Source organism: Miniopterus schreibersii (assembly GCF_964146895.1).
Source record: "Miniopterus schreibersii genome assembly, chromosome: 4".
Lineage (NCBI taxonomy): Eukaryota > Metazoa > Chordata > Mammalia > Chiroptera > Miniopteridae > Miniopterus > Miniopterus schreibersii.
The window spans coordinates 86,891,647-87,011,962 of NC_138105.1; the positions used below are offsets into that span (position 1 = coordinate 86,891,647).

The window sequence follows — 120,316 nt, forward strand, 5'->3', positions numbered from 1 at the left end:
AGATTCCCTTGATTCCAGGTCAGCCTGAAGATGATGACAGCCATCTGTCTTTCCCCTGCCCAGAAGATTAGTTCTGCAGGGCTGGAAAGGCCTGCAAGCTACATCTTGACCAGCCCTTTTCCCTGGGGTAGGAATGCCAGGAGGAGAAGTGATCTATTGGAGGTTCGTGGCGTGTTCCTAGACGGAGGACCACAGGGCAGCCTGGTGGCATGGAAAAGAGTGTCTGTATTGAATTCTTGGCTTCTGTGTTGGATTACAGGCTGAGTGTCTTCACCGGACTTCAGTTTCCTCATTTGACAAATGGGGTAGTAATAGAGCCTACTTCTCAGGGGTGTTGCAAAGATTACATGAGTATGCGTGTAACATATAGCAAGCCCTCTGTGAATAGCATTCCTATTACTCATGTCTCTACTCTCTATTTCCCCTTCAGCACTCTCTGGCCATACCACACTGGAAACACACAGTGCATTGATTTTTGGATTTCCTTTCAGCTGCGAAGCTGTCTGGAGTAGCAGAGTTGATCTGGGATTCCAGTCTGGGAACCTGATTGAAGCCCGATTCTGCCTCTCTGTTGCTCTGGGACCTTCCACTGCTCACTTTCCATCTCTGGCCTTCAGTTTCTTCCTCTATTAAAACACTGTCCAATAGAAATATAATGTGAGCCACATATATAATTTTAAATTGTTTATTAAAAATAGAGAAAATGAATTTTAATAATATAATTTTCTTAACCCATGTATCCAAGATATTATCATTTCAACAAATCATCAGTACTAAAAAATTATAAATGAGATATTTTGCAGGTTTTTTTCCCTTACTAAGTTTGAAATCTGGATGGTTTTCAACCTTGGGCAATTTTGGCAATTGTCTGGGATGTTTCTGGTTGTCATGAGGGAGGTAGGGGATGGGCAGGGAGTGCAGGTATGTGTGCTACTGGCATCTAGAGGGCAGAGACCGGAGATGCTGCTAAACATCCTACAATGCATAGGACAGCCCCCACAACAAAGAATTATCTAGCCCAGAACATAAACAGTGCCTGTGTTACACGTACAGTCTAGCACAGTTCCGAGTAGCCAAGTTCTCAGTGGTTACGTGGCGCTGGTGGCTGCCGTCCTGGACACTACAGCTCTATAACATAAAACATTTAGACATGCCCGTAGAGAAGCCACGTTTATAGGAATTTGGGTTTTGGTAAATTTGTTTTTTCTGCTCACCCCCAAAGAACTGGCCAAATGAGATGTGGCTGGTTCCCCAGAGCCTGGCTGGCTAAGGACAGAGCCCATCTGTCCCAGGCTGGTCAGACTCTTCCAAAGCCACCCGCCCTCCCTGAGAGACTGCGCCTGGGACAGACAGGGAACCCCTTGTTCTTTCCTGGGGAGACAATGCTGCAGGCCCTGCTACCTGCCTGACAGGGCTATTGTGGCTCAGGGAGAAAAGGGCTTTGTCAGGACAGCAGCTAGGAGCCTGCAGTTCAATGGGGCCCTTTATGTCTGCGCTCCTAGGACACCCTGAGAGGCAGCCCTGCGGAGGCCCTGCCCCCTCCTAGAACAAACAAGATCCTTGGGGGCCAGAGAGGGTGTGGAAGACCCTCCAGTAGGTCCCAGCTCCCTCCACCTCAGCCCACGGCCCTAAAACATAAAGTCCGCCTAACTCTGAAAAGCCCTGTCTCAAGGCACAGGATGAACTCAGGACTGCCCTTAACTCTGGGACAAAGGGGTCCAACCCTGCATGTACCCTGAAATGTAGTGGCTCCACAAATCACAAACCTATACAAAAATAAATGTATTAACAGCACATGGGTGCCAGTATCTCAGGATCTGGGCTCAGCACTGGCACAATGCACTGCAATCTCAACAGCTCTCATGATCTAAAAAAGGCCAGGCCAGAGGCACACACTCCACCTCCCTGCCCTGTTTTTACGACTACACAACAGTAACACAGACCTTCCATCACGCTATATTTTAATGGTTATTTGGAAAACATCAATCTCGAGATAGCTGATCCCATTTTGTTCCCCCCCCATAATACGTAAGGTTCTGGGGAGACAGGGGCTGTGTATGACTCATTCTGACGCCCAATCACTTCTTTCTTTGGATTCGCCCAGCTTCTATCCCCCATTCATCCCACATGTATACCGACGGCCTCCTGGGCCCTCCGTGCGGTCTGTGCCGGTGCCCAGCACTCTCAGACCTGTGTGCAACGGGTGCAGGAGGCAGGGCGGCAGGGAGGAAAATCCCAGGGTCCTGGATCCCCCAGCTGGCAGCAGCGTCCCCTCGCAACCCCCACGGTCCCACTTTCACCGTGGCCAGAAAATTGCCCCCTCTCCCGCCATCCTGGGGACCATCACCTCTGTCCCTGGAGAGGCAACTGGGTGCTAGTCCTGGCTTCGGAGAGGGGTGGCGCCCGGGGACCCGCCCCCTCGCCGGCTGCCCCGGGCGAGGGGCGGTGACTCGCTCGCGGGGAGCCCGGCACCCTCCGCCCCCGAGAGGGCGTGCGCCCCTCTGCGGGCAGCTCGAGTGCGGGGACCCCGGCCCACGGAGTTGCCCAAGACACCGGGTGACTCCTCCCCGGGGACCGTCCCCTTCTGGGCAGCGTCATTCTCCCCACCCCTGGGTCCCGACCCCGGCGCCTTCTCACACGCCGGGGACAGTCTCGGCCACCTGCTCCGGAGCCGGGGCGCCCTCCGCGCGTCGGTGCGCGCCCAGCGCCCCATGGAGCCGCCCGCCGGCAACGCCAGCTCCTCCGGCTGCGAGAACGGTGGGTGCGGGGCCGGGGGCGGCGCGGGCTCGGGGCGCCCAGGGGATGCGCGCCTTCCCTTTCTGCGCCTCTCTTCTCCTTTTTCGCCCTGTCTTGCCAGGCGGCCCAAAACCGAGGGGGGCGGGTTGGGGAGCGGGGGGGGCGGCGAGTTGTCCCCCACCCGGTTCTCAGGCCTGTCGGGAAGGAGCAAGGTTCTGGCTGACCTCCCTCGTCTTGGGAGCTGGGGAGCTGAGGGGACAGTGGGAGAAAAGGGGACAAACAGGGCAGGGAGGAGGCAGAGCGGGCATGGATTGCAACAGGTCCACCTAGAGGTGTGGGGTCCTGGGTTTCTTTTAATGTAGAGTTGCTTCAGATTTTAGTACCTGCCCAGGTCTGGCTGTCTCTGGAGGGCCCACTAAAGACAGGGGAGAGGGGTACCCTCCCCAAACCCCTGCAAACCCACACACGCCTTTTAGCAAAAGGTGGGCAAGAACAACCCAGGAAAGGGTAAGGCAAGCCCCTTGTTACATTGACTTCTTACCAGTTAGTCCTGAACACAACTCCAGAAGACAGGTAGGTGTCATGACCAGGCTCTGAAAAGTCTGAAGGCTCGCTCGAGGTAATGGCAGGGGGGACTGGAATACAGAACCGCGGCTCTTGGGTTCTAAAACCCATACTCGGGCCGCCCTGCTCAACTCCTTTCTTGGAAGGTCTCTTTCCTACCTCACCTTGGAGCTGTGGCCTGTGGGACACCCCTGTTGTTCTAACTTCTCTCTCCAGTGAAGCTTCCAGAGCCGGCCTGTTGGGTGTGGCTGGCTTTGGTTTCCTGACCAACAGGTAGTTCATTTTCAGCCTCTCCTTCCCCTGGGGAAGAAGATGTTCCCCAGCCCGTGCATGTTCTAGAAGAGACGCAGGAATGATCTGGCCCAACAGCCGTTTGTCCGATGACATCCCTCCCAGAACTGGATTTCCTTTGGCCCTCAGCCTTCCCCCTGTTTCTTTTTATCCCTGTGGGACAGCTTGATTCAGTGGAGGGCGCTGTGCCTCCTGGGTGCCTCAGGCCTCCCCCAAACAGCAAAGCCCACAATGGGCTCTTTGGTTCCACCTGCTGGAGGTGCACCTTCAGGAGGGCAGGGGATGGGCATGGGCATGGGCTCGACCTTCCTCTTGGGAGTCACCTTCCTCGACCCACGCCCTCCCAGGCTCTGGCTCATTTCCTGAGCTCAGGGAACTCCCCAGACTTCATTCTTGTCCCAGGTGAGGAACACGGGTGAGCAATCAGGATGAGTTTGATCGGGGGCCCAGATGCCGTCCTGTCTCATCTTCTCTCGATTGTGACACAGATGTCAGTGAGATCGCCCACGGTGAAAGACACATAGGTGTCTCCTGGTGGGTTCCACACCCAGCTGCCACTGGGTGTTTGTGTGACACAAGTTAGTACTTCCCCTTCTTGGAGCCTCAGTTTCCCCAGCTGAAAGGGGGTTGGACGGGTTGCCTTCTAAGGGTTGTTCCAGCTCTGCTGGTCTGTGCTTCTATCCATGGGAGAAAGGTCACTATTTAGTTCCACTGAAATGCCACTCTATGTGCTGGGTATCCCAAAGCCAGAGCTGCCTGACCTTGGACTTTGGGGCCCTTCTAGTGCAAGCTTGGTCCAAGGGGAAGTCCCTGGCCCAGGCTTACATCCTTGACAAAGGAGCCAGGTCTTTATGACACACAGTTAGAAAAAGACCTTCTACCACCAGAGGTCACAAGCTCAAATGCCTACAAGGGCAGCACATGTAACAAAAATGACTGAAGGGCCCGGCCGGGGGTGGCTCAGCGGTTGAGCGTCGACCTAGGATCCAGGAGATCAGGGTTCGATTCCCGGTCAGGGCACATGCCCGGTTGTGGGCTCGATCAATGACTCTCTCATCATTGATGTTTCTATCTCTGTCTCTCCCTCTCCTTTCCTCTCTCTGAAATAAATAAAGATATATTAAAAAAAAAAAAAAAATGACTGAAGGGAGTCAGGTATGGACTCTGGGGCATTGCAAAGAGCATGTCCCGTCTAGGGGGGCAACGCTGCCCTGCGGCAGCCAATTGTTGAAATGGTAAGGTATGCCCCATAAGGTAACCAAAGACTGCATTTTCATGGGAAATCTGATTTTTAAATGTTGGTAACAAATTCATATTTTGAAATAACCTTCAAGATGCCAAATGAAATGTCACCCCCTGTGCTGCCTGTTTTGTTGGAGGGGAGGCGGGGTAAGAGCATGGGTTTTGGTGGCAGGTAGGCTTGGGGTCCAAGTCTGGCTTCACCAATTACCAGCAACATAGCCTTAGGCAGGCTACTGAACTTATCAGGGTCCCAATTCCTTTAGCTAAAACCCTGGACATGACCACTGTGCCATTTTCATGATGGGAAGGTTCATGGAAAGCCCCAGAGCAGAAGGCCCTGAGAGTACTAGCACTGGGGATCATTGGCTATGCTCTGTCCTGTTTCCTTGAACTTAGACAGCTTAGTTTTTTGACTGAAGGTCTGCCCCTCAGGCCCAAGTTTGTCCTGTTGTCCTTGGTGTTTGTGCCAGCAGAGCAAGCAAGGGTGGGCTGGCCCTGGGGCATGAGGACTGATTCAGACTCTCCCGAATTCTCAGACTTGGAAAGAAAACTCAACACAGATTCTGAGAGGAACATGATCCCTCTGCGGCCTAAAGATTGATCACCCTCAGGCCTAGAAAGGGCTGGGGACTCTCTAACCTCACTGCCTCCCGTTACCTGTCAAGGGTCTCCATGTGCCTGGGGTAGGGATATGTAAATGAAGAGGACTCTGGGAGGGAGAATCCCTGGGTGACCCAGGGCTGTTGGAGGCCCAGAGGAGAGGGGATTCCTATGGAGGGCTGGAGGTTGGATTCAAGGAGAGCTTGGGGGCCCCTGCCTGGTGTTTGAGGCATCAGAATAGCTGAGTGGTTACGTGCTAGAGTTGGGAGTCCATGTGTATTCTTAGGCAAAGTACATGACCTCTCATGGCTTCCAAATCTGTGTCTGTGAAATGGGATTTAAAGACAGCACTTATGTGGTTATAAAAATTTGATGAGCTCATGCAAGCCTGGCGTCAGCACTGGTGAATGTTAACAGCTGTTTTGAGGTGGGGGGCCCATGTGCAGATGGACCCTGGTGTAGCTGGAGCATGGGGTCCGAAACACTTGTCAATTCTAGTATCTTTAAAACATGCCGATGTCCCCAGCATGACTCTCCTGCCATGGTCTTCCCATCTAGGTTCCCTGATTACCCTGTACTGCTCCTCCCAGCAAGTCCTGTGCCAGATCATCGGTGACCTCAACCCCCAGACACCCAACAATGTCACCTCTAACAGCTGGCAGAAGTTCACCAAGACCTACAGCTTCTACGTCGGCCTGGGGCTGGCCATCCTGTCAAGCTTCCTCATCGGCAGCAGCGTCATCCTCAAGAAGAAAGGCCTCCAGCGTCTGGTGGCCTCGGGGGCCACACGAGCTGGTAGGCTCCTGGTGGGGGAGGTGGAGATGGGGTGCTGGGCCACTGAACCCTCAGCCAGCCCTGTGAACCTCTCTTCACTGCAGCAGTTTGGGAGCCTGGACTCGAAGGGCACGAAAGGCTCACTGTCAACCCCATTGGGAATCCAGTCCACTGATAGGAGACCTTCGTTTATAATCCAGTATTTCCTGACAACCTCATCATCAGTTGATTGGGGTAAAGAGAGGGAATGGTCCCACGGCCAAGAGTCAGAAACCCCAGGTCTAGTCCTGGTTTTATTTCTTACCAGCTGTGTCGTCATAGACAAGTCACAACTTCCCTACAAAATGGGAATACAAATCCCTCTGCCTGGAACTACATCAGATGCTAGTAGGCCCTCACTTACTAGCAAATTGAGCTCCCTTATGGGTTACAAAAGAATTGCTGAGTCTCTCTCTGCAGGGATTTGCTTGTTTGGAAAATAAGATGTGTATCCATGAAACATTTCTTGAGAAATGGAATCATGTGTAAAAGAATTTATTCCTTTAATCATCATTCATTGTGTACCTACTGTGTGCCGGGTGCGACGTTAGACATGGGCTGCAGTGCCCTCGTGGGACATTGAATGGAGTGGGAGAGACAGGCATGTCAGAAGGCAGTTGTTCCGTAGTGTGTTAAGTGCTATCATGGGGAAAATGGGGTGCTATGGCAATATTGTGGAGGGGCATGCGAAGCCCGGGCTTTGGGGTTAAGGGGGGATTTTCTTTAGAAGTGATCCAGAAGCTGAGACCTAAATAACGAGGAGATAGCAAGGGGAGGGGAAAAAGGGGGACATGGTGTTCCAGGCAGAAGGAACAGCGTGTGCAAAGGCTCAGAGGTGAGAGAGCACGAGTGATATTAGAAGCTGAATGTAGTTCGGAGCAGCTGGAGCGTGGCCGGGGAAGAGATGGTGTTGGGGCTGATCACGACAGGTCTCATAAACTGGGCTTCAGAACTCGAGTGTGGACGCAAGGGACCGAGAGGCTTTAGGCAGGGGAGGAACATAGTCTGATTTATGATGTGAGAAGATCCCCAGTGGCGGGTGGAGAGTGGATTAGGGACAAGTTGGAAGACCAGTTAGGGGACCTTTGGGGCTGGGAGAGAGCAGTGGGCATGGAGACAAGTGGTGGAGTCCAGTTTTGAAGGCAGAACTTACTGGGTTTGGTGTTGACTGGCTCCAAGGGGACAGTAAAAACGCGAGTCAAGAATGACGCAGCTTTAGGGTTCGAGCAACTGGGGAGATGAGGGTGCCTGTTTTGTGGGGTGAATAACTCGGGAGGGGCAGGTTTGTAGGAAGGTGATGTGCTCAAGCTGAGACATGTTAATTTTATTTTCTGCTATTTTAATACCTTCTAAGGTTTCAAACCTTAGAGTAAAATGCTTTCAGAGCTCTTACTTTTATGGGAGATTTTAACTCCTTTAGGAATCTAAAGACCTTCCTAGAAAAATGGGAATTCATAAAAAGTGACATGCGATTTTTGGATTTTCACAGAATTGTCTTTAAACCTAGCCATCGCCATCATCATCATCATTGCTAATATTATTGAGTATTGACTATGGACAGGCTCTGAGACCATGTGAACAAAGCAGACACAATTCCTGGCTTCATGGAGCTTCCATTTGTGTGGGAGAAATGCCAGAAAATAAATAGATTGATTCACATTATAAATGATAAGTGTCAAGAAGAAGAGCTGGGTGAGATGACAGACGACCCCAAGGGGAAATAACAGAGGTAAGGGTTCAGGGAGAAAGGTCTCGGGGGTAGCATCACTCAAGCAGAGACCTGTAGAGCGAGTGTAGATTCAGGCAAATATCCTTAAGGAGACTATTCCGAACATGGAAAAGCACGTGCGGAGGTCTTCAGGCCAAAAAGACCTCATCGTTTTTGAAGAACTGAAAGGAAACCTGCGCAGCTAGATTGTAGTATAAGCGTGACAGGAGCAGGGTCAGAACTATGAATGGGCTTGCTAAGGATTCTGGTCTTTATCTTGGGAGTATTTGGAAGCCATTGGCCAGCCATAAACTGAGGCATGACAATCATAGACCACTGGCTGCTACAAAAAGGAATGGATTACAGTGAGGCGAGGGAAGAACTGGAGCAGGTTATTGCCTCAGCCCAGGCCAGAGGTGATGATAGCCCCTTGGAGTTGGGTGGTGGCCGTAGAGTGGACACCTGTGAGATGCTTTTTGGAGATGGAATCAGCAGGATGGACTGGAAGCAGAAGGTGGAGGAGTTGGAGGAGTCAGTTGTTTCTGGCTTAAGCAACTAGGTACATGGTCCATAGGTGCCAATCACTGAGTTTCATTTGGTGGGTGGATGGGGAGCCTTTAAAAATCAAGAGTTCCATTTAGGACAGAATGTGGGATGCCTGTGAGAGATCCAAGAGATGTCAAATAAGCAAGTGGATATGCATCTGGGCTCAGAAGAAAGGATCAGGGCATATGTATGAAACAGGGACACTAGCACATAGATGGTATTTAAAAATTGGGGAATGGATGAACTCACCCAGGAGAGGGCCCAGAAGCAAGGCCAGAGCTAACCAAGCTAACATGTACTGAACCCTTAGAGATTGTGGAGTGAAGGGAGAGAGAGAAAAGGTGCCGAAGAGCCCTTTTGGCTCAGTGGTTAGAGCATCAGCCCGAGGACTGAAAGGTCTAGGGTTCGATTCTGGCCAAGGGCACATACCTCAGTTGCAGGCTTGATCCCCAGCCCTGGTCGGGGCAAGTGCTGGAGGCAGCCAAATTGATGTGTTTCTCTCGCATCAATGTTTCTCTCTCTTTCTCTCTCTCTGAAAAGCAATGGGAAAAATACCCTCAGGTGAGAATTGAAAAAATGAAGAAAAGGTGCCGGAGAGAGTGTGGCCGAGCTCTAACTTGTGTCTGTTTCTCCCTACAGTGGACGGAGGCTATGGCTACCTAAAGGACGCGATGTGGTGGGCTGGGTTCCTCACAAGTGAGTAGGGTCTTTGCTACTAATGACAGTGGCCTAGCGATGTCAGAGGCAGAGATGAAAGGAAGGGTGGATGGGGCATTTCTGTCTCTAGTGTGCAAAATATGGATGTGAGGCACAGATTTTTAGGGGGAAACCTGATAGTCTTTGAAGGTAGAACATCCTACCTGTATCTCAGACCATTTTCTCAACCCAAAGTCAGTTTTTCATCCATGAAGCATCTGTCCCCAGAGAGGTTTGTACAGAGCTGATCATGATAAAGATGCAATTTCTCAACTTCCCCTGAAACAAGGGGGCTGTTGATGGCTCTTGGACTTCTCCATGGCAGAAACTGGGGCTCCTGAGCCAACTCCCCCATTCCACAGGCAATTTGTGGGCTCACTTAGAACCTGGCTGGTCTGCCACTTAAGGTTTGCCCAAATTTGCACATTTACACCACTTTCCACCCACCCTCTCTGGCTTTCAAACCCTAATTCTTTCAGATGGAAACTTAGCCAGCTTTCCATTTATAATTCCCTACGTCAGGTTTTTATTCTAGTCTTAGAGCAATCACATTTATCATCTGCTTTCAAAGGGCAGACCCAGTCATTCTCTTTCAGCAGAGACAGAAGAGGCATTTGCAGGAGTCTGCAAACTGGCAACTCAGATGGGGAGAATTGGGCCCTTTGGGAGAATTGGGAGAATATCAGACTTTCTAAACACCTGCTTATCTGTTGTAAACTGTCCACGGTTCCTTTGGGAAAAATGACTCTCTGGACCAGTTGGTACCTGGAGAATTAATAACTACAACTGTTTCTTTATTGGATAATTAATACTTTTTAGAACTTACCTTAAAGATACAGACCAAATATTGGCAGTCCCTTAACCATGCGTGGACTAGAAGAAGCCAAGAGACCTCAACAACAAGACGTCTACCCACAACCATGTCATGTTACCTTGAACTCTGGGCCAGCTTCCCGATCTTTAAATTGGAAGGTTTTGATTAGGATGATCTGGGCCTGGCCTTCTGATCAGATTCTCTGGGAGAGAGCATAGGGACCAGGATTTTAAGAATTGCTAGTCTGGGATTCTGTGAACGGTCGAACACTGAATGAAGCCGTCTCTACCCAGGTTCACCGGGGCTGGAGATGGGGCGCTGGAGCCACACTAGCCTCTTTTCTCCCTTAATTTCCTAGTGGGTGCTGGAGAAGTCGCCAACTTCGGGGCCTACGCGTTTGCTCCTGCGACAGTCATCACACCTCTGGGAGCACTGAGTGTCCTCATCAGGTTATTGTCACCTCTCTTGCTTTCTCTGGCTCTTTCCTATTTTCAGTTTGTTGAGGTCTGGAACTGCCAAGTGGCATCAACTGCCACTTGCGATCAGGGACATGGGTCGGTCCCAGCTCCCAGAAAGAGGCGGTGTGCTGTTCAGAGCTCTGGCTCCTGGAATTGCTTGCTGCCGGTTGCTCTAGCATCCCCTCAATTTGCCAGGCAACGGAGGGGCAGGCCAAGCCCAAACCCATGGGGAGAGCTTCCACTTCCACCAGTCTGAATGTCTCATGTCAATGTTTCGTTGCCCCAATAGGAGAAGCTTATAAGTGAGAAGCATGAACCTGAGATGGAACACTCCCTGAGTTCTCACCTTAGCTCTGCCACTTAGTAGTTATGTTACCATGTGCCAGTCACTTAACCTCTTTAAGCTCAGTTTCCCCACCTGTTAAATGCTAATAACGCGTACCTGAAGGCATTGCCACAAGGACTAAATGAGATAATGCACAGAAAGCTCATAGACTGGCGTTGAAGAATGACCATGGCTAACATATATGAAGGGCTTACTATGTGCTAAATGTGCCAAATGTAATCATGTATTAATTCATTTAATCTTGACAGCATCCCTACTAATTAGAAAGCAGAGGAGACCTGGGGCTGAGAGAGGTTAAGCAACTCAGCCAAGGTCACCCAGGTCGTAAGAGGCTAGGCCAGGATCCTCACACAACAGTCTAATGTCAGAGTCTGGGTGCTTAGCCACTGTGCTGTGGTGTTGCCTAGCAAACATTATCTAGTTTTAAAATAACTGATCCTAAATGTGTGTGCTTCCCATTGGCCCATTCCTCCCGAGCTACAAACATAGCTCTTTGTAGGGGTCCTGAAGCCCCATTTGAAGCTGCCTCGAATTGGCTTAACCTTGGAGCCCTGGTAAATTCTGGCCAACCACGCCCAGTATCCATAATTTCCTATTTCGTTTTACATTCTCGATGACAATTTTGCAACGTTTACGCAGTCAAAAAACAACAACAAACAGAGCCGTGACGCATCTTGCACAGTTGGCTGATGTAGCAGTGTTACCCCATGACTGCTTATCTGATTAGTTTACAAATTCCCACCCGTGGGAAGCTGGGAGAGTCAGGAGTCCTCCACTATGTGACCTCTGCTTATGCTAACGTCACCAGGCCCTCTTGAATGGGCCACATGGGTAAAATGTTTTTGGTAGTTTTAGAGGAGAGATGGGAGACATCCAGAGGAGGTTGGACATCAATCCTCTCTCATTGGGCCCTAGGTCAGATAACAGATTTTTACCATAAACTAATGCTATCTTTGTAAAGAAACAAAAGCGTGCCCCAGCAATTATACCCATCTTGCCTGATTTCCCTCCCTTTCTCCCTCACCTCTGCTGGCCCTTCTGGAAGATGTGAGGGGAATGAAAATTATATCATCTAGGAACAGCAAGGAAGTGGAGGTGCTTTGCCAGAAAAGAAAGAGAAGACTCACGGAAGCCACGAGAATTCTCTTCAGTGATGAGCAGAGGCAAAACCACAGGCTTTACAGTGAGACAGAACTGGAGCTCAAATCCTGGCTTGTCTACTAACCAGTCATATGACCTTGCCAGTAGTTTTAACTTCTATGAGACTCAGTTTTCTCATCTATAAAATGGGGATAGCATATTTTACTTCTCAAAAAGTTGTGAGATGCTAGTGAGATAATAGAAAGTTCCTAGTGTAACACATAGTACATAATAGAGGCCTGAGACGCAGTGCCTATAATTGTCAGTGTGGTTGTTTATATTGTTATCTACACAAGGAAGAAGGAATAGATTTGTTCTTACGGCTCAAAGAATAGAAATGAAATAATGAGTACAAATTACCATAGTTTTGGTGTACAATTAAAATGAACTTACAATGGATTCATTTACCTTGTGAAGGGGTGAGCTGCTTGCCACCAGAGGTATACAATTCAAGGCTGAAAGCTGTCTGTTTACGATGTTAAGAGAAGACGTGCTCCTTGGGTAGGAAGTTAACAAGAGTGCTTTGAAGGGCTCTTCCAACTCTTCTGTTTTGGAAAAGTTTCAGTCCCTAAAAATGAAAGAAGTCCCCATGTATGTCCGTTCCACCAGCACACACGGTAACCCTCCCGTCAGTAAGGGTGCGGGGGGCTGGAAAAGCTCCCCTGTGAGAGAGGAGTGCGTCCTGATCTGCGGATCTCTGGGAGCACTTGCTCAGACCCCGTCTCTCTCCGGGGCGCTGGCACAGGCCCGGCTGCCTCATCTCCCCCTCCCCTCCCCGCCCGCAGTGCCGTCCTCTCCTCCTATGTCCTGGGAGAGAGCCTGAACCTGCTGGGAAAGCTGGGCTGTGTGATCTGCGTGACGGGCAGCACGGTGATGGTGATACACGCCCCCGAGGAGGAGAAGGTCACCACTGTCGTGGAGATGGCGGCCAAGATGAAGGACACAGGTAGGCGCCGAGCAGGGCCGAGCAGGAAGGGGCTGGGCCGTGAGCGGAGCATCGCAGGTGCTGCCACCTGGGGAAGGCCAGCTGAAGAAAGCTGGGGGGCTGCCAGGTGTCGGGGCCACTTACTGAGGGTTAGTATGCGCCAGGCACTGTTCCGAATGCTCTACCTGCCTTGTCTTCGTCAGTTCGGGCTGCACCCCAGAATACCATAGACTGGCTGGCTTATAAACCAGAAATTTACTTCTCACAATTCTGGAGGCTGGAAGTCCATGATCAAGGTGCCAGCAGACTGTGTGTCTGGTGAAAGCTCGCTTCTTCCCGATTCGTACACAACCATCTTCCTACTGTGTCCCAGGTGGCGGAGGGAGCTCTCGGGTCCCTTTTATAAGGATACTAATCCCATCCGTGAGGGCTCCACCCCGCATGACCCTGTCACCAACCAAAGGCCCCACCTCCAAATACCCGCACATTGGGGGTTAGGTGGACACATTCAGCCTTTTTTTTTTTAATGTTTTTATTGATTTGAGAGAGAGAGGAAAGGGGAGGGAGATTTAGAAACATCAATGAGCGAGACACATCAACATCGATCGGCTGCCTCCTGCACCCCCCTACTGGGCATCGAGCCCACAACCCTGGCATATGCCCTGACGGGGGGGCGGTCCAACCGGTGACCTCTCGGTGCGCCCGTCACCAATGGGGTGACACATCCAGTCCTGCAGCATACGTTATCTCGTTTAATCCTGCAAAGAGAGCTCAGTGCGGAAGGTCTTGCCGTGAGCCTTGTTTTACAAACGAGGAAGCCGTGGTCTCAGGGCTCATCTGCCTGCCTCTCCCCCTGAAGGGTACATCGTGTTCGCGGTGCTGCTGCTGGTGTCCTGCCTCATCCTCATCTTCATCATCGCCCCCCGTTACGGACAAAGGAACATCCTCGTGTACATCGTCATCTGCTCCGTGATCGGCGCCTTCTCGGTGTCTGCCGTCAAGGGCCTGGGCATCACCATCAAGAACTTCTTCCAGGGGCTGCCGGTGGTGCGGCACCCGCTGCCCTACATCCTGTCCCTCATCCTGGCGCTCTCGCTCAGCACTCAGGTCAACTTCCTCAACCGGGCGCTGGACATTTTCAACACCTCCCTGGTGTTCCCCATATACTACGTGTTCTTCACCACGATCGTGGTCACCTCCTCCATGATCCTCTTCAAGGAGTGGCACAGCATGTCTGCCGTGGACATTGTGGGCACCCTGTCTGGCTTTGTCACCATCATCCTGGGTGTGTTCATGCTTCATGCTTTCAGGGACCTGGACATGAGCCAGACGCGCTTGCCCCACATGCACAAGACCCCCACCCCTGCCCCCGCCCCCGAGCCCACTGTCATTAGACTCGAAGACAAGAACGTCCTTGTGGACAATATAGAGCTGTCCAGCACCCCGTCTCCAGAAGAAAAGCCCAAAGTGTTTACCGTCCATTCTTAAGGCTCAGGACCGAGGTGCGAGGACGAGCCCTGTGGCACAGCCTGGCTTCTCGGTTTCGGAGCCACCTGGTTATTCTCAGCATGACTGTTACCAGTGGGCCCTCTTTTCTGAGATGCTCGTTTATACCTCATCACTGTTTCCAGGAGAGGAATCCCTACCCAGCCAGTGGTGGGGGCAGCGCCTCCTGGAAACACAGCCTCAGTGACTAGACACCCCACTCGCATTGTTGCCAGCGGTCCCCTGGACCTCCCCTCCCACGTGTTTCCTCGGCGCCCTCTGTGTGTTGTTGGGAAGACAGAACCTGACCCGTTGAATGTAGCGCGGCCTAAGGACGTCCCTGAGATGCTGGTGTCGGGAAGTCCTCAGCACCCGCCCCCCAAGACTGATGGCCTGCAGCTGGCTCGGAGGCTGGGAGCGGGTCACCGCGCCGCCCCATCCGGAGCCCACACACACGCAGCTGATGACAGGCGCCTCGCTGCTTTCTCCGCTTCCCTCTGGAGACAGAAGCAGGACCTCAGCTGACCTTCTTACTGTGAGTCACCTGGTGTCTCAGGGAAACATTTGCACCAGCCCCACCCCCAAGCACTCCAGCCGGCGGTCAGCATCTTCGATCCCATGGACTCCCCCCCATGCCCACCCCTTCCCTCTGTCCATACATCCTCAGGAGTCAGTCGCTGAGACACTCAGGCAGTTCTCTCAGGACTCAAAACAAAGCGACAACCACAACAAAAGATGCTTCGTGGCCCAGCTCTGCTGGTCAAACCCAGTGTTTCATTTTGCCTCAGAGAACAGCAGTTGCACGGCTCTTAAAAGTACCTCGTTGGACTGTTTATTAGCAGATGTGCTTCTCTTTTCCCAAGGATTAACCAAAATAAGATTTGGGGAGATGGGGAGAGTGACGCACAAAGTCGGGATTTGGCAGGAAGCAGCCTCCAGCTCTACAGAAACCAGGAGCTAACTTTTGTGTTTACTCTGGTGCCAACCAAGACCCCAGGCCGAGAGGACTCTAGGTAATTTCTGGGCTCCAGCCTTAGATGCTTGGCCAGCGGGTCCAGCTTTGAACTTCAGTGACCAAGTGGGGCGTAGGCTGGCACGGGTACATTCTGGCTGTTGACCAGATTGCCACCAAGCCCCCAGCTCGACTGATGAGCTGCCCACCCTGGGAAGTAGCATGTCTTGATGCTCCAACACCACCTGCTTTGGGGACTGCCTTTGGTCCCCTCACATTTGGCCAGAGGCATTCAAAAAACAAGAGCAGCTGGAGAGAGAAATTGATACCCTTCCCTTTGAGTCTCTTTTCCAGCTTCAGGAGTGTGGGAGTTGGTACAGGACCATCAGAAGGAAAGGAAGGGAGCCAAGTATCCGCAAAGAGGGAAGGCCTGGTCCTCAGCCCGCAGGTTGGGGTGGTGCCGCCCTGTATAGCTCCACACCTGCGCCCTATGTTTACAGACCAGCCCCTAAGTGCACCAAGCCCAGGCCACGTTCTTGTTGGCCTTGGAGCTGCAAAGGTTCAGCTGACCAACAGGCTGGCTTCCTGCACCTCCAGCCTCAAACCCCCAGTTCCTGATGAATGTGGATTTCTGTCTGTAATGAAAATCAATGCAACACGTTGGATCTTGAGAAGAGCCATGATCTGAGGGCCCTGAGAGTGTGGTCTGCAGGGTCAAGAATAAAGACCTTCGGGTGTGTTTACTTTATACTTGCGTCTTAACCTTCCTTGGACACGGAACCATTACCCTGGCTCCTCCAGTGCTGGGAAGCCGGTCCCTGATCTCTGGAGGGTGTGGCTTCCAAGGAAGTCCCTACAGTGGTTTTCAACGGTGCTCACTAGAGTAGGAAGGGCTGTCTTGGGAACAGAGTCAGTGTTCGACACTCATCCCTTGTTAATGCCCGAGCCCTTACTAGAATCCTCACTTGTGCTAAGAGCTTTACGTAAATCCTCCCTTTAAGTCCTCAAAAATCCCCAAGGTGGATATGTTTTTATCATTTTATATATGAGGAAAGGGTCTCAGGGAGGTTAAGGAATCACCCAAGGCCACACAGCCAGGAAGAGTCCACATTATATGTGGCTCCAAGCCTCGTCTTCACCATGGGGCACAGTCTGATATACTCTGTGCACTTCTCCCGTGACCTGTGCTGTCACCTGATGAGAGCTGCCTGTGGTTCCCCTCCTCAGAGCGCAGGGCGATCCCATGGAAGTCCTAACACGTAGCTGGCATTCATAAATACATGTATCGAAGGAACAGTACCATTCCCAATAGTCCTTCTTTGCCCAAACTCTCTTGGGGGCCAGCTCTCAACCCAGAACAGATCCTAATCGAACCCAAACGTGCTGAGCAGAGCGACTCTAACACGGATGTGGTTCCTGAGCATGTAGCCCGTGCCAGCCGCAGCGGGCGCGCTCCCATAGGGCACTTTGCTGATGACCACGGCGCTTCCGAGGCAGGTATTATCCCGCTTGTATTGAAAGGAGACTCAACTCTGGGACTTATCTGCTCTCACACATCTAGGAAGCAGTGGAGGCAGAATTTGAACCCAGGACTGTGCAGCCAAGCTCTGGGTTCTATGCTGCTGGCCAGTCTGTGACTGTCAACAGAGGGACACGGGTTGGTTTAGTTGATGGTCAGGCAGGCACGGGTATTTGGTGGCAGGTGACTTCAGGAGCAGGCATTTTAGTTGTCGGGGCATTTGTGTTTGCCGCCTTTGATGTCCTTAGGCAAACTCAATACTAAGAAAAGTTAGCAAAGTGGGATCAGATACCAAGGACCCATCCCAGGGCTGCTGTGGAGATGAAATGAGATCAAGTAGCACTCAGAGCCTCCCATGGGTTAAGTACTCAGTAAACGTTACCTGCTGTCACAGTTACGATGATTCCGTCTTAGAGAACCTCAAAACTGAAGAGAGAATCAAGTGAGAGAACGAGGGTGGGGTCCTTTTACACACTGGGAAGCACTAATGGATGAACTGTCATCACATGGGGCTCTGGAGTGAGAAAGTACAGCCACCCCCAGCCCCAGCCCCGGCTCTGCTCTGCGCCTGTCCGCAGAGTCCATCCAGCCCGCAGACCTCGGGCAAGTCCCCTCTTTGAAGTGCAGGATCCCTAGCAATTAGGAGAACAGAGGGTCTCAGCTGCCTCCTAAAGGCATATCAGGGAATCCCAGGATCACTCATGCCTTTAGTGACCCAAGACCTAATTAAACTAGCCAGCCTATGTCCAAATTCAAAGAGATACTGCCCCTTGGACTGGTCCGGAGAAACCCAAGGCTTCTGTACAGTTCAGGTGCTTCCCTTATGGCCTGATGACTGATGGTCTCTGTGGGCACTACTCTCCTTCTGAGGACCCTCACGCGACAGATCCTCTCCAGGCTGAGCAGGACGTTAAAACAAACAGAGTTGCCAAACCAGACATTTCAAATGACAATTTTAATTAAATACAAACAAGGGCAAAAGGCACCATGGCCCATTCAAGTAATTTTGCATAGATGTACAAATACTGTAAACAATTAATAGGTGGACGAGAAGATGATGATCTGTTTTCCATGAACAATCTCCCAAATAAAAGAAAATTCACATTGCCTTGGTTCCCAGACACACACACACACACAGTGGATGGTGTGAGAGGATGGGGGGATGGGTAAGTTTGGGGGCACTTGGCTTTGATTCTGCAGGACCCCTCTTAGCACCTTTCCAGTTGCCATTCCCTTGGAGTTCGTGGGTGTCCAGCAGAGTTGTTATACACGCAGTTAACACAATCACTGACTTGAACTGGTCCCCAATTTAAATATGCAGGCCTTCCCTCCGCTCTGCCAAATACCAAATTTGGACATAGGTAAGGGGAGGTTTTATTCAAAAGGATTATTGCAAGAGATGGCAAGGCAATAGGGCTAAGGGGCGACTGCAATCCCATGAGATCTGTAAGCGTCTCGGAGCTGGGGCAGAAAGGGGTTTTTCTTTTATTGGGAGAAGTAAACAAGGCTAAAGGGAACCCAGGGCAAGCAGGTAGTTCCGACTTGGAGCCCGGTGCCTGGGCTGAAGTTCCCACTGAGACAGGCACGGAGCCAGGCGCTATCTCCCTGAGGTCCCCTGAGGTTTACATTTCAGAGATGGCTCCCAGGCTCGTAAGGAAAACATTTCCCGGGTTGTAAAACTGGCAGAAGGCTATAAATTAGCTTTAAAAAAGATTTATATATATCTCCATCTGAACAAAGCGCTGGTTAACTCACTCTACCAAACCTTAGTTAAGCTCCTCTCCTCCCCATGACTCTGAACCTGGACCCACCCTCAGCCTGAGCCAACATACGGCCCCTCCCGCAAAAGGCTCAGCACAAAGATGTTCCCTGAATGTGCCTTTCTCCCCAAGTTCACTCCTCCCTATAAACTTAAAGGCTTTTCTTCTTTCTGAGCATTCTCCTTACTGCAACAGTCTTCTGCCCCTACACAGCATTCCCTTTCCCCATCTTGCAGCAATCCTTTCAAATAAAGACCCCCCCTTCCTTAAGTCTGGATTCAACTTTGTCACCTCAAAGCAGCACATGGGCACAGGGGGGGAAAGGGGCACTGCATGGCCGGTCTTGCTCCTGGGCAACCACCTGGGCCGGCCAGAGTGGCAACGCCCGGCTTTCTGAACAGAGCCTGGAGTGAAACAGTAAATAGAACCGGCTGCCAAAAGTCTCTATCAAATTTTAAAAATTCAACCATCTTCCAGTTCACAGTACAATTTTATGGGGGTAGAGGTGGTATTAAAATAATGGGGGAGGGGGAACAAGAAAGCAACCACCCAGATCTCTTTGGGTTGTGGTTCCAGGGACAGTGGATTTCAGGTTCAAAAGGCTCAAGCAGCCGAATGGATGTGGCATTTCCCTAGAGCCATCTACCTCCTGGTGTGAGGGAGAAAAGCTGGACAAGCCGCAGGGGCATCGTGAGCTGCGGGAGTGGCGTTAAGGGCGCTTTGTTTTTGCGAGGCTTGTTTTCATCTTTACTTCTGGGACCCAGCACTGAGGCCTGGGACAGGTGCAGTAGCACACTTCAATGGCAGGCTGTCCCCTGACTTAATCGACAGCAAGGCAGGTAGAGATTAGCTATGGGGGGGCAACAGGGCGTGTGTCAGGGAGACGGGGGTGTGAACATCACTACTACCTGAGGGAAGAGAACCCCATTCTCCTGAGATCTTTCTAAATCCACCCCGTGTGTGTCCCCGGGTGCAGATCCTAAATCTCCCACTTGTCTACAAACCCTAGAACATCTACTGAGCACCTGTTTTGTGCAGGGAACTGTAAGAGGGGTCGCGAGTGGTGGCTGGGAGTGAAAGCTCAAGTCTCTTCCTTGCACTGAGGTTTTCAAGAGCACCTTTCTGGGGGTGGGAGACAGTCCCAGAGAACGAACATTCAGCGACAAGTTGTCTGATTTAGCACAGCACCACACAGCCCTCCGTCCATGCTCCAGGGAGGGCAGGAGCCTCTGGAGCAGCATCCCCCCCGCTGCTCCGAGTCCTGTTCCTATGGGAGCAAAGGGCAGTGACCAGAGAGAACACAAGGAAGTAGGGCGTAAACAGTCTGGCTGGCCCCAGCTCAGACTCTGTTCCTTCGCGACTGCTGCTTCTCTAAGGACCTCCAGAGACAGGCTGGCTCTGCTCTGAGGGCAGCGGCCCAGCCTCAGGTTGGTGACCAGGCCTAGGCATAGGCTGGGGTTCCTAGGACGTCTGCTCCCTCGGTCACTGCACCCGCTGTGGTCCCTGGGGACGTTGCTTAGATTTAGGTCAGGGAGTCGGGGGTGGAGGGTTGGGGGGAGAGACACTCACCCTCTGCTGAGGTCATAAAACACAATGGAAAATGAAGCCACGACCCTCACAGCCATGAGCTGAGTCCACTTTGGCCAACACCTTTGAGATCCAATGGAGCCAACCCCTGAGGCAGGACCTTGTCATGCAGGTCACAAGCACCAGATCCCCAGGAAGTCAGGACTTCTGAGGGTCCCCTCTCGCAGCACCACATACTGGGTGGGTCCAAGCGGGAAAGGAGAGATCAGAAGCGTGGGGCATTTGGGAAGCGCAGAGGAGAAAACAAGGGCAACCAAGAATTATCGGGAGCCAGGAGTCGAAACCTTTGGCATTAGGGCTCAGAGGAGGCCTGGTGCTCCCCCTGCTGTCTACACTGCCTACAAATAGTACCTGTCTGAGTCAGAGAGACCCGTGAAGTAAGGGGATGTGGGGACGTGGGAGGGGTGGAGAGGGACTGGATCTGTTCGCATGTGGATGCAGAGCCAGAAGCTGTGACCACAACCAAGCCCCAGGCAGGGATGCAGCAGTGGCTGGTTCGACCCCTCAATCTCAGAGCTACAGAGGATGGGTAAGCGCCCAGCCTCTGCCTAACCTGGGACCTTCGTGGAAGACAGAAGCGATGGAAAGCTCTCATGCACACCCTCCACCACAGGACGAGGGTGGATGGCTTCTCCAAGCTAAGGCCTGGCCTGAGGAGCCAAAGGGCACTTTTCCCAGCCGGGCTCCTCAACTCAGACAGCCCGGGCCACGGGCACCTCTGAGGTGAGGGGCCGGGTGAAGGGAGGGTGGAGGAGAAGCTGCCACTCCTTCTCTCCTGCGTCCCCTCTCCTCCCGGGCTGTATATTGCACAAAACAACACTTGGATGCCACTGGACAGTGGTCCCTCTGGGCCTCCGAGAGGCTGGGGAGGCAATGAGTCAAGAAGGAGATTTTCGAAGATGCGGTAGTTCCAAGAGGAGGGGAGGAGGGGCTCAGAGGCGGCCAGACAGGCCTCTTCAAGATTGTGGGGTTCAGAGTCCTCCGGGAAAGGGAGCAGCCCCTCAGAAAGGTCTAGATTCTTGAGTTGGTCATCCACCCAGGCCTCTGCGATCTGTAGTCAGGAAACTGGGGAAGGAAAGAGAGGGAGGGAGAGAGGCATCAGCCAGCTGCTTGCAGATCGGGGAGCTGTCCTCTGGGTTTTGACAGGTGGGACGGGTGACAGCAGGTCAGCTACAGGAACGGTTTCCCGTGAAAGTCTGTGACATCAACCCCAGATGGTGGTGCCCCACCCCAAGCTGACAAGCCATCTTCCTTCCTCCCCTGAAAGCTGCAGCTCAGTCCACAGGTTTCCCAGGGCCTTCTGGGAACACGGAGTCAGCCAACCTCCTCACCGCCCCTGTGCCCGGACTCCCAGGACTGGCAGCCGGAGAACATGCTGGTTCAGGGGACAGGGAATAGGTGTCATTTGTGCACATCCTACCACAGGCCGGCAGGTGACCTAAGTTAACTGCCTTGACCGTCATAGCAGCCTGAGGGGCTGCTTCTCACTGACTCTTTCCAGGAAAGGAAACAGACTCAGGAGGGTGACTTGCTCAGGGCCACCCGGCTAGTCCGTAGCAGATCCAGGTACGGAGCTGTCATAGCTCGGCTCCTAAGCATCACCTTTCACATGAAACAAAAAAACCTTTCACTCATTTAAGGGACAGTCCTTGGCCTTTGTTCTGGAAGTTCAGCTCTACAGGAAGCATGGACTCAGTCTTTTTTCTCAGCCAGTCTCGGCCCCTGGAGCCCTCTGGCTTCAGCCTTTACCTCAAGGGCTTCCGCAGACTCACCTTCGGGGCAGGTGCTATCAGAAGCTGGGAATGCTGAGAGGCAGTGGCAGTGGGTGGCAGTAAGGCGACATCACCGAGCCTGGAGAGGTTCTTGCGGCCTGGCACCGGGTTAGCTGGGAGTGCCTTCTGAGGAGGACGAGGCCTGGAGATATCCTGGGGAGAAAGCCACAGACTCACTCAGAGCCCAGAGGGGCCTATTCAGAAGAAAATGTTCCCAATATAACTGCAGATCAGAATCAGATGAGAAAAGGGATGTGTTGTACTATACGGTCCCATTTAAAAAGAAACTGCATGCCCGGCCGGGCGTGGCTCAGCGGTTGAGCATCTACCTAGGATCCAGGCGATCGGGGTTTGGTTCCCGGTCCGGGCACATGCCCGGGTTGTGGGCTCCATCAATGACTCTCTCATCATTGATGTTTCTATCTCTCTCTCTCTCTCTCTCTCCTTTCCTCTCTCTGAAATCAATAAAGATATATTTAAAAAAAAAAATTTAAAAAGAAACTGCGCGTATGTGTTTTAATGCTCAGGAAAAAGCCTTTGGAGAGCAAGTTGGCAGAACCTATTAAATTAGCAATAACCATCCTCTGATCTAATCCTTCCACCTCCCAATACCCACGTTAGAGAACTACCTGCACAGGCACACAGAAGTACAATGACAAGGACTGTTTGTGACAGTGAAAGAAACTATAAATAACCATAACCTCCATCAGTAGATAAATTAGTAAATTTAACAGTGACATAGATAGAATGCAACATCTAAAAAGAATGAAACAGGCTGACATGTGCTGATGTGGAAAGATGGTCAAGAGTCACTGCGAGCTGACGTACAAACTACAGGGGAGAGTTCACGTAAAATAGGCCCCATGGCCCTCTCACCCCGTCCCCAACGTAAATACAACTGTGGGGAAGAAAGTCAGGAAGGACACAGACCACAGTGATAACAGAGGTTAGGGATGGGGTGTGAGTACAGAGGGGGGATGCCCAGGGGAACGTGTAATTTTTTCAATGAGAGAATACACATATGTGTATTCCCTGTGCCAATAAAAATACAACTGAAATATGACTAATTGGCCATGGTGGGGCACAATGAACAGGAATTCTTTCCTCTCTGCTTCTGCATCACCTTCTCACTAGGCCTAACCTGACCACCTTATTTAAAATTACAACACCCCGCCCCAATGCGCCTCCGCCCCAACCTACTGCTCAGTGCCTTGGGGTGAGGCCGACACCCTCCTCACTCAACAAGCCTCCAGCGTGGGGGCCTCAGGCACAGTGGCGTGACTGGACTGCTGTCCCCGTCTCTCCGCCAGCACCTCTGTTCTCCCTTCAGCCCGTCTCCATGCGCCACTTTCTCCCCTCTTGCTCCCTTTCTCTCCTTCCCTCTTTTTTTTTCTTTCTTTTTTTTTTTTTAATATATCTTTATTGATTTCAGAGAGAGGAAGGGAGAGGGAGAGAGAGAGTCATTGATCGCCCCCTCCTGCACGCCCCCTCCTGGGGATCGAGCCCACAACCCGGGCATGTGCCCTGATCGGGAATTGAACCGAGATCTCTTGGATCCTAGGTCGATGCTCAACCGCTGAGCCACACCGGGCCAGGCTTCTTCCCTCTGTTATGGGCTGAACTGTGATCCCTTACATCCATACGTTGCAGCCCCAACCCCTAGTGCCTCAGAATGGAACTGTGTTTGGAGACAGGGCCTTTAAATAAGTGATTAAGTTAAAAATGAGGCCCTAATCCAAACTGACTGGGGTCCTTAGAAGAGGAAATTTGGACACAGAGGGAGACATGGGGGCACACATGCATGAAGGAAGGACCGTCTGAGGACACGGGAGAAGCCAAGGAGGAAGGCCTCGGCCAATACGTCTACTGACACCTTGATCTTGGACTTGTAGCCTCCAGATTGTGAGAAAATAAATTTCTGTTGTTTAGGCCACTCAGTCCATGGTGTTTGTTGTGGCCGCCTGGGCAGACTATTGCTCGGACCCTGTTCCCTGTCTCCCTCCCCCACCCCTCCCCTCTCTGCCAGCCCTTCCCCTCCCTTTCCTCCCAGTTTCTCCCATCGGCCTTGCCCCAGATGAGGGGAACACGGGAAAGCAGAAGCTCCACCTTATCAGAGAACCAAACCCAACGCTCTCGGCGCTGCCAAACCGACACTGCCCGTGTCCCAGGGGCCCTCCGAGACCTGGTGCCAACACCAGGCCTTAGGTTCGGAGACAGTGGAGCCCTCTGGACGGTGCCCAAGAAAAGCAGTCCCAGGAGAAAAATAAACAAGTCCCTCACTCCACGGTGGGGTCACACCCAAAATACAGTTTGGCTCGGGAAGGCATGGGGCCCGGCCACTGCCCAGGAAACATCTGCTTCTGTGCTTGGGAACTTCTGCCAGGAGGTACAGTTGGAGCGGTCAGAGCACAGACGCGCTGGTAAACAGGCAGCTGGGCCGCGCTGCTCTGCTCCCAAGGAGCCCTGGCGGTGGGGGTACAGCTTAGAACCCACTCGCACCCCCGGGAGCCTCCTGCGCCTGCCCGGCCCCCAGTGAGCAAGGCAGCACAGTACATCCCTCCTCAGGCTGCCTGACCAGTGGAAGGGACCAACAGGGACAATCTGGTGGGATAATTACTGAGAGGAGAGAAGTACGGGGCCACGGAACTCAAGCTTTGAGGCTCATAGGAGGTTTCCTGGGAGAGGTGACATCTAAGAGGAGACCTGAGGACGAAGAGGAGCTGGGCATCTGAAAGGAAGTATATCAGGCCGAGGAAACAGCGTTTGCAAAGGCCTAGAGAAGAGAAGACCAAGGGGAGCTGGGAGAAGTTAATTTTGGGTGGGATGTGGGTCGTGGCTTGCCATAAAATAGGCCACCCAGGGAGGAGGCAACCCTCGGCAGTTCAGGGGCTTCCCCATACCCTTCCCTCTTCCCCTATAACTACCAGAACGCAGAAAAGGCAGGCAGCTCAGACTCAGCGAGTTCCATCTTCCCAGCTTTGGTCATGCCCATTGCCGGTGGCCTTAAAAGAAATGGCCCCAGCCCAGGGTTTCTGAGCATCCACTTACCTGGGAGAGTATGCAATTTGGTGCAGGGGGCATTGGACGGTTTGGGGGAGGCCTCCTGGGTGACTCCTTCCTCTCTACTTGGGGCCCGGCCCCTGGGGGGTTCCTAGGAGGCCTGATGAGTTGTGCTGGCAATGGCACGGGTGCGGGCCCGCCATGCAGGTGGTCCAGAGGGGGCCGAGGAGGAGGCTGGGGGGGCTTCCGTGGGGTTTCAGGGGTGTTGGCCACCTGTATGCACAAGACAAGGAATGTCTAAGACAAAGGAACCCTCAATGCACTTAAAAACTCAGGGTGCCCTTGTGAGATGACCACAGGTGGAGGGAGAACAGGGTGACTTGTTAAATCTCTGGGATCCCAGAGGTCAGATGCAACCTTTAAAGTCACTAGGGGTTTTTATTATCATTTTCACAGACCACAGAGGCTCTTAGGAAAATCCAGTAGGGTCCTGATGATAAAAAGTAGCAAAGTTCAAGGTGCAAAGCCCTTACCTTGCGCTTGCCCTGGGGGGTCTGTAACTTGAATGTTGGGTTGGCATGGCCAGTTCCACTGCTCTGAGACACCCTGAAGGGACAACTAATAACAAGGAATCGGGGAGGAAAAGGGGGTGATCACCAAGGGTCAGTGCCTGAGTTCCCTCTGACCCAAGCACAGCCAGTAAAGAGCTAATCTTCCCTAGTCTGCTCTGGAGGAAGTGGAATTGGTCCCCCGAACCCCAGCTCCCCAGGTATGCAGCCACTGGAGACTCCCAGGGAAAAAGAGCTGGGCTTAACCAGAGCAGAGTTTTCCTCAGCACCTTCTCTTCATCCGTTTAAGACCTTTCTTCCCCAAGGAGACCCAAGGATGTCATCAGCCGTCAACTAATCCCCCTTAGGCATCGATTCAGAAGGACCTGGGATGTCAAATCCCCTCCAGGACAAGTGTAATTTCATATGGAACTTGGAGACTAGACATCTTCAACATCCCAAAGAACAAACAGCTTAAAAATAAACTTAGTCTTTGTCTTGAGTTGATGTCCTGCCACCCCTGTGAGTGTCTTGGACTAGTTATTCTTTCTCTGTTACCTCAGTTTCCTGCTCTTTAAAATGGGAAGCAAATCAATTAAAGGGTGGAAAGTAGAGTTCTTCAACTTGAATTGGTTGGGGCGATTCTGCTGAGAAGGATCCTAAGTGATGACCAGGCTCAGCAGAGAATACTCTTAGCAAGATCAACTGGTAATATCTGCCACGGTTGGAGCGTGGTCGAGGGGAGAGGGTGGCGTGCACCTTGCATTGGCCTTCCCTGAATCAGACCCACCACCACCCGCCTTTCCACCCGGTACTGCTGACAGAAAGCTCTATGATCCGCTATGGTCCCATAGTCCTCCAGGGCAATGGTCCCATAGTCCTCCAGGGCAATGGTCCCATAGTCCTCCAGGGCAATGGTCCCATAGTCCGCCAGGGCAATGGTCCCATAGTCCTCCAGGGCAATGGTCCCATAGTCCGCCAGGGCAATGGTCCCATAGTCCTCCAGGGCAATGGTCCCATAGTCCTCCAGGGCAATGGTCCCATAGTCCTCCAGGGCAATGGTCCCATAGTCCGCCAGGGCAATGGTCCCATAGTCCTCCAGGGCACCCCCTGTTACCTGAACTGCTGCCTCAACTTGGAGGGAAGGGCGAAGGGCTTGAGCTGGCCCAGCCGGCCGTTGTCCTGTCTGCAGCAGTAGTACATCAGCACGAGCACCGCCAGCACAAAGAGGGTGGAGCACACTCCGGCCAGCACGGGGCCTGCGCCTGCAGAACAGAGCCCCGGTGAGAGACGGAGACGCTGCCTGGGCCACCACAGTGGGCTCCAAACAGCACGTCCTAATTCTTCTTCAGATATCTGACCCACATTTAATGTGTATTACTTAACTTAAAAATTACAATAAAGATATCTTTTAAAAAGCCTGGAAGCCAAAGGGCTAGAATCCTTGAGATTTCCAGTAAAAAAAAAATCTGTAAATTTTTCTAAGTGTCTGGTTCTCCATTTTAAGCTTTGCTTACCCAAGAGGATCTAAACCACTAGAATGTGCCCCAGGTTCAAGATCATGTTTAAGTGGCTGAGGAGGACTGGCTGCCACCCCACTCCACCAGCAAAAGGATGAGATCATTCAGTAACCGACGGCCTGTCTTAATGTGTCTCTCTCTAAGGGGGTTCACTCTCTTCAGTAGAAAGGACAGAGGAAGAGCAACTGAGCTGAGCCCCACACTGAGCTGTCAGCCTCTGCGGCCCCACTCGGACCCTCTTTTCTTGTTCCCTCATCTACAAAATCGGGACCATGAAGCTGATGCATTATCCCTCTGCAACATGCCACCTGCCCCGATGGTGCCAACACCTCATCACAAAGGTGGGCAGAAGCCCCAAGCAGGCCAGGCACTCACCCTCGGGGGGCATGGGCCCGCTGTCGAAGCTGCCCCCGTGGCCCGGCGAGTCGCAGTAGGGCGGGGCCCAGCCCGGGAAGCAGTGGCAGTTCTGGTTGTTGTTGCAGACCTGAAGTGAGGGCAGGGCAGAGGTGTCAGCACCCTGGAGAGCTCCGGCCTCCCGCGGGGCCTGCACCCAGCACACCAGCAGGAGTCCAGAACCCGGGGCACACGTACCCCGTGGCCATTGCACTTCCTCCTGCAGTCTTCTGTTTCAAAGAACGAGGTGTTCCTGCACTGCCCCTCGAAGCAAATCTGCAGTGAGGAGGAAAACAAACCGTCAGCACAGCCAAAGGGACGCTCACTGCTTAACAATCAGAACAACCGGGACTCAAAAATACAGGCCACTTCAGGTTATTTATCACAGTGAAAATCTGAAAACCAAAAAAGCCAGCGACTGGACAGTAGTTAACTAAATTCCACCACTGCTTTTGTAATTGGTGAGAAAACAAATATATTGTCAAAACATTATATGTAATAACATAATAAATGTATTATTACATCCCATGTTATTATATGTTGGTTACATGTTACTTAATTGTATATTAATATGCACTAATTTTAATATTAAACTTGAAAATAACACGATGGTGACAGCGGTCTACTCTGTGCCAGGTGCTATGCCAAGTGCTTTATATGTTTTTTTAAGTAATTTGCCTCTCATAGTTAACTCTGAGATGGGTACCACTATTTCCCCCAGGCTGCCCTGGCTCTTTGTCTTGTCCATCTCTTGATCCATATGATATATGATGTTAGTGATGAAGACAAAAGTGATGACGGTAAGAGCTAGACCGTCGAGGCGCAGAGATACTGGGCCAGCTGGGATCTGAGCCCAGGCATCCTCCCTCCAGAGCTCACGCTCCTCGGTCACCACCCTCTGCAGCCCAGTCCCTGAGTGAAGCCGGAGGAAGGAACTCACATGGTTGTAGCCACACTTGGTCCCGGTCATCACGAGGCCTGGGTCCAGCATGTCACCCTCCTCCTCGGGACTTCGGTAGACGTGGGTGCCCCGACATCGGATCTCCCTCCCGTTTATGATGATGGTGGTGTCGATGGGCACCGCGTTGGACTCCAGGGGCTGGGCCTCAGAGCTCTGACACTGGATCTTCCCACATTTGGCATCTCTGGGCCCAAGAGAGAGGGAGAGAAGGAGGTGGAGTCAGAGGCAGGGGAAGAGCTGGGGCACGGAAGAGCTAGTTGTTCTTGACCAGGGCAGCAGGCATTCAAGCCTGGGGAAGGGGCAAAGGGGCAACGGGGCAATGGGCATGCTCTAGGGACCCAACAGAGACCTCCCCCCACCACGGACTTAGACAAAGGGAAGGAAATAGAGTCCTTGTCCCCAAGCAGGTCCAGGCCAGAGGGCTGGCCTTTGGAAGGCCTCCTTACTGCAAGGAGAGTGGCTGGAACTGAGAAACCTGCCCCTCATCACCTCGCACCCCAGGCGCTGCAGCCAGAAGCCTGCTGTCCCCCCAGACTCCCCTTCCTCCCTCCCTCACTCTTGGGTTCAAGCAACTTTTAGGCCCTGCCGGTCCCCCCTCTCTTTAGTGACCCTAATTCACATCCATCTCTCTTATCTGGACACCAGGACACTGATTTCTCTACCTCCTGTCTTGCCCCATCGCAAGCTAATTTCCAAACTGCTCTCACACCAAAGTCCACACTCTCTCAGCCATGCCACCCAAGACTTCGGTGGTCTGGTCCCTGCTTCCCTATCCAGCCTCACGTCTAAGCAGCCCCTTCTCCACCACACCTCAACATTATACTTTATATCGAATTGTTATCAGTTCTCCTGACCCCAAGTTTTTCTCTTCTCGCCCCTCTGTCTGAGACACTCCCCCACATACCAGCACCATTCCCCACCCTATTCAACTAGACAATTTGTCCAGATCTCAAGTGAGGCATAACTTCCTTTGGGAAACCATCTCCACCCACTAAGACCATGTCCATTATCAACACGACGTTGTTAACTGAAAGTTCCATATACTCAGCATAGTGTCTGGCACGTGGTAAACCCTCGATAGAGAGTGGACAGGGTAGATGGTTGGCTGGAATGAATGAATGAATGAATGAATGAGCTAATGAATGAATGGGGTATTCAGATGAGGGTATACTGAGCACCCTGCAGAAATGATGCAAGCAGACTGACTCCCTGCCTCACTGTAAGAAGGTCCCCAAAGGAAGGCTGATCAGCTTTCTGGGAAGCATTGCCATCCCACACCCTCCGACTTCTGTCGGGATGAATGGGGCATGGTCCAACAACGGTCCTGGAGGGGGTGACTGGCGCCGAATGATTTATTTAAAGGCCCAGCTCTGGGGCCAGCTGAGCTGGCTGGGAGTGAGAAGTGAGGAGGGCACAGCAGGAATTGCTCTGTTACCCCTCATCTCACGGGGTCGGCCCTACGGTCATCACCTCATGTCGCACTTCTTGTGCTTCCCATTCATGTCCTTCCCACAGTTTCCATAGATGTCCCCTGCCACGTTCACCTTCTCGAAGCAGAGATCGGGAGCAGGCCGGGCTCCTGAGTGGGCAAGAAACACTTATCAGTACACTAGCCAACTTGAGTAGAAGTCAGAAGTCTCCAAAGGGCAAAGCTAGTCCTTGGTAAAGCGTCAAGGTTCAGAAAGCATTTTGGGAGAGGATCCTTGGCCTTTTCTTCCTGTACCTCTATCAGGTCATTCCATTCCTACCCACAGAAAAGCTTTTACATCTGTTCTTTATACTTTACTGAGGCTTTCTACCTGTGGGTTTGTATGTTAAGCCTTCTCTCTAATAAAGAAGCCCTGTCCTTTTTGGGGATTTTTAAAAATAAGTAATACATGTGCAAAATTTTAAAGAAATAAACTATGTCTTGGGAATTTTTCTAATTAGCCATTCCAGTTCTTACTTCCCTACAACCTGGAGAAGGAATCACAATTAACAATATATCTTCTACAGATAACTCTGTATCTTCCAGATACAATTCTTCTGTATCTTTTAGAGATAATGTATCTAATAAAGAACGAGAGCATATTCTATTCACTGCTCTGCATCTTGCACTGTTCACTTAACTCATTGTGGGAGATGATTTTATTCAGTACACACTGAGCTGCCCTCTTTTGTTCAGCTGCATCGTGGTCCACTGTACGGATGCACCAGAATTCATTTCATTGGTCCCTATGCAGGATGTACAGGTTGTTGTTGCTATCACTAACAATGCTGCAATGATTATCGTTGTGAATGCATCTTCACATACATGTTCCAGTGCAGTGGAAGATACATTCCTAAGTAGTAGAATGCATGCATCCAATGACTAGTGCGTTTAAAATTTTCGTATCTCCAAGTTACTCTCCACAGGGGTTGTACCTATCTGATTCCCTGCACCCTCCACATCACTATATTATTATTGCTCTTGTGGTCGTTACAGTATTATTATTATTATTACTACTGCATTACATAAACTCTTCAGTCTGCCAATCTGATATATGAACAATCCCGTCCTACAGTAATAACTTGCTTTCATGTACTATGAGTAGGGGTAAACATCCTCTCATAGCTAAGGGCCACTTGCATTTCCTTTTCTATCTCCATCCTGGCCCACTGTTCTTCTGGATTACTCTTATCCATTTACCCACTCTGAGAACTTACAGCATGGAGGGACTGGGAGGAACACAGTCCACTGCCTCTCCCTGAAAGTCTACCCTGACCCAAGGGTAGCATCTGGAGATGCTGTTTTGAAGCCAAGGTTCTATGCTCAGCAGAGGTGGGGCAAGAGGAGGGCTGTTAGCACTGGCTCACTTACCAGGACCCCACAGCTGCTGGCACTGCCCCTGGTAGGTGAGGCACATGCCGTTGTAGCAGTAGGCCTGGCCACCCTCACAGGGGGTGCCGTCCATCTGGTAGAAGTTGGTGGGACAGTGGGGAGACTTGCCCGTGCAGAACTCAGGGAGGTCGCACTGCCGTGCCTGCTGGCGGCACAGTGTGCCAGGGGCCTGCAGCTGAGCCGAGCAAAAGAGGAAAACATCAATCTCCTCTCGCCCCCAAGCCTCCCAGGGAGGGCTCGTGAGCATCGCTTGTGCGGAACAGAATTCCCATTGCCGATATTTCACGTGACCTCATTGGTTCAAACCATCATTAACCTTCTAATATGAACCGTGACTTAGAGTTTTCCAGGTGTTTTCACAAATGTGAACTCACTTCCTCCCATAAGAAGTAGGGAAGAAATAATATTTATGCAACAGTTTACAGCTGACTAAGCACTTCAGTAGTAACAGCTACTCGTATGGAGCTCCCGCCTAAGTGCCCAATACAAATATTACTTCATTTAGTTTCCATGATAGTTTTATGTAATGATTACCCCTAGTTTACAGACATGAGGCAGAAGGGGTTAAGGAATGTATCCAAATACATTTACTCATGGTGAGTAAATGGCAAAAAAAAACACAGGCCCACTAATACACACACACACACACACACACACACACACACGTGCATATATTATAAACTCACACATGCAAATATACAGGCCCATTCACACATACACATCCAGATTATGTATATACACATTTCCCCCAAACATCTACATGTACACGCACGTGTGCTCATTACGTGTTCCCGGCTCCATGTTTCTGAACCTGAGGCCCTCTCTCCCCCAAGGCGGAGGCTGCATCCGGTGCACCACCCCGACAGCAGTTCTGTCAGGTCAGAGCCCTGGGCACAGGAAAGGGCCACTTACCTTACAGTGGTGACAGCAGGCGCCGTGGGCACACTCCGCCCCTTCTCTCAGGGTGCAGTTAGAGGCGTTGCAGCAGGGGTTGTCACATTCCTGGGGGGGCAGTGGGAGTGGGCGTGAGCCTCTGGGGCAGCAGGGAGACAGGAGTCTGGGCAGGGGCAGGGCTTCACCCACCTCTCCCATCTCCCCACCCCTGCCCCACATGCCCCCTGGAGCCTGGGCTCCCTAGGAAGCCTTTACCAAAAAAATCACTAATCGCTAAGGTAATATGTATTTATTGTGGGGGGGGGGGGATATATATATACACACACACACACACACACACACACACACAATCAACAGTAACAACACAACTGAGACACAACTCCATTTGGTGTGTGGATATTTTTCGAGGCATTGTCCTACACACATAGACATACCCTTAGGTTACAAAATCACAGCATCCAAACTGCTTTTCCACATAATATAAATATGCACACATCTCTTTGTAATCATGTATCCTTCCAAAACATGATTTTCAGGATAGCATCACACTATATGGAAATGCTGATTTTTCTTGTCCCCAGTAGAAGACCCCAAGACTGTCTTCTAAGCTGCCCTCCCTGCCACCCCACCCCAGTCCCACAAAAAGAGGCCATCGGGAGCAAGGGCATCCACAGCCACACTGCTCACAGTCAGGTCAGTTCCTGGCCTGCGTCCTCAGGCTTCTCTCACCATCTGCTGCTCTTCCCCCGCCCTCGCTGGCCCCGGCCTTTCAGGGACAGGTCTCTAGGGCTTCCACGCTCTCCTCCCTTCCTGCCCTGCTGGTCCTGATTTGCTGACATACAGCTTGAGCTTTAAAAGGATCATAAGATGGCCAGTGCCTCTGAGTGTCCTTATAACACTCCAACTACAGTCGCAGGCCTATCCACAAACTTTTCTGGACAATGTGCCGGTCTCCGTGCGTAGGACCATCACAGCCTGTGAGGCAAGATGATTCCCATTTCACAGAAGGGAGACTGCGGCTCACACAAGTGCAACGGGTGGTCAAGGCACACACCTGCAGGCGTTGGAGCGGAATTCAAGCCATGTCTGCCCGGGGCCCACTCCAGGCTTATTAACCATAGCACTCCATGTCATAACCATAACTGTCCGGGTGCAGCATATTGGAGAGACACGTGCCACTGCCTGACTGTAGATACTCAGCCACCCTCTTCCTAAGAGAAGGAATGAGAACACTTCCCTTCCATTAACCTCTCATCACCGTGCGCTCCAGGCAGATCATGTCCCTGCCCTTCTAACCTATCATGTCTCTTCCCACCTCAAGGCACGGTTCCTCCCCGATCGGAAACGTGCCTTTTCTCTTTGCGCTCCTCACGAACTCCTAATAGGCTTCAGGTGTGGGGTCCGAGGTCGCACCCCACCCAGGCAGGGCAGCTCCCCTCACACTACATATACTCATGCATCTGGTCACTGGCCCTCCTAGCATCTACCAGGGGTTGTATTTGGATACCTTTGCAACTACTAGGTCAACGTGTGTTTCCCCCACTACCCTGCATGCTCCACAAGGACAGGGATCACATATATCTCCGCTGTGCTTATCCTGGCCCTTCACCCAACATAGTACCCCACACTCAGTAAATACTTGTGGAGTATAAGCCAACTGGCTGAGGCCACTCGGGGGCTGCTCCTCAAGCCCACCTCCTTTCTGAAGGGTCGGGGCTGATCGCTCTGAACTCATGGTGGTGGGGGTGGCAGAGCCTTTAACTAGGTCTTGTTATAATAGTTACATGCTGACGGTGAAAAAAAAAATCAAACCACAGAGGTTATAAAATCAAATAGTCTTTTCCCACATATACAGACCCTAAATCTCACCCCCATAGTTAACTGTTACTCATGTTTTCTCCCCCAAATTGCTTTCATATGTCAATGTACATATTTTCAACCTTCAAAAATAGAGATGAAACTACCCAGTTCCGCTTTTGCAAAACAACACACATCCGTTAGAAGTGACACAGCTACTCTGCAGGCCCACCAAGCTGATCTTGAGATCAAAACAGCTTGCTGCTCTCCTTCCTCACAGCAGCGCTTCTCAGACTTGCCTGTACTTTCTGCTTCCCCTTTCAATCATCTCTCCTCCAGGCTAAGCAGCATGAGCTTATTACTTTAAGCATCCTCATAAGGCCCGGGCTCAAGCTTATATATCCGGCCGCGTGACCTCCAGAATAAATTCAGCGCAGCTGGGGGGCCAAGGAGGCCGCCTGCCAACTCCATGGGCACAGGCTGTGGTTTCTGGTTCCATCGGACACTCACAAGAACTCCACCCCAACTTGGACACAGTGTCAAGCTCAAACTGGGACAGCCTGCAGAAATGGTCCATAGTTAAGGCATACTCTCCATGTCTTTCCTGTGATATTATAGGAAATGCACACGACTAAGAAATTTTTTAGTTGCATTCTCTTTGACCTTGAGATCTGAAACGAATGCAAATTCTTCCTTTCCCGCTAGTGCCACCTTACCTCTTCCTCCCCACAGTCGCATTCTTCCCCATCTTCCAGGTACCCGTTTCCACATCTCCGGCCTCCATACAGCCTCCTGGTGTCTGGAATGTTGGAGAGACACATCCCACCACCTGACTGCAAATACCTGTCCAGCTCCCTCCTGTTGCATCCATTGAACACTTTGGGAAAAGGGTCCCTAGAAGAGAATAAGGTTGGAGTTGGTTGGGGGTCTGAGCATCGAGCAGCCAGAACAGCTCTCAATCCTGCTGCCCACTGGGCTGATGGCACCTGGATGGACTCAGACCCCCAATTCTCCCATGCACACACATTCTGCCCCCTTAGAACATCACCGATATATTAACTTACATGTCTTTTTAAGAATTAAGAAATATTAACTACCCCATCATGTTTTCCCCCTCCTTCCGCACAGAGGAAGTATCTGAGAATCAGAAGCAATAATTTCTTTCCCCTTATGAAGGGGCTGCAATAAATAAAGGGTTATGAGTGTTACAACCGGTCTCTAGAGCCTTAGAACTGAATAAAATACCAGCCAAACCAAACTTTTCCTGAAGCTGACATTAGATAGAGATTTTCTATGGACAGAGGACAGGCCCAAAAGGGCCACGATCATGGGTTTAATTTTGTTGCTGGGCCAGTGATCTGATCTCCGTACTAGGGATACAGGCAGTGCTCCAAATTCAACCAGCCAACTTGCAAATGCATAGTCTTTATCACAAGGGTATGAAAGGTCCTGGCTCCTGATGCTGGGAGAAACAATTAAAAGTCATACATTCCCCAGGAGCAGGTCAGTACTACCATTTGGGTCTATAAAAGAAGAGTTATCCTGATCCCAACTAAAGGTTAAACCAACTAAACCAACTAAAGGTTAAAGACTAGAGGGTTTCTTTCAGTTACCAGCTATATCACAAGGAACCTGCTACTAGCTGTTAAACTACTAAAATTCATTAGTAGTTTAAAAACAAACTGGAGTAGTAATTAATATAACTCTCAGCTGTTTGTCTACCAACATGCTTTTCAGACTGGGAAAGAACACCATGGACTTAGCCAGGAGCTCCTGGGATGTGAGCAGGGCCCATGGAGTTGTGTCCTGCACGCTGACGTTATCCTGTGTGTGGCAGCTGAGAAGGGACTGGCCACTGAGGCTCCAAAGAAGCTGCGTTTTCTCCTGGAGACACTGACACACCGTTTCTTTAAGAAGATAAGCAGGTCCTAACGGTTTGGGGTGGGAGGAACACAAGCTCCCACCACGGTGCCTTCCAAGGAGTAACTCAGGTCCTGGGGGAGCCCAATGTTCTCTGCTGAGTGAGTCCAGACGCCAAACATCGGTCCTTTGAATAAACGCCAGGGAGCTTCAGCTGCCTTGTCCTTGCCCCTCATGGTAAGCACAGCCTATAAATTCCCTGAGGGCTCATTGTGGGGAGCATAGGTGCCCCTCTTTCTTTCCCTTGTTCAGGAGGCTACACCAACCCTTTCAATCAAGCCTGGGAAGCAAGAGCACTCATCAAACCCCCTCAGCAGAGAGGAACTAAGAATTGTGACTGTTATCAAAGCTAGGTCCTCATCAAAAATTCATGCAGAGAAAAAGACACATGTAGTCAGGCTAATTTTGCAGCTGAAGACCTCAGACTTAAAATTAAGCCTATCTAGGGATCCACCGGCACCAAACCTCCTGCTAGAAGCCCGGAGCCCCCTGCATGCCTTTGCTTGCCCTGCCCTCTTCCCATTCCTCTGTCCTCAAAAGCACAGTTCTGTCCAAGGTCTAACAGAGGCTCCCCGCGGCCAGCTGAGGCGAGCAGCCGGTGGCACTGGCCTTGCGTGCCCTGCCCTCTGCCCCGCCCTCCCCTTCCTGCCTGACTCACCCGGTGGCGGCTGCCATGATGCACCCACCATCGGCCTCGCTGACGTGGCAACAACCTTTGGAATCGTGGCTCATACCGAAGTTGTGGCCCATCTCGTGGGCCACGGTGGCAGCCACGCCAATGCAGTTCTCAGAGTGGTCCTGCACAGGGAGAGAGTTCAGGTCAAGAGGAGAGCTGCCCTCAACCCCAACCCCGCCTTTTCTCTGGCTGCGCTCGCAGCTTGATAAAAAACCCATGCTTCCAACTACGGGCTGTGTCTGCCGATAGCATGGGCTGGATAGAGGATGGGCAGAGATGATAGCAGGCTCCTTGATGTCCACTTCCCAGGTCAGAAATGGAGACAATGTCATTTAATAAGCAGTCACAAAGTCGGAAGGAGGCAGTGATGTCCTAACCATGGCTTTGGAACAGGCTCTTGTTCCATAATGTTATACAGGACATAAAACCCAGAATTAAAAAAATTCATGTTATCTTATTATGATCCTGGTTTGGAATATCTGAGACCTAGTGACGTATCAATGTGATTACTTCCAGGTTTTCCTGAGCTTGAAAATTGGGGATGAACTACAATCCATGAAAATCCACCCCCGGGTACCTACATCTCTTATCGCTGACTTCGTTTTACACAACTGCTCTTTGTGATGTCAAAGCTTTTCTTTTTTCGGCAATAATAAATATAAAATTGTTTCTGACAGGATCGCCTCCCATCTTGTGAGGAGCTTTCCTGCCTTCTGCAACATCCATACATCAGCTGAGACTCACCATGTTGACTCCTCCAGACTGGTACACGGAGCACATGGCCATGAGGGGGGCCAGGCCGATGGTGACGCCCTGGAAAGGGACGCCCCTGCAGAAGGGAAGGAGAGAGGGTGACCAGGGAGGGGAATGAGAGGGCTGTTTCTTGATGTGCCCAAGCAGGTGGCAGTCATGGTGTCCTAGGCCCCATGGTCTCCCAGACCATTCCCAAGGGGAGAGGACCTGGCATTACAGGCCAGCTGGACAGATTCCAGGTGGCTGCGCCTCTCACTTCCTCTCACCTGCTCTCTCACTGCTCTAGAAAAACAGAAAGAGAGAGTGAAAGGTTGCTTTGTCCCACAATATGCCCATAGCCTCATTCCCTGGAAGGAAATGGGGCAGGGCTTGCAAAGCTGCATCCCATTCCTGCTGCACAGGAAAAGGTCAGAGGGAGGGGTGAGGCAAGAATGGCACAGAGTCTGACGCTGAAGTGACTCATGTCTACTTCCGCCAGCTGCGGGGGTCCCATGCCACAGCCCTGGCTCGGGGGTACGTGCATGTGTAGGGCAGGTAGGGGGAATTCGGGGCAGCAGCTGTCAGGGGCTGATGCTTCATTCCTACATCACTCGGGGCCAAGGAAACAGATGTGCCTCCTCAGAAGCCCCACAAACTGCAGCTGGGTGCAAGGATGGCCTGTTGTTTCCGCCCTTGTTTTGCAATTGTGACCCTAATCTGCCAGCAGCCACGCTCCATTCCCCCAGTTTAATTCATCCCTCTCTCAGCTGCACACATCCAGGGCAGGGGCCATGGAATAACTAAAACCCGCTGTTTTCGTGCATGCTGCAAACACTTCATTTGTTTAAAGGATCTATACGGAAATTCAGCGCGTGGTGCCTCTCTATCTCCGTGCTATCTTCTTATCTAGACACTGCTATCTTTGAGAGCTGAGGCTATCTGGTTTATTTTGGGGTCATTAGAACTTAGCATCGAATCTGAAACACAGTGGGTGCTTAATAAATGTTTGATGAGGTCCAGGCAGACTCTTCTTCAGAGAAACAATACTCAAAGGAGTCACGCAAAAGATATGCAGATATACATGAGGTCCTACTGGTTCTCTTACAGACTTAGACAGGAAGTTCAACTGGAAACCTAGATTCAAGGTCCTGCCCAAAGCAGGACACCAGGTTCCCAAAGTTCAGGCCAAAAGTCTTGGTAACCAGACTCTTCCTGGGTGAACGTACTCATTGCCCAGATTTTTGGTACAGCTATTTCCTGGGTCTTTTTATTAATTTTAAAGTAAAATTTAAAAATTCTTAAATAAGCTTTTTGTTTAAAAACTGCTAAATAACTTCTAATAACGTCTAAAAAACTCACAGTTTAAAGAGGAAACCAAAACTGAAGTGATAAACCACTTAGCAAGGACACTGAAGTTTTATATTTAAAAACCAATGGGATATGCCAGGCCTTTTAAAAAGAGTAAACAAAATAAACTGATGAACAACATACATATAGAGACACGGAAACATGGAATAGTCTGACAAAACTCAGAGGAAAGGCAGAGGTGGGGAAGTGGGGGGGGGTTAATCAAAGAACCTATATGCATTTAAGTATAACCCACAGACACAGACAATAGTGTGGGGAAGGCCTGCGGGGGCGGGTTCGGGGTAGAGGGGGTCAATGGGGGGAAAAAGGGACATCTGTAAACCTTTCAACAATAAAGATAAATTTAAAATAAAAAAAATAAAAGAGGAAACAGGTTTAAATAATTATTTATTCAGAAAGGTATTTAGGCAACAGAAGAAAAGTGGTTTTACTATGTATGCGCCTTCTGTTGTAACTGCCTCAGAATACCTTTGGAAGTCAACACTAATAAATACCAGATAATCACCCCAGGGGACTGTCACATGCCACCATGATGGGGGCATCAGTGACTTCTCTTTTTCTCTCTGAGATGGAAGAAACTCCCAACACAATCCTCACCCCACTACTCCCTTCAGTGTCTCCCTCCTACCAAACACACAGTCCCTGCACTATCTGCTACTTTGACTGGTCCTGGGCAGTCAGCTCTGAGCCCCTAGGAAGGAAGTCAAGGGCAACCCAGGGAACCCTCTCCCTCTCCTCCTCGCCTGTGCCTGCTTCGTGAGATTAGCCCTGGACTAGAACAAAGCGCCAGGATGGAGATGAACCCCTTAGAAAGTCTGTTTCCAAGCTGCCCATGACTAAGTCAGTCACTTCCCAAAAACACACCGAATGTTTCAGACCCTCAACTGAGTATGTGTAGGTCTAATTTTGTCATCTAGATTGTAATGGGGTTGCTATGACTCAGGCTTTTTAATATTTTCCAGCGTGTGCTAGGTACAGAGCACATGTCTGAGGAATTCTTGATTACCTGGACCAGAGAGTCAAAGTGACCAAGTGCAACCAACACTCGGCATCGGGAAAGGAAGCGGCAGACAGAGCACGCGCTGGGGGCAGAGGCTCTGCAGCCAAGGCCAGGCGACGCATATGGAAAAAAGAAAGAGGCTACTTACGTGATTAACTGTGCATTGTCGTGCTTCTTCTGAACGAGCAGCTTGCGCCTCCAACGGAGAAATGACCAGAGGGTAGAGTACGGGTTCCCCGAAATTTCACACATATCCCCATGAGTCCACACTTCCAAGCCCACGAGAGCAATGCGAATGTTAAAGGGTCGGTAAAACTGGAACAGAAAAGCCACAGCATCATCTTCACCTGCCAGTGCTATGAAGGAACTTATGAATCTCAGGTGGCTAAATAGTATTCCCCTGTATGGATGTACCCAATTGTATATGGATATTTTATTGTAAGATGTCTCCACTCATTTTGGAAGTAAGTGTGTATAAATGATCTACGAGTAGGTAGATATGCTTACTCTCAAAAGTTTCCTTCCCCATTACTAGAGGTGTTCAGCTTTCGTCAAGGACACCACAAAGAGGCTGTAAGCATTAGACTGCAAAAGTCCCAAAGATTTGGAAATTCTATAAATGAGACCTGACTTTCAGGATCCTTAAAGCTACAACTCTATCTGACCTTTATGATATGCTGTATCTTTCATGTCATATACATATAACAGGATGAGAGCCTTTTTTAAAGCTAACTATTGGAAAGCGTGGGTGTAAGGAATTCTTTGACTGGTATACCCTAGAGACTCCTGAGGCAGTGGCTTTTAAAAAAAAAGTTGCATGTAAATCTAGATCACATGAGCAAGGAGATGCCATTTTATCCAAAAGTGGATGACTTTGGGCAGGTAGTGCCCCAGCTAAAAGTAACAATTGGAGCACTTTCTGTGTACTAAGCACTGACGCTTAGTGTTAAGTACCTTGCCCAAAGTCTCAGCAGAAAAACGGTGGAGCCAGGATTAAAGCCAAAACGACCAGATCTCAGAGCCTACACATGACCCTACACTGCTTAAGTTTGGGCATTTTTATATCCACTTGCTTCCAAGAAATTGTGGTGTGAGAAGGGCTCCAGATTCAGCAAAACATCAGTTGATCTTAACAGAAATTTTGATTTTCCTGTTTTGTGCCAGGTCAATCATTACAGAAAATTAAAGGTTTGGATTCCAAGTTGAACTGGCTTCACTAGGGAGCTTCTTAAAGACTTAAACTTGGCTCTTTCAGGGCTAAGGAAAAGCATTTTAGATTGGCTTCATGATTCAGCAAATTAATGCAGTTCATTCCAGGTTTAGTTCAACAACAGTTCAGTTCAAATAGCTGGGTCAGCGAGCCTCAGAGAAGTAGGTTAGCCTCCCAGGCAGGAATGATGAACATCAGCTGCTGAGGAGAAAGCCCAGGCTGCTCCACAGAATGGACCAGCTAGCCAGCCAGGCGGGCTTCGAGGATGGACTGGGCTTTGCTCATGGCTCTCTTCTCCTTTCATGTTTCATCAGTGCCCTTGGTTCTGTCACCTGGACCAGCTGGACAGTTCACAAAGGGCAGACCCAGCCAAGTCTCCCACCTGCCGTGTATCCAGAACAATAGCTGTCACCTCCAGAACAATAGATGTCATGCGGGTGATAACAGAGTCTGCCTCCTGTATATTCCCCAGGGAATCAAGCTAAGTTTTTTTCCAGATGTTGAGTGTTTGGGTTGTAGGATCATTTAGATGTTATTGTTGAGTGAGTTGAGAGCTAGAGACCGTGGACTGTGTCCCTGGAGTCTTTCCTTCCAAGAAATGCCAGTGTTTGACTTTCACCAGTCATTGAAGACTGACGGGAATTTCCAGAGCCATCTTGGGCACAACAAAAACATATGGCATAGGCCTTCCCACCTGATGATGTCAGAACACTACCAAATTTGCTTGTAAATCCCCCCCCAAAATATTTAAGTTCTCTTCTCTATACTCTAGGGTTTAGGAAAAAATAATTTCTCCTTTTGACCTGGGACTCATGAATCCCTAGGAGACCCAGAGTTAAAGGTTCAGAAGTTCTGAGTGGCCTGGAATTGTACAATGTTCTTAGAGTCTCAAAGAGACCTGTGACCCAAAACATATTAAAATCTACATTTTTTAAAACTACTGCTAGCCTATTAAGAGGCTAGATTACCTGTTTACTGCATTTTGCACTATAAAAAATACAAAAAAAGTATTTAGAAACCAAAGTATTTCCGTGTCCCAGACCAGCCTGTTCTAGCAAAATTCAAGAACTTGGTTATTTCCTGAGAGCACGTTTAAAAGTCCTCTCTAGGAAAGTTAACCATCTGCGCGGTCTTTCTGAGACAGGAAATCATTTTAGAACCACTTCACAGGTGGAGACTATACAGATTGGTCCCAAAACAACCACTCAGTTTTTAGCATTCGGTCCTTTCCCTTCCTGACCTACCTCAGTTCTCTCCTAAGTCAGAGAGTTACTGGGCTTTGTCCCTGGAAGGAACTTAAAGGAACCTTCAAGCATTCTTAAACTAAGCTTCTCCATGTCCTCGGTTCCCTGGGAGCCACTGCAGGGACGGAGGTAAGGGGTCAGAGGACAACGATCTCTGTCCTCACCCCGCTTTGGCCTGGCGCAGTCTGTGTCATCTGACCTTTTCACTACACTGTTCTGTACCGGTTTCAGCCTATTAATAACCAGTGTTATACAGCTGGACCACCCCTGTGGTTCTTATTATGATTGCAATACTCCCTACAGCAATAACCATCAGGGTTTATTACTTACAAGACCTGGAAATTACACCGCACACCTGGGGCCACACAGCAAGGTGGGGGGTGGGGGTGGGGGAGAGAGAGCAGGCCAGGGTTCTGCTTTTACCGGGGTAAAGGGTGAGGACCCAGGTTTTTGAGGACTCGCTCTTTACTGGTGAATTTAAAACACAGAGTGGGAATTTAAAGCCCAGGAAAAAACAAAAACAAGTAGCCCAAATGGTCTCTTATCTAAATCAACCAAGATCTCTAAAACAAAGGCGCCTCAGTGGAGGGAGGTGGTGGCAAGAGAGCCCCACTTTGAAGTGAATTCCTGGGCAATCAAAGCTTAAGCCAGCCACTTGCATTACAAAAAGAAGAAAATAAACCATGTCAGAGTTTATGCTACATGGACAGTGGCATAGGATTTCATTTTTAAAAAGATGCCACCAGAAAAAGAAAAATAATCCAAAGCCATTGATTTAGGCCAACCCCTCTATTTTGTAAATTCAAAACAAAACAAAACTTCGAGCCAAAGAAGATGAGTCACTTGGCTAAGGGCACATAGTTGAGCTTCGTGAAGATCACCAGAGCCTCTGAGGCATTGCTATTCCCTCTCAGGGACTGGCTGGGCCAGGCATCCATCACGAGGCAGCTCAGGTGCCATGTGGTCTCCTGTGCTCTGAGGTGCTGGCACCTTTCCCAGAAAGTACACACCTGGTCTCACCTTATCAACATAATTGGCGATCTCAATGAGCTTGTGTTTGGTGGCATCTGGGTCTCGTCCATTCTTCTGAAACTAAATGGGACAAGCAGAAGTAGGTAAGACCCCAGGACCTCTCTCATAATCCTTCCTGTGCTCATTACTTGTCTTTCAATTAGTTCTTACTTTCTTCCATCTTCTACGAGCAGTCATTTTTATACGGTTATCCCCCCCCGCCCTACACACACACATACATGTACATGTACATGCACACGCACACACACACGCACAGTGTCAGCTCAGCGAGAGCAGAGCCCGGATCACATCCGTCTTGGTACCCCACCCACCAGCTCGATGCCAAGCACAGGGTAGGCATGCAGCAGTTGCGTAGCGCATCGAGTTCTCCTTCTCCAGCCCTCGAAGTCAACCTTGTTCTGTCCTCCAAAGTAGAAGGCCTCCTGCAAACTCCCACTGTGCCTTTCCCAACCGATCCTCGCCTTGCTCATCACCCCAACACAAAGCCACCAACACAGGGATTTCAACAGGCCTCCCTACATGTGATCAATCAGCAGGGTCAAATTGTTGCTGACCGCCTGCTGTGTGCAAGGCATTGTACTTGGCTCTAGGTGTGAGATCCTGGTACTAGCCTGGAGGAGCTTCAATTAAAACAGAGAGAGGGCCAGAAATAATGGCAATGGCAGACTCTGTATTTAAGGAGTTGTATATAACTGAAACGGACTGAGAAAACATGGACAGAAATAAATGCAATACGAGGCCTCATGATCGATACAAAATGGGTGCTGGTGTTGAGGACCCTAAGACCTTGGCTTTGTCTGACACGTCACTCAGATCGCCTGGCAGTGTCTTCTACGGTGAGAAGGATTCTGAGACCGTGGAGCTCGGCAGGGAAGAGAGCTGTGCTCGATTAGAAATGCCTGCCACGGGTACCAGGGAGAGGACATTTCAGTATGTAGCCTCATATTTATCCTTCCTGTTTCAAAAGAATAGATCTCTTTCAGCTGCAATAATGAAGGAGGGCTTCACAGGGTAAAGACAAAATTTGCTTACAGTTGACCTAACTTTGCAAGTGATGGGCATGTCCTGTCCACTCTCACTGTTACATAGAACCTGGGTATCTATCTGATTTACTTTGGGTATACATATATATGTTACTTCAATTCCAAACCTTCCTGCCCTTCCTCCACCCCATCCAGCAAGAATATCCAAACAGGAAACAAAAACGACAGCCAGATAAAACTCCCTGGGATACTGGGTGTGATGGGGTGTGTCTGCCATAATACAGGGGAGAAAACCACCCTTTACTATTCTTCCACTGCACTTGGACTTGCCTGAGTTTCCTTTGCACTCATCAGAACTGTCAACAACCTCACTTTCACCATTGCTTTCTAAGAGTTCAATGCAATGTCAGGCATTGCGACTCAGACCTTTACAAGGTGTTAATCCTGAAGTTTCTCATTATAGAGTCATCTCATTTCTAAATCGGTCTCACTGCACAGAAAGTGTTGCAGGATTTAGTGAGTATTTATTATAAAACCCGAGTCATATTTATTGCCTTTCAAATATATTACTCCTATCTTTAAGCAACTGCCTGAAACCACCACAGTCTAAGGAATGTACCATGTCGTATAGAAGAGTCCAAGCAGGAGTTAGCAAACTTCTTCTTAAATGGACAGACTGTAAATATTTTAGGCTTTGCAGCCATACTGTCTCCTCTGCCATTATAGCTCAAAAGCAGCCGTGGACAATACATGCAGCAGTAGGCATGGAAGTGTCCTGGTAAAACTCTATTTATAAAAATATGGTGGGCTGGATTTGACCACGGGCTATAGCTTGCAGACCCCCGATCTAAAGAAAGGGCTGTCTCAACCTGATACTTTCTAGGGTGACGGAGGAAGTAAAGCACAGTGTATCACCTGGCACCAACTGCCTCGCATCCGTCTGCATCATGAAAGTTCCTGGCACTCCTGTTTTACGGCTGTCCTGCCCCCTCCGACAACATCCCACCTTGCCGTCCCTCTCCTGGATTTCCCATTTCACCTGAGGAAGTGACCTGAGGCCCACCCAGGCGCTCCCACCCAGGCCCAGGGAGTGAGCAGCTGCGTGGCCATTTTCACTGCTGACAGTCCTCTCTCTCTAGGCAGCAACGCCATCCCTGTCTCTGCTCCCTGTGCACAGCCCAGAGGAGGAGCCTGGCCTGTCCAAGCACCAGGCTGTAAATCACAGTAGGGCAGCCCTCCCCCTCCGTCTTCCCATCCTTTCAGATGAATTAATTGGCAGGAATACATTTCTGCCTGCAGAGGATGAGAGGCTGCTTGAAGGGGGAGTGGGGGAGAGGCGGTGAGGGGGAGGGATTTGTGAGCCTGAGAACCAGCCTGGCCTCCGTATCCCCGCTCCAGCCCTCCCATGACTCATTCAAAGCCCAGGACCCTGAGAAATAGGCAAGTTCCCGGTCCCCAGGCAGAAGGAGTCCTGCCTGAAGGCACTCCCCTCGGAAACAGAATGAGGGCTCTAAGGCAACACCATAGTCCTGAAGCACCTGGAGCAGTCAGTTGTCCTTGTGGGGGTTTTCTGTGACCCTGGAGGTCAGGAGGCTGAAGATACCCAATCCTTTCCCTGCCCCTGCTTCCCTGGCTTCCACAGACTGACATGTAGTGGGGTGTAAAACCCTGCCCCAAGATTCCACTGGGGAGAGTGCTGGGCTGAAGGGAAGGGTCACCCCACATTACAATAGAGCGGCTGTGTTTCTGTATGCTTAACTACTGGGGTCCCAGGAGCTTTCATCTGTTGCTGGGAAAAAAAAGGGGTTCAAGAACACTGTACTAGATGATCTTAGATGCAAAGTTGAAATGGAAAAATTTCCTGGAGTCAGAAGAGTTCAGCTCTTCCAGCAACTCTCCCGCAAGGGGCCAACAAGGGTTACCTCCTCCCGTGCCATGGAGCCTTGGCACTTGGCACCAACGGCCTCACATTCCGCCTGCATCATGAAAGTTCTTTGCACTCCTGAGACAAACCGGAGCGGGGATGAGTCCTGTCCTCAGGGGAGCCCAGGCGAGTGTGCTCAGTTCCGCATGACTTTCTATGCCCAGAAGATGTGCTTAGCTATGTGGTTGAGTCGCTACATAAAGTGAGAACTGGAGGTAAAGTATGGCTAATTTAGGCAAACATGGGCTCTGGGGCTTGAATCCATTCTTTAGGTGTCAGCTTCAACGTCACCGCCTTGGAGAAGCTTCCCCCAATTTCCAAACCCACCAGTTGGATCCCTCATTGTCTGCGCTTCTAATTCTCTATAATGAAACATTTCAGCAGTTATCACACTTGGGACTAGTGTGCAGTTGTAAGCCCTGTGGTATCGGGGGCAGGTCTGCCTATATATCCTGGGGCCAAGTACTCTGCTTGGCACATAACAGAGAATCGAGAAATCAATGGTGAATAAATGAAATGAGGGGGAGAGAGAGAGAGAGATGAGGGGTCATCAAATCTTAGAAGTCAGGGCCTGCGAGAATCTGATTAATTTGAGGAACATGGAATTAAAGGCCAAACAGCCATTCCTTTAGGTCAGTAGTTCTCAAACTTGCCTGTGTATCAGAATCACCCAGAGGGCTTGTCAGAACCTGGACTGCTGGACTCCAGTCCCACAGCTTAGGATTCAGTAGTTCTGGGGTACAGTCCAAGAATGTGCATTTTCACAAGTTCCCGGGTGCTACTAACACTACTGGTCCTGGGACCACATTTTGGGGACCACAGCTTCAGGTTTTCACTGAGCAACAACCTGATTATAAAAGTGGACCCATACATGGGCAAGAAAATTGTATTAAGTCAGAGGATTCAGAATACGTGTATTATCTGTGCAAAAACACCTGTTTTTTAAATTTCTATAGAGAATTCATAGATTCCCCAAGAATAAGCACCAAAATCTAGAAGTCTTCAGACCTGGTCTAAGAAACGTTAATCCAAATAACGCAGGTTGTACTGATTTTTTAATCTGATTAATGTGTTAGGCTAGAAGAGGCTCTTCCTTGCTTTTTTCCCAACCATGTTTAAAATAGCAAAGAGAGCCCTTGGTCAGATTTAAGGTCAAAATCACATGACAACGGGACAAAGACGACTGCTCCAGCATTCCTCTGGAGCAGTTCGAAGCGTGGGATGGGAGCTACCAAGAGAGCGGTTCTTCTGCTAAAAGCCGTTGCCTCCCCCTTACCTCTGCGTAATCAGCCACGAGGTAAAGCTCCACGTACTTCATGGAGTTAAAATCTTCCCTTTTCATCTGAGAAGGAGAGACAAGCAGATCAGAGCTGTAGAAATGGTGCCTTGGCCTCACTTCAGAAAACTCCTAAGCAGTGCTGCTAGTTTAATTCTGTGCTTGGGCACCCGGGCCAGCTCCCGCTGTGGTCGCCACCACCCTCACTGCACCCTCCGCCTGCCGTCTTGGTCACTGGCAGGTGCTCGGGGACACTGGTCCTGTCCTTTAGCCTCAAAAAGCAGTGAGCTGGGTGGACTGGCTGGAGCAGGATGAACAGAGGCCAACATTCTGTGCGGGATCATGCTGACATCAAGATCCTCAAAACCGTTTAAGCCACACACACCTCTACTGTCGGTATAGACACAAGCAGTTAAGGGGCTATTCCAAAAAGGGACGTATAGGTTCTTCCCCCCCTCACATTTTGAAGTTTCTGAAATTATCATCTCAGAGTATTTTAAAAGTAACAGTGTTTTCCCCAAAGCGCTATTCTATCAAATACAAGGTAACCCACAGTCAACGATGACTCAGAATGAAAGAAAATGCTAACAACTCCTTCTTAGCCATCTCCCTTTAATTCAGAATTACTCCTGGGTCCTCCGAGGGAACAAGCCTATCCCAAGGTGGACTCCGGCACTGAGAACTCACCCGGCGAGGTGGTTTCTTGATCTGGTTTGTAAACTGAAGGCCCCAGTCCCTGCTGGTGTTGCCGGAGTGCTCGAACCCACAGCTCCCTGGGGGCAGCTTGAGGTGTTCCGATCTGTAAATAAGGTGCTGGCCCGCACTCTCGGGGATGGGCTCGATGATGTAGCTGAGGTTGCTGCTCACCACAATCAGTCCTCTGTCGGTAGGATAGACAGAATCTCTGGTTAAAGATTACGGCCCTGGAAAAGTCCCTTGCTCAGGACTCAGTTTCCCCCATATGCAAAATGACATAGTTGGTTGTGATCATTCGTTTTTTGGTTTTTTTTAATGAATCCTCACCAGAGGGTTTGATTTTTAGAGAGAGTGGAAGGGAGGGAGGTAGGAAGGGGGAGAAAGAGAGAGAAACATCAATGTGAGAGGGACACATGGGCTGGTTGCCTCCTGAAGTGTCCCGCCGATCCAACCTGCAACCCAGGTACGTGCCCCCAACAGAGAATAGAACCTGTGACCCTTCGGTGCGCCGGCTGACCCTCTAACCGCTGTGCCACACCGGCCAGGGCTGATCTTGGTTCTTAACCTTCTCATGGAGTTATCCGCCCTTTGCTGAGAAGCTGATGCCAGCTCAGACTTCCTCTCCAGAGAAACGCACGTGTATGTAAATGTGTACACAACTGCAGGCACTCAAAGCTTAGCGCAGAGCAGCTCAAAGGTTCTAGGAGGCTGCACCAGGGACGGCTAACAAATGACGGTAAGACCAGGATTCAGAAAAGCTTCCCGAACCCAAACGTGGCATATGATGAGTCACAGGTGGAAACTTTACAGACTCAGAAAGAGATGATATGCGGAGCAGAGAAAGGACACTGGTCTGGGGGTGTGGAGAACTTGTGAAATGTTCTTCAACAAACCTCTTAAATCATTCTGAACCTCAGTTTCCCCGTGTGTAAATGCAAATGATAATTCACTAACTCATGAGGACTCTTAGGATGATTAAATGGGATGACAAGTGTCGTTGTCCTTGGAAACCAAAGCTGGAGGCATCACCGATGTGGCATTCCTACCAGCCCCGACTTCCCCGTGTCAGCAAGGCAGCTCTTTGGTCAAGTGACACCCACCCCCAAGATGTGTGACTTACTTTCTCTTGGTTATAGATACCAGCGCTGAACACAGAATAAAGACGTGTTTGTTCATTATATTCACTTACCGAGCCCTTACTCTAGACGTAATCCCTGTCCTCGGGTAATTCACAGCCCACTGGGGGACAGACATTCATTCCGCAAATATTTCCTGAGCTACTGCTATGGGCCAGGCATCGTGCTAGCTGCTGGAGATGGAGTAGTGAGCAAGACAGACAAAGTGCCTGCCCTCGTGGAGCCCGAAGTCTGAACATGGGAATAAATCACTACAGTGCATAACAGAGACAGCTAAAGGTTTCGTCACCCAACACCCGTGCGTTGGACGCAGCTGCCTGAAGGGTTGCAGCAGTGAGGTGAGACAGCTCGCTACGACTTACCCATCACTATCGCAAATCATCAATGGAAAGGTGAGTAGGGGCCCATGTGGCAGGTATTTGCATCCTTGATACAGTGAGGTGAGCAGTGAGATGAATACAAGAGAATGTACCCAGGGCTCTGGGGCAGGAAGAAGCCCAGCAGTGAGTCCCAGGGGCCCCACCAGCATTTCATGTGCTCCAAAATGCACCCAGAAAATTCACAAGTTAACTTATCTCCACATCAGTCTCTGCCACTCCAAATTGAAAGGACCTCTCTCTCTAGCTGTCTGGGCTTCCAGCCCCACCCCAAGCTCCTCAGGACTTCTACCCAGGGCTGGCCCTTTGGGGAGAGCCTGTGATGCTCTCAGGAAAGACAACGCCAGGCTCTGATCGGCAGCAGCCCTTCCTGGAACCCATGCCTGGCTGACCTCATTCCGGTGCTGGGGAGCCTGGCAGCTTCCAAGCTGCCTCGCCCAGGCTGACACAGCGGTCCTAGAGCAGTCCTGCAGCTGCCCATTGGCAGGACACCCAAGGTGCTCCCTGGGCAGCTGGGTGTGGAAATGGGGCGAAGAGCAAGGGTCACATCCGCTCCCGAATCCAGACAGGAAAGGCACAGGGCAGAGCTGCTGCGGGCATCCTGTTACCAAACTATCTCTCACCTCAGCCGACCAAGGCCCTTCCCATCACCTCATTTTCCTCAATGGTTATGAACTCTTTGCAAACACAGACGGCTTGACCACAAACCAGCTAATGGTTTTGTGTGCATCAGGCTGTGGCTGTGGAGATAACACCCAGTGAATGGAAAGTTCCACGTGGGGACTGGGGAAAGTTCCAGTGTAGGTGACTGGGCATCATTTGAATAGGCCTCTGGGCAAAACAGGACGGAGACCATGCCAAAGTGTAGTGCAGGGTGAATAGTAATAATCATGGTAACTATAAATGACTGAGCCTTTGCTGTGGACCAGGCACTGTGCTGAGTATTTCACTATTCACAGCAGCTTCCATGATCCTTACAAATATTATCCTCATTGTTTCAAATGAGAAAACTAAGGCTCAGTGAGGTTAATTAACCGACCCAAATTCACACAGGTAGTAAGGACCTCAGCAGCCTGGTTCCAGGTCCCACGACCTTAACCGTGACCTCACATGCCTTTGTCACAATTGTCCTGTAGACTGGGTCAGAAAGGTATCCCCAGGTGGCTACAAATGATGGGCACCAGCAACCCTCCTCTGTGGGGTAATTGGCCATTACTCAACTGGCCTGTCTGAAGACCCCACTGTTCTTATTTCATTCCCACCTCAGCACTATGAGGCACCACCAGGGGTCCCATTTTATAGATGAGGAAACTGATAACCAAAGAGATTAAACAACAAGCTCTCGTGAGTCTCTGGCGCCAAAGATTCAAGGTCTGGTAGACTCTGAATACCATGCCCTTAACCTCTATGCTGTGTCTCCGTCACTGAGTTCCAAACCTATGGCTTAGAGATTGCTAGATCAGAGCTACATATTAGAATATTCTACAGCATGCATTACAAATACAGAGGCAGGAGACTTGGATTCTATTGGCCTGGGTATCGGCACGCTTAACAAGTCCCACAGAAATGCCTCGCACAGCCACAGTCAGGAATTGTGTCTGGAGCCCAGGCTGTGCAGCAGGAGCCCACCCCTGCACAAGCCCCTAGAAATTCTGTTTCAGGGAGTGGGCAGATGACAATTCAAGAAACACAGGCTCAGAAGGACACTGGAAGTCTTCCCAGCAATAGGACTCTGTGGCCCTCCCCTCATCCCCCCCCACTGTGGCCCCTGGTGACTCACCCTATGTCACAGTGCCAATCCTCCCAGACTGCCTGGGGATGGGGGAGAAGCTGGCACAAGTTCCAGCACTTCACAGTGAACCCCAGCTTTGAGAGTGGAAGCATTTCTGAGAATTTAGTTCCTGGGGCCCTGCCCCGTGACCACCCCCAAGTCCTGCTAGCTGCCCTCCTGTGAACACTCACCAGTTGTTTATCCTTCTAGCAGCCTCAGTTGATCTAATTTGCTAAATATAAGCTCTGGCAGAGCGTCACCAGGGGCATAGGAGGGGGCCCCAGGAGGCTGGGTGGCCAGGACACTCACAAGCTATTCTCCACTCTGCTCTCCATCCAATTTGCCATGGTTAAGAGCTTGATACAAATGAAATTGCACAGAGGAACCCTGGCCGGGCAGGTGATTCAGGTTTAACCCCTGTATGACTGCAGGACTGGTCCACATGCATCCTTCAAGGAACTAGGCAAGACTGCATCCTGAGAATGTGTCCACTCAGAGCTAAACACAGGGGATACCCCCTGACTCCCTACATGCAGAGCAGCCCTAAGAGGTAATCGCCCTGTTACCCTTCCTTCCTCCCCTCTTAACCTCAATTTGCCTCCAAGTGAGAAGAAGTTACAGGGAGCTTCAAAGGCAGTCCAGAAGAGAGGAAAGAAGGCAGACAGGTGACATGCTCCTGGGGTGGCACATGTGGAGAGCATGGCCTGGGGGTGAGGCACGCCTGGATTCGAACTCTGGCTCTGCTGTCTACTAGCTGAGTGGTAAATCACTCAGCAAGGCTGCCCACCTCCCAGGGTTGCTATGATAACTGACGGAAGTAATAGGCAATGTTTACTAACAATCAAAGTAACATTAAATAGAACAGCGTATATTATACATCAGAGAGGGTACAAAGTACTTTATTCAATAGCCATTCAGCACATATGTACTGAGAACCTACTATGTGCCAGGAACTGTTCTAGGCTGGGAATGCAGCATGATAGGAAAAAAAGGTCCCTGCTCTCAAGCAGGTTGCACTCATCACCCAATGATGTCACTATTGTTCCCATTTTACAGGTGAGAAAAATTGAGGCTGGAAAACTGAAGCAAACTGTCAGGTTTTGACCCAGGAATTGTCTGATTTCAGAGCCTACACCTGTCACAGTACTCCCCTATGAGGGCCTACTCTGAGCCTGACACAGAGGTAGCACTCATCCATCTTCGTAAGGAAGGACAGGTATTCAAAGGGGAAAGGGCCTTGCCACTCCTTGGCAAAGGGGCAGACAGGTATAGATTGGCTCTCGTATACGGACCACCTCCTTCTGTCCCAGGAGCCCACCTCCCTGAGATTCTGCCCACTCTCTCTGCAGCACAGAATTTCCAACGCTAAAGGGTCCTTTATGTGGTCTGGTCTTCCCTCCTTTTCAGATGAGAGGAACCAAAGCCCAGAGAAAAAGGAATTTGCCTGAGGTCACCGAGTGAGTTACTACTAGTGCAAGGGGCAGATCCCGGGGTTTCCCGACCAGGTTTATTACTTGTGGTGGGGCCCTGACACTACCTCCAAGCCCCCTCCCCAGGATGCAGCAGCCTCCTGCCCCATGGGCACCATCTACATAACTGAGTAAGGACCACGGGAGGCACCAGCCCCACCAAGACAAAGACAAAGAGAACATGAAACAGGGGGAGGAAAGCTCAGGGATCACAGGACCTAGGTCACAAACTCAGGTCCCTTGACTCTAAATTCTGAGTTCCTTCCAGGCTCTTGTAGTTGAAAGGGTGAACAGAATAGAGAACTTTCACTATTTTGGCTATACACTTCTAAATTGTTTGAATGTATAACACACTAGCTATGTAATGGTAATTTTCTTTTAAGATATGTCTTCATTGATTTCAGAGAGAGGAAGGGAGAGGGGGAGAGAGAGAGAGAAACATCAATGATGAGAGTCATTGGTCGGCTGTCTCCTGCACACGCCCTCTACTGGGGATTGAGCCCGAAAGCCGGGCATGTGCCCTGAATGGTAATCAAACTGAGATCTCCTGGATCCTAGGTCGACACTCAACCGCTGAGCCACACCAGCTGGGCTATAACGATAATTTTTAATAAGCAATTTCTTTAAAAATAAACTCATCAATCAGATTTTTTTTTAAATGTTTTTACTGCAATCAATACCTCTCCTGATGACAGACAGTGAGCTAGGGACACACGCACACACACAGTGTCTCCCATATTCCACAAGTTCAATCAAGAACACCTGAGCCAAATGCTGTCTAGACCTCTTCACAAATAATCAGTGCTTTTTACATTTCTACTTTGTGTTAGTTTGCCAAGCATCTGTGCATGTGAGAAGTCCTGTAGACATTTAGAGGATGAGTCTTTCATCGAGACAGACTTGAGGGGTATGGACAGCTGACATCCCTAACGAAACGGTGAGCCACATCTTTTTACTGCTGTAGTTTATAAGTATCCATAGCTGCCACTCAATTCTCAAAGGGGTCATTGGCCCAAATAAGATGACAAAGCACTGTTACATATCTATGCTCTTTTTTTGCAAGGAATATTTCTAACAGGATACACAAGACACTGATAACAATGGCCACCTCCAGGGAGGGGAGATTCTGTAAATCTGGGGTAAGAGACCTATCTTTAGTGTACATTCTTGTGCTATTTAAATTTCTTTTTATTATGATCATGTAGTACTTCTTCAATTAAAGTAGTTAAAGAACTGCTTTGGAGAGAAGAGGGGGCCTAGCCACCATCTAGAAACTTAGCTGAATTCCTCTGCATCTGTATCATCAGCCTGAAGACTTCACTAGGTATAAGTTCTACCTATTTTCACCAATCACAGGAGCGTGTTTCCAGGAGAAGCACATTTGCTAAAAAGATTTTCCACTGAGACATTGCTTTGGGGGTGGGGGGGAGACTCGAGCGTTACATGGGTCTGAAGGCTGCAGCTGCTGCAGCTGCTCCTTCTCCAGAGTCCGAATGGAGCCATCTGGCTCAAGTCTCCGGCTCTTAAATCAGTCAAGTCCACAGACACCCTTGGTTGTTTAAGGTGTGTAGAGTGAGACGGCTGGGAAAGGAAGGCGGGTGGACCCCACCAGAGGGAAGCATGCAAAACAGAAACACATGGACGGCTCACCCGGTTTCCCCTTGTCAGCCCGGCTGCAGGAATGATTTACAGGAGGCCAAGCCAAGTTCCCACCACCCCAGACCAAGGGGACAGAGGAGAGGCAGAGAGATGCAAGTCACACCTGCATGTCCCCTTTCCTGCTTCTTGGGAAAGATGGTTGTTTACTTACAGACTGCAGGTGGCCGTGGCTGGGCCTGTAAACACCACCAGGAGGCCAAGTGACTTGGCTCAACCAAGTCACTTGAGTGGGGGGACTGGAGGCCACTGTTACAGCCCAGCCAAAGCTTGTTTCCTGTCTAATTCCCTCTGGCCAGCTCACCGTGAAGCCTTATAGACGAGACATGGCCCAATTCATAAACAAACATGTGGGATCTGCAGCCTTGCATTTGCATGTTGGCCTGGGTAAATTTGAGCACAGTTTCACTGTTATAAAATGGCATAAGACAATCATAATCATGTATGCCTGTAGAGTGCTGTCGAGTGAACCTAGCGCATCTCATTCTCTACCATGCCTGACATCAATGCCCATTTTACAGATGAGCAAACTGAGGGCTCAGAAAACTACTTTCCAATTCCTGTCTTTCCTCTACCTGTATGGGACGTGGGCAGAGAGCAGGCACCCAATATTAATACGTTGAATAAAAGAAACAATTATTGAATGAATCAGATGACAGAGAAGAAGGGTACACAGTGGAAACACCTACTGGCTCATGAGAGGCAGTCCTGTGCGTATCTTCCCAATTCTGCCTTCAGGAACATCATGCTGACAGCTTTAAACTGGTCATGGTGGGAGTAGTTTTACCAGCATATTGGCAGATGCTACACATCAGGGCCTTTTCTTTTCTTTTTTTCATAGAGGCAATTTATCAAAATATTGGGTACAGGTATCACATTAAAACCCAGGCAATTAAAATACAGGATTTTCAGGTCATCTCTGTTCCAAAAGGAGGGGAGTGGTGGAAGGGACTAAATAAATGATATTACTTCAACATGCATGTATAGATCCTACCATATGCAAAGACTGGGGTAGGCTGGAGGAGGGAAACAGATGTGTGAGATACAATTTCTATTGTTGAGGAACGTACAGTCTCAGGGACAAACTGTAACGTGCACACAAATCACAGGGGGATCTTGGTAAAATGTAGATTATAACCCAGAAGGTCTGGGTGGGACCAGAGACACTGCATCTTGAACAAACTCCCAGGTGATGCCGCCCCTCTGCAGGCCACACCTAGGAAGCGAGGATCTAGGAGGTGACTGGGTGCTCCTATGTGACAGCCAGTTGTACACACTGGGTCTCTATCAACACTTCCAATCCTCATGACACTAGGAGCACATTCCCCTCATCCACATTTTACACATGAGACCATCGAGGCCCAAGGTCACCCAGCTGGCAAACGGCCACTGGCTCACACCCAGGGAGCCCGGCTCAGAGAATGAAGAGTCACTCTCTTTCCCAGGTGCCCCCCAGTGGAAACTTTTCAGTGAACTTTCTGTCCTCGCTTCTCCTCTCTCTTCCCGCCCTCTCTTTTCACTAGCTGCCCATTTCCTTTTTCACCGCCTACAAGTACTTCTACCAGAGAAGAACAGAGCAGAAGCAGAAATAAATGCTCACGCTCATCAGTTTCCAGCATGTGAGCCGCATCGTTTATTTCCCATGTTCTGATGCTTTGACATCTGCTCCCAGGGTTAGCCAATTCCTCGAGACAGTAAACAACTCGCCAGTGAGCATACCTTTCAAACGTGAATTTCACTCTCTGGGCCACTATCCCCCTGCCCTGTCCACCTCAGGCCAGGTGCCAGACAACTAGGGACAGCCCCTGAGCCCCAGATCCCACAGAAATTACTGAAACTGGCCAATCTCACGCCTTGCCTGTTCCTTCCTGCAGAAATCATAATAAAGACTCTTGCCACATCTCCCCCTCTCCCTCTGCCTTCCAACTGACCCCTGTGTTTCCTGTGCACCCTCCCCCTTGCCTCCCCGTACATGCAGGGCAGGCAGGTCCCCTCCTCTTGGGATCTTGAGTACAACAAACTGTCTCTTCAGTGGCAGTTGTCTCCTGCTCCGTTGGCTTCACCATACCTGGATATCACTAAAACATCAAGTTCCTCCCAAGCTCAGCCCTTCTCAGAACTGGCTTGCATACACTCTCAATGGACAGCTTCTCCAGGTCCCCTGCCCAAGGCCAGCCCTGCTTGTCTGGAAAATCCCATTCCTGGAGACAGTGCCTGGTGTCCCCCAGCACTGTCAGGGCCTCTTACCTCATTCCCCGGCAGGTGCTGAGCGTGACACTGGACTCTTCTGCCTTCCTCACCGTCCCGTGGTAAAAGCAGTGATCCTAGGAAGGAGAGAGGGGTGCTGAGGCCGAAGACACTGATGATAAGCACAGTCACGTTAATGTCTCGTGAAGGTCACAGATGATCACACATCTAGCCTAACCTTACAACCTGCAGAGAGCTTTCCAAGCCTCCACTTTATTTGATCCTGATCATAGTCCTGGGAGGCGAGACAGGGCAGATGTCACTATCCGCACTGAACAGATGAAGAAGCTGAGGCTCAGAGGAGCCAAGAGGTTTGCTGAAGGTCCCTCTGCTACCTGGAGAACCAGGATTTCAGAGCCAGTTCAGAGCTCTTTCCATGACAGGATGCTGGACACAGGAAACACTGGATTCTGAAGAGCCTGCCTCCCCACCAGAGCCACCTGTGACCCCCTATAGGGTTAAATAGCATCCCCCCAAATTCATGTCTACCCAGAACCTCAGAATGTGATTTGGAATATAGGGCCTTTACAAATGTAATTAAGTTAAGATGAAGTCGTACTGGACCAGTGTCCTTTTAAGAGGAGAGGACACAGACAGACAGACAGACACACACAGAGAAGCCCTGTGATAACAGAGGCAGAGATTAGGGTTACGAAGCTACAAGCCAAGGAGCACCAAGGATGGCCAGGGGCCATCAGAAGCTATGAAGAGGCAAGAAAGGATCCTTCCCTAGACTACAGAGGGACCTTGGCCCTGCCGACACCTTGATTTTGGACATCTAGCCTCCAGAACTATGAGAATACACTTCTGTTATTTTAAACCTCCAAGTTCATGGTACTTTGTTACAGCAGCGATAGGAAATGGGGACCCCAGCTTTTCTGCACCTCCTTTGAATCCCTCCGTGCCTGGATCAGATGAATTTGGCACCTACATCCACGGCCGCACTGAGGTCTGATGCTGCTCTCTGGGCGGTGCGGTCTTCCCAGCCTCGCTGGGACTATAAGCAGCTGTGGAGCACGGCTGTGTGCCAGGCCCCGGGCTAGGCCCCAGAGACACAACAATGAACAAACACACACAGCTCCGGCCTTCGTGGGACTTATGTTCTGGTGAGAGCCAATCTTAATTAAAAAGCCATACAGAGGTAAAATTACCCACCGTGAAGAGTGGCTTGAAATGAAGGTTGGAGATGCCAGCAGAGTGCTTTATAAGTAGGGTAACCTGAGCATTTAGGAGGCAAACCAGGACACTGCTGAGGGGGGTAAAGTGTGAAACCAGACAGAGGGCACAAATCAGGACCACCCCGGGCACAGCGAGGGGTGAAAACAAAGCACACATCCCTACAGGCTCCTTCCCAAAAGGTTAAGAGAGAGAAGGTAAAATTCCAGGGCACAGCCAGGTCCTGAACAGGTGTTAAAAGGATATCAAGTATGTAGCTGCAGGCATGGAGCTTCCTCCCCACTCCACCACAACACCCTGAGGCTGAGCAGGGCCAAACAGAAATCTCGGGCACTTGCCCGCAGACAGTCCAAGAGATCCATCAGCAGGACCGTACTTGCTTGTAGATGTTCCTTGGTCCCCAGCAGGCAGGAACCAGGAACGTGGCCTAGGTGACAGCTAACGCATCCTTATCATTACACTTAAGCATTCTGGCATGCCCAGGCCAGGTTAAAGGCAAGCCCCATACCGACCAGCTATGCAAACAGTTGCACAACCTGTCTCTGACCTCAAGGAGGTCTTCTGTCTTTGCCTCTGGGAAGGTTGTGAGAACAGGTACCTCGAGGGGTGAGTGCAGGGTACCCGGCCCGGGGCAGCCGGAAATAAACATTAATGATCTTTTGTCAAGGGCAGAATGTGGCCTCAAGGGAGTGAGAAGCCACAAAGGGGCTGAATCCTTGGCCTTAGCTATACCAATTCTTTGCCCTACCCAGCTGAACCATGCAGCCAGATCACAGCTCGCAGGCCAGGCAGGCACTCAACTCAGGGCCCCTCTCTGTCTGGTGCCCTTTCTCCTGCCCATAATCTGTTGCCGGCAGGGTGGCCCCTCTACGCTCAGGCAGTCAGGAGGAGGGACAGGAACAAGCCCCCTTTTTGCATCATACTCTCCTCATCTTGAAAGAAGTCAGATCCTGACCTTCAGTGGGGCACAAAGGAAAGCCACTGTACCAGGACTATCCCGCAGCGCCTGTGAAGGAAGGGAGGTGGGTACGACCCTCCTTCCAGCCAGGATTCCACCTGTTTTCAAATGCCGGCCTGTCCCATGGCTTCTCCACCTACCCCTGGGCTCTGGGACCTGGAGGCACATCGTCAAGTGTTCAAGTTCTAAACCTGATCCCTAGAACTCAGCAGCAAGGCCATGAACTCTAGCACCCAGGATCACTGGTGGGTGGAAGAGGGGGCTGGGCCTGTACGGGGTAAGTGGGGCTCACAGATATTGGAATGACGGAGAGTCAAGAAGTTCAGATACGTGGGTCAGTTTCGAAAACCCTGGTATCTCTACAAATAAAGAGAATTCAGATCCAGGGATGGGAGTGAAGAGTCCTTATGCCTCTTCCTACCTTTGCACTGATGCTGACAGTGCTCTCTGCCTGGGTGCTCTCTGAAACAGCATCCCAACCAACTTTTGTAACATGCCTTAAATTTCCAAAGGGCTTTCACACACATCATTGCAAGTATAATAACAATACCTGCCGTTCGGTGTTAGTTAAGCACCAACCTCCACCCAGCTTCTACTACTGGATAAGCAACTCACAGAGATTTAAAAAAAAATTCTGACCAAAGCCTTATGAGGTAGATATTATTCCCACTTTCAAACAAAGGGAAACTAAAGGTTGGAGAGGTTTTGTCATTCACAGGCCACACAGCAGAGTGGAGATTCAAACCCCAGCAGGCTGACTTCAGGCTCCATGCTCTGCCTCTCCCAGGAAAAGCAGACTCGGCAAAGTACATACCAGTTAATTTGTCAAAACTACTCTCTTCTAGCACCAAGAGAGGCTTGACGTCTAGTCTCTGAGCTTGCCATTGCCTGGTTATCTGAACTTCAGCATGCTACTTTTTCTCTTCTCTCAATTTCCTCATCTGTAAAATGTGGTGTTGGAAGAGATGTTTATAAGTTCCCATCAAATCAGTGATTCATCTTACCCTTCCATAGCCCTGAGAGTCAGATCTTAGCATATCCAGTTTTCAGAAGAAGAAACTCAACACTCTGTAGTCAAAAGGGTTATTTAGGGTCAAATAGCTAAAGCCAACACTCAAACCCTGGCTTCAGAGCCCAAACTGTAACTCTTTCGACTGGAACACATTCACAGACCCATTCCCCCAGTGATCTGACCCAGATTAGGGCTGTAGCCTACAGCCCAGATGAGTTTGATAAGGTTCCCAGAACTCCCCGCTGCCCCAGGCCAAGTTTGGTAGTAGAGCGTGGTCCTCAACAGTTGGGTCAAATGCAGCTGAATGGTTTATTCTAGAGTCTTCAGCTCCCAAATAAGAAAGCCAACTGGGAGCCCCATGGGGCTGGGGGGGGCTTTGCTGTCCAGTAGGAGGGGATGTAAGGAAACAATGACTTGTGCCATACTTGGGTCAACGAGACCTTCTAGGAAGGAGGGGCATTCTGGGAATGAGGGGCAATCTCTGCCTAATTCTGAGAGCACAGGGAACAAGTAACTGAACAGTCATGAAGTCATTGCATTCCTTCTCAGCTGCTCGGCCTGAGGGGGCTTTCATAGCAGGAAGCATGAGCTCACTGTAAATCTGTGCACTGAGGCTCATTCCTGAGCTGCTGGTATACCAGTGCAGGGCGCAATTCAGACGAGGGCACGCCTGTCCCTCCCCACCTCCCCAGAGGCAGAGAACAGGAATCTCAAGGAAGGAAGAAGTTTTGACCAAGGGGCATTGAAGAGCATGTGTGGACACACCACAGTGGGACGGCCTCCCCAGGGATGAAAAGACACAGCTGACTTGCCTGCTACCTGCTGCCACATGTCATGTGTCCCTTTTGCCCTTTAAGGGTGATCTGACCAAGTAATCTGAGTTGATAATGACTGATAGTGGCCTGCCTGCCCTGCAGTCTTCACGGCATACCTCCCATATCTACATGCCACTAACGTCCACTATGTCCTGCCCCAAAAGGTTCCTGCCAGAGTCCATCTTCCCTTCTCCTTCAGCCCATCTCATCAGCCCAGGGTCTGAGAAGGGTCACTGCAATCCATTTTCTCAACTTGGGCACTAGTGACATTTGGGGCTGAATAAATTCTCTGTGTGGGGATTGTCCTGTGCATTGTAGGTTAGCAGCCATCCCTGGCCTCTACCCTCTAGGTGCCATCCACCTCTCATTCATGACAATCAAAACTGTCTCCAGACATTGCTGAGTGTCCCCTCCTTTGCTGGTTAAAACAGTCAAACAAACAAATAGAATATTTTAGGGTAAGTGCGTTGGATTAAAATGGGTATAAATCACTGTGAAGCATATTTTCTTTGCTTCATGTTAGTTTAAGTAAATGAATGATTTAAAACAAAATCAGTCCTGGTTGAGAACCACTGCTCTGAGCCAATGATTCTAACAGGTCCCCAGTGGTAGGAACAGCTAGTGAAGCATGAAATGTGTATGACTCACAACCTTCAGTGTCCAGCAGTGGGGTGTGGTGAAGCCAACTAAAATGTATCCATCTGAAAGACCATTTTTTAAGTGACAAATATTTGTGCAAACATCCGTACTCAAAAACTACTCTGAGGGGGGAAATATCCAATATGGAGATAGCAGCAAAATAATAAAGTCTTCACAACCTAAAGACATATTAAAAAGACCAACGACAAAACCTTACAGCTCCAAACAAAGAAGGATCAGTTAGACATCTGCTTGGGTGAGATAACAGGATTACTGGTAAAAGCACTCTTTTTGCTTAAACTTCTGTTAATATGAGTAATTAACATAAAGCAAAGAAAAGGTATGCTTCACAGTGACTTATACCAATTTTAGTCAGGTGCAATTATCCTAAAATAGTTTTGGTTTGCCACTTTAGCCAGCAAAGGAGAGAGGGTGCACTTAGGAAACAACAAATTCGCACTTGGCCTCTCCTGCTGGCTCCTTTGTCTTCAGTCAGGAGAAACAATCCCTTTGGAGGAGGCACCGCCTCCATCCAGTCCCACCATCTCCTCACTTCCCAGGGTGGGGCCAGGGAGGGCCGCAGCTTGGCAGCTCTTGCTGACCTGAACTTACCTCGGATTTCAGCGTGGTGGTTTGAGGGTTGCCACTCGGAGTATAATGGGTTTCTGTGTAGGTTGGAGCAAAAAGGTGCCTGCAAAGAATAAGAACAGACATTGTCTCCCGAGGTGCCAGACTCTACCCTCCTGGGAACTATGGCTGGTCACTGTAACTGAAGCGGGCAGAACCGCCCCATGCAGCTCTGTACAGAAGAAACCAGGCGGCCATAAGGGCCTAAGAAACCAAAAGAAAACCAGGAGGGGGTTTGTTATGAATTTTGTATTAGTGGGGATCATCATTTAGCTCAGACAACCAGACGGAGTGAACAGAACGAAAGCTGTGGACTTGAACTTTTTCTGGGTCCTGGGAAAACATACACATTCAAAATTGACCTGGATTGATTTTTCTGCCACTGCATCCACCAACTTGTAGTACCAGCACAGTAATTTTCCTTTAAGGGAATACCTCTCCCCTGCCGCATGGTTTGGTGAGACTGTCAATCAAGGTGTCCTCCCTGGCCCTGGCCAAGGGTGGCCATGAGCCAAGTGAAGCCAATGGAACAATGCCGCAAGAGCTGGACAGACGGGAGCAATTCACCTGTTCCTTTGCTCCTGCTGCGCGGATCCTGAAGCTGCCTTGGCCTGTCCTTTCTGAGAACGAGGGGTTCAGACTTCCTGAGACCTGGTACTGCTGTGTGTCACCCTTCCAGTAAATTATTTTATTTTCTGAAATTAGACATTGGCTTCTCTCTTGCTACAGGGAGAGGTTAAGAATCCCTTGCCAAAGGAAAGGCAACACCAAACAAGGTTCCTAGAATTTCTCTAAAAGTAAATAAATAAATAAATAAATAAATAAGCGAAATGAATGCTCCAGCTAGCTCAGCTACAGTGAAAGCAGAGTGCACCTATAGAAAGTCAAGGTCAGGGGGCAGGCAAAAGGACTTCTAATGGAAGAGAAACTGGAGTCTAACAAAAAAAGAATTAAGTGAATCTATATGTGCTAACTGGAAAGAATGTTTAAAATTGAGTTAGATAAAAAATTAATTTTAAGAAAGTACGCATTTAAAAAATTCCTTTAAATGAAAAATAATCATAGTACAGCTTAGTGCATGCATTGAAATCAACTCGGGCCCAGCAGGGCGTGGCTCAGTGGTTGAGCGTCGACCTAGGATCCAGGAGATCAGGGTTCGATTCCCGGTCAGGGCACATGCCCGGGTTGCAGGCTGCAGCCGATCAAATGACTCTCTCATCATTGATGTTTCTATCTCTCTCTCCCCCTCTCCCTTCCTCTCTCTGAAATCAATAAAGATATATTAAAAAAAAGAAAAAAGAAATCAACTCGGAAGCAAATGCCCACTGTTAATGGCGGTTATCTCAGGGGACTGCAGATGTTCACAATGTCAGTTACATATCTCTGAAAATTGGTTGACTTTTAAAAATAATGATCAGGCGTTCGTTCTGAAAACTGAAAACTTAATTTGAAACTCTTTTTCAGATGAAGAAAATACAGGCTGAGGCCAGCACAGAAGGCCAAAGGAATCTGCCGGGACCACTCCGATTCTGGAAGAGGTGACATTTCCCAGAAAGACGGGGTCACTGAAGAGTCTCTAGAGTCACTTCCAGCTCTAAGTTCTGGGACTCCTGCCTCTCAAGATTCCCCTCTATCCCGAGAGTGCAGTCAGAAGGCAAATGCCACAAGAATGATCTCTTGTATCACATCAAGCCCTTCAACGTCCAGTCCTGGACAAGAAGAAAAGAAAGTCAACAGGGAAATGTAAAAATAATGCAAAGCCCGAAGCCCAGCTTGTGCGGAGAAGCTCTCATGACACGGACACTCTGGGTCAGCAGCTGTCCTGCTGAGCTCCGTCTCCCAGCCCTTTCTCTCTCCTGCGCATCTAAGCAGCCAAGTATCTAGGGAGGAGTCACCCACTTGTCTGACGGAGATAAACTGCGGGCCCCATGAGGACAGAGGCCGAGCTGCTCTGCTCACCAGTACACGTCAGTGTTTAACATTTACTCAATGAAAGGATGGCTTAACTAATTACTAAATGAAGGAATGAATAAACGAAGGAATAAGTAAACAAGTGAGTTGCTCAGCATTCTAGGAGCTGAGAACATGGTCTGGAGTCTGACAGCCTGAGGTTTCAATGCCAGTTCTGACATTTACTGCCTCCATGGCCATGAGCAAGTTACTTTGTCCCTCTGAATGTCTGTTTTCTCTTCTTCAAAAACAAAGATAAATAACCTTACTTGACAGGACTGTCAGAAAACGACAAAATGCATGAAAAGAGCTTAACACCAAGTAGGTACAGAGTGGAGCTCAGTAAAGGTGACAGATGATCATTATTGCTTCCAACAGGAAGTACAATGGAAGAACCCAGAAAAACTGATGGAATTTACCTATTTCCCTCGGGAAAAGCAATTAGCTCATTCCTGCAGCCCATTTCCTGGGTCTGGTCTCACAAACTGCACAATGGACAGCCAGGCAGGGGTTCAGAGTTTAATGGCCCATCCAGGTGCCAATGGGATGTAAATTTTCCCACAGAAAATGTACTCCTGACAAATACATTCTCGGCCTCGTCTCAGTCTTAGAGGGAGAAATTATTCAGAGGGTGACATTAAGATGCTCCAAAGAAAGCCATCCAGAGTGAACCTCACAGATGACCACACTCTTGCCAGTCCTCAGCCGCTCTTCAGGACTCTCAGAGCCTCAGCACTGAAAGGGACTTTAGGAATCATAGCCAAACTCACTAGACTATGGCTTCTTAAGAGGAGGGCACATGGATGCCTTGTTCAAGACTTCTCTCCTGCTTTGAGCTCCTACCAGGCAGGCAGTACATGTTTATTTGGTGGATAAGTGGATTAATGAATAAATGAATGAACTTTCTACCTTGTGTAGGAATCTGCCAGGGGGCCATTCAGCCCTGGACATACCCTGCGATGGGGAGCTCCTAAGACCACCCACTCAATATTTGACCGAATCTAGTAGTCAAAGAAAGTTCTTACATTGAACCAAAAACTACTTCTCTATAACTGGTGCCCACTGGTCCTCATTCTGTGTTTTGAATCTTCTGCTTCTACCTAACTGCCCTTTTGGGACCAGCAGCATCAGCACTGCCTAGGAACTAGTTAAAGCTGCAACTTGTCGGCCTTCACCCTGGATATACTGAAGCATAAAGAAACTCTGGGGTTGGGGTCTAACCATCTATTGTGATAGCACAGTCATTCTCATAAGAATCACCACCCTAGACCATAAGATTTCAACATACTTCTAAGGAAGGTTATCTTCAGAAATGTCAAAAGAGTCTCAAGTCTCACTATCCCCATCACCTTCCTACCTCCGCCACATTCTGGATCCTTCTGAGCTTGGGAAACCTAGAAAAGTTGCCATCAAAGTAGTTCGCATGTAACTAAGTGTTCAATTATTTCACCTTCACAACACACCTAAGTACTAACCCCCCTCCTCATCTTGTTACTGAGGGTACTGGGAACTGGGACGTGTAATTGTCCAGACTCTCTGGTCACAGTCTCAGAGCCAGGTTTCAAACCCAGGTCTCATGGTCCTGACCATACTTTTCAAGCAGTTCTCTCCTCTGTCTCTCTTAGAAGGTGAAGCAGAGCCTGGCCGGGCGTGGTCAGCAGTTGAGCATCAACCGAGGATCCAGGAGATCGAAGTTCAATTCCAGGTCAGGGCACAAGCCCGGGTTGCAGGCTCAATCCCCAGCAGGGGCATATAGGAGGCAGCCGATCGATGATGACTCTCTCTCATCCTTGATGTTTCTATCTCTCTCTCTCCCCCTCCTTTCCTCTCTCTGAAATCAATAAAGATACATTTAAAACAAATAAAAAAACAAAAACAAAAAAAAAGAAGGCGGAAGCAGAAAACTAAGGCACTGCCAGGAACCAGTAGTCAAAACACAATTTGATGGTGATGCTAGTGGCCTTGAGGACATATCTGCTGTCACACAAGAGACTTGGCTCTTAGATGTGGCTAAGTACAGAGAGGAGCAAGAGGTATAAGCAAAGGACGGGGCAGGAAGAAGGAGTTGGACATTTGAGAACTTCAGGGCTAGTTTTTTTTAATTTTAAAAAAAAATAACAACCCTTTCCCCAAATGGGGTTGCAGATGTTGGCCAGGAAGGTCCTTTCTTCTTGAAGCAAAAGGAAGGGTCAGGTTTCATCACCACCATCTGTACAATTTTACTGACAGACGAGATACTGCTCTCGAATGCCCCCCACTGCCCCAGGCTAGGCCCATCTGTGCCCATGTGGTACCCTGGCACTGCTCTCAGGACGAAGGATACTGCTGTCCCCTCACAGAGGGGCCACAGGGCCACCGAGCAGCCCAGCTCAGCCCACTCGCCTCTTCTCTGACCACATCTTGTTCCCATCTCCTCCCTGACAAGGAGCTGGCTCAGCAGATCGGCAGGAAGCTGTCTCTCAGCACTGGAGTGTATTAGGGTTTTCAGGAAACGAGTTGTGAGTGATGTGTGTCCAGGAAGAGAGAAGGGCTATCTAAGATTTCCCACCCCGCCCCCTTCTTTCTCCGCTTTGTTGGAAAAGCAGTTTCTGTGTACCATCCTGCCCTCTGTAAGAGCCCCTACTGGTCCCTCCAGGCAAACAAGCCCACAGGCAGGCTATGTCCACACCCCATCCCAATGCTAGCAGCAGCCAGCACTGGAGTGTCCACCTGGATGAAACCCAGGCTGCCCAGACCCCAAAGTCCTTGAGCAAAACCTGCATCTTCTGAATCCACCTGGGAAAATAAGCCCCCAAATACCAGGCATAAAACATAAGGTTGCTCTCCAGGGAAGGACGAGTGAATTGCCCATGGCAGCCTGGAACCTGTTTGTACGTGTAGCCAGAACCCAAAGGCACACTGCCCTGACCCACATTTCCTAAGGCTCGGAGGCTTCAAACCCAGCGCCATCCCTTCAGGACTATTTACTGCCAGACAAACCTGAAATGCCTCTCTATGCTTGAACTTCAAGCAAAGTTGCAAAATATCTCTGAGATCAACTCTCCTTCCTGCTGCTGCAGATAAGCAAACCAGCGAAGACAAAGTGCTAACGATTTCCGAACTACCTTGAAAAACAACCTATGCAGACATGCTCAGCAGACCAAACATTACTCCGCTCATCCCAGGGGCTATTTTGACTGACAGCTCCTTCCCGCAGCTCTTCCAAGAGCATCCCTGCGCTTAGACACTGGTGATGCTTGGGAGGTGCAGCCTTGCTGGTCCCTCTTACTTTCCCTGGAGGATCTCCACCTGGCCTGCCTGTGTGGGTGATGATATAAGCCTCTTTCAATTCTCGCTCATACTCTTAATGCCATCATTGTGGGACTTAGCCCGGAAACGCTGTGAAAAAAACATAAAATCCCAGGCTCCATCCCAGACCCACCGAGAATTATATTCTCTAGAGAAAGACTCAGAAATCTGTATTTTTAATAGTTTTTCCAGGTGATACTTTTCCAGGCTCTGAGAATTCTCTTGCTCTGTTGGATAAATTTTAACATTTTAAATTCTTTTCCCCATTTCTAGCCTCCCAAAAACCTAAAAATTATACCAGTACAAGATAGGAGAAAAGTCTAGAGCTCAGAAAGCCTTGGTTTGAGTACCAGCCACACTACCCTTTAGATGACCTTTCTTTCAAGTCCTGGAAATGAGTCAAGAGATGTCTGAGGTCCATCCCTTTCAATGTCACAACAAGGGCACTTGCATCATAGGCTCTTTTTAACACTAGAATGACTAGAATGTAATTTGTAAAAACCCAACAAGACACAATAGAGATGCAAATATTTCCATCCAGTGCAAGAGATAATTCCAAAGGTTATGTAGGGCTCTACTGCCCCTAGGATATTAATTAACGAGTTGTGTATCTAATTTAGCAATCTATCTCAACATTCCATTTTTCCAGTTTTTAAACCAGTTTTATCATCTTGCTAGTTCCCCTACTCATCAGTGCATAAAACTGACAAGTGCATTTGTGAGAAGTGTTTCACGTGAACCCCTCATTTGCTAGACTGCAAGTGAACAGAGGAATAATTACTATCTCACAGCATTGAGGAGATGATCGAGTGAGGAAACACATTCACATACTAGCTCTGATGTTTATTAGTTCTGTGAGTTTGTGCCTCAGTTTCCTCATCTGTAAAATACAGGACATGAGAGAATCTACTTCATAGGGCTGCTGTAAAATGTCAGAAGACTGCCTCATTAAGAATATTTGTTTAAATAAAATGAGCAAATGTAAAGGAACTCCTTGAACAGTGTGAAGTATTTGTGTTTTACAAATATTACTGGTATCATTTCTCCAGAACGAGCTGTGAAATCTTACTAATTGTTAAGTAGAGATAATGAGTTTTTGAGAGCTCATAATCTAGTTTCTCTGCTCTCGGGTATGCTTGGAAATTTTAATATTAATATTTTTTAACGAGCTAGGTGATAGTATGCAAGTCCCAAGCTACTCGGCCCGTTTCCCTATGGAGCGGAAATGGTGATGCCCAGGGCGGGCGGGCACTGGGAAGGGTCCGAGGAAAGCAGAGCGCTAGTCTAACAGAATGGACGATGCCTGCCCACATTCGGGACAGCCATGTAACAAATTCAGTACTGTTTGGTTTTCTTTTGTTTTTGAAGAAGAGGAAAGAAAAGGGGAGAAGAGATGGCTGGAGCTGTTACAGAATCAAGATTTCCCAACCAATGCTCATTCCATCTCTGACTCCCAAGGAAAGAAATAAACAAACATGCCAAGGCACAGCCCTGAAGCCAAATGAGGGACTGACACATCCAGGGGCCCACAGGCAGAAACGTTACTTTCTGAGGGAACAGAAAGGCCATGGAAGGGGGAACTTGAAAGGTTGCTCCCAATGCTTAACTGGCAATGGCCCTGTGGGGCCCTGAGAATGGCTCACCCACGTAGAGTTCACAGTTTTGTTTTAGTGTCCTGAATAGCCCATTATGGATATTTATTAAAGAGCAGGGGTCTCCTCCTTCCCCAAGGACTCAAGGACTCCCTGGAGCAACCATCATCGCTGTTCAATGACCAGCTCCAGCAGAATCACTGGGAGGAAAGATGGCACCACCCGCAAGCCTGGTCAAAAGCCAAAGCTACTTGGCATGTGTGTGTGTGTGTGTTTTAAACTTTTATTAAGGAAGTTTCCCAACAATGCATTAAATCAACACTCCTTTTCAGCAACCACTTCCTCTTACATCTCCCAATCCCCACAAGACCTGGTACCCTTCTGACCAGCTCCCGATCCCATGTTTTGCTTTTATGTTAAATACCAAAGGATGTTTGGATAAGCGCTGTTTACTCCTTTGGTCAGCAGGGTCTTTATTTAATCCTGTTCAGGCCTCCCTCTCGGCTCCTCCACAAAGATGAGCACTCTCTAGGCGCAAATAGGGTCGACTTCTGGGGACCTGGGAGCTTAAGTGGCAATGGCCCTGCGGGGCCCTGAGAATGGCTCACCCAAGTAGAGTTTACAGTTTTGTTTTAGTGTCCTGAATAGCCTGTTATGGATATTTATTGGAAATGGATAAGAACAGTTAAGGGAAATGGGGTACTTTTTTTTTTTTTACCATTTCTGAGAAAGTTAAAAAAGTGAAATATTGCTTGACAGTAGCCTCCCGGTAACCAGTTTTTGATAAATAAGCACAATGTTTGTTTATCAGATTAACCTGAAAGGAAGGGCCAATGTAAGAGGTAACTGGCCATACTATAGAAATAAACTTTGCAGATGAGACACAGAGTAAGTGAAGAACATGAACCTCTAAGATCACAGGACCTTTGAGAATATGCTTAGAAAGAAGGGACTAGGTGGACCATCCCATGAAAACAAACAAACAAAAAGCAGGTGGGTGAAGACCACAATCCAACTTGCCCTACAAGTGGGTACCTGGCCCCTTTTAGGCTCTGATTAAATATCCCAGTAACTCTGATAAATCTTGCCTAATGTTTCTTTGCATCCTAAAACATAAACCACAACTGAAGCACAAGTCAAGAAGGTTAGAACTTGGAAAACTCCCCTAATTCGTCATGAATATCTTGTCCTGGCCTCCAGCATCCCTGCCACCTTCTTGGGATAACAGTGCCCTGATTTGCATTTAGAGAAATGCTGATTGGGAGCACCCAGAGTCAGTCATGACACACCAGGACAATCAGGTCTCATTTAGTTGAATTTAAAGATGAATGACACCTGGTAAAAATAGCTGGAGCTGAGTCACCCCAGTGGTGGCACCTGAGGAGACTGTCTACGAATTCCTAGACCCTGTCCTTTCCAAGCCTCGTCCTTCATCTTTTCTCTCATTCTATGTATTGACCCATGTTATTTCCATGAAGGCTTTTTTGGGGGGAAGGGTGTTAGTGCAGAAATTACAGAGTCTACTGCAACAGTAGTCATATGCCACCCTCTCTGTCCAGTGCTGACCCCATTTCACTTTTACAGATGATGAACCTGGAAATGAGCAAAAACAACATATTCAACATCACACAGTTGGATTTTGCTTCTAAACCCATCAGTCTAAATAAACTAAAGTAAGCTAAATGTCAGTGGTAATCCAAGAGTTGGGCCATCCAGACACTCCCAGAGGGCAGAGAGGAAGGATATGCATGCAATCTCATCAATAATTACTTATTAAGCAGCATAATACTGTACAAACTGCAGGGAACTTGGCATCGGGAAGACCAAGTTCCTCCTGGCTTGAATTTATCCCATATTTGCTCTGGGTCTTCGGCCAAGCCGCAGTATCTCTTCTGAGCCCAGGCTTTGCATAGCAAGCCCGCTCACTCATCCCACTGGTACTTACTGAGGCTAACTGTGTGCCAAGCATGGTGTGGGGCAAGCACGGTTTTCTGCCTTCCATCGGCACCAGTACCTCCCGTCATGAAGATCAGAGGAGGCTGAAGGGAGGCAGAATATGCCTCCCCAAATATACTACTTTAGCAGAGGATCATTTTGAGCTGAAGGCAATTGAGAAGAAGCAGGTACTACAAGAAAAGCACCTTGCCCTCCCCTTATTTGCCTAAAAGCAGGACATACATTTTCAAAGATCTCCCTCCTCCCCTCTCTACCAAGGACAGAAGTTAATCACCAGAGACAACCTAAGACCCTATCAGCTTGGAGAAAGCACCAGAGGAATTTGCACAACCACCTGACTAACTAGCCTTAATCAACCATTTATTTACCATATTTACCCACAGCTTACCGCCTTTAAAGGCCTAACAGCTCTTTCCTCTGTTGTATTGTTCTTTGCTGAAGATGCTATAGAAGCCTGAATTCTAAGCAAGTTACTCATTTTTCGCTGAGCATCTCCCATGTAGACACTTAACTTATATTTGTTTCTTTTGCTAATCTGTCTTGCTGATCAGCCGAGAAACTTAGACAGGCAGAGGGGAAATTATTTGTTTCCTCCTCTACAAGGTCATCTGTGAAAGTCCTCTGCAAATACTAACAGCCCACACAGAAGGTAGATCTCACTATCTGGTTCTCAGAGGCCAAGTCACTGTTTCATGGCTCATCTTCCTTCCTCCCTTCTTGGAATTGCCGCAAACCAGTGCTGCAACCAACTTCCAAATTCCCCGAACAAGCTGCCTACACGTCGACAGGTACGGAGCAGGGGTGCATGCGTGCATGTGCCTGCACGCGTGCATGTAGGGTGGAGAAGAAAGACAGCCAGCAGATTGGAACTCAGGATGCTCCTCGACATTGCTGATCTCCTTTCCACAGCCACATTCCTATCGCCACACAGCTGACAGCCAGTTTAATCTTTGCCTTCTTATTCAAACCACAAATCTAGCATCAAGAAGTCAAGAGATCACAGAGAGAAGACTGACGGTGCTGGATGGGGAGGGAGTTGGGAGACCGAGTGAGAAAGGCGAAGGGATGGAGAAGCACAAACTGGTAGTTACAAACCAGTCACGAGGATGTCAAGTGCAGCCTAGGGAACACAGTCAATAAAATTGTAATAATTATGTGTGGTGCCAGGTGGGTACTGAAAATATCAAGGTGAGCATTTTGTAAAGTATATGGTTATCTAACCACTATGCTGTACATATGAAGCTAATAAAAAATAATATGGATGTAAACTGTAATTGAAAAATAAATAAAATAAAATAAAATAAAATAAAATAAAATAAAATAAAATAAAATAAAATAAAATAAAATAAAGAAGTCAAGAGATGAAGAACTTCTAGAATACTAGAAGCCTGACATCTTTGCCAACACTTAGAATCACCTCTTTCCCTAGCACTCCAGTCTCCCTCCAAAGGAATCCCTTTCCCTCCCTTTCCCTGACTTGCCCTTCCTTTCCTCAGAAAGGGGGTGTTTGGAAAAAGAAACCATGCCTAATATAATGCAGCCATTATAGCCCTTGGCCCATCTGGACCCCTCTCCAGGGAGACTGATGCAAGAGAAGGAAATGTGGAGGCTGCCAGTTTTCTGCAAACCCATAACCTCAGGGGAAAGGGAAGGAGGAAAAGGGGGCAGTGGGGCCCATGGGAGCCATGGACGGGACTGGAAAAGAGCCATGAGTACAGAAGCCATAAAGACCCCATTTCTCCTCAAACTGGCTGAGGAAAGCCTGGCCCAGTCCACCCATTCAATGATATCATTGTTTTCAACAAGAGCTGGTTTGAGAGCCCTCAGAGAGGTCCCCAGTGAGGTCTCAGCTGCTAGAATGGGCAGAGGTCTAACCATTCCTAGAATATCAAGGGCTTAGAATTGTAGATAAGAAGGAAAGACTATGTCAGAGCACAAATTGCAAAGACAGCCAGGATGACAACAGACCATCCTTTGGGGATCATGGAAAGAATACAGGAGGCTACTTTTCACATAAATTTCATCCCTGGCTCCCCACCACGATCCTGCAAAACTGGCGACTAGGGATTACTACCTTCACCTAATGAAGAACCTAAAGATCTGAGGCAAGAAGTGGCTTGTCCAAGGTCCCACCCCAAGGTAAGGATGAACCCAGGGATTGGCACCACTGTCCTAGTACTTAATGAAGCAGGAACCTCAGATTGGTTCTTGAATCCATCCTCTCTCTCTTGGCCCATATTCAACCCATCTCCAGTCTTCTGTGACTCCACCATACATGTGTCTTTGAATCCATCCCCTTCTCTCCATGTCAGCTACCTCTTCCCTAAATTAGATCACGATAATTTCTCACTCAGTTTATAATAAAGCTTTTAAATGGATCTTATTACCATTGCTGGTCTTGCCCCCTTCCAATCCATTCCCTACACTTCAGTGGAAGTAGTCCTGCTCAAATGCATTTGGGGTGCTGTCAATATCTGGCTTTTAATATATTCATCAGCTTCTCATCGCTTACAAGATAAATGCCCAAACCCTTTAAGGAGCCTAGAAGGCCCTTCAAGGACTCACTCCTACCCGCCATACCAACCTCTTCTCTCACCATTTCCTTCCCCCCCTCTCGCTCTCTGCTCTCGCTCTCTGCTCTAACAGTAAAGAACTTCTTTTTATCTTCAAATGTTACTCTTGCCTTTGGGCCTTTGTTCCTACTGCTTGGAACCCACCTCCCCTTGTCTAAGCCACCCCCCTTTACCACAGCCCTACTCTTTTCTTACTTCACTTCCTCCTAGAAATCTTGGCTGACCTCCAACCCAGGGTAGGTTCCCCTTCCCCGTGCTTCCACTTCCCCCATCGCAGCACGTTCACATGTTCGGTAACGGTTTAGTTCTCTGTCTCCTCCATGTGTCTCTAAGCCCCAGGATGGCAGAGACTGTGTTTTGCTTGCCTTTGCTCTCCCAGGAAAACCCAGGACCTAGCCTAGCCCCTGCAACGTGGTTGGCACTCACAATATTTGCCGAATGAAGGAAGGGAAGAAAAGAAAGATGGGAAGTTAAGAATTCCCACAGAGTGGTCCAGAGCTCGAGCCCAATACAACAGAGACTCTCATCAGTACAGGCAGGGATTCTCTGACCCAATAACCATCCAGAGTTGAGTTTGAGCAAGACCTGCTCCACGGTGCCCAAAAGCCTATCCATTCATTTAGTGTTTGAGGTGTCAGCCAAAGGTCTGTGTATGTCACTGAGCTCTAAGCAGAGGATGAGCAGGCTTACTTTCTTCAAATCAAAATATTTCCTGGGGGAATGTAAATGTTGTTTCATTGTCAGGACAAAACCTAGTCCAGAGTATCAGCCTAGGCCTAAGTATCAGCCTCCTTCCCCCATAAATATTCCCCCAGGATAGTCATGCTCCATCACCCAAGCACAAAGGTTGGAGAGTAGAAACATCCTCCAACTTCCAGGGGGTCTGGATGAAGAACCGAGGCACATCCTTGAAGCTTGGGAGAAAACAGAGATCTGGAAGGTAAGACCTCCAGTGCATCTCCCAAACCCAAATCTATATCCATACATCCACCCACCCTCACCCCCACACCCTGTTTCTCTGGAGCCTCCCTGCCTCCCCAAGCTGTGAAGAGGCCATGTCTGCCTTGTGCTCTGTCCCTAGCGGTCCACAGCTCCACCCACCTGGTACCCCTCAGCCCACTGGGCTCAAACTTCCCATCAGTGGGGAGGGGTGAAGGAAGAGTTTCTTCTCACTCAGGATGTAGAAAATACAGTCGAGCTTTAAAGTGCACCCCAAGCCTCTTTTCTAGAAGTACCCCACCTACCCTGACCACATGGTGGTTTTACCTCAGGCAAGAGAGAGCCCAACTCAAAGTCAAAAACAGGAAAGTAAAAAAAACGTGAGCTTTCTAAGCCACTCAAATCCTTAGGTGCCCAGCTGTGGGAGAAAAAGAAGCCCTCTCCCCACTCCCCACATACCACTCTTCAGGATTAAAATGCTTTGGCTGGTTGGAATACTGAATTCCTAAGAGATTATTAGCACTACAGTTTTGATTCCCCTTGATCCAGACCAAATATTTACATATTAATTTCTCAGTCTGAATTCCTTTTTATCCCTCTACTCACTTCTCTTCCCTCCCTCCCTCATCCAAAGACTCCCCCCCTTACTCCTGCAAGACAGAGCTCCAAGCAACCCTCCTTAGGGAAGGTCTCTCTATCCCCCCCGTCAGAAATCCTCTCTTCCCTCCTGCCTCATCCGCAGTGCCTTTGCAACTCCATTGTGTAAAACTGTAATCTGCCTTGCATTTGGCTGTCCATGCTTTCTCTCTCAGAGAGTAAACAGCCAGAGGGCAAGGACAGTGTTTGCTCCTACTCCCTACAAGGTGCTCAATCAATACTTGCTGAAATCAACCTTGTCGGGTGGACACAAGTTAGCTGTGGCTAAAAAGGCAGGAGAGTCATCAATGGATAAACAAAATGTGGTGAATCCATACAATGGAACATCAACAGAAAGGACTGAAATACTGATTCACGTTATTCAGCAAGGACAAAACTCACAAACATTACTCGGAGGGAAAAACGCCAGTCGCAGAAGACCACATATTGTATAATCCCTTTTCTATATGAAATATCCAGAATAGGCAAATTCATAGCGACAGAAAGCAGATTAGTGGTTGCCCAGAGTTGGACGGGGTGGGGCGTGACTGCTTCTATGAGTTTGCTGGGGCTGCTGTAACAAACTACCACAAACTGAGTGGTTTAAAAAACAAATTTATTCTCTCACAGTTCTGGAGGCTAGAAGTCTAAGATCCAGGTGTTGGCAGGGCCACGCTGTCTCTGAAGGCACTAGGGAAGGATCTGTTCTGGGCCCCTCTCCTAGCTTCTCGTTGTTCCTTGGCTTGTGGCAGTATAACTCTAATGTCCACATGGAGTTCTCCCTATGAGCATGTCTATCTCTAAATTCCCCCCCCCCTTTTTTTTTTTATAAGAACATCAATCATACTGAATTAGGGGCCACTTTTCTCCAGCATGAGCTCATCTTAACTAATTATATCCACAATAACTCTATTTCCAAATAAGGTCACTCTGAGGCACTAGTGGTTAGGACTTTGACATATGAATTTGGGGGGAACACATTCAACCCATAACACTGCTGATAGCTTCTTTTTGGAGTGACAAAAATGTTCAAAAATCAGAATATGGTAGGGTTGCACAACTCTGTAAATATACTAAAAAATACTGAATTGAATACTTTAAATGGGTGACCTATATGGTACCTAAGTTATATCTCAATAAAGCTGTTGGAAAAAAAAGGCAGGAGAGCTTGAGTTTAAAGAATCTGCCCAAACTCCACAACAGCTCTGGCCAGGTTTCAGGTTCGATCCTCAGTCAGGGCACATATGGGAGGAACCGATCAACGTTTCTCTCTCACATTTATTTTCTCTGTTTCTCTCCCTTCCTCTCTCTCTAAAATCAATAAAGAACATATCCTCAAGAGAGGATTAAAATTTTTTTTAATGATCCAATAAATTTACCTGGAAATGTATCTACAATATACTCTTACTTGCCACCGTACGTAAACTTGATCTTAGTTAAAAGGCTGAGAATTGATCTGTATACGAAATAATACAGCTTTTGGGGAGGAATCTATGGAGTGGGAGGTATAATCTGGCAACATTAAAACATTTTGAATATATATGTTATTTGACCTTGCAACTCTACATCTAGGTATCACTCCTACAGAAATACTTGCAAGTGTGCTTAGAGATTATGTATAACCTACTGGTGCAGCATTTTTTGTAACAGCAAGAAGTTGGAAGACTAACTGTCCATGAAAGAGAAATTAATAAATTTTGGCCCATCCATTCAATGGGATCCTATGTTGCCATTAAAAAGAATAAAATATGTCTATGAATGTGCAACATAAAAAGATATTAAAGACAAATAATGAAAAATCAAGTTATAGAACAGTATATAAAGTATAACCTAATTTTTTAACTCAATTATTTGTGTAATTCTTTTCTAGAATTTTATTATCAAAGTTTTCAAATTTTCCAGAAGTTCTCATGTAAATATTTTTTTAAAAAAAATATCTTTATTGATTTCAGAGAGAGGAAGGGAAAGGGAGAGAGAGAGAGAGAGAGAAACTTCAATGATGAGAGAGTCATTGACCGGCTGCCTCCTGCACACTCCTGCCTGGGGATCGAGCCCACAACCTGGGCATGCGCCCTGACCGGGAATCGAACCGCGATCTCCTGGATCCTAGGTCGATGCTCAACTGCTGAGCTACAACCAGCCAGGCTCTCATGTAAATTTTTAATGATTTAGGATTGCCCATGCTATATTTCCTAGTGGGAAAATTAAAAAAGGTTATAAAACTGAGGATACCATATGACCCTATTTGGGTAAATAAATGTAGGGTTAAAAAACCCTTATGTAAAATAGTATGTTCATGGAAGGGCTGCGCTCACTCACTGGGTGCCAGCTATCGCTACCTTAAGGGACACAGCCTGACAGTAAAGCAATCGTCAGACTCAAGACGCAACTTCAGACTTCCTCCAAGTGCACAGCTTCCCTGCGCTCTACACGGGTCCATCCAAGGCCAACAGGGCAGCTGACAGCTTCCTCCCATTCATTTCACCCCATGCTCCTGCTGAAGGGCCGCCAGGAGAAATAAGCTTGAGACAAAAGAAAACTGTGGACATCCTTCCTGGCTACACAGGCAGCCCTGGCTGTGGGTCCCTGGAAGGAGAGAGAGCCGGAACCGGTGAACAAATCCTGACCTCCTTATCGGACAGTTCAGGGACTTGCCAAGGGAGGGACCGGGCACTGATTCCGCAGGCGCAGAAAGGAGATACAGTTTGGCCGACCGGAGACTCCTGCAATGCTGTATTCCTGAGATACAGTGAGGTCAAACTGGGCATTGGCTGGAGAGCAGAAGTGAGCTTCCTCCCGGGAGCACTGGGTTTTAAGGTCAAGTTTTCTTAATTAGATTTGGAAACCAACTCAGGGGAATTCCCTCTTCATTCTTAAATGTTTTTCCAACCCCACAAAATACAAATATTAGAGACTATTTATTGGGCTCTCACTGTGCACCAGGCATAGCATAAGGCCTTTAAAGAGCACTGCCTTGTCAAATTCACACAACATCCAACGAAGTGGCCACTATGATTAGCCCATCATGGTGATGAGGAAACAGACATGCAAAGGTGAAGTGACTTGCCAAAGCGTATACTGCCAGTGGGCACAAGGAGCCAGGCTCTGGGGCCAGCCTGCCTGGATTACACCACTCCAGGACACTAAAATCCAAACTCTAACCAGGACCTAGGGAAGGAAGAAGGAAAGAAAAGAGGAAGGGCAGCATAGCGGAGAAGTAATGCTAGTGCTAATGGAAGAAGAGCTTACTGAGCAAGGACAGGGCATCCGAGAGCCAATATACGGCCGTGGCTAAGAGTCTGGCTCTGCGCTCCCCACCCAGGTGACCTTGAGCAAGACACGGGGCTCCATGCATCAGGGTCCCCAGCTGCCAAATAGGGCTAATACAGGTACCTACACTTCATAGAGCTGTTGTGACGATTCAATGAGATGAACAACATCGAGACTGCAGAACAGAGCCCGCCATAGAAGCCTCTCCTACACTGTAGCTGTTACCATGATTGTCAGCACTGTTACCAGAATTCGAAGGCAGACTGAGCATGAGTACATGAGCCGGAACTTAGGAAACGCTGATAAATGATAACCACAAGTGCTATTTGCCAATATGTTTTTCTCCTGTCACTTTCATATTTGAAGACAGTCACAGGGGCCACATGCAATGCTTTACATCACCAAGACACTTCAGAAAACATATGTTCCTGATTTTGCATTAACGAATATTAGCACGTATTGAAAACCTGCTTGTTATGTGCCAAGCATTGTACTATGCATATGTCATAATACACAATCTCTAAATCTCACACACCCATGTACTCACTTCCTTTGGTTGCTGTGTAACAAATTACCACTCTTGGTGGTTTAAAAGAACAGAAAGCTATTCTCTCTGTTCTGGAGACCGGAAGAATGAAATCGGTGTTACTGAGCTGAAATCTCCCCGGGCGTGATTGCATTCCTTGCCTCTTCCAGCTTCTGGTGGCTCCCTGCATTCCTTGGCTTGTGGCTTTATCACTCCAATCTGTGCCTCCGAGGTCAACATTACCTTCTCCTCCTCAACTATGAACCAATCCCCTCTGCCTCCCTCTTACAAACGCAACTGCATGGAGAAGCCACCCAGACAACCCAGGACAAGCTCCCCTTCTCAAGGTTCTTAATGTAGTCACACTGACAAAGACTCTTTTTTGCCATATAAGGTAGCCTAGCTTCACACTCCAGGGTTAGAATGTGCCTATCTTCAGACAGTGGGTGGGTGGGTGGGTGGGGGGCATTTTTCAGCCTACCCCACCCTGCAATTAAGGTATTAATGTCTATTTTCTATTTACGAAGAGGCAAGTAGACCTGAGTCTGACACTTGGTAAATTACTTGAATTCCTCACACTTAAGTTTCCTCATTTATAAAATGTGAGTAACAATAATATCTCCTTCAAAAGGCTGCCATCAAGATTAAATAAGACAGTGTATGAAGTGCCTTTGCACAGTGACTGGCTCTCAGTAAATGCTCACTAAGGAGTCTTATCGTGACCACCGGTGAAGATGTAACACTCAGAGGGCAAGTGACTTGCTGAAGGACACCTAAGCAGGAAGTGCCAGTGTCCGGAATTCAATCTGGGTCTCTCTGGCACCAAAGCCCAAGCCTGTTTTGCTCTATGGATTATGGCGCTTGGGGTTTATGTGCTCACAGCCTTCAGAATCAGCATAGCTAAGTTACTTCAGTTCTGGAAACATTACGGACGTATGCCTCCTTGATCCTAGTTTCCAGCAGCGGTGTAGCCGCACCCCTGTCGATCACCACTCCTAATTACTGAGACTGGGTTTATGCAATGGACCCTGAGACAGTGATATCATGTCTCCAATGATTCAGAAACAATGGGGACCCTGCTCATGCAGGGGTGGGGTTGAGAATTTGGCTGGTACAACGATCACATTAGATCGGCTGGCAATCCATTTGGTTCTGGACAACATGAGCACACTGGAAATGAAAACAACCTCGTCTACAAAGCTACCATTGGAAATGGCATCTCAAACAGGACCAGAAGGTCTCTCACGGGCAAGGTGTCAACCAAGCACAGAACTTGGAATTTGAATTCACTGCCTCTAGGTCAATGCAGCACAGTTAGCTCAGTTGCTGATACTTAAAAAAAAAAAAAAAGTTTGAAAAAATTTTCCAACACTCACACTCACAGGCAGCTCTCATCAAATTCTGGTGTCCCCACCCATCCACCCAACTGTTTCCTCAGCACCGGTCTCCTTGGGCTAGATAATCTCAGCTGCAGGGAATGGGGAGCCCAGCTGTGTGCTGAGTTTGGAAAAACATTTTGAATACTTGAGATCTGCCAAGTACTTGGTTAAAGAATGATATCCTCTAATTTCTTAAGCCATGTGTATTTTAAGTGAAATGTAATCCATATGTGTGCGACTCATTGAAATGCAGCTCAGTGAAGCATGGTTTCCCAAAAGCATCGGGATATTGTCTTAAACCTTTCTTAAGCTTCTCTTTGATCCAGGACACTGAATTTTGCCAACAACAAATGAAGCTCCTGACAAGAGACACAAAGAAAATTGTCTTTTTTCCTAGTCCTAGATAAGATGTTAATGTTAAAGCATACTCCTGATGCAAGAGGAGGCTGGGAGGGTGGGGGTGGGGGTGGGGGGGGGTGGGGGAGAGCTCCGAAGCCTGGGCGGTATGCAAGGTTTTGCTAGGGATCAGCTCCGTATTTCTACCAGGCCTCCTTGGAAGAGAAGTGCAGCAGTAAGAGGTGATAACTAATCCATCCTGTCTAGCGCTGAGAAACTCCTTCCCTGCCTGCTAGTTCTGGGAAAAGGGAGAATATTAATGAGCTAAATCACAAATGACTTAATTTTCCAGGTTGTAGCCTGATTGCCAAGCCAACAAAAGCCTTCCCTACGGAATCTCCGAGGGACTCAGAGATACGAAGAGAGATTAAAGTCAGAAGTCATGGCGACGACTAAAAGCAGCAAACCTCCAAACGCCCCAGTTCTGCTTTGACAATCACTGTTCCTCATGAGGCCTGGAGGTAGCTATACACACAGAAGAAAATAAATATCCGTTCTTATTAGCTAGACTTGTGCAAACAGGATCTGTCTTTAGCCAGGGCTAAAGCACATGGGGTGAGACTGAAGAAATCTTATCACCACTGGGACTCAAGGAAGGGCAGTAGAGTGAAGAGAAGGGAGTTCCAGAAAGTGCTTGAGACGAGCCAAGAGAAGTATATGGCCTAAGGTCCTCTGGGCACAGTGCCCACTAGCTGAGCTGTTCATTTGCTTTCGAAGGTGACCTTGTAATGTAGTGATCCTGCCCTCTAGTAATGCAGCCCAGCGAGCATCCCGCAAGCTGGTTCAACAGTTCAGAGTGGCCTTCTCTTGGGAAAAGGTGATGAAAAGCCAAGGGAAGAGAGACAAGGCCCGTACTCCCTGGAGGTGTGCATCTCCCCAGATGCCTACAGCTCAGGAAGGTTCCATTTCATTTCAGCAAACAAGTTTTTTTTGTCTAATATGGTCCCTAGGTTGATGAGGCAGTTCCTCAGAACATGGGGAAAACTACAGGGAGAAAAAATATTATGGACGTATGCCTCAAAATTGTGGCTTGTGGAAACAGCACTATAATTTCTTCTCTGTAATTTCCCGTCTCGTGTTTATGTTGCCTAAATGGTGGGTCCTGAACTAGCAGTTCATCCTCAACTTCGAGGTCCATGGTTCGGGAGGCTATTTGCCTTTATCCCTCTGTCCTCTATATCCAGGGATGTCTCCACAGCTGGAGAGAAAATTCTATGCTTCTTGCCCATTTTTCCACTTGTACAGTATCCTTTAAATAGGTGGAATAGGAGAAGCTCTTAGAGCCCAACTGCGACAAAGTCCCCATTTAACAGACAAGAAAGTTGAGACCCAGGAAGGCCAAATGGCGTCTTGATCAATTCCACATGTCTGTCTTGGAGCTCAGTGCTCTCTCCGCCGTATCACACGGCCACAATCACAAGTAAGGTTCTCCTAAAAGATATGCACCAACACTTGCAAATTATGTGTATATGTGTGAATAAATATAAAACAATGTGATATGGTTTCTATTAGAGCAGTGTATCTTCACGACATATGGTTGAGTCTAAAAAAACAAGTGTGGAATAATATGTACAGTATAATCTTATTTCTGCTCCGCTTTTCCCAACAAAAATAGCAGCCTGTGTGTGTGCTTCCGTGTGACTGTATGTATGAGTACCTATGTGCATGTTCTCACACGCATAGCAAAGGTCCAGGGTATGCCCACCAAACTGTTCAGTGGATTCTTCAGTGAGGGGGGAGACTCTCATTCTTTTACTTACTATACTCTGCTATTGCTACATGTTTTACAACGGGCATGTTGCAATGAAAAAAGACACGAGTGAGTATAAATATAGTAGCTGCCATTTACTGAGTATGGAGTACACGCCAGGCACTATGCTGGTCCCCTTATACACACCATCTCATTTCTTCCCCATCGCTCTAGAGGGTGCGACTATCATTACACCCCAGGTAGGGAAACTGAGGCTTCAAGAGGACGTCCAGCTAGTAAGTGGGAGAGCTGGGATCTGAACCCAGGACTATCTGACATGAACGCTATATGCAGACTCAAGTGCACTCAGTAAAGAAAAGGGTGAGTGTCTCCCATGGGAATGTCATCCATTTATTCTGAGTTGCTTCTCAGCAGAAAAAGGCTGCCGGCTGCCATGCAATTGAACTAAGGCACCTTGGGGTATCTGCCGCCCGAGCTCAGGGCCCCTCTCTGGTGGCCCATCCCCCATGCTCCTCCATCCTCACCATTCCTGGCAATCTCTCCCTGTGTGAATTCCATTAAAGGCCTGCTCACTGCTATTTTGGGTCCTGCATTAGCACGTGGGCTTTGATTTGACGGGAGAAGTCCAGACACCTCAAGATGATGAAAATTAGAAATGTCCTTTCTCCCCTCAAAGTTCTAGAAGCTCTTGCCCACAGCTCCTGGAAGGCCTGAGTATCCAATGTATGGAGAAACGTACAAAAGGGAGGGAGAGTAGAAACCTTCATCATCTATTATGGCCTTTGAACTTGGCTGTTCCTTCTCATTGGAATGGCCATCTCCTAGCCAATCTCATGGCTCATTTCCTATCTCCTCCAGGTCTTGACTCAAATACCAATTCACCACCAAGCCCTTCTCTGACCACCACTCTGAAACAGCACTTCCCTCCCCATCCCTGTTTTTCCGAGCCCTATGTTCCTTTGTTTCCATAGCACTTGTCCCCGGACACACTGCACATTCACTTGTTCATTTGTTTACTGTTCACGCCAGTAGAATATAAGCTCCATAAGGGGCCAAACTGTTCTGTTCACAGCTATATCCCCACTGGTACCAACACTGGTGCCTGGAATGCTACAGATGCATAGGAGTTAAAAAAATTAATGAATCCATGAAGGAACTTAAAAAACAGAGTCTGAGGAGTCGCTTAGCAGAGGGTGCAGTTTTCCCTCCAATATCATAGGATTATAAAAACTTTAGCAGAGAGATTTGAAAACTCAGAAAAGCATCATCCCCACCCCCAAGCTGTTTTGCATCCGGCCCCACACGCACCATGAATGAGAAGGCTTTGGGAAATAAACACACTAGGAAGTCGTGTGCAGTTGGAGTTCTGCTTGCTAACACATGTTCAAAAACAAAAAGCCCAGTTTAGACGAAAATAGCAGGAAGCTGTCCCCCAGGGACACCTGATGAGGTCATGGTGCTTGACGCTGCTGTTTCCATTTTTGTCAGGACTCCTGCCTCCTGCCAACTCAAGGAGGCCAGGAATCACGTCCAGTCCCCCGAAGCTCACTGGGAAGCCAGAGAGCTGCTCAGAGCAGCACACAATAGAACCACTTCCATGGGCTCTCCTTGACTTCAGATCCAAGCCAAGAACACAAATGATCCTAGTCTCACCTCTCTCACTTACCTGCTGTGTAGCCTTAGACAAGTGACTCTCTCTCTCTGAGCTGAAGTTTCTACATCCACACATAAGACAGTTGCACTTAGTATTTCTTAAAGTGTCTTCCCACTATAACTTCCTATGACCTCTTGCAAAGGTTCCAAAACAGGAGGGAAAGGTGAGTGCTGGGATCCCCACATGGCCAGTCCAACTCCTAAGGATTTGCTCATGACAGCAACCCTACCACCTGGACTACCCAGAGGAAGCTGAAGGGTTAAATACTCCACTTGGGGGGCAGATTAAGCTGAGGGGCAACAGGGAACATTTAGACTAGAGCTAGAGAGCTGGGGCCATGAGAAAGTAAAGCTGACCCCTCAGAGAGACTATCAAGAACATTCCCTCTAATGACCTTTTCCTGCAGGACAAGAGGAAGACTATGCAAGGAGAAATCCCAAGCATGTAGAGCCCGCACCCTCTGGGCACACAGCCAGCCAGGTCTGCTCCAGGGAAATGGGACAAAAAGAACACATTCTTGGGCTGGTTTGACTCTCGAAAGAAAAGTAGCAAAAACAATTGAGGTGCCCATCTTTCTGCAGACGGAGGAAAGACATGGACAAAACCCCATTACTGCATATGCTGAAGTCACACTTCTACCACACTTCTGACTCCACTCACCCTCCTTCCGCAAGGGTCCAAAAGCCCAAATTTGGAATAATTTATGTTCTCGCTTTCCACCCGAGCTCAGCAGCCATTCCCATCCTTCTGGATATGGGAAGGTCCCCTTCCATCCCTTTCTTGGCAGTAACGTGTTTGATTACTCATCAGCTTCCAGGGAGGCTGCCAAGAGGAGACGGGCAGTTCTCCGAGCCATGCAGCCTTATCTGCAAGGTCCGTGTTGCAGCATCAAAGTGGGACCGTTGGGGGGGAAATACCAAAGGCCTCCAGGGTCTCCCAGCCACGGAAGGAGAGCTCTCCAGGGGCCAAGCAGGTTGGGAATGCCCCAAGAACAGGCAGCAGACACGGCTGTGCATTCGCTATCTATTCACCTGCTCGAAGACACGAATCAAGATATAACTGTGCTTCGTGGCAAATCAGTGTGGAAATGTTTCTGACTCGGGCTGCCACCCAAGATGAATGAGGTTAGAAAGATGGAGGAACCAGCCAGGAGACTGCTGACCGTGCCCTATTGGCAGAATCTCAGATTCAGCAGACCCAGAGCAGATGAAGCAGTCAGGGCTGGAGGCGCAAATCCCAGAACGCTCCGCCTTGCCTCTCCCCTCTCTGCCGTTTTCCTTTAATCTCCTTCGTTTCCTGCCATGCCCTGTGCTGCAGCTAGTAAGACAGCCGCTGGAGTGCTCCAGGCCGTCCCTCCCTCGTCTCTCTCTCTCTCTCTCTCTCTCTCTCTCTCTCTCTCTCTCTCTCTCACACACACACACACACACACACACACACACACAGTGAACTCTAAGAAGCCCCGGAAATACAGCCTGTTTAAACAGTCCAGTAATTTCACAGCAAGTCAAGGGATTGTGGAAACGCTGTCTGCAAAGGGCTCTGCACAAAGAAACCAAGGACTGGATCGCTTGGGTCACTTCGCTGCTTCCTTCCAAAGCAGCGGCACCTGTGTCCGGCACGGACGGGGAAGTGAATTGTTTCATTTTAAACAAAGGAGGAGTCCACTCACTCATTCTTCTCCAGGTCCAGGATCAGCTCTCGCCCTTCAGCCAGTACCCTGAGCTCAGCTTTGAGTGGATGCTAAAAGCAACAACAAAAGAATGTCAGTTCCTAAAAGCAGGGTGGAGGCTCCCAGGAACTGGCACGGGATCTAGCCTGGAGCTCTGACACTGATCCACAGGAAGTGAGCGCCGAAGGGTCAACTGCATTCCCGGCCCAGACATAAAATAGCGTCAATCCCAGGAGGACCAGTTCCCCTCCCCCATCTGCCTTCCCCTAAAAGACAAAGGGAAGAAAAGTCCAAGCTGAAATGTGGCATAAGTGCTTGCATGCAGGCCCGGTAAAGGCAAATGCTGGAAAACACGATCTTTAACAGTAAATTTTGTGTGGAGTCGCATCTGGATTCAGGTGCTGACTCTCTGGCGCTGCGGTGACCTGAACTTGGGCATGTTACTGGACCTCCCTACAGCTCAGTTTCCTCATTTATAAAACAGAGGTAATAACAGGCAAACTGATGGGGCTCCCGTAAGGATTGACACAGTGAATGTAAAGAATTTATCTGCATATAGAAAGCCCCCGATATATGTGGCTATTATCTAAAATACCTGAGAAAGCCCCTTCATAGTGGGTTCTCATTTTATATTATTTTGTTTTGGCTCTCAGTTTAAATATCCCCAATCATCTCCGAGGAGAAAACTAGGAGCACTTCAAACTAAGGTTTTATAAATCCAAAAGAAGATACACTGTACATACAAGAGGAAATTTACTGATGCCCAAAGTTGCTATACACTCAGCATAGATCATTTAAGGCATCATACAAATGACCAATAAGCAAGAAAAACATGAACATGCTCAACATCACTAGTAACTGCCCCCTTCCATTTTCTTTAAAAGATACCTTTTAAAAAAATCAAAGTGACATAGATTTTTTTAAAACCATGAATGACAGTGCAGTGAATGGGCACTCTCATACCCTACCAGTGCAAATTTAAATTGATACCACCAACTCACTGGAAAATAATTTGATAGTATGGACTAAGAGCTTCTAAGTGCTTAGACCCTCTGGCCCAGTAATAGAAGGCTATGTCTGAAAGGAACAAATGCAAAAATCAGCAAAGGGTGATTATACAGGATGTTCATTACTTACAATCCTGAATAAAGAAACGTAACCTAAATGTCCAAAACAGGAGAATGGTTAAATAAACGATGATCCATTCATATGACAAAACACTAGACAGTCATTAAAAACAATGACTTTAAATAATTTTTAAATTATCAAGAAGGTATACATGATAATTATTAAGCACAAAGACTCAAAATATAACACTATATGTTTGTTTGTTTTTAATGTATCTTTACTGATTTCAGAGAGAGAAAGGGAGAGGGAGAGAGAGATAGGAAACATCAATGATGACAGCATCATTGATCCCCTGCCTCCTGCAAGCCCCGTACTGGGGATCGAGCCCACAATCTGGGCATGCGCCCTGACCGGGAATCAAACCGAGATCTCCTGGATCTCGGGTTGATGCTCAACCGCTGAGCCACACCCAGCCGGGCTATATATTTTTTTAAATACACTTTTGTAAAATGAAAAAGTAGAGAGAGAAAAACCTAAACCAATAAGTTACCCTAGTTACCTCCAGGCAGTTGAATCATTGTTTAATTTTCTTTTCTTTTATGCAACCTTTCATGTTTTTACAATTGCTTAAGAAATGGGCTTATCTCTTTTTACCTTATTATTGTGGGAAATTTCAAAGAAATTAAATACCAATATCAAAATAAACTTCCGTGCTTCAACAATTCAACATAGGCTGGTTAAACTATTTTTGAAGGAAAAAAGTATTTATTTAAAAGGAGTATTTATATATTTAAACCTGTTTAAAACAGCATCAATTCTCTGGAGTATTTTAAATATATGCTCTCTAACTTGATACCAAGGAACTGATAAACTTTAGAAGTCTCTTTCAATCTGCAAAAGCTCTTGCAAGAATGGAGTATCTGTCCCTTTAAAGGTGGAGCTGAAAACCTAGTTTTTGTGTGTCCGCCTGCTTCGATACCCACCTCTGGTTGGGAGCCTGCCTCTTCCAAGCACATTTCCTGCTCTTATTTGCCTCAAATCCCCCTTCCCATTAGAGTTCTGGGCAACCCTGAACACTTTCAAGGCTCTGATGAGACCTGAACTTTCTGATGCAGGATGCTTGAGCAATCCCGTCCTTTGCTCTTTTTTTTGTTTTTTTCTTATTTGTCCTATTGACTTACGAACATTTCCAAATCATGGGGAAGAAGCTGGGTGGATGTTTGCCCAATAACTTTCAAGAAGGGACTCACTTCTCTGTTTCTGATACCCTGAGTCAGCTGCCAACACCTATTTTGGTTGCTGATCCTTTGTCACTTTACTCTGGGGAGTTCTGGACCAAGGCCCTGTGCAATCACATTAGGCTTCAGGGACACAGTCCCAAGTGGTCATCTGAGGAAAAGCACACGGCGACAGAGCTGCAGCTATTCTCTCATCCAAGAGATAGGTGGCCATGTGACAGTCCATACAAAAAGGAAAGGTGACACAAATAAAAGCACTGTCACCTCTCCCCCAAAGAGACACAAGTTGCAACATGAGAAGAAATATTTATTTTTAAGTGGGTCGTCCAAACATATTTCTTCCTGGTCTGGAAGATGCTCAGCTACTGATATTTTTAAGATATGATGTTCCTTGTTTCCAGGGCACATTTCAAGCAAAACAATGAAACAGCATTGCAGGAATCTATGCAGCTTCTGTGTCCAGCTTTACCCAGCTTTTCTCTTGCAACTCTACTCTGTGCTTGGAATGGGTGACATCACCTCTCCTAGGGAGCTGACCCACTATCATACTGACCCCAGAGAAGGGTTAAAATTCCTTTCACTTTAGGGCTGGATTTAACAGATCTTCAACTCCACAGGGTACTGGGAATCTGTCCTATGCATTGCATTCCCGTTAAGATCTAGTATGATATTTACTATACAGTGAGTGCTCAACTGATGTTTGATGAATAAATTATGTAAATGAGAATAAGAGACCTGAGTAAGACACCACTCCTCCACCCCCCTACCCCAGCATTCCCTTCATTTGTTCATTCAACAAATACCTACAATGCCAGGCACAGTGCTGACTATTCGTACAAAATGCAATGACCCAGATTCTGGCAGACAATGGCTGGGAACAAAGGCAGGATCTGGCGATCCACTTTGTTTCTCAAACCTTTCCTGAGGATGCCAGACATCCCACGTCTGGAAGGAACAGAGAGGCCTCTACAAAGAGTATGAGAGACAGTCCTCGGCAGTAATGGATTGGTTGGACTATCTAAGATCTAAATTTTTAAAAACAACCTGCTCAAGGATGGCCATCCATTCATTTCTCTAGACTTTTCCTGAAGCTATTTTCAGCCTTTCTTACTTTTGATTAAATGAATTCCATGCATTTATTGTCTTTAGAGTAAAATGTTACTTGCTTTCATTTGTCCTAAAGTTTTCTCTGTAAGTTCTCTTAGTTAATCCAAATTGGGGTATTTTGGGACATGCCTGTATTACTCTAATCATAACTTCAAGGATTCTGGGCACTTTTCCTCTCTGTTTATCTTTCTAGACTCAAAAGCCATAAAGTCTGAAGTCTTACCTAACATAGCTCTGTCCTCTCTCTCCTACTATAATCTTGCTCTTCTGTTGCCCAAAAAATCATGACCCTTTGAACCCAAAGGGATCTTATGCACTACCCCTCTCCCCAGCCCTCTTCTTTCTTATTTTCTCTCAGCCTTATTTTATAAATGAGGAAACTGAAGTTCAGAAATTGGAAGGTCAACAATCATGTCTTCCTTCCCAGCTCTCCCATGTAAAAACCAGAGCCACAGAGAATATTCTAGCTGCACAGGTCCGCTGCAGGAACAGGATAGCATTTTCTGACTTATTCCTGAGATCCTCAAGAAAGCCTGTGCGTTTGCTGGTGTCATGGCCCAAGATGCCTATTGGATTTTAAGATACATATTGCCCAGTACTAGGTCGCTACTTGGCCTCTAATTAAAAAAACAGTTTAGATTAATATTTTCTCTCCATGTACAGTATCTCATTAATAAATTGTGTATTATGCAGAGCAAAAATAGCAATGAAGATATTGAATCAATTCCAATCAAGAGTCAGTGATTTTTGTGACACATATTTGCACTTAGCTTGTGTCAGCATGAACATGGATTTTCATTCCCTCAACTAATAGCATTTGAAAAGTGTTCTAGAAGTTTGTCGCACGATGAAGGAAAGTCCCATCTGGGATTCCAAAAATGGCAAGTAGACAGGATAGAGTAGGTCAGAAACAGAACTAACGGTGATGACAGGGCCTCCAGGAAAGTCAAGTAGGTGGCCCCAACCCCTCAGAATGAAGTTGTCAACTCTTGCCTCTGAAAAGGAGAGCTTCTGGTCTTACCTTTTCTCCTGTAGGGCCTTCTGCAGCCTTCCACTGAGGTATTATTAGTTCGTGTGGTAGCTGGGGGCTGCCTTCCCCACTTCCTCCTGCCAACACAGGATGCACAACCATTGGAATCCCAGACCTCTGCACCCTAGCTGAGCCAGGCATGCACTGCCAACTGGGAAGAACCCTATGTTGGGTCATTAGAAGACCTGCTGGATTCCAAGCTCTTAGCACTTAACTATGGGTTAGGCACTCTGCGAGGTGTTGGCAATACAGTGCAAGACAGGGGTAGCAAGGTGTCTGTTCTCCTCACAGAGTTTATCTTCTAGAGGTGCAAGATGGACAACACAAATATTCTCAAATAGTACAACAGGGTCATGGAATAAAGAGGCACTGAAGAAGGGGTCCCTGTTTTAGACAGGATGGCTAGCAATGGTGGCATTTAACTGAGACCCTAGGGATGAGAAAAAGGCAATTGTGCAAAGATCTGGAAGAAGAGGGCCCCAAGTAGAGGAACTAGCAGGTGCAATGGCCCTGTGTGAGCAGAAGTAGACTTGGCCTGTGCAAGGAAGCAGCAGAAGGTAAAGGTAGCTAGAGTCCAGTAAATGAGGGGAGAAGTTGGTAGGACACATGGTCAGCAAGACAGCCATGGGTCTGACATCACAGAGGCCATGGAAAGTGTCTGGATTTTATTATAAATAGACCTGGAAAGCACTGGAGGGTTTAAACACAGAGCAATATGATCCGTATTCAGCTTTAGAGAGATTGGTAGGGGTGGGGGGAGGAAGGGAGAGCAGAAGCAGAAGGCAAGGCTGGAGACTTGCAGGAGCCCTGGTGAGAGAAGACGGTGCCCCAGACAAGAATGATTTCAGTGGAGAGGAATGAAGTGAATGGATTCTGGGCATATTCTGGAGGTCAAGGCCATGGGTAGTTATTTTAATTGTGCTTCAGTGTTCTCATCTGTAAGATGAAAATAATGATACCTGCCTGCCCATCTCACAGAATTACTGGGGAGAGTCACTGTGACATTGCTCCTCAGCCCACAAAGCAGCATAGTATGAACCTGAGCTTCCTAACAGGAAGTGTGCATTTGGATGTCACTCCCTACTTTCCAAGTCAATCTCACCATCCAGCTCTTCTGCATCTTCATGACAGCCCCGGGAGGTAGGCTGCAGGATTCCTATTTTTTAGAAAGGAGTGAACTGAAACTTGTGGGAAACGAGACTTGTTCTAGGCAGTGGTAACCTCAAACACTGGTTGCACGCAATCTTAATAAAGGGTTATTTCCCCAAACCTAGGCAAATTAATCTGCCTAAGAATAGGCCAAATCATAGGACTCCTGGGGATGAGTTGAGGACTCCAAAATCTATTCTGTCTAAACCAACCACATAATCACATATAGAGTGGCAGGATTATGAGTGATTAACTTTCCTTTCAGATTACTGGTTTAATGTATTCTCAATCAAAATATATCCTAAAAATAATCTCATTAGACTTGTATCAGTTTTATCATACTGCTAAAAATCAGAAGCAATGCATTCATTTATCCATTACATGTTTTCTGAATACTTAACTATGTGCCAAGCACTATGTTAGAGGCTTGATATACATAGGGGGAACCAGAGAGGCACAGTACAGTCCCTGCTCTAGGGGCTCTGATTAAGTCTAGATTCTTTGCACACAAAAAAGGAATTATATGATATTTAATGGAATATTTAAAAAATGAAATGACCTTTACCATGCAAAAAATACTGAAAGCAATCTAAAGGCTCAATAATGGAGGACCACAGTACATCTTTTCAAAAAAGTATTCAAAACTTCGAGAAAGCAGGATGTCCTTTCAATGTCACATTGCAGCATTGTTTAACAGGCCCTTCCATGTGTCACTGAATTATCTAGGGGAATGTACCTTTGTCTGACTTTTTTTATTTACCATTAATTAAAAGACTATACCCTGCTATGTGTTAACTGTGGATTTCTCACCCGTAGAGATGCAAATGACTTCAGCATAGCAGAAAGATAACGAAGAATTCTGGTGGTCTGGCCCCATGGGGCACTGACCGCTTTTGCATCTGTCCCAGCACAAGATTTCAACACTCTTCCTCCAGCACCTGCGCCACCCCTGTTCCTCTAATGCTCTGAACCAGCTTTGCCATTCCATCCACTGCCTCATTCACGAACCCAACGATTCTTTGCCACCTAGTCATCCTACCTTTGTATGAGAGTCATGTTTTTAACTTTTCGGAGATTATACTCCTGCGATTTCTTGATGGAATTTATAATCATTAAAATCATGTTCTGGAGAATTTAACGGTGTGGGAAATGCTCAGTCTGTGAAGTAGAAAATGCCAGGCACAAAACTGTGCATACGGTATGGTTCCAATTTTATCCGTATATATTTATAGGAACACACACACAAAGACCGGAGAAGAGAGGAGAGCCTTAGGAAAGCAGCGGAGAGAGAAGCCAAAAGCAGGGAGGGGAGAAGGGAAAAAAAAAAGAGAAGAAAGAGAGAGAGGGAGGGAAGGAAGCCAGGGAGGAAACGGCTGCTTTCTGCTAGCTCAGGACCTCCGCCACCTCCCAGGCCGTGCAACGTGGGAACAAAGCCGGGGCACCCCCAGGTCCCGGTCCCCCCGGTCCACCCGCCTCCATCCCCAGCCCAGCCCGCCCTCGGCCGGCCGGCCACTTACTTCGGGTGCAGGCCGTCAGGGTCAGGGCGAGCGCCAGCAGGCAGAGCCGGGCGACGCCCGCACGCCCGGGCATGGTGGCAGCGGCGCCCCGCGCGCTCACAGGCTGGCGGCCCTGCCAGCGCCCCGACCCGGCCGCGCGTCCGGAGCCCACTGGCCGCCGGGCGCCTCCCAGCCCCGCTCTTAGCCATCGGCGGGGACGCTCCTCCCTCCGCCCCGCAGGGCTCCGCCACCGGGGAGGAGGGGACACGCTCGCGCCCCCCCCCCCAGAGGCTGGGAGGGGCGGCCGGGGAGGAGCCTGCGCGCCCCCTGGGGAGCCCGGCGCGCTCAGGTGACGGCGAGCGGGGAAGGGGTCCGCCCGCGGAGGGCCCAGGACTCCACCGACCGAGGTAGGCGCGGCCCGAGCGTCCCGGGCTCGGCCTTGCGGGAGTTAACCTGGCCCCCCGCTGGACGGCGCCCGCTGCCCCGTTCCGCGCTGCCAGGCGCCTTGGGTGACACTCGCGGCCACTCACCCCGCAGGCTGCGAAAGAGTTAAGGGAACCACCGGGCACAAAGAGCTAGGCAAGAGCTAGGCGCTATCTGGGGTTGTTTTTTTAGCAGGACCCAAATCCAGGAGCCTTTCCCTCCCTCCGACCGGGAGGAGGGCGTGGAGAAGAGGGGATCCCCAGAGGAGAAGGCATCCGAGCTGGGGCGCGGCGGGGGGTTGGAGCCCCAGGCAGGGGAGCTGCCTCGGGAACCGGCCAGGCGGAAAGGCCCGGGGCGCGTCACGGGAGAACTGGAAGTTGGGATGGCTCGGATGAAAGTCTTAAGAGGGCTTAGTTTCTGCTGGAATAGGAAATAACTGTAACTGAGGCCGGCATAGCCCTTACTAAGTGATGCACGCTGTCCTCAGCACTTTACATCCATTCACTTAATTAATCTAGGAAAAGAATTACCTTGTATTGTCTTTTAATGTGTGCCAGGAACTCTGCATATATCATCTCTTTTAATTAGCCCAATGATCTCCTAGAACAGGTACTAATAGTATCCTGCTTTACAGATGAGAAAAACAGACCTGAGAGGCTAATTTGCCCAAGTCAATCACCTCTTTAAAGGTTGTCTTCTCCAAATAGTCATACTGGGATAGGAATTTGGGGGGACATGGTTCATCATATTCCTCACCCCAGGCCTTCACCACACTATGGTCTATATCCATTGGTTATACATATATGTATATAAATTCTTTGGTTGGTCCACTGAATCCTAAAGCGCTAGAACAGTCCTCTGGCTGGATGCTCTGCCTTCCAGGTTCACTGGGGCAGTAGTGTCATCCCCATGGCTCTAGGCAGTAGCCTTGTCCCCTCAGCTTTGCAGCAGCCCCACCCCTATGGCTTTTCGCTGTAGCCCTGTCCCTGGAGGCACTAGGCCAGGGAAGCCTGGCCCCCAGAAACCAGGAGGGGGACCCACCCTCTGAAACCAAGAAAGAAAGAGCCCTGCCCTCTAGGCCAGTATGCTCTAGGCCTGTAGTGGGACTGGCAGCCCTGCTGACCTCTGAATCACCTTCGGGGTCATTCTTCCGGCTCCTTGAAGGATAATGCACGCCCAGTTGCTCTATTGTTCTGGCCTAGAGAACCGCAGATGTCCAAAAGCCTTTCTTTACTTCATCCTGACTCTGTTCCCTTTGGTCCAAACTGGCAGTGTCTCTGCTGGTATAACTGCATTTCTATTTCTGGTTTCTATTAAAATGGCTGATTAACTGCATGGGTCATCGTATAGCAACAACCTTGGCGTGCTATAAGCCCTATCTCCAAATACGGTCGTTTCAACATATACATGGGGGTAGGGGACATAATTCAGCCCATAACAGGGGCTTTACCCCTAGAGTCATAAGACTAGAATTCTAGTCCCAGCTCTCTCCAACCAGCTCTGTGACTTTGGATAAGTCACTTCTTTCTGGGCCTGAGTGTCTTACCAATGACCTGGGAATGGGAATGGCTACCCCAATCCGTTTCACCCAGGAGCTGTGAGGAGCTGTTGAGATAATAGTGGTGAAAGTACTATACCAGGTAAAAAATGCTGACGTGCCAAGTCTAACTGATTCTATGGACCGTCTACTTGCAAAAGGCATACAAACTCCATACTTGAAATTTGCTTCCATTCACTGGCACTCAGCTGATCAATATTTAATCTGCATGTACCCCTGAACATTGGGGAGTAGCTCACAAGAGAAAAGGTCCAGTGGTTATTGAACTTTGACCAAGGAGAGAGAAAGTTTCTACTCTGTTTCTTATCCAGCCCCCTCACACTTATACACAGGAACAAACATATACATAACTTTTGACCCCCTGGAAGCCTTCCCATTTATTTGCAAAGAATGTATTTGTTGTTTATAAAAAATACTACATCTCTATATAACCTTTAGAATCTTCATGACATTTAACCTACTAACTACATTTCTGGGAAACTATCCTAAAAAAAATAATCTGCAATGCACACGAAGATTTATGGACTAGCATGTTCATAGTGGTGTTATTTATAATAGCAAAAATACTGGAAACAACCTAAATACCGAATTGTGAGGGAACAGTTAATAAATTACGGAATATCCATATGATGGATTACTATGCAGCCATTTAAAATAACATTTACAAAGAGTTTATGCTCTGATGTTAAATGAAAAAAAAGCAGGGTCCAAAATTACATTTAGGTATGACCTCAGCTATGTAAATAAAAGACACTTTTTAAAAGACTAGAAGGAAATGTGCCAAAATGTTTGCAGCGGTTACCTCTGGGTGGTGACACTATGGATAAATGGAAGTTTTTGGTTTGGTTTGTTTTTGTTTTGTTTTTTTCCCCTTTTATTTTCTACAATGCTTAGTTAGACATGACTTTAGCAATGGCGGTGGGTGGGTAAATGTCAAACACAGGAAAAGAACTCAGGAGGAATAATGGTTTATCCCGGTGGCTTAGAAAGTTGTGCATACTTGACCTCTCTCCTCTCATGTTAGGGAAACTGAGGCAGGGTTAGAGCAACCAGTTCCAAACTTCAGGAGTCCAGGTGACCCAGGTCACTGTTCCCCTTCTACAGTACACTGTCGTGGTTAGGAGATGGCCATCCTAACAGGGTTTAAATTATTAATAGCATGAAGGTTGAGGCATTAGGAAAGACTCCATTCTTGTTCTAACTAGCCAGTCCTGCGTCAGTGCCTGGATAAACATCTGACTTCCAGGTAGCCCTCTAATTACCCCCTGAAGGAGTTACACATCTAGGCCATCCGATTACCATCTGAAAGACTCAAGGGATACATCGCTTTGACATCCAGTATCCGGACACCGAGACTGACCGGAGCTCCTGACTCCCATCACGCTGACTGTCTGACATTTAACTGATAACCTTGCTAGAACCATCCTAGAGCCAAGCGTTCAGGACTGACAATTCCGGAGAACATACTTTTTACTATAACAACTTTTAACTTTTCTTTCTTCTTTGGAACACTTCTGGGCTTTTGCCCAGCTGTTTTCCCAGTTTGCAAATCCAAGACCCTTGAATAAATCCTTATCATTTATCTCTAGCAAAGCCCCCAGACTTTTTGAGTTCATTCAACATAGCTCATAGAGTTTCTGTGAGGCTTAAATGGGTGCTTAGTACCTCTCACATAGCAAGCAGTCAGATGCTAGCTTTTATTATCTTCGTTCTACTGCTAATAAGTATGGGGATGGGGAGCATATTTATAATGCTTAGTTTGTGTTTTTAGTTGTGTAATGTGAGAAGAGTCTAATTATATACTGATTCTTTCATTATTATCAAAGATAATGATCATGTTATCCTGTAATTGTCTTTTTCTTACCCCATCCCCACTACATTGCTAGCCCTTTGTGAATAGGAGCTGGACCTTGTCTCACACTCTCAGCATTTGGAACGTACAATAAATGTTTAATTAAATAAATTGTTAATTAAATTATGAATAATAGTTATTTCATTTTGGCTCTGCGCAAACTACCAGGATGCTCATGGGAGAATTGTCTTCATTGGCCCATACTATAAGAATAATGTTGGCCCTGTGATAACTATTGCTATCATTTTCCTAGCAACTAGCACTTTTTAAAGTTCAGTTTATTCAAGTATAATTTATATACATTAACATTCTCCTCTTTTTCTTGTTTTAGTATACACGGCTATGAGTTTTGGCAAATGCATATGATCAAATAACCACTTCCACAATCAAGATCACCCCAAAAACTTCCCTCCTGTCTCCTATCACTTGCAAACCCTGACAATCACTGATCTGCTTTATGTGCTTACAGTGTTGCCTTTTACAGAATGTCATATATATATGGAACCATAAAAAACGTAGCCCTTTGAATCTGGCATCTTTCATTCAGCATAATGCACTGAAGAGTCACCCATGTTGCCCCATGTATCAGTAGTTCCTTTTTATTGTTCAGTAGTATTCTATTGTGTGGATGTACCATACCATAGTCAGTTTATCCTTTCACCAGTTGAAGAACATGGGGTGTTTCCAGTTTTTGACAATTATAAATAAAAGTCACTATAAATACTCAAGTTTTATGTGAATATACATTTTCATTTATCTAGGGTAAAAATATTCAGAATGGAGTTGCTACATCTATGGTTAAATATATGTTTAACTTTGTAATAAACTGTAAATAGTACTTTCCAAAGTGGCTGTATGATTTTGCATTCCCACCAGGACTATATGAGAGTACCAGTTGTTCTGCATCCTTGTCAGGACTTGGTATTGTCAGTTCTTTTGATTTTAGCCATTCTAATAGATTTGTAGTTTCCCAGCAACTCCCTTGCTCTTCAAATACTCCATGAAGGAGCCAGGTTAGGATTACTGAATCCATCTTGATGGAAGGAATTAAAGTCTAAAGAGGTCTTTTACTCAAGTCTCTTAATTATGTTCAAGATTTTAGTCTTTAGTTGTTTTTCCCCAAAAGAAAAATCCAGAGAAAAAGCAAATCCCCCCAACCCCTGGGCAACCCATAAATCTCTTGGAATTACTCATCCAATAGCATTTATTGAGCATTTATTATGTGATTTTGAAGAATCTACAAATACAGAGATTCCTAAGACAATTAGTGTAGGGGGAGGTGGGAGAAAAGAGAGACAAGGGTAGGAACTGACAAGACAATTAAATGGTCACTTTCAGAGGGTGATCAAATTTCTTGACGTGTGATTTTTCTTTTTAGCCTGTTTAATGTGAAATATTACATTAATTGGTTTTTGAATGTTGAGCCAGTCTTGCATACTGGGACAAATCCCACTTGGTCATGGTATGTAATTCTTTTTATACATTGTTGGATTAGATTTGCTAATAGTTTGTTGAGAAATTTTGCATCTATATTCATAGAGATTTTGGTCTCTAGTTTTCTTTTCTCATTTTGGTAATGTCTTTGCCAGGTTTTGGTATTAGGGCAATGCTGGCCTTATATAATGAGTTAGGAAGTATTCTTTCTACTTCTATCCTCCAGAACAGACCGTAGAGAATTTGTATAATTTCTTCCCAAAATGTTTCGTAGAATTCACCAGTGAACCCATCTGGGCCTGGTGCTTTCTGTTTTGGAAGGTTATTAATTATTGATTCAATTTCTTAAATGGTTATAGGCCTATTCAGTTTGTCTATTTCTTCTTATGTCACTTTGGCAAATTGGGTCTTTCAAGGAATCGGTCTGTTTCATCTAGGTTATCAAATTTGTGGGCATAGAGTTGTTCATAGTACTCCTTTAGTATCCTTTTAATGTCCATGGGACCTGTAGTGATATTCTTTCATTTATAGTATTAGTAATTTGTTACTAATTAGTTAGCCTAGCTAAAGGCTTATTCATTTTATTGATCTTTTCAGAGAACCAGCTTCTGGCTTAATTGATTTTCTTTAATTTCTTGCTTAAAATTGTATTGATTTCTGCTCTAATTTTTATTATTTATTTTCTCCTGCTTACTTTGGATTTAATTTGCTCTTCTTTTTCTAGTTTCCTAAGGTGGAAGCTTAGATGATTGATTTTAGATCTTTCTTCTTTTCTAACAGTATATGAATTCAATGTTATAAATTTCCCTTCAAGCACTGCTTTCACTGTATCTTACATATTTGATACATATTTGATAAGTTGTGTTTTCATTTTCATTTATTTCAAAATATTTTTTCTCGAGATTTCTTCTTTGTCTAGTGTGTTATTTAGAAGTGTATTGTTTAATCTCCATGTATTTTGAAAATTTTTAGTTATCTTTTTGTTATTGATTTCCAGTTTAATTCCACTGTGGTCTGAGAGCCAACATTGTATGATTTATGGTCTTTAAAATTTGTTAAGGAGTATTTTATGGCTTTGAATGTTGTCTATAGTAGTGACTGTTCCATGTAATTTTGAGGGGAATGTGTATTCTTCTGCTGTTGATGAAATTGCTATAGATGTCAATTATATCCAGTTGATTGATAGTGTTGTTGAGTTCAACTATGTCTTTCCTGATTTTCTGCCTGCTGGATCTGTACATTTGTGATAGGGGGTTGAAGTCTCCAACTATGATAGTGAATGCATCTTTTTCTCTGCAGTTCTAAGTTTGTGCCTTACATAGTTTGATGCTTTATTGTTAGATGCAGACACACTAAGGATTGTTAGGTCGTTTTGGAATATCGACCCCTGTATCATTCATTATGTAATGCCCTTCTTTATCCCTGATGGCTTTTCTTGGTTTGATGTCTGCTCTGTCCAAAATTAATACAGCTGCTCCTGCTTTCTTTTGAATAGTGTCAGCATGGTATAGTTTTCTCCATTATTTACTTTTAATCTACATATGTCTTTATATTTAAAGTGGATTTCTTGAGCACAAAATGTTATTGGGTCTTTTTTTTAATCCACTCTGATAATCTCTTTTTTAATTGGTACATTTAGACGATTGACATTCAAAGTGATTATTGATATAGTTGAATTAATATCTATCATATTTGCTAGTTATTTTTATTTGTCACCCTTGTTCTTTGTTCCTATTTTTGTCTTCTACTCTTTTTCTGCCTTTTGTGGTTTTGTTTGAACAACTTATATATTTCCATTTTCTCTCTTAGCATCTCAGTTGCACTTTTTAAGAAACTTTACTAGTTGCTCTAGAGATTGCAATATATATTTATAGCTAATCCAAATCCACTTTTTAAAAAAAATTTTTTTAAATATATCTTTATTGATTTCAGAGAGAGGAAAGGAGAGGAGGGAGAGAGAGAGAAACATCAATGATGAGTCGTTGATAGATCCCGCAACCGGAGCATGTGCCCTGACCAGGAATCGAACCCCAATCGCCTGGATCCCAGGTCAACGCTCAACCTCTGAGCCATGCCCGGCCGGGCCCAAGTCCACTTTTAAATACCACTTCATGGGTAGTATGAGTACTTTATAATAACAAAATAATCCTAATTCCTCCCTCCTGTCCCTTGTATTATTGTTTCCATTCATTTCACTTGTATATAAGCATATATATACATACATATATGTATACATGTGCACATATGTGTATGTATATGCTTTTATATATGCAAATACTTTGTTCTCAGGTGATACTGATGCTGTTGATAAGTGAACACATTTGGAGAGCCACTGCTCTTGGATGCCACTGAAAGGAACTGCAGCCATCCTTTGCCTCATTTTCAAACTTTGGATAATTTTTCTCAACAGTTACCAACATTTTAAAAATGAAGAAATCTATTATTTTTAAAGAAATCCTTATCCTGGCTTCTCTTGAAAAATTATAAGGTCAGGCAATAGTAAGCCTACATTTTCCCATGGTGACCATTGGCTAGAGATGACTATCAGCTGCCCCTTTTAGGAACATTTGTTCTCTATTTTGTCACAGTCACCGATCACCTGCAGTCCACACCACCCATTTATTTTCTAGGCATTAGATTTTGCTGTCCCTGCAAAAGATGTGGGGACATAATGCGGAGTTTTGAGGAGGGGCCTGAGCATAGCTGGTTATCCCATCTGATTCCTTCAGGCACCAGGGCCGGCTTCACAAAAGTGCAACCCAGGTGGTAGCACAAGATCTCCCTCTTAGAAAGGCCCCAGACTCAGCTTAATGCTCTGCTCTTGCTGTCTTGACATTCTCAATAATTTTGAACTAGAGGACCACATCCTCATTTTGTATGAGACCCACATACCACATGGCTCATCTTGCAGCCACCCCACACTTACTGGTCACCTTCTCATTGCCAGATTGCTAAGGAGGGGAAAGACAATTCCAGGGTCAGAGATCTGAAGGGCCCTTCAGAAACCATCTTGTTCGATAGACAAGGTAATTATTTCGTTTTACAGCTAGAGCTACCAAGTTCCAGGAAGAGAGAATTGACTTCCTCAAGGTCACGGACAAATCCTGAAAAAGGAGCCAAATTGGAGGGCTAACGTGACGAGTCTGCCAGGCAGTGAATACTAATGCTCTCAGTGAGTTTATGTCTCACGTCATACCACAGCCCACCAATGAGAAAATTCCTGATTGTCCCTTAGCTCCGTCAGCTATGGTTGATCTGATGGAAGCAGAAGGGCGTGAATGATACGGAAGGGGGGCGGTGATCTTTAAACAGGTCTAGAAAACTGTGTAAAAGATCCAGTTTAGGATAAGGATTGTGAGGGAAGAAAACGTCAGATAGGAACTCTACCCCTGTGTTTGTTACAAAAAGCAGGCCTCCATTTAAACCCCAAATAAGTTGCAAAAGGCAAAGGCATTCAGGAAATGACAATATACTGCCTGATTAAAAATGGCAATCAAGGTTCAAGGAAGCACTTAATTTCAGCTGGCCCCACTTAGCTGGAAAATAGCTCGGTTACTTGTAGGTCTCAGCTGCTGCTTTTAGGTTAATGGCTACATACACCCAGTGAGAGAGCTGAGTTCCTGCAGCTGGGTGAGTGGTAAGTTGCACTAGAAGCTAGACAAACAAGGCAACTCCAGGTGGCCTTGCGCCAGTTCACAACTGCGACTGTGGTTTGTGTGGGGTGGAGCTTCCTCTCCCACCCGTCCACCCCCTCAGACAGTCAAGGAGCCACGGCCTGGGCACAGAACTCCATCCCATGCCTGCTGTGCTTGGCTCGGGGATGGCCATGCGGCCAGAAGATGAACATCCTCCCCAAGACTCTGACAGCCCTATCAAAAAGTTGCTTCCTTTCCTCCTGCGACGGTGAACAGTGTAAATTTGGGGGGGTGGTTTGTCCTTTGGTACCACTGCACGAAAGAACTTGTCTGAAAATGAAGTCCGATAGTGGTAAGAGATAGAAAGAGGGACAGGGGTCCAATAATATTGTTTGAACCTGGCCATCTAGCCATGTCTGATGTGAACCAACCCCTTGAACTTCTCAAAAATATGAGCCCTCAGTTTTATTATTATTATTATTATTTTATTTTTGCTTAAGCTTGTCTGGGTTAGGAGTCTATCCCTTGTTGCTGAAAATTTCTCACTAATATAAAGAACCTCTCCACCCTGGGCACTGTGCTAGGTACTGGGATTACAATAGTGGACAAGACATAAGTCACTCCCATCTTTGTGGCAAGTAATATCCTCCAGTGGAAGGATGGCAATAGGCAGGTAACTAACTTCACAAATAAATAAAATGTAATAATTACACATTCCATTTGTGAACAAAAGGAGCTAAGAAAGAAAATAAGAAAGGAGGACTACTTTAGACAGTATGGTGGCGAAAGGCTCTCAGTTGAGTGTCTTTTAAGCTGAGAGTCAGAGGTATAAAGAACAGGGAAGAGAGTTGCAGGCAGAGCACACAGGAACTGCTTTTAGGCTCGAAAGGGCCTGATTCATTCAAGGAACTGAAAGAGGGCCTTCACTTATTCATCCATTCATCTATGCACCAAAAGTCTATTAGGCAGTGGCGTGGTGCTAGGCTCAGGGAGACAAAGATAAATAAAAGCAGTCCTGACAAGTTGGCAAGATGTACTGAAAACCATAAAATGTTCACAGCATTTGATTCAGCAATTCCACTTCTAGGAATGCAGTGAAAAGAAAAACAAACAAAGAGGGATGTCTACAAAGATATAGCTGCAAGGGTGTTCACTGCGGCATTATTTATATCTCCAACTTTGTATTGAAATGCAACACGCATATACGTATTGAGCGCACATATCATAAGTATACAGCTCAACCATTTTCACAACCTGCGCACACCCATATGATTGAGACCCAGATCAAGAAAGAGAACATGACCAGCAAGCCACAAGCTCCCTTTTCCCTCTTCTGGTCACAAATCCTCCTCCCACCAAGGGTAACTTAACTGTTAGCCTAGCTTCTAATAGTATCAATTAATTTTGCCTCTTTTTGAACTTTGTATAAATGAAATCACAGGTTATATGGTTTACGAGGGTGGGGGCTGAGGACTTGGGGATGTCCTGGCTTCTTTTGTTTAATGTTATGTTTGTGAGAGTTCACTATATTGTTTATGTAGTTATAGATTGCTTATTCCGTAGAGTATTTTATTAGTGGCATGTACCACAAGCTATTTATTCTGCAAATTATAGACATCTGGGTAGTTTCCAGATTGAGACTATTATAAATAGTGCTGTTGTAAGCATTCTTTTGGTTAGCATATATCTGCATTTCTTTGGGGTGTACACCTAGGGGTGACCTTGCTGGGCCATAGAATGCTGGGACATAGTATACGATCCACTTTAGCAGATATGGCTAAACAGTTTAACACAATGACTCCAAATTACACCCCCACCAGCTTTCTAGGAGGATTCTGGTTTCTTCACATGCTTGGTAACACTTGGTATTTTCCAATTTTTTAAACTTTAGACATCCAGTGGGTGTGGTGATATCAAATTGTATTTTAATTTTCATTTCCTTAATGATTAAATGAGGTTGAAAACTTCTTCATATGATTATTGGGGATTGGATCCCCTCTTTCTGAAGAGTCTGTTCAAGTCTGTTTCCCATTTTTTTACTGATTGGTCTATTTTGTTCTTACTGGTTTGTAGGAGTTCTTTAAGCATCCTGGCTACATGCCCTTGGTCAGATACTTATATGCAAATCTCTTCTTCCACTTTATGAGGTGCCCTTTCACTTACCTTGATGAGAAGAAATTCTTAACATTAATATAGTGAAATTTATCAATTTTTTTATGGTTAGTACTTTTTGAGTCCCTCTGCAAGAAATTGTGTCCTACCCCAGGATCAGAAAAATGTTCTGTGTTTTTCTCTTAAAGCTTTACTGTTTTCATTGTACATCTAGACCTACAAGCTATCTGAATTGATTCTGTTTTATGGGGTGAAGTAAGAAGGGCAGAGGAGGAGGGAGGAAGTGGCATGAAGAGCAGTGCGGGGGTACAGAAACAGAGACCAGATCATCCACCAGTGGCTTCTGCATCATCCTAAGGTGTTGAGCCTGTGGCCTGAGGGTAACAGGAAGCCCCAAAAAGACCCAAAGCCAGGACTGATGTGCTTGATCACTTCTGCCTCCCCAGCAAGGTACGATGTCTGGGGAATACTGTTACAAACAGGAACAGTAATATTTTCTGTCTCCTGCTCTAGTCTCCACGAGCTCTCCAGTGGCTGTGAGGAGGAGAGTTAGAGGATTCCTTCACAACAGCCTCCACAGTGTGTTTTGTCCATGTTTTTTAATATCACCCTCAGTAAGAAATACCTTTTACAACACAATTCAACTGAATTTCACGGAATTGTGTTTAAAAACAACACCACCAACAAAATGCTGCCCTGGACTGCCAAGTCCACAACGGCAGTGACCATGACCGTGTAACCCTTTTGATTATCACTGTGGCCTCTATCACATCACGGTTATTACTAAGTATGTATTTACTGAACGAATGGACGGATGGATCAGGAAATGATTCAGAATGCCTTGCAAACTACAAAGAGTTGCACGGATGCAAACAAGTGCTATTAGCAACCAACTCAGCTGTATTTATGAGACTCTGTGTTGACCACTCAGCAGAGCAGGCAGTGGGAGTGGAAGCTGAGGGCGGAGGAGAGCTGGGATTTGGGTTTGCCCACGTCCCACACTGGGCTGACTCATACTCCTCCCCGGGCCAGGGTCCTTCCCCTTAGTCCCACTTCCTCTTTTACGGACCAGAAGTAATTTCAGTAGTATATGGGGGACATTACAGCCGTACCTCGGTTTTTAATGTAATCCGTTTCGGAAGACGGTTCCAGTTCTGAAACATTTGAAAACCAAGGCGTGGTTTCCCATAGAAAGTAATGCAAAATGGATTAATCCGTCCCAGACCTTTAAAACCAACCCCTAAAACAGCCATTTAACATGAATTTTACTATCTAATGATATCACAGATCCATAAAATGATACACACTGAAAGCAATGAACACAATATACTGTACTGTGAAAGCAATAATAAATAAATACAATGGAAAAACAGTACTGTAGATGATAAAAATATGTAATTTTTTCTTACCTGCAATGGTGACAGTCATGGTTTGGATGGGGGGTCCCCTTCAATAATCACAACAGGTGACCGTTGTTCGGGTGTTCTGTGGCCCTCTTCCAGAATCACTGTAGGTGACTCCTCTCCTGCCATTCCTTCCCTTGATTTTTTTACACCACTGACACCTGGTTCAGACGCACTGGATCTTTTCCTAACTAAAAATTTTTCAATTGACATTTGCTTTTTCCGACGTTTTAAAATTTGTCTAAGGTGAGACACAGCACTGTCATTGAAAGTGTTAGTGGCATGACTTAACACCAGCTTTATCAGGGTGATATTTTTCAACAAAAATTTGCACTTCAACCCATTTTGCACACGTTTCTTTGATCAGTGCAATAGAAATGCTTTCCCTTCCCTCCTCCTCCGAAGACAATTCCTCAGCTGCTCCCTGTTGCTGCTCCGCCAGAATGTTTGGAAGGTCTTCTGTGGGGAGCTCAGTCTCGTGGTCCTCCACTGACCCCTCCACATCATCGCTACTCACTTCCAAGCCCGTGGACTTTCCCAGAGACACAAAATCCTCAACAATAGGAGCATCCTCTCCAACACCCTCAAATACACATGCAGGGACAGCTTCTGGCCAGTTTCTTCCATGCTGACTTAATTGTTCTGTGAGACACAGCCCTCCATGCTTTGTCTATGAGATGCAAGCAATGTAGGATATTGAAATGATTCTTCCAGAACTCTCTGAGGGTTAGCTCTGTGTCCAAGGTCACCTCAAAGCGCCTTTGGAACAGTGCTTTGGTGTAAAGCTTCTTAAAATTTAGGTATGACCTGCTGGTCCATGGGCTGGATGAGTGGTGTCCTGTTGGGGGGCAAAAACTCTACAACGGAACTCTTCCATCAACTCATCCTCCAAGCCTGGAGCGTGAGCTGGAGTGTGAGCTGGAGCATTATCCATAGCAAGCAGGCGCTTCATTGGAAGAGTTTTGTCTTGGAGGTATTTTTTACGCTTGGCGCGAACGCTTCATGATCCCACTCAATAAAAAACTGCCTAATTACCCAAGCTTTGCTGTTTGCCCTCCACATCACATGCAGTTTGCTTTTTATGACACTGTTTTTCTTAAATACCCTGGGGTTCTCAGAATGGTAGACTAGCAAAGGCTTCAACTTAAAGTCCCCACTTGCATTCCCACAAAATAAAAGGGTTAGCCTGTCTTTCATGGGCTTGTGTCCTGGCTATGACTTCTCCTCCTCCGTTAGGTAGGTTCTCTTTGGTATTTTCTTCCAAAAGAGGCCTGTCTCATCACAGGTGAAAACTTGTTGGGGAAGGAAACCCTCTGCCTCTGCATAATTTTTAAATTCCAAAACAAATTGGTCGGCGTCTTCTCTGTTGGCACTGGCAGCTTCACCATGTCTCACCACATTGTGTATGCCACTTCTCCTCTTAAACTTTTCAAACCACCCTCTACCTGCCTTGAAAATATCACTCTCAGCACTTGTTCCAGGGGTGTTTTTGATGAGGTCAGCATGCAAATGTAAAGCTTTTTCACAAATCATGCTCTCAGAAATGCTGTCACTGGCCAACTGTTTTTCATTTATCCATATGAAAAGCAATTTTTCCACTTCTTCAATTGTCTGTGTTCTTTATCTTCTAAGTATCTTAACACCTCTTGCAACATTGGCTCTTTTAATGGCTTCTTTATTTTTTAAGATGGTACAAATTGTAGATTTGGCCATACCAAACTGCGTTGCCAGATCACATACACAGACACCACTTTCACGTGTGGAAATAATTTCCTTCTTCACCTCGATTGTTCTGTTAATGATTCTCTTGGCTCTGCAGCTTTTATCCATTTCTCACAGCAAGGGGTGATTGGCAGAGGGCTTCTGAGGTGGGATGAGCACAGACTGATTGCTCACAGTCACCAAATAAGCCCAAATATCACCTCTGCATTGCGGGGGTGCTCAAGGATCCACAGCCGACAGCTAGGCCTCAGGATCTTGCCCTCAGCGGAAGCTGCGTGGCATGTTCGACTTCCGAGGCGTGTTAGAAAACCGAGGCATTTCCCTCCGGGTCTATGGCGTTCGTAAACCGAAATGTTCGTCAATGGAGACGTTTGAAAACCGAGGTACCACTGTAGTCTCACACTGGCAAGGGCAGGGTTTTCTTTGACCTCCCAAAGATTATACAGCATCTAAAAGAGAGTATACAGCAACAAATGTACCAGGTAATATTTTTCTCTGAATAGGGTTTGAAAAAGACACTGGTGTAGATATCTTGAAAGTGCATTTGGCTCAGGGAGGTTCCCCAGGGGCCACTTAAGCCCTTAATTTCCTCCTGCCTCTTGAACCATATCGATCAGTATCAACTGCAAAGCCCCTCCCACGAGTTCTCAGTAACCGAAGTTCTCTAAGGAAAAAGCCAAGCCAAGGAACCAACCTTAAAAGGAGCAGTTTGCCCAGAGTAGCAAAGCTAACTGGGCCTGAGCAAGGACTTCCTCTCTGTGTCAATATTCCTGCAAGGTTTAAGAATTAAGATCGCATTTGAAGAAGGGCTTGTCAAAAGAAATAGCTGTCTTTTTCAAAGAGCCAGAAACCTTGGTGATGGATGAAGTCATCATTAGAGATCTTTAGTTCAGGACTGCAGAAACAGTTGAATAGTTTTAGGTGACTGCAGGGAAACTTCCAGTCCCAATCCCATGCAGCATTTTTCACTCAACAAGCAAACCAAGGGTTAAGACCAGGTTCTAAAGAAGTCCTAGGGTTTAGGATTAAGGGAATTTGGAAACAGGCAGACCTGTGTTGGATTCCAGTCTCCCCCTCTTACATGTTTTTTAAGTAATCACTTTGATCAGTTTAAGAACACCTGAGCTTAACATTCGTCATCTATAAAATTTCAAAGGTGCTCTGAGGATTTAGAAAAAAAAAGAAAATAATTTAGCACTATACCTGGCACATTGTAAGTATTGAATAAATAGTTGTGCTGGTCGCGGTGGCAATGATGATGATAATCCTTTTTTTTTTTTTTTTTTAATTTTTAAAATTGATTTTAGAGAGAGAGGAAGGGGGAAAGAGAGAGAGATCAATTGGCTGCCTCCTGCACCCCCCCCCCACTGGGGATCGAACCCACTACCCAGGCATGTGCCCTGACTGGGAATCGAACCTCGACCTCCTGGATCCTAGGTCAATGCTCAACCCCTGAGCCATGCCGGCCAGGCCAGCCAGACTTCATTTCAAACGCTGTTGTTCTATGAGGCTTTCTTTGGTCACTCAAGTCAAGCAAGCTCTCTGGCAAGCCCCACTGCGTCCCAACCTTCTTCTGTTTGTGTGAGTGCCCCTGCAGCCTTTCAATAAAGACTGCTTTCTACCTGAGCTCATCTGAATGAGTTTCTGCTTCTTGCAACCAAAAGAGCTTTGACTCAAATACCTCTCATGAATGAGGTTTTAAACATATTGAGTGTGAGTGTGTTGGAAACACAAGGGAAAGTGGAAGCAGAGAGAGGGTGGAATGTGGGAGTCATGGGCTGATCATCAACACTGATTCAGAAGCCATGAGACCTCTGTGGAGGGAAAGAGAAAGAAAAGACTGGAAACATGACTGATTTCAAGAGGAACTTAGATAAATTCTTGTCCTACTACATGAAATCCCACTACCATTGAGCACCTAGTGTGTGTGTGTGGCCGGGTACTATCTAGGTACTGGGAGAGAGTGCAAAGAATGCAAAAAAAGGTAAGACACAGCCTCTGCCCTTCAGGAAATTACAATGCTTACTGAGTACAGATGAACTGCAATAATGACTATTTTGTAGGTCTTTCTGTCGGGTCATAAAACCTGAGATGGAATAGGACAAGATCGTATCAAATAATATATTCAAAAGTACTTTGTAAATGGAAAATAGTTTTGTAAATTAATTGACATCAATATTCAGACCAGGAATAATAACAGTCCAGAGTTATGTAGGACCTACTATGCCAAGCACAGTGACAAATCTTTTACACATATTTATTCTCTGAAGGAAAAAATTACCCTGGAAAGAGGTAGGTACTGCTAGCCCATTTTACAGATAAAGAAATGGAACCTCAGAGGCAAACTCTTTATCCCAGGTCGTGAAGCTAGTGAGTAGCAGAACCAGAAATAAATCCACAGTTATGTTTAGCAAATTTTTGACAGAGGTGCTAATGTAATTCAATGGATAAAGGATGATCTTTTCAATAAATGGTACTGGAACCACAGGATATCCATATGAAAAAAGGAATCTTGACCTTTACCTCACATCACAGACAAAAAATTACCTGGAAATAATGTTCTGGCCACCATGTCCAGAAGAATATACCTAAGGAACTAACAGTAAAGGTAGAATAAGATCCCTATTGTACCAGACAAGGAGCGACAAGCTAGCCCAATAATTACACTCCCCCCCAGTTCCTATAGAAAGAACAAACCATAACCCCCGTTACTCATTGTAAACATTACATCGTGTTTAAATCGTCCCTTTTGTGTTGCTAAAGGCCCTCCCTTGTTTCCTGTAACAAAAGCTGACAGCCTGACAAATTATTGGAAACGCCTTTACTCCAGTGCCTCTGTGGTTACCGAGCATAAAGTGAGAGGACTGAGGGTCGGGGCTGCAGTTCGGCTCTCACATGGGGGAGACGTTGCAATGTAGCCGCTGGCCAGCTAATAAAGGCTCCAAAATTCAAACGCAAACTCTGGTGGTCGTCTGTCGCGGGTCCCCCCAGAACAACAAGTCATAGAGCTAAAAGTAAAAGCTAAAACACAAACTTCTAAAAGAAATCATAGGAAAAAATATTCGCAACTTCGAGGTAGGCGAAGGTTTCAGGCAGGACATAAAAGCATAAACCACAGAGAAAAAAACTGATGAATTAGATTTCATCAAAATAACAAAAAAACTGAAACAGCAAGAAAATCTTTGCAATGCAAATACCCAATAAAGGACTTTTAACCTGAGTATACAAGGAACTCTGAAAATTCAATAAAAAAAAAGGTAACTCAAATAAAATGGACAAGATTTCAACAGACCCTTCAAAAAAGTCACAAAGAAATGACCGACAAGCACATGAAAATATGTTCAGCATATCAGGGAAATGCAAGTTAAAACGACTAGAAAAACCCCAAACACTATGAGATACCACTTGACACCACTGAGATTGACTAAACTTAAAACAACTGACAATGCCAGGTATTGGTGGGGATGGGAAAGAACTGGAACTTTCAGATAGTCCACTGTGGTAAACAACTGGGTGGCTTCTTATTAAGTTAAGCATATATCACTCTATGACCCAACAACTCCACACCTAGGTATTTGCCCAAGAGAAAAGAATGCATATGCCCACAAAAAGATGTTTAAAGGAATGTGCACAGCGACTTCATTTATAATCATCAAAACCTGGCAAACTCAAATGGCTAGACAGATTGTGGCACATCCATTCAGTAGTATATTACTCAGCAGTGAAAAATAACTATTAACTCATGCAACAACACTGATGAATCTCAAAAACATCTTTGCAGTGCAAAGGATGTCAGAAACAAAATACTAAGTCCTTTATGATTCGATGTCTATGAAATTCTGGAAAATGCAAAACTAAGCTTCAGTGACAGTAGATGAGGGGTGGCCCTGGGCAGGGGAGGGGAGATGGGATTGGCCAGAAGGGGCAGGTAAGAGTTTCCTGAGATGATGGAAGTGTTCTCAGTCTTGACTGTGGTGGTGGCTATGGGGGTGCTCACATCTGGCACTACATTGGTACGTACACTTAAAATGGGTGCATATTATTATACTTCCAAAAAATGATTTTTTACAACAAGAGCCTTGAAACATGGTGAGTTGTTCCCCAGGCCCTGTGGCAGGAAGTGGCCTCCATGGGTGCACATGTGGTGGAAGAAACATGGGGCTAGGCAAGGGCACGAAACCTTCAGGGAACATACAGTGTGTCCCCCCAAAATGTATACACACTTTGACAGCTCTTAGTTCAGTTTTGAAAATGAAATGTATATTGCCCTGGCCCGTGTTGCTCAGTGGTTGGAGCGTCAACCTGCGTATTGCAGGGTCACGGGTTCGATTCCTGGTCAAGGGCACATACCTGGGTTGCGGGTTGGATCCCCACCCCAGTTGGGGTGGGTGCGGGAAGCAACCAATCGATGTGAAAGAGGTATCTCTCTCTTTCCCTCTATTTCTCTCCTTCCCTCCCTCCCTCCCTCCCTCCCTCCCATTCTCTCTTTAAAAAAAATCAATTGACAAAATACCCTCAGGTAAGGATTAACCAAAAAAAAAAACGAGAGAGAGAGAGAGAGAGAGAGAGAGAGAGAGAGAGAGAGAGAGAGAGAGAGAGAGAGAGAGGAGAGAGAGAGAAAGAAGGAAAATGAAATGTATTTCAATAAACACTGTCTTTATAAGTATTCATAGTGCATATAGACGTTTTTGGGACACACTATATTCCTTTATAAATGCTTTGGAGACAGGGCATGCTGGCCTGGCAGGAGCAGGGCTGCCCGAAGGACATGGAGAAAGGGGCCCGTTTTTCCACTGGGTTCCTGGCATCTAGGACAGATAACCTGACTTAGTTCTGAGTTCTTCATCAAACCCTCATGGCCTCTCTCCTCCTCCTGCCTCACATGCCTGCCTGCCTTCCGCAGGAGGATGTCTGTCTCTCTGGCTCCCACTCAGCTGCTAGGGACCCCTCACCGGGTCCCTGGGCAGCGGAGAGGCCATAACAGCCATCAGCTCCCCAGCTTGCCGCCTTCCCCTTCAGGGCAGCCACAGGAAACACTGGAGAAAACCCAGTCACGGGCCTTCATTCTCCTAAGCACTGTTCTTTTAAAAAGCTGGAAAGTTGGGTTGAGTTTGGGGCTATTATTAGCACCAAACACTATAAAAAGGAAATGCCACTGATAATCTTAGATGGCTGTATTTTTGTATGGGATAATTCAAGCTTCCTTCTTAGAGTTCCCAGTCATAAGAAATACTTAATAAAAATACTGCCTCAGGTCATACACTCCAACCCAGCTTGACATTGCTGAAATGTGTTGGGGCTATTTGAGTCAGGACGGACTGGGAGCACTACGACGGCATTTTTAGCCCATTTTTATGGGCTGCTCCCCTCTGAATTGCTCAGGTCTGTCCTATAGGAAGAAAACAAGCAATTATTCAAACTATGTCCAAGTATTTATTTGTTGGGACTATGTGCAGAGAGCATGGCAAAGGGGTTGGTATGCAGGCTCTTGTCAGACTTACCCAAGCCTGGTCCCTGTGTGGCATCAGGCAAGTTGCTCAACCATTCTGAGCTTCCCCAGCAGGATGGCTGCTATGAACCCTCTGAGCTCGTGCCTGATGTCTGGCATTTGGTAAACTTTCAGCAAATGTTAATTCATTATTAGTTTGCTCTCACACGAGGACTGCGAAAACCTGGTTTTGCCTTTGGGAATTCTATACTCTTATCTTGATACACAAAACATACAGACAGGAAAAGAAAAGAACAACAGAAATGATGAGAACTTATGTTGGTAAAATTGCTAAAGAACATGCACTTTAGTTTTCAGGCACTGCGGGGCCCCTGCTTCGAGATTTACTGGAGAGCAATTTGTCAGCGGGTGTCAAAAGCCTTTATAATGTGTTCGCCCTTAAGAAAACAATGAAGCCTGTGAGCAGAGAGTTAGTGGGATATACTTAGAGTAGCAAAAATCTGGTAACAGTCTAAATGTCTAACAGCAGAAGTCCAATGCATACTTAGACAATGTAATTGATGAACATTGATTTACACAAAGCAGATCACAAAACAGTATGTACAGCATGGGTCCATTTTGCGGGTATGACCTGAAGTAGTGTTTCTGTTGAGAATTTCTTGTAACCAGAAACTCTAAAAAGGAAGCTTGATTACTCCCTTATAAAAATACAGATATAGCCCGACTGGGCATGGCTCAGTGGTTGAGCATCTACCTAGTTAGGATCCAGGAGATCGAGGTTCGATTCCTGGTCAGGGCACATGCCCAGGTTGCGGGCTCGATCCCCAGTTGGGGGCTTGCAGGAGGCAGCTGATCAATAACAACTCTCTCATCATTGATGTTTCTATCTCTCTCTCTCCCTCTCCCTTCTTCTCTCTGAAATCAATAAAGATATATTTACAAAATAAATAAATAATAAATAAAAATAATAAAAATGCAGATATATAGGTGTCTGTACATATATACGGGGTGTCCCAAAATAATGTATACTCACTTTAACAGCTGATAGCTCAATTTTGAAAAGGAAATGTATTTTAATAAACACTGCTTTTATAAGCATTCAAAGTGTGTGTACACATTTTGGGGGGACACCTTATATATCAATCTATATCTATATATAGTCTACGGACCTTGGCTTAACGCAATGTTTCATGTATGGGTGGTGCTTTTAAGTGGGTTTTTTGTTTCAGTCATTTGTATTTCTATGGAGATATACTGCTTTTACATAAGAAAAAAAACAAACCCAAAATTAGAGAAAACAGTTTAAGTAATCTTGAAAACAGAGAGAACATATTAAGCATATTCTAGCATAATAAATAAATAGGCAGTCACCTATTTCTTACTTGACACTTCTAAGAATTCCAGTCCCTTCATGTCACTTCCAAAGAATTCACTGATTCACTTCATGATTTTGGCAGGTTCTTCCCTTCCCTGGGCCTCAGTTCTCCATCTGCAAAATGCAGGAGCTGGGCTAGGTCAAGGATGCACTTTCATCTTGAGTGTCGACTCCACAGCATTGCTAGGGACGACCCGGACCACCTCTGAGAGAGAAGGCAAGAGCTCCATGACTAACAACGCCTGTCGTGGATGTAAGAAAGTGGACGACAGAGGAGGACCATGCCCTTCCCATGTGTAGACTTCAGGCCTCTTGGAATTCAGTGAGTCTGGGGCATGTTTAAGCGAACACATTCACCTACCTCCCTGTATTCATTTTGGTTAGGTTGTAGCAGATCATTCATTTTCCGTCTTACTTCACAGAACCCAAGACATCACTCAGGGTTTGCTGAAGGAGAAAACAGTCGCAGCAGTGCATCTCCATCGTATTTTCACCCACCGCCTCCCGCCCCAACAAGGAATAAGTCTGCAGCTGTTACTCAGCTCTTCAATCTGAAACCATTGCAACACCACGGCTGTTAGGGGCCTAAACCTGATTTTAGTTTTGGTTTTGGTCCATGTCTCGTGTTTCATGGGAGTCTCTAGAAGCCACACTTTTGAGGGTTGAGTCAGAGAAGGCCACTTCTAGTTATCACGCTCCCAGGAAGCAGAAGGACTGGGCGCCCATTCCCGAGGGGACTTTCCAGTATGAAGTAGAGCCCTTTCTATTCTTGATGCCGTGGGCCGAGGCCCCCAAGAGGGGTGCTGACATTCCGAAAGTCATACAAGTTCAACTACCGCCCTGCTTTGCCCACTGGCAGGCAGACAGGGATTCTCTGGCAAACACTTTGGCTCTCAGCAGCCTGGCTATTTGGAGGAAGGGGCAGTGTGGGGGGCTTTCCTGCATATCGAGTTCATCACGCTAATCTACCCTAGCTGCCACCGAGAACAGCAGGCTGCATTCAGGGCTCTCGGCAACAGCTGTGCCTTCCAAACCAAGACGCTGTTCAGAAAGATGATCCAAATGTGGGCTGTGTGTTTCAGCGGGATTTGGTGGGACTTGCCTACTCAAATGGCCCTTTGTGTGCCTCTAAAAGATGAGGCATTAACCTCACGCTTGGCTAAAGCATGATGGATGACTTGGAGTTCTCAATTTACATTTGGCTGATGCTCATAACTGAACCATCAAAAATGCCTGGGTATCTGATGGACAGTGCCCGGCTTGTTCAGACTTGTTTCTGATGGAGTGGGTGGATCCTGGGGCTTTAGCTCCGTCTAGGTTTGATAAGCTTCCCAAAGCTGGACTGTTACAAAGGCTGACTCCAGAGTTCCTCTCAGGGCAGCAGAATTGTGTCTTAAATCAGTAGCCTCTATTATCGTCATTTATATTTGGCATCTTTACCTACTTCCAGGTCCTCTATGACATCTACCCATTTGTTACAAGGTGTGGCCCTTCTACCCAGCTCCATAAAGTCACCTGCTCGGTCCTGCTGCCTTCTCAGTAAGACACTGTGCAAGTGTGGGTGCTTCTGGATTCATCAGTGCTCTGGACTAGCTCCTCAGGCCAAAGGGAGTCAGAAGTTGACCTGCTGTACCCCTGCCTCTCACATAAAATACCGCATACAGTGGTACATAGTCGGTGCTCAATAAAGTATAACTCTTATCTATTAATTAACTCAACAAGTATTATTAAACATGTAATATATTACAGGCACAGTGCTAGGCATCAAGAATAATGCATCAGGCAAGAAAGACAATGTTCCTACTCTCTTGGAGCTTCAAACAGAGGGGGTTGGTGGGGAGAAAATAAACAATAAAACAAGCAAGATAATTACGGATGGTGATAAATGCTTTGAAAAATGAAATTCTTTCTGTGCTTATATTTATATTAGTGTAAAAATCTTCCTGTTCAAGCTCTCTCTACCCCTTTATGTATTGGAAGCCATTTTCAAGTTAAAGAGAATTTAAAAACTGCATTAAGTATGAGTTTGGAAAGGCAGAGAGAGAGATTGAGAATGGGGTGTTGGTGCGAAGAAAGTCTTGACTGTGCCATAGCTCTCAAATGCCATTTTGCGAATCATTGCCTGGTGGGCTTCAGAATCACCTGGGGAGCCTGAGAAGATGCAGACTCCCAGCTTCCATCTTTAAATATTTGAATTCTGGAGACCCAGAATGTTTTTTAAAGTTCCCTGGTAATTCTGATGGGCAATTAGACATGAGAAGCTCTGCTTGTCAGCCAGCCTCTGAATCCCACTGAGGCTGTTGATCACTGAAGCTGAGACTACAAGACTGTGCCTGTTTTTCTACTGGTCACCATATATTTAATTCTCTAGTTTCTAGGATATTTGCCCTAGCTGGCTCTCAAGGGGCTTAGAACCTAGCAGGTGAAATAAATGACAATGATATGGCAATATAAAGCAAGAACAGCTAACTTAGTCTTTGAGTTTGAGAGAAGACTTTCTGGAAGGGAGGTATTCTGGATGAGTTAGAATTTGGTTCAACTGCATGTGACAGAAAACACAAAATTACAGTGGATTAAACCAGACAGAAATTAATTTTTTTCTCACATAAAAGTCTAAGGAAAGGAATCCATGCTGGCATTGTGCTTTAGATTCCTTTCTGGTAATTCTGGTCCTTTCTGGTGGCATGTGGTCTAAGATAGTGGCGCAGATTCCAGCCATCACTTCCCTATTCCTGCCAGCAGGAGGGACAAAGGAGCAAAGGAGGACATAGCCTTTCCTTTTAAGGGCACTTTCTGGAAGTTGCCCATGAAACGTCCATTGATGTCTTATAGTGTGGAACTTGGGTACCTGGCCACACCTTGCTTCAGATGAAGCACAGCTGAAAATACAGGATTCTGTTACTGGAAAAAAAAGGGAGAGGAGGGGAGGGGAGGGGAGGGGAGGGGAGGGGAGGGGAGGGGAGGGGAGGGGAGGGGAGGGGAGGGGAGGGGAGGGGAGGGGAGGGGAGGGGAGGGGAGGGGAGGGGAGGGGAGGGGAGGGGAGGGGAGGGGAGGGGAGAAGAGAAAGAAGAGAAGAGAAGAGAAGAGAAAGAAGAGAAGAGAAGAGAGAGAAGAGAAGAGAAGAGAAGAGAAGAGAAGAGAAGAGAAGAGAAGAGAAGAGAAGAGAAGAGAAGAGAAGAGAAGAGAAGAGAAGAGAAGAGAAGAGAAGAGAAGAGAAGAGAAGAGAAGAGAAGAGAAGCAGTCATTTGGAGACAATAGCCAGAGCTTCAGGCTGGGATATGAAGAATGGTAGCAATAGGCAAGGGAAGTTACAAAGCCAAGACTGTCCAGAAAGTGGGACTGGGGTCCTGCTGAAGGGACACCAAGAACCCCTTTCTTTCCACATGCTCTGTTCCTCATCTTTCACATTGCCACCCAGCATTCCATCTAGAAGTGGCCTGCCTCCCCAGCCAACCAGTGCTCAGATCTAAAATGACCTCTCAAATGACATCAACACCCACCATGTCACTGGAATAATGGCTACTTGAAGAGATCCCCTTCCTTCTGGTCTCTAAAAGAGCTCACCCTGAAATCTCATCATTGAAATTTACTAGGACAGATTACTGAAACCGATTTGGAAAAACTACAATCCTAACCCTTTCATAGGATTAACTATGGCACATCTGCCTGCAGCAATATTATGCAAACATGAAAGGTGATCATTTGTGAAGCTATAGAGGATGGAAAACAGCTCGATAAAATAGTGAGGAAATGCAAATTCGTGTATGTGCATGTGTTGTGATCACAATTGTGTGAAAATGGGTGGGAATGCTCAAATATTAGAAAGAATATCATAAAAACAATTATTAGATAAAGGTTTTTTTCTTCTCTGAAAATTCCCTTTAGTTATATTGTTTTCATAACAAAATTTGAAATAAATCTTGCAAACTTTACATGGTATCAAAGGTAGGAGTGTTTATGAATCACATGAGGAGCTTATTTAAAATGCAGATTCTCAGGCTCTAGTCAGAGAGATTCTGATTTTACAGGTTTGGGAAATGGCTGAATTTTTAACAAGCACCCCCAGGTCCTTCTGTTGGAAGTAGGACAATGACCATATTTGAAAAACACTGCCTTAGCTGGAGTCTCAGAGACACCTAATAAAGTAGAGAGTTGGGACAGTATCTGTGCCAACACAGCCTAGCTCGTGTGCTAAAGACTCTAGGCCAATATTCCACTATCATTTTTGGGACAACAGTTAAGAAAATTTAAAACAAAGACTCCATAGTAACAAAGGGCTTTCTCTCCCTGGTTTATAAAGTAAAATATCACTAAAAGATGCCGCTTTGGTCATTTTTCTTTTAGTCTCCCAAGTAAACTGAAGCTGTCTGATAAGGTACCCCTGGTATTAACAGTTAACATATCTCTAGTTCTCTAAAGGCCCCACACATCCTGTAACTTACCCCATGTCTCTGCAATAGGCCTGAAACAAAGTCAGCTAAAATCTTTCTGAATGAAACATGGCAATTTAAATATTTTTTTAAAAATTAATTTGAGAGAGAGAGGAAGGGAGAGAGAGAATCGGCCGGCTGCCTCCTGCACGCCCCCTACTAGGGATCCAGCCTGCCACCTGGGCCATGTGCCCGGACCAGGAATCAAACCAGTGACCACTTGGTACATGGAATGGTGCTCAACCGAGCATACCAGCTGGGTAAAGCATGGCAATTTAAAACACTATCTGGATAGCACAATCTGCCAAGCCAGCCCTCCAATGACTCTATACTCATTTTATTCATTGAATAAAGTGACCAGCTTGTCTCAGTTTGCCCAGGAGTTTCCCTGTTTCAGCACTGAAAAGTCCCATGTCCTTGACACCCTGCCCCTCAGTACTGGGCAAACTGAGACAGTTGCCCATGACCTATGTAATGACGTACAGCTTAAAAGACAGTGTCTCAGGGAACATGGGCAAACACTTTGAAAAAGAACACATATAAGATGCTGTTCATTATTTTTAGAAAGAAAACATTTCCCTGAAGTGGTTTCAGAGCCAGAGACCTAAAGGTATAGCACACAGCCCTCCCATCTTCCCGTTTCCTACAAGGATTCATCACTTAGTGAAAAGTTTACCAAGATTCATGTGTTTTAACATCAGAAAGGAGACATATAAGGTTGGACCAAGCAGTCAGAATGCAGAACATAGAAATAAAGAGTAAATCTGTCTAGAAGATATGGAATTTGCCATCAAGTAGATTTTGATAAACTCCCTTTTATATTTAGTTCTATTGCAAAGCCTTTGAAATTATTCTAAAATCCTGAAAAGATGATTCAGAACGCTAAAACAGGATGTGCCTCAGCCGTCTGTTCCAGAAAGAAAAAATTTTCAGAATTACCCTGCCCACATTAAAGTTACACTTCTTTAAAACACTGTAATTCAGAATCCCCAGAATTTCATTTCATAATCAGTTCTGAACTTCAACTTTCAAAAGTAGCTTATGTTTTTGGCTCAGGAGTAATCGTACTGACAGCTAGTTTGCACTGTGAAAATATGCTTGTATGGGAATTTAGCACACTTGCCCACTTGAAATCCTGCGGTGCGATCTCAACTTTCATGCGAAGGTCAAATTAGTAATCAGTGACAATTTATAACTATTACTTTCAGTTCTTCGCTGTGTTCTTTTTTTTTGAGACCATCAGAAACTCAGTGCAGAAAACACTATATTTGGCCATCAACTTCTCAGTAAAAGGTTTAAGGAGATCAATACAGTAAACCATACGTGAAGACAATAACTGTAAAGCAAAGCTGCCAGATCTAACTGTAATTAGTATTTGCCAAAGTGGACTCTGTGAGATGTTAGTAGACATTATGTTCAAATGAACATAAAAAGGGGTCTTAAGCTAAGTTTGGGGAGCACTGTTATAAACAGAATTCAACATGTTTCTTCACTTCAAGACTTCTGAGAAATTTAACAGTGATAACTGACACCGTCCAAGGTGGGGGTCTGACATGTGTTTCCCAATCTTATTTCACCAAATATTGTCAGAATACCTAAAAGGCTTGGGTTCCAACTAATACACTTAGAGAAACATTGCTCCTTCCTTTCTGAATTTGATGTCAGCTACTCTACTCAAATGTTGGGACTAAAGCTATTTCCAGTCTATCTGCAGTGAAAAGTTATTTGCAAATAGCTAGAGCAAAGAACAGTTCAACAATCTAAACATACTGACACTTAACACACTTTTAAAGGAGGCTATTCTTATTACAAACATTATTAGCTTTCAATTTATAATAAGAACAAACCAGGCAATGAGACCTATTAGAAAGTGGTTGTGGCTTCAAGCTTAGAGGATTCCACTTTGATGACCCGGAGAGGCAGATGAATTAGTGCCAACAGGGCAGGGCTTTGTTTAGTCTGTAGATCTCTAATCAGAGCCAACAGTTGTTTGAGGAATTATAAATGAGCAGATATGGGCATTTGTAGTTAGGCTTGCTTATCTGCGAGTACTTTTCACATAAGAGCTACCCATATTTCTTTCTTTTCTTTATTTAAATATATCTTTATTGATCTCAGAGAGAAGAAAGGAGAGGAAGAGAGAGAGGTAGAAACATCAATGATGAGAGAGTCATTGATCGAGCCCGCAACCCGGGCATGTGCCCTGACAGGGAATTGAACCCCGATCGCCTGGATCCTAGGTCGACGCTCAAACGCTGAGCCTGAGCCACGCCTGGCCAGGTGAGAGCTACCCATATTTCCCAGCCCAAATTCTATGGTGGATCTGTAAATAATCTAAACTTCTGACCTCCGATCCCAGCACTGAGGATTGCTCTCTAACAAAAAATTCAAGTTTGCTCTTTAACCACGTTGAAATGACATTGCA

General features: G+C 47.1%; 2 protein-coding genes across 3 annotated transcripts; one reads left to right on the forward strand and one right to left on the reverse strand.

The window, feature by feature from the left end:
* Positions 1 to 2,670: 2,670 nt before the first annotated feature.
* Positions 2,671 to 16,057, forward strand: NIPAL4 (NIPA like domain containing 4). Its single transcript, XM_081133867.1, has 6 exons — positions 2,671 to 2,757; positions 5,992 to 6,228; positions 9,140 to 9,196; positions 10,369 to 10,459; positions 12,740 to 12,900; positions 13,739 to 16,057. The coding sequence occupies exons 1-6, from the start codon at positions 2,712 to 2,714 to the stop codon at positions 14,365 to 14,367; spliced, it is 1,221 nt and encodes a 406-aa protein (XP_080989993.1). The 5' UTR covers positions 2,671 to 2,711; the 3' UTR covers positions 14,368 to 16,057.
* Positions 16,058 to 17,777: 1,720 nt separating this feature from the next.
* On the reverse strand, positions 17,778 to 92,729 carry ADAM19 (ADAM metallopeptidase domain 19). Of its 2 annotated transcripts, XM_081136243.1 has the most exons (23): positions 92,520 to 92,729; positions 89,845 to 89,930; positions 85,411 to 85,481; positions 61,857 to 61,935; positions 56,645 to 56,721; positions 47,980 to 48,172; positions 47,293 to 47,358; positions 43,098 to 43,169; positions 39,772 to 39,938; positions 37,268 to 37,352; positions 36,506 to 36,645; positions 34,644 to 34,821; positions 32,149 to 32,238; positions 31,216 to 31,411; positions 29,847 to 29,955; positions 28,356 to 28,560; positions 27,614 to 27,691; positions 27,398 to 27,506; positions 26,620 to 26,767; positions 25,488 to 25,572; positions 25,003 to 25,227; positions 21,955 to 22,107; positions 17,778 to 21,247 (listed from the first exon to the last, which is right to left on the reverse strand). In XM_081136243.1, the coding sequence occupies exons 1-23, from the start codon at positions 92,590 to 92,592 to the stop codon at positions 21,194 to 21,196; spliced, it is 2,739 nt and encodes a 912-aa protein (XP_080992369.1). In that variant the 5' UTR covers positions 92,593 to 92,729; the 3' UTR covers positions 17,778 to 21,193. The 2 variants fall into 2 exon arrangements, 1 of the variants encoding a protein (XP_080992369.1); XR_013998752.1 differs by lacking the exon at positions 25,488 to 25,572.
* Positions 92,730 to 120,316: the final 27,587 nt, after the last annotated feature.

Excerpts from the sequence above, each read along its gene's own strand:
- NIPAL4 (XM_081133867.1), top strand. The coding sequence starts at position 2,712 with ATGGAGCCGCCCGCCGGCAACGCCAGCTCCTCCGGCTGCGAGAACG. Across the intron at positions 2,758-5,991 it reads CTCCTCCGGCTGCGAGAACG|GTTCCCTGATTACCCTGTAC; the intron begins GTGGGTGCGGGG and ends CTTCCCATCTAG. Across the intron at positions 12,901-13,738 it reads GGCCAAGATGAAGGACACAG|GGTACATCGTGTTCGCGGTG; the intron begins GTAGGCGCCGAG and ends CTCCCCCTGAAG.
- ADAM19 (XM_081136243.1), bottom strand. The coding sequence starts at position 92,592 with ATGCCCGGGCGTGCGGGCGTCGCCCGGCTCTGCCTGCTGGCGCTCGCC. Across the intron at positions 56,722-61,856 it reads CCACCACGCTGAAATCCGAG|GATCACTGCTTTTACCACGG; the intron begins GTAAGTTCAGGT and ends TCTCCTTCCTAG. Across the intron at positions 36,646-37,267 it reads AGTCTGGAGGAGTCAACATG|GACCACTCTGAGAACTGCAT; the intron begins GTGAGTCTCAGC and ends CTCCCTGTGCAG.